Genomic DNA, 130,761 nt, shown 5'->3' on the forward strand with positions numbered 1-130,761 from the left:
ATGTATAGGCTAAATATACTAGAGGTCAATGAGCTTAGCTTAATTTTGCTAGCTTAGCTTAGGAACAGGGATGAGCTAACTGGCTCTGTCTCAAAATAACAAAGTAGTAGATAAAGCTAATTGATTACCAGATGATTAACATATTTAACCAAAAACCAGTTGTTTCACAGATTGTAATGAAGTCGGGGAAGTGCCGGGACAAAATGTTACGAACCAATGCCTGAAACTTGTCGTACTTTTATGAGATCTGAGCGGAGGAATAGTCCGATGGTTGCAATCTGCCGCCTCCCGCTAAACGCCACTTAATACTAGCCAGACCTTTGGGGGAATTGTCTGGCAACAAAAACAATCCTTAATTGTAAAACCACAACTGGGTTTTATTACGCTTGGCCAGAGCCAGGCTGTTTGTTCTGCTGGCGGCAGCTTCATATTCCAGGCAGATGTATATATTGAAAGATGCAAACATGCAGTTAAATTCAATACTCATGGCATCTCTATTGAGTATTGTGGTGATCCATCTCCATTTTAGTTTTTCTTTTAATGTTTCTTTTATTATCTTTTACTGTTTTTAAATGCCTTTGTCTGAATGTCTTTCATTTTTGTAAAGCACCTTGAATTGCCTGGTGCTGAAAGGTGAGTAGTAGTACAAATGCCATATCAATCTCATTAGTATGCAGAAAAAGTGACAGGTCGCCCCGCCCCCTTTTGACCGGAAGTCCCGCCGTATTTGACCGGAAGTCCCGCCTTTTTATTTTGAAAACCGGAAGTCCCGCCTCGTTCGACCGGATGTCCCGCCCCCGCTTCCGGCGGATGTCCCGCCCCCGCTTCCGGTTTACAAAATAAAATAAAAAATAAATTTAAATTTAAAAAATGAGAAAAATAAAATGCCGTTGTTTTCAATCAATTAATATGTCTAGGATATATATATCCCGCCTCTTAACCACTTCCTGTGTGGTTAATCCTGTATACAGTATCGAATGTAACTTACAAATACTTGCAAATAACATGAAATTAATCAAAAGTAAAGCATCTTAAAAAAAAACATATATTTAAACCTCTCTGTTTTTGCAAACAGGACATGACAGGACATGAGGGGAGAAAACATATGGTGAAGGAGGGGGAACACACACACACACACACACACTTTCCCCACCCCTCACCCCTCTCGCTTGAGGGCTGTCTAGATAAAAAGCCAGCGTCACTCATTTTTCAAGTCGAGAGAAAATGGCCAAGAGACGTTTTGATATGAATTTAATCAGCGAGACACCGGTGACAACTTACAGCCATCCGTTGGGTGCTCCAATCAAGAAACGAATGCAGTTTGTATGCCGGGTTCAGACGCCTACAGCCGAAGAACTTCACGAAGAATGGACTCTAAAAAATGGCGATGTTTGGGGTTATATATTCAACTATATGGCTAATGAACTACATTTCTACAATCTGAAGAATGGAGAAACGTATGGACCTCGTAGTGTTAAAGCGACACTGACCTCAACAGATTGGGCTGTGTTAACTCTGGTGTCTTCCCGAGATCTACACGCAACCATTGTATCGGAAGAAGTAGTGCATCAGGAAACCATCGTGGAACCAGAGGTGTACAAGATATTTGCAAAGAAAAGCAAAGAAACACAAACAGCATGCGAGATTAAAGAAGAGTTTGCATCGTTACCCCTCAATGTGAAGGAAGAAGAAGGAGATATTCCCACACAGCCAGAAGGGAGAAGAGTCCTGACAGGCACCGTCTGGGAAACTAAAAGCGGACCCTCTGGGCGTTGGTATTACCGCTCAAGCCGTTTGGTGACGTTGGGTAAGGACCCCTCTGATGATTTTGTTTTGGAGTATTTTAATTCTACCTGCGGGGTATTTCAAACATCCTTGAGGGTGCCTCTGACTGCATGGCTGGAAATGATTGAAGGAAAAGCTACAAAGCTTAAAGAACTTTTTAAACAGAGTCAGACATCGATGGACATTATACTGGTGAAAAAGACCCTCACGTTTGCAGAGGACTCCGCCCCCCAGTCAACATAACAAGTCCCACCCACCTCAGCAGATCATTTAAAAAGTAAGGACCTCGCAAGGACATTTTTAGAGAGCAGCAACCATGGATCTGAGAAAAACCAAGTCTCTCCCCACGATATGCAGCCTGGATCAAACGCCTACAGGACCGCCATCCTCACCAACATTTTGGACACCAGATCTGGACAGCGCTATGGCTGACATTGATATCACGGGGTTGCTGGATATGCCTCAACCTCCATGTGAATTACACACAAATCTGCAGAGTGTCACTAATATATGTATATATATATATATATATATATATTCTTTATTTAACAGGTAAAAAAAAACCTCATTGAGATTAAAATCTCTTTTCCAAGAGTGACCTGGCCAAGAAGGGCAGCATGTACAAAGTTACAACATATAAAACACAGACATGAAAGGCAGACAAATACAGCTGTAAAACACAAATAAAATGACACATTAGCCAGTCAATATAAAACCTTTATTTAACCAGATTGGTCCCATTGAGATCATAGATCTCTTTTTCAAGGGAGACCTGCAGAAATATGCAAAGTAAAACAAACTATTAAAATCATTCAAAAACTGGCAACATTTTTAAAACGATTTCAAGATATACGAGCACTCACATCGACCAAAACTAAAAAAGTGTTACACAGTGACTGACATTCTGTACGGGAGTTCACACCCCAGCTGCTGTAGGGAGTTGAAATATGTTATGGCTCTCGGGGGATGGTGGTTAAGAGACAGATTCTTAGTTTTTGGACTGCCTCAGGGGGTTAACGACATCTACTAAAAACAAAGTACTTCATTATCTACTTTTTTCAGCTTTTATACACAAAAGTGCAAGGAAGGTAGGCAGATTTAGAACACTATCTATGAGATAGTGTTAGTGTTCCCTGCCCTTATCCATTTATTTTTTCTTTATTCAGCAATCGGCAATTGTGTCACCTTGTTTTTCTTGTTAATTAGGAAAGTGCTTGCTTAAATGTATGTATTTTAAGTGCATATTATAGAACAGGTATAGGGCAATATCAAAATTAGCCCAAACTTTTTTTTATTCACAATGTTTACAGATAATCATCAAAATATATTTAGAACACTATCTGTGCGATAGTGTTAGTGTTCCCTGCCCTTATCCATTTATTTTTCTTTATTCAGCAATCGGCAATTGTGTCACCTTGTTTTTCTTGTTAATTAGGAAAGTGCTTGCTTAAATGTTTGTATTTTAAGTGCATATTATAGAACAGGTATAGGGCAATATCAAAATTAGCCCAAACTTTTTTATTCACAATGTTTACTGATAAACATCAAAATATGCAGGGGGTCCAATTCTTAACTTTTCCCTAAAACATTCTAGAATTTCTTTATCTAACACAAAAAAACATGAATTTTAAAAACATTTGACAACAATAGATACGTTGTTCCTGTTTTTATTACGATTATCAGATACAAAATGATAAGTATAAATAAATCTATGCTTTCAAATGCATTATTCAGAGATATTAGGCCTGTCAAATCAAAACTGGAGCATGTGAATAAGAGAGAGCAGAGTCCTAACCAGCTGATCCAAACCAAACTCTGAGCAGCCGGCGGCTGAGACGGAGCCAACCAGCATGCGGACCAAACTGCTGCTAAGAACTCATGTTTAAATGAAATAGCAAGCAATGAATTCAAAGTGTGTATTTACTACACTAAGAGGAAAAGGAGATTTATCTGAGTTCTGTTGTGAGAGATTCGTGAGTAGAGAAGCGGCATCAGGTTTACAATCCCTCCTGCTAGGACGAAAACACAACTGCAGGTAAATGTGATGATGATGTGTGACAGGTTGAATGCAGCACAATAATCATTTTATTTTCTGAAATCTTTGGTATCGTAATCGTTTAACCAACATTGTAGTTCAAAATAAAATTTGAATAATCACCCTGTGCTCCAACCAAACAAAAGAGAATACAAAATACATTCATGTAATAACAAAAAATAAGTTAATTTGTCATTTTAAAGCAAATAAGACAAACTCTACGAATACAGACTTTACATTTTCCAACATCGACATAATACAATTGAAATGTAACCATTTAACATATAAAATCGCTCATGTTTTCATCAAGGGTATCTATAGCATTACTATACTTTAGAGAAGATTGGTACAGTATATGATGATGTACATTATATATATATATAAAGCTTATGTGGGATACACAAATAAATATCACCCAATGGATGTTATCTACATCTCATCACATTTTAACTCCTCAGAGTGATTGTGTCTTGATATTTGTCTATATTGATGTTAAACATGGAGCTGCTGTGATGCAAGTCAAATTTGATCTGACCATTAAAGTATTATCGTAGTATCGTATCGTATTTCTGCAGGAGATCCACACATAGACAACTCAACATCACAAAGAGGTCAAAAACTTCACAACAGCCCTTTCAATTGGGACAAAATGTATCGACAGTCATTTAAAAATGACCCCTCTCACAACTAAGAAGAAGTTAAGAAAATGGACACTGCAAATATAGCTAGGTAAAATGCCAAGTGGGTACAGCTCATTACAAATGTTAATCTTGGGTTTGCTTTCACTCGATGAAGCTCAGTGCAAGTTCTTTCATGAAGTGCAGGGTCTTTCATGAAGACTTTCACCTTTCCTAGTCGGATTCTCGTCCCCCTAAATCTATCACAGCACGATGGAGTCTAATCGCCAAAGTTTAATATATATTGCCCTTTGTATACACAGCAATAAATATGTTTATCGCACTAAACAAACTTCAACTGTCAATCATTCCAAACACTCTTTAAACCGAGGAGGAGGGGCACACTTAAAATATTGTAACGCAATTTAATCACATTACAAAGTTTGACCCAAAGTTGCTCCCACGCGGATGTTCCCCATGAATAGAATGGTTTTGGAAGAGCAAAGGTGGCAGATAAATTCGCAAGAGCTACAAGTATTGCACATATAGTGTTCGCAATATGATAGCAGAAGAGATAATATGCATATTAGACTGACACAGTGAGTGAAAAGAGGAAGAAAAAGGTTTGATTAGCAGCATTATATTTGTTATTCAGACAACATTTTAGAGGGTTTAATTCTAAATTATGCAAGTTAACTGATGATGGCAGGAAATAGTTCAAATGAATTTTTTTTCCGCACGATTGTAAACGAAACATTTAAAGTGGTCCTGCAATCTTCATTTTCCGAAACATTCTGTAACATTATCTCAGAAATGAAACAAACATCAAAAGTGTATCATGTGCTCTCATTGTATGCTCTGTTTGTAGATGTAATGCATCTTTGCGTCGAAAACAGCATACACGTGAATATTTTGACTGAAGTGAAAAAACTCCATCAGGATATATCCAGTAATATGGGGAATTCTAAGCTGGAGACTGTCCTGGGGATGCTACAATCAGTATAACTATTGATTTTGTGTGTGAAAAAAATAAAAAAAGTGTTTTTTACATCTAAAAACTGTTGTCATCATTATAGCAAGGGGAGCGTGTCTGATACATGTGTATTACAGTCCTTCTTGTTGTGTTTTTCAGTGTTTTCTGTGTGTCTGTACACACAAAGCACACTTCATTATCTACTTTTCAGCTTTTTTAAAAAGAAAAGTGTATCTTTCGGTAACTTTCTCAGAGAATTTAAGCATAAATCTGTCAAATGTTCAAAACAGCCTTGTTTCACTGAAATACCCTCAAAATCACAAACTGCCGTTAAGAGTCAGATTCTTAACCAAATCTACTGAAACAGAGTACTTCATTATCTACTTTTTCAGCTTTTAAATACAAAAGTGTATCTTTCGGTAACCTTCTTGAGAGAATTAAGCATAAATCTGTCAAAGATTCTTAACGAAATCTACTGACACAAAGTACTTCATTATCTACTTTTCAGCTTTTATACACAAAGTGTATCTTTCAGTAACTTTACCAGAGAATTTAAGCATAAATCTGTCAAATGTTCAAAACAGCCTTGTTTCACTGAAATACCCTCAAAATGACAAACTGCCATTATTACGAAATCTCCTCAAACAGAGTACTTTCTACAGATGAAGCCTTCCCACTCAACGCAATATGTCCCACCCACTCAGCAAATCATATAAAACTAAGGACGACCGTTCAAAACTAGCCATGGATCTGAGAAAAACCAAGTCTGATGTAGCCTGCCCTTATTATCACCAGGATAATGGATATGGGCTTAATGACTGGATGTTACAAAGTAGGGGAGAGGATGTTCCCGAAGAAGAGCTCTCGTCTATATCATATCCATGTAAGGTCTTTAGGACAAAAGAGGACCATGATAACATGACATATGAAGAATATCTTTCTTTAAAAGATGGTATTATAGATAACCTTTATAGAAACAGTACATCTCATACCACTCGCCAAGATCGCAAACGACAATTAGCAGAAAAGAATAGAAAAAGTAAAGAAAAACGAAGAAAAAGAAAAAACAACATGAAAAGGAGAAGAAAAATTAAAAGCAAACGCAGAATGCGAATGAAAAGAAAAGGGACCATAGGATGGAAAACTAAAAAGACAAAAAGAAGGAAGGTGAAAAGAAAAAGAAACAAAGTGAAGAAATTTAAACTAGAGGATGGTGTTGAAGAGCCATTACCGGATCATAATAATCTTATAGATCATCTCCCGCTAACCGACTGCTGCGAATGTGTTGAACAAATACCAAAAGCAATGTCAAAAAACAGAGCATACAGTGAAAGCACATGATACACTATAAATGTTTCGTTTACAATACTATTACTATATATGAAAGCAAAAAAATAAAACACATTTTCATTGTGTAATGGTTGTTTAATTGAAAAAACACAACATTCGACACAATTCATAGAAAACATATTACATTTTACCAAGTTAATGTCGTAGTGCATACAAGGTAATAGACTTAACGATTTGCACTGCTGCTTCTCTCCGCGTTTCATTGACAGTGATCGGTTTGTCGTTCAATTCACACAGCCCAAGTAGATGTTTAGGGGTCTCTTGGAAGTATACGAAAGCATTTTTTATATCAGATAAATGCATTAACATCACATGTAAATTCTCTATCCTTTCACCCGCAACGATTATAATCTGCTTTGCTTCTTCTTCGGTTTCTCCATTATTAGCTCTGAATGTAATCCTTTCTGGGGCTTCTTGTGCTTCTTGTGGTCTGTTGAATACCTGGCGTAGGATTTGTTTAGCTGTAAGGACAGGTACCATATAATTGTCTTCAAAAGCTTTGTCTATGTCGTCACACGTTTTGGCATATCCTTCGCTGTAATGACAACCGACACTAGAATAGAGATCCTCCAACAGTCTTTTAATACATATTCTGGCACTGTCGCCAATTTGGGCAATTCCACAGTATCGCGCTTTTTCTCTCATTATACTGAAGCAAAGTTCTATTGTTGAACAAATACCAAAAGCAATGGCAGAACTTTGCTTCAGTATAATGAGAGAAAAAGCGCGATACTGTGGAATTGCCCAAATTGGCGACAGTGCCAGAATATGTATTAAAAGACTGTTGGAGGATCTCTATTCTAGTGTCGGTTGTCATTACAGCGAAGGATATGCCAAAACGTGTGACGACATAGACAAAGCTTTTGAAGACAATTATATGGTACCTGTCCTTACAGCTAAACAAATCCTACGCCAGGTATTCAACAGACCACAAGAAGCACAAGAAGCCCCAGAAAGGATTACATTCAGAGCTAATAATGGAGAAACCGAAGAAGAAGCAAAGCAGATTATAATCGTTGCGGGTGAAAGGATAGAGAATTTGCATGTGATGTTAATGCATTTATCTGATATAAAAAATGCTTTCGTATACTTCCAAGAGACCCCTAAACATCTACTTGGGCTGTGTGAATTGAACGACAAACCGATCACTGTCAATGAAACGCGGAGAGAAGCAGCAGTGCAAATCGTTAAGTCTATTACCTTGTATGCACTACGACATTAACTTGGTAAAATGTAATATGTTTTCTATGAATTGTGTTGAATGTTGTGTTTTTTCAATTAAACAACCATTACACAATGAAAATGTGTTTTATTTTTTTGCTTTCATATATAGTAATAGTATTGTAAACGAAACATTTATAGTGTATCATGTGCTTTCACTGTATGCTCTGTTTTTTGACATTGCTTTTGGTATTTGTTCAACACATTCGCAGCAGTCGGTTAGCGGGAGATGATCTATAAGATTATTATGATCCGGTAATGGCTCTTCAACACCATCCTCTAGTTTAAATTTCTTCACTTTGTTTCTTTTTCTTTTCACCTTCCTTCTTTTTGTCTTTTTAGTTTTCCGTCCTATGGTCCCTTTTCTTTTCATTCGCATTCTGCGTTTACTTTTAATTTTTCTTCTCCTTTTCATGTTGTTTTTTCTTTTTCTTCGTTTTTCTTTACTTTTTCTATTCTTTTCTGCTAATTGTCGTTTGCGATCTTGGCGAGTGGTATGAGATGTACTGTTTCTATAAAGGTTATCTATAATACCATCTTTTAAAGAAAGATATTCTTCATATGTCATGTTATCATGGTCCTCTTTTGTCCTAAAGACCTTACATGGATATGATATAGACGAGAGCTCTTCTTCGGGAACATCCTCTCCCCTACTTTGTAACATCCAGTCATTAAGCCCATATCCATTATCCTGGTGATAATAAGGGCAGGCTACATCAGACTTGGTTTTTCTCAGATCCATGGCTAGTTTTGAACGGTCGTCCTTAGTTTTATATGATTTGCTGAGTGGGTGGGACATATTGCGTTGAGTGGGAAGGCTTCATCTGTAGAAAGTACTCTGTTTGAGGAGATTTCGTAATAATGGCAGTTTGTCATTTTGAGGGTATTTCAGTGAAACAAGGCTGTTTTGAATATTTGACAGATTTATGCTTAAATTCTCTGGTAAAGTTACTGAAAGATACACTTTGTGTATAAAAGCTGAAAAGTAGATAATGAAGTACTTTGTGTCAGTAGATTTCGTTAAGAATCTTTGACAGATGTATGCTTAATTCTCTCAAGAAGGTTACCGAAAGATACACTTTTGTATTTAAAAGCTGAAAAAGTAGATAATGAAGTACTCTGTTTCAGTAGATTTGGTTAAGAATCTGACTCTTAACGGCAGTTTGTGATTTTGAGGGTATTTCAGTGAAACAAGGCTGTTTTGAACATTTGACAGATTTATGCTTAAATTCTCTGAGAAAGTTACCGAAAGATACACTTTTCTTTTTAAAAAAGCTGAAAAGTAGATAATGAAGTGTGCTTTGTGTGTACAGACACACAGAAAACACTGAAAAACACAACAAGAAGGACTGTAATACACATGTATCAGACACGCTCCCCTTGCTATAATGATGACAACAGTTTTTAGATGTAAAAAACACTTTTTTTATTTTTTTCACACACAAAATCAATAGTTATACTGATTGTAGCATCCCCAGGACAGTCTCCAGCTTAGAATTCCCCATATTACTGGATATATCCTGATGGAGTTTTTTCACTTCAGTCAAAATATTCACGTGTATGCTGTTTTCGACGCAAAGATGCATTACATCTACAAACAGAGCATACAATGAGAGCACATGATACACTTTTGATGTTTGTTTCATTTCTGAGATAATGTTACAGAATGTTTCGGAAAATGAAGATTGCAGGACCACTTTAAATGTTTCGTTTACAATTGTGCGGAAAAAAAATTCATTTGAACTATTTCCTGCCATCATCAGTTAACTTGCATAATTTAGAATTAAACCCTCTAAAATGTTGTCTGAATAACAAATATAATGCTGCTAATCAAACCTTTTTCTTCCTCTTTTCACTCACTGTGTCAGTCTAATATGCATATTATCTCTTCTGCTATCATATTGCGAACACTATATGTGCAATACTTGTAGCTCTTGCGAATTTATCTGCCACCTTTGCTCTTCCAAAACCATTCTATTCATGGGGAACATCCGCGTGGGAGCAACTTTGGGTCAAACTTTGTAATGTGATTAAATTGCGTTACAATATTTTAAGTGTGCCCCTCCTCCTCGGTTTAAAGAGTGTTTGGAATGATTGACAGTTGAAGGTTGTTTAGTGCGATAAACATATGTATTGCTGTGTATACAAAGGGCAATATATATTAAACTTTGGCGATTAGACTCCATCGTGCTGTGATAGATTTAGGGGGACGAGAATCCGACTAGGAAAGGTGAAAGTCTTCATGAAAGACCCTGCACTTCATGAAAGAACTTGCACTGAGCTTCATCGAGTGAAAGCAAACCCAAGATTAACATTTGTAATGAGCTGTACCCACTTGGCATTTTACCTAGCTATATATCTGCAGTGTCCATTTTCTTAACTTCTTCTTAGTTGTGAGAGGGGTCATTTTTAAATGACTGTCGATACATTTTGTCCCAATTGAAAGGGCTGTTGTGAAGTTTTTGACCTCTTTGTGATGTTGAGTTGTCTATGTGTGGATCTCCTGCAGAAATACGATACGATACTACGATAATACTTTAATGGTCAGATCAAATTTGACTTGCATCACAGCAGCTCCATGTTTAACATCAATATAGACAAATATCAAGACACAATCACTCTGAGGAGTTAAAATGTGATGAGATGTAGATAACATCCATTGGGTGATATTTATTTGTGTATCCCACATAAGCTTTATATATATATATAATGTACATCATCATATACTGTACCAATCTTCTCTAAAGTATAGTAATGCTATAGATACCCTTGATGAAAACATGAGCGATTTTATATGTTAAATGGTTACATTTCAATTGTATTATGTCGATGTTGGAAAATGTAAAGTCTGTATTCGTAGAGTTTGTCTTATTTGCTTTAAAATGACAAATTAACTTATTTTTTGTTATTACATGAATGTATTTTGTATTCTCTTTTGTTTGGTTGGAGCACAGGGTGATTATTCAAATTTTATTTTGAACTACAATGTTGGTTAAACGATTACGATACCAAAGATTTCAGAAAATAAAATGATTATTGTGCTGCATTCAACCTGTCACACATCATCATCACATTTACCTGCAGTTGTGTTTTCGTCCTAGCAGGAGGGATTGTAAACCTGATGCCGCTTCTCTACTCACGAATCTCTCACAACAGAACTCAGATAAATCTCCTTTTCCTCTTAGTGTAGTAAATACACACTTTGAATTCATTGCTTGCTATTTCATTTAAACATGAGTTCTTAGCAGCAGTTTGGTCCGCATGCTGGTTGGCTCCGTCTCAGCCGCCGGCTGCTCAGAGTTTGGTTTGGATCAGCTGGTTAGGACTCTGCTCTCTCTTATTCACATGCTCCAGTTTTGATTTGACAGGCCTAATATCTCTGAATAATGCATTTGAAAGCATAGATTTATTTATACTTATCATTTTGTATCTGATAATTGTAATAAAAACAGGAACAACGTATCTATTGTTGTCAAATGTTTTTAAAATTCATGTTTTTTTGTGTTAGATAAAGAAATTCTAGAATGTTTTAGGGAAAAGTTAAGAATTGGACCCCCTGCATATTTTGATGTTTATCAGTAAACATTGTGAATAAAAAAGTTTGGGCTAATTTTGATATTGCCCTATACCTGTTCTATAATATGCACTTAAAATACAAAAATGTAAGCAAGCACTTTCCTAATTAACAAGAAAAACAAGGTGACACAATTGCCGATTGCTGAATAAAGAAAAATAAATGGATAAGGGCAGGGAACACTAACACTATCGCACAGATAGTGTTCTAAATATATTTTGATGATTATCTGTAAACATTGTGAATAAAAAAAAGTTTGGGCTAATTTTGATATTGCCCTATACCTGTTCTATAATATGCACTTAAAATACATACATTTAAGCAAGCACTTTCCTAATTAACAAGAAAAACAAGGTGACACAATTGCCGATTGCTGAATAAAGAAAAAATAAATGGATAAGGGCAGGGAACACTAACACTATCTCATAGATAGTGTTCTAAATCTGCCTACCTTCCTTGCACTTTTGTGTATAAAAGCTGAAAAAAGTAGATAATGAGGTACTTTGTTTTTAGTAGATGTCGTTAACCCCCTGAGGCAGTCCAAAAACTAAGAATCTGTCTCTTAACCACCATCCCCCGAGAGCCATAACATATTTCAACTCCCTACAGCAGCTGGGGTGTGAACTCCCGTACAGAATGTCAGTCACTGTGTAACACTTTTTTAGTTTTGGTCGATGTGAGTGCTCGTATATCTTGAAATCGTTTTAAAAATGTTGCCAGTTTTTGAATGATTTTAATAGTTTGTTTTACTTTGCATATTTCTGCAGGTCTCCCTTGAAAAAGAGATCTATGATCTCAATGGGACCAATCTGGTTAAATAAAGGTTTTATATTGACTGGCTAATGTGCCATTTTATTTGTGTTTTACAGCTGTATTTGTCTGCCTTTCATGTCTGTGTTTTATATGTTGTAACTTTGTACATGCTGCCCTTCTTGGCCAGGTCACTCTTGGAAAAGAGATTTTAATCTCAATGAGGTTTTTTTTTACCTGTTAAATAAAGAATATATATATATATATATATATATATACATATATTAGTGACACTCTGCAGATTTGTGTGTAATTCACATGGAGGTTGAGGCATATCCAGCAACCCCGTGATATCAATGTCAGCCATAGCGCTGTCCAGATCTGGTGTCCAAAATGTTGGTGAGGATGGCGGTCCTGTAGGCGTTTGATCCAGGCTGCATATCGTGGGGAGAGACTTGGTTTTTCTCAGATCCATGGTTGCTGCTCTCTAAAAATGTCCTTGCGAGGTCCTTACTTTTTAAATGATCTGCTGAGGTGGGTGGGACTTGTTATGTTGACTGGGGGGCGGAGTCCTCTGCAAACGTGAGGGTCTTTTTCACCAGTATAATGTCCATCGATGTCTGACTCTGTTTAAAAAGTTCTTTAAGCTTTGTAGCTTTTCCTTCAATCATTTCCAGCCATGCAGTCAGAGGCACCCTCAAGGATGTTTGAAATACCCCGCAGGTAGAATTAAAATACTCCAAAACAAAATCATCAGAGGGGTCCTTACCCAACGTCACCAAACGGCTTGAGCGGTAATACCAACGCCCAGAGGGTCCGCTTTTAGTTTCCCAGACGGTGCCTGTCAGGACTCTTCTCCCTTCTGGCTGTGTGGGAATATCTCCTTCTTCTTCCTTCACATTGAGGGGCAACGATGCAAACTCTTCTTTAATCTCGCATGCTGTTTGTGTTTCTTTGCTTTTCTTTGCAAATATCTTGTACACCTCTGGTTCCACGATGGTTTCCTGATGCACTACTTCTTCCGATACAATGGTTGCGTGTAGATCTCGGGAAGACACCAGAGTTAACACAGCCCAATCTGTTGAGGTCAGTGTCGCTTTAACACTAAGAGGTCCATACGTTTCTCCATTCTTCAGATTGTAGAAATGTAGTTCATTAGCCATATAGTTGAATATATAACCCCAAACATCGCCATTTTTTAGAGTCCATTCTTCGTGAAGTTCTTCGGCTGTAGGCGTCTGAACCCGGCATACAAACTGCATTCGTTTCTTGATTGGAGCACCCAACGGATGGCTGTAAGTTGTCACCGGTGTCTCGCTGATTAAATTCATATCAAAACGTCTCTTGGCCATTTTCTCTCGACTTGAAAAATGAGTGACGCTGGCTTTTTATCTAGACAGCCCTCAAGCGAGAGGGGTGAGGGGCGGGGAAAGTGTGTGTGTGTGTGTGTGTGTGTGTGTGTGTGTGTGTGTGTTCCCCCTCCTTCACCATATGTTTTCTCCCCTCATGTCCTGTCATGTCCTGTTTGCAAAAACAGAGAGGTTTAAATATATGTTTTTTTTTAAGATGCTTTACTTTTGATTAATTTCATGTTATTTGCAAGTATTTGTAAGTTACATTCGATACTGTATACAGGATTAACCACACAGGAAGTGGTTAGGAGGCGGGATATATATATCCTAGACATATTAATTGATTGAAAACAACGGCATTTTATTTTTCTCATTTTTTAAATTTAAATTTATTTTTTATTTTATTTTGTAAACCGGAAGCGGGGGCGGGACATCCGCCGGAAGCGGGGGCGGGACATCCGGTCGAACGAGGCGGGACTTCCGGTCGAACGAGGCGGGACTTCCGGTTTTCAAAATAAAAATAAAAAGACGGGACTTCCGGTCAAATAAGGCGGGACTTCCGGTCAAAAAGGGGCGGGGCGACCTGTCACTTTTTCTGCATACTAATGAGATTGATATGGCATTTGTACTACTACTAAGGTGCTATATAAATAAACTTGCCTTGCCTTGCCTACATCTTATTGATTGTCTCAAGCACGTGCAAAGGACCATTTCCTTCACTTATCAAGCTGCCACATTTCTCACTTCGTCACATTGCAAGGTTTTGATGCTCTTACTGTAAAGAATCATCATTATTGGCATGTTTGCTGTTGCACACATGTGGCATCATGCTTTCTCCACATACGTGATGTGAAGTCATGAAGGCGTCTGCAGACTTTAACGCATTTGGCATTTATAAAGCTTCTCTAAAGTAATTTTGATGTATGGCATATTTTAAAATGTATGTTCTGTCATGCCTTGTCTTACTTAACGCATTCATACATTCCTTTTTATGTATCTCACATGTGTTAATTTAATTCTTCAGCAAAACATATGCGTCTTTGCTACTTCTTCCCTGCTTCTCTGACAGTTTTATTGATTGTCTGTTAGTGCTAATGTTTTTGCCACTGTGCTCATTCTCCCTTTCCACACACACTCGTACACACACTCACACAGACCTGACAGTGTGTGTGTGAGGCTGTGATGAAGTTCTTGCTGGTGGCAGCTTTGCTGGAGAGCCAGCGAGAGCAGCTGCCATCCATCTTATCCGACCCCATCCTTCACCTCTGAGCGGAGCTGCACCCTGAAGACATTATGCAGCTTCGCTCTGTTAATGAAAACGTTTCCACTTGTGACGGGACAGTTTGTATTGCTTCATGTGTGGGGGTATAGCAATGAGTTGCACAGGTGGGAAGTAGTGGAGTGCAAATACTTCATTACTGCACTTAAGTACATCTTTCTGGTATCAGTACTTTACTCCACTACTTATTTTTCTGACGACTTTTTACTTTGACTTCTTACATGTTGAACACAAATACCTGTACTTTCTACTTCTTACATTTTTAACACAAATACCTGAACTTTCTACTTCTTACATGTTGAACACAAATACCTGTACTTTCTACTTCTTACATGTTGAACTCAAATACCTGTACTTTCTACTTCTTACATGTTGAACTCAAATACCTGTACTTTATACTTCTTACATGTTGAACACAAATACCTGTACTTTCTACTTCTTACATGTTGAACTCAAATACCTGTACTTTCTACTTCTCACATGTTGAACTCAAATACCTGTACTTTCTACTTCTCACATGTTGTACTCAAATACCTGTACTTTCTACTTCTTACATGTTGAACTCAAATACATGTACTTTCTACTTCTTACATGTTGAACTCAAATACCTGTACTTTCTACTTCTCTCATTTCCCAAACAGCTCGTTCCTTTAGTCTGAATGTGTGTTTGGTGGCGTGATCATTATTCTTTAGAGTCATTGCGTGCCTATTGATTGGAACACGATCCGTGTATCCATCACTTCCTGGTCTTCTCTAAAGAAGAGGGACCAATGGAAACGTTGTCATGTTGCCGTTGTTCAGCATGGAAACATTCATTAGCTAACAATGACATTATTGTTCTATTAATATAAAGGGAGGTCAGGTACTCTTTAAAGGAATGGTATGCTCATGACACTCATTTTAAAAGAATTATCATCCGATAAAACAGACCAGTCTCTGCCAGTCTCTCTTTTTTTTTTTTTAATCCGATGACATTATCAGTGATTTTAAACTGATTATATACCGAAATAACATCAACACTGTGGGCGCCGCCATTTCCCGGACGTGACGTAATCCATGCGTTTGGTTTTCGAAGACACGTTGATCTCCATGTTATTTACTGTAGTTTCTCTCTTCAAATATGCTGCCTCACTGTATCGCGAAATATTGCCATAATTCGGATAGGAACAATCCACGGAATGCTCGGTTCCATCTGTTGCCAAAAGGTAAGCATAAGAAGTACATTCGGAGGCAGTGGCTAGCGAAATGTGGCCGGCCCGAACCGAGAGATTTACAGGCTCATGTATGCAGCGAACATTTCACATTTCCGGACGACTACTCTGAGAGTATGATCAAACATAACATGGGATTTAAAGAACAACCATTACTCAATGGAGATGCAGTACCATCGGTCTTTCTGGTGTCATCACCGACCAGGACACCAGTTCGGCCAGTAGAGAAATCGCCCTCTGCAAGTGTGAAGCGACGGAGGAGCAGAAGTAGTGCTCGGAGTAAGAATAAGGTATGTTATAGCGCATTTCCATTGCAGCGGCTAGCCCCGTTTTAACGTCCAGGCCAGGCCAGTTTTTGGTGGCCTTTCCATATAGCGTAGTACCGACTAGTGTGTATTTCCCCCCAGTTTTTCCGGCCCCATAAAATCGTGATTCTATGGCCAGGGACAACGAAGCTGAGTATGCTAAACTATAGAGAGGGAATCGCTAGCAAGGGTGGTACTACATGCATACATATAGTATCTTATATCATCTTCCCATTATACACACATGCATTTCCAAACATTTGGACTACCTATGTTGCAAATGTATTATCTTTTCAATTTATACACGGCATCTATTGCACGTCTGTCCGTCCTGGGAGAGGGATCCCTCCTCTGTTGCTCTCCCTGAGGTTTCTCCCATGTTCCCTTTAAACTGTGGGTTTTCTTCGGAAGTTTTTCCTTGTACGATGTGAGGGTCTTAGGACAGAGGGTGTCGTATTGTCATACTGATATGTATGGCTGAATTCCCCCATCCAATCTCTTCACATTGGTCAAAACTTGTTCCTCTGCTGACGAGTCCGAACTGAAATACTCCACCATGTTTCCGTGTGTTGACAAAGTGAACGCATGGATGACGTCACGACCATCACGTGACTACTGAAAATGGCAAACATGGCGGCGGCCAGACGGAATATACAGGTCTTGATAAAAAAGAGCTATAAAATCATTATTTACCGGGGAATATCGCTGATTTCTTCAGGGTATGGTTTAAACATAACGTTTCACTAAATACTGAAGTTTTGATTAATTATCTAATGAGTGGACCATTCCTTTAAAGCAGCTGCTAGTTATGGGTACTTTTTACTGAAGTACACTTCAAAGCCTCTTTACTTTGACTTGAGTAAAGAAGTTTAGTCAGTACTTCTACTTTTACCAGAGTATTTTTAAACACGAGTATCTGTACTTCTACTTGAGTAAAGGATGTGTGTACTTTTTGAGTTGACACCTCCTCCGATAACAATGCTGTCAGGGTGACTTGGAGAAAGCAAATAACTGATCCAGACCAAGAAGAAGTTAACACATCAGTAGGCCTTTTCCACAAAAGCCATTTTGACAGATAACAGTAGAAAAAGCACACGTGCAAATTATAAAAGTAGTACGGTTTCTTATGAGAAAGGCTAATATCTTCAAAGCAACGGTTAAATGCTACCAATAAAGACGTCTGTTGAGTTTTTGGGACAGCTGAAACTGCGGATATTTAGTTTTGGTTGAATATTCGATGGTCATTCACTCGGTCTTCTACTTTCAGCAATCAGACGATGGTTATCTCATATCCCTCTCTTAACATCAGGGTTTTACAAACGGACCAGATGACAACTTGAATGACAAAACAACAATGATATTTTCATTACCTCCATTCAAATGTACCCAATTTAATGTAAACTATGCTTTAACAATTATAATAAATGTGTCTTAGGGTTAGGGTAACTAACTACTATGTTGACTACTGCCTTTTTATTTATTTTATTATACTTATTTGCCTGTCCTTATTTGCCTACCCTCCCTCATACTGTAAAGCGTCTTTGAGTTGTGAAAAGCGCTATATAAATAAAATGCATTATTACTGTTGATTCATGAATTGATTTTACATTAATGGTTTAATAGAAAATAGTTTCAGTTTTTAAATGGCTTCCTTTTCATGTGAAAGGCTTATTGACTTTCAATCTGCAGATTTTATTTACACTGGAGAAATATGACAAAGCTGTTATTTGGGATTTTAGACCTTGTTCTTTAATAGAAAGCTCTTGGATATTTTAAATAGCTTCCGTATCATTTGAACTAATGACTCCAAACAATTCAAATTACATTTCTACACTGAAAAAGTAGGAGCTCACCTCTTTCTCTTACATCTTATTTCACCTATTCATATATTAATATTACTTTGCAACCATTAGCACAGTTTTAATGGAGATCTTCTCTTCAATAACTTCTGTGTCACCCTTTTATATGTCCACCTTAATTGTATTTTTATAAAAAATATATATATTCAGGGTAGATTGTACATACTGTACTTGTCTTATAAAATGCATTCAAACATTAAAAACTATGGAGGATTTATAATATTTAAAAAACATGTCTTGTGTATTTCTTATATACATTGCAGCACTTGAAGTACTCTTTACAAATCCTTCATATGATGAATAAAGACAGAGAGATGTGGTGAATATTTGGTTAATAAATGTCTTTATTTGGCTTTGAAAGGAATATCACTGCATGAGATAGCAGCATGTAAGTCACAGTTGTATAGCAGAGGTCTGGAGAGCCAGCACTCCTCAGCCTCCCCAGAAACAATTGAGATGAAGAAGGGGAAAACATGTTTTATTTTCACTTTCAGACATGGTTAAGGCAAGGTTTTTTTTAATTGAACACACAATAAGCAAAACATCTATCCCATCCAGCAGATATTCAAGCTCGAAGAGTCAGGCCATGCATTCATGCCCGTTGGTTGATTCATTTGTCAAAAAAGAAAGCAGAGGAAAAGGAGAAATTAAGTAGTTTACAGCAAAGTGATAAGGAAGGGGTTAAGGTGAAAATAGCCCTTAAATGCTACTCTTTACCCGGCGACATCTGCCACTTCACTGAGGGCTGTCAGTGTCACCTTCAGCTGTCCGACACCCGCAGCCTCACATCTACCTACGTTCATTTATCTAGCCAAATTAAACAAAAGCACTGTTCACGAGGAGAACGAAAAACGGACTTGGAGATAAATATGAATACTCTGACAGGGGGATAATTGACAAATGAATCAATCAAAGAATCAAAAATATATATATTTATATAGCGTCAATTTAAACTCTACATTCCCTGGTGGAGAAGCTGAAGGAAATACCCTCCAACCTCTTACAACACATTCGTATATATACAGTCTTTCTGAGCTCCGATGCGCCGTTATTGCCGTGCCGTGAATTAAATAAAAGGCTTGAATGGTAACTGGTACATTTCGGTTTTCCGTGGTGGGATGCAGAAGAGTGAAAACACGTATCTTGCGGTGTTTATGTGCAGAAGCGTTTTTCTTTTTTGCTTCCCAACATTCAAGAATGAGCTGGTTGAGCTGTGATACAATCTTTTACTTTCAGTACTGCCGAACTTTTCTATGTAAAAATTAAATAGCACCGTAAAAGTTGGACTGGCTGTGCGTTTGTCTCAAAGTCTGTGTGCTGACTCGAGAAGGTTTTTTGATTGCTCTTACTGTAAATAATCATCGTGGAGGAAAAACCATTGTAGCATCATGCTAGCTTAAACAATCATGATGACCCTCTTCTGCCATTTCAAATACTTGTTCTCAATCTAATAGCTTGTGTACTACTTATGTCTGAATTACAGAGCAAACAGAGACAGTTAAACTAGGAGGGCGTGATGCGTCTGGAGCGTGATGAAGAGTGTGATGTGTTTTTGGGAATGATGAAGATTTAGCAGTTTAGCTCTTGGTGGTCTTGTTGGTGGAGCCCTCTTCCTTTTTCTTCTCCTTTTCCTTCTGCTTGTCATCCTCATCATCTTCTTCCTCATCCTCTCCCTCAGCATCATCTCCCTCCTCTGCCTCCTCTTCGTTCTCGTCTCCCTCCTCTCCCTCTGCCTCTGCCTCCTCCTCTTCATCTTCAGCCTCCTCCTCTTCCTCCTCCTCGGGCTTGGCTTCAGACTTCCTGTAGGATCCGAGGTTGTAGCTTCGGGCCGACATGTAGGAGAAGCCGGGGTATCCGGACTGAACCATGGCGCCGCTCACAGTGCTGAGGCGGCACTCTTCTCCTTCCAGAAGCTTCCTGTACGGACAGAACAAAAAACAATTCATACTTTTAGTTTGAAAAACACAATAAGATATCAAAAATTGTCTTAATGTACATTATTTAATTTCAAATTATGTTCTTGTACATATCATATATTCTAATGACGTGTATATAGACTTCTTGCACTATATTTTATTTTGTATTTTATTATATATGTTGGACTGTTTCAGGTCAGAAGAATTTCCTTCCTTTTAATTGAACTATTCACATCTTAAACTGCACTGTAATTTTTATACATGTATTTTTTCTTTTAATGTTTATTTTATTAGCTTTTCTTTTTAATGACTGATTTTAAATGCCATTTTCTTAATGTCTTTCATTTTTTGTAAAGCACTTTGAATTGCCTTGTGTTGAAAGGTGCTATATAAATAAACTTGCCTTGCCTTGCAATTTCTACACTGTAGCTTTGTGCACAATAAAGCATAATCTCAACATGTTAGGTTTGCACAATAAAATATATGGAATGGAAAATATAAGTAAATACATTTGAAATAACCGTCATATCTTGATCCTCGCCCTCTGGTTAGATATTACACTTAATGTATGAATAATAAAATATAAATTAATTTTCAACATATTTTTCCTTCTGATTTGTAATTGTTATTTTTTGTATTGTACTTTAAACTGTTTTTGTTTGTTTTGCGTACGCCCTGTTACTGCATCATTTCTTAAAATACAAAAAACAGAGAGACAGGCGACAAGACGTGATGCTGACCTCTGGTGTCGTTGCTATAATTATCTCACTGTGTCGATCCTGAGGGATCAAATGTCACCGCAGTATCAGCGGCAACACCTCGGATGTCTGTTTTGGTTTATTTCCCCGAAACACAATCCCAGATATATTATTGTAAGGTTTCACTTCATCTATCCGATTACAGCATACATTTATTCTGTTGATAGTTTACTGGGAATTGTGGAAATGAGAGACATGCAGCAAGGATCCTTTCTGTAACAATCAGAGTCCCTATGTACGCTTTTAAAGGAGGCTTTGAATGTCTCCTCTGATTTTATGATGTCTTCAACCAGTGAATAATGAGATTAAATGCGTTAGTCTGTTTTAATGAAATCCCCTGTTGTGTGCAGCCACAGAGAGCAGCCGATCGTTGTATTGAAAATGTTTTTATTGAAAGCCGTAAAGCAGAATTTTATGTGAGATATTCTGCTTTTGTACGGTGTGATCACATCTTTGTTCAATACATTGTGACAATGGAGTTTACACAATATGGGGTTTTTGGAAATGGTTGAATCACACAAGTCTGTATCCTGCTACTAAGCCATCGCTGACATTTCATTCTATAATCGTAGAAAACTGTTGATGAAGCTTCGAAACACATCAGAGCTCCTCAGGCTAGTTTAAACACTGACCTGTAGGCAGCGATCTCGATGTCCAGGGCCATCTTCACGTTCAGCAGGTCCTGGTACTCACGCAGGTGACGGGACATCTCTCCCTTGGTGCTGCGCAGGGCGGACTCCAGCTGCTGGATGGTGTCCTACACACACACACACACACACACCCACACACACCGTCAGACACTCAGTCCACGTGTCCTTGAGACTTGATGCACATCAGTTTGTGATAAAAGACCACATGTGTTATCTGTCTCAACAGTGTATCCTACTTTGAGCCTTCTGATGCAGATAATGAAATATAAATTAGTAGAAAAACCAAATCCTTTTGATGCTGCAGCAGTTTTTATTGATGTGTATATGCCTGCTACAAATATGGTTTTAATATTTGTATTATTTAGTATTCATTTTCCGTCAGATTTCATGCATTATTTTTAAAAGAAAAGTGTGCAGAATTTCTAGTATGAAAGGTGATAAAGTGTATTTATGTTTATTTTATTATCTTTGCTTTTTAATGACTGTTTTTAAATGCCATTTTCTTCATAAGTGAACCTTTATGCCTCGTATTTTGCCATATCTCCCTCGCCAGGACAAATACAAACTATCCAAATGGGTAAAACACTTTTAAACGTACCTGCATATCTCCCATCTCGTTGTTGTGGCGGTCTTCCATCTCGGCGATCTGCCTCTCCAGGGCCTCGTTGTGGCCCCTGAGGGCCTCGATCTCCAGGGTGCGGGCCTGCACCTGCCTGCGGTACTCGCTCAGCTCCTCCTTGGAGTGCTTCACGGCCTCCTGGTTGCGAGCAGCCGCCTCCGTCACGCTGTTGAACTTGGAGCGGTACCAGTCCTCAGACTGGGCCGTGTTCCTGGCCGACAGAGTCTCGTACTGAGCCCGGATGTCCTTCAGCGCCGCCGTCAGGTCCGGCTGCTTCATGTCCATCTCCACCGACACCTGTGAAGGACAGAGGGGTTTATTTAAAGGTCCCCTATTACACTGTGTTTCATCAATATATTATCGATCTCATATATACGAACATGTCTCTGAAGTGTTTGGCTCCAAATACCAAACAGATCATGGCAGCATTACCCATAATCCCCTCTGTTTTATTCCTGTTTCCAAAGTGCTGATTCTCTGTCCGTTACTTTAGATGAAAATAAGGAGCCCCTCCCCACACCCCTCTGAGAGAGATTTGGTTACAAAGAACTCAATGGTGCTCTAGAGGAGATTCAGGTGATAAGGGGGGGGGGGTTACCTTGGTTGCTGATTGGCTAATGGTCACACGAGACAACAAATCGTTATGACATCATAAAGTGGCCAAAATCTGATCAGCTCATTTTCAGACAGGTGTCTATAGAAATGGATCAAAAAGAAAGGGAATCTTGTTTTTTTTTCATTAAAATGTCTGCAAGAGCCCAGCTATAAAACTGTCAACATAAATCGTATTTCAATTTATTTTTAGGAGTTGATCAAAGATAACTGATTGTGTTTAATATGATGATACATCTATCTCAGGCCCCTGAATTAAATCAAAACCATATATTAGCAGACTTGTGATATAAGTCAAATATCATTTGTTGTCCAAGAAATAGATACAGTATAAAACAGTGAGGACACTTGTGAAGCATACTTTTTGAAAGCTGCAATTAAACGCTTTATTGTGTGATGATTACTGATTGCCTATAGATTTGTTTCTTTATAAATTGGGAACTTGACTTTTTTGTAACTGTTATATGAAGAAACTGTAACACACTGGTTTGCTAGACTTTCCTCTAGGATGTCAAATAAAAGTAGCGTGATAACAACAGTGATGTTATTTGTTGTTGCTAAACAATCTGTTGTGATGTTGATGAACTTCTGTGCCAGAGGAAGAATGATCCATTCAGCATTTTGTATTACTTCCACTTTGGGATTGAAAGATACATTATGTTGTGTGTTTGTGTGAACAAATATGCAAATCTAATGAGCAATACAAGTAATCTGAATCTGTTATAATGTGCAATTTCAGAAATAATCAAGCATTTTATGTGTTAAAAGGATTTATGACCGTCTGCAGACAAATGCTCAGCGCACACTCCTCTCTGGTGACATGTACATAAATGTATAAGGTGTGTGTTGATGCTGCAGGACTGATGAATGGACTGCTGACTCGGGCTTCTCTGCGGGAGAAAACCGTGCCGTCAGTATCTTACATGGCAGTAAAATGCCCTGCAGGCAGGAAGAGAAACCCTGGAGAAATCTACCCAGCATATCTGCACCGCTCATGCAAGGAATCGATGAATGCTTAAAGTTGCAGTAAAAGCTGCTGCCCTCATTCACTTCAATGTCTTTACACCTGCACCATGATATATGACATAACAGCTCCTTTCCAAAAAGGATGTTATGGATGGTTTTGTAATTAGTACAACTTCAAGATCTAATCTAAATTGTTGTTTATCAAACAGTGACATTATTTTCACTGTGTTGCTGAAAATGTGTCACACAAACAACTGCTGGTGGGGGTCCTGCATGCTGGGCCCCCCTTGGGACGACCACACCCCTGGATAATGCGCTTTCCCCGCATTTTTATCCCTCCCTCCCTCCCTCCCCCTCCACCCCATTTTCCTCTCCTCCTCTAAAGCAAATCGCCATTATTACGCCCAAAATATTAGTTAGCAACTATCTTACCGAAGCTTACTCAAAGATTACAATGATCTTTCTTTACATTTGCAACATGCTACTTACATAATATCGCAACAAGGAGACGTTTTATAGTTCCTAGTTACAAACCGGCATTAAGACATCTTAAAGTTTGAACGGGGGTGTGACGGTGCGCGTGGGACGCTGCAGAGACGCTCGAGATCTCAGAGAGGGAGGGGGGGCTCGTGGTGTTAGAACGGAACTGCAGTGCCATCAATTACAGAGTGCGCAATATGGAGTAAGGCGTGAATACATATAAACAGACTTCTATTGGACTGGGTGGGCGTTTGCCAATCAGAAGGTCACCGGTTCGATCCCCAGCCCACCCACTCAATGTGTCAACATGTCCTTGGGAAATATACTTAACCTCTATATTGCTACGGAATAAGGTGTATGGGAGTCACTTTTGCATTTTAACAGCTTAAAGTAACACGTTTTGGTAGCAGGTTGTTGAATTTATGCGACACTTGCTCATATTTAAACAGTAAGAAGTTGCATTTTTGCACTGCGTAGGCTATTTGACTTACACTACAAGGTTATTTCTAACAGATCAATCTTTTTATGCAGTGACGTTTTGCAGCTTTATCAAAGGAATCGAATAAAACATTCAATAACATCTTAAAGTTGAACAGTTATATTAAAGAAATATGACGTTTATGTGATTTCTTATATATCATACAGTGTTATTATGGAACACTTCTAATTACCTCCCATGAAGTTTACAGTTTAAAAGTTGCCAGCAGCACTAGTGTAGCGAAGTCTGGATTTAGTCTTGGCCGTGTGACATTGAAAACGAATGAATCTGACCTAAAGCACCACATACCTGCACTTGAATGCAGTGTGTGTATGTGTGGGGGGTACCTGAGTGGCCTGCAGAGATGCCTGCAGCTCCAGCAGCTCCTCCTCGTGCACCCTCCTGAGGAACGAGATCTCATCCAGCAGTGACTCCACTCTTTTCTCCAGCTCCAGGCGCGAGATGGTGGCGTCGTCCACGTCCTTCCGGTATCCCTTCAGGGTGATCTCCGCCTCCTCGCGGAGCTTCGTCTCCTCATCCAGCTTCTCCCTCACCCGATCCAGATTGTCGTTCATCTGCTCGCACTCCACGTGCATCTGGCTCTTCTCGTGGGTCATCTCGTCCACGCGCGCCCTCAGCTCACGGATCTCCTGCTCGTAGAGCTCGTGCAGGCGGGACGGCTCGTTGTGGCGCTGCCGCAGCATGGTGACCTCCGCCTCGAGCACCTTGTTCTGCTGCTCCAGGCTGTGCACCTTCTCGATGAAGGACACGAAGCGGTCGTTGAGTCCCTGCAGTTGCTCCTTCTCGTTGGTGCGCACGATCTTCAGCTCGTTGGTGACCGCGGTGGACTGTGCCAGGTCCAAGGAAGAGTCCTGCATGGAGGAGAAGACGCGGCCGGGAGCAGCGCCTGTCCTGCGGTAGCTGGAGGAGGACACCATGTTGGGGGAACCGTAGGTGCGGGGCCCGCTGCTGCTGCGGTACCCTGCAGAGGAGGAGGAGTGCATGCGGGACGGGCTGCTGCTGCTGCCCAGGCCGACGCGTCCGGAGCGGGGTGCATCTCCGAAGATCTTCCGATAGGAGCTGCTGCTGTGGAAGTCGTTGGAGTAACTCATGTTGACTTGATGGTGTCCGGCTCAACTGCTGGTGAAAGAGAGAGAGAGTGGAGTTGAGGAGTGTGTGGGAGGAAAGTGAGATGCGAGTGAAGTCCGGCGGGGCAGGTGCTTTTATAGTGAAGGCGCCCGCGCATCATTTGACGCAGAGACACAGGAGATGAGGGGAAACCTGCCAGCTTTAGCAGAAAGCCTCCACCCTCTGGGGAGACACGAAGTCACTCATGCAGCTCCTCTTTTTTGCCATAGCTCATGCATCAACACAATCACTGAAGTTTTGAACATGACGGCTTGGACCTCAGAGCTTATACCACTTGTAATAAGTCATTAACACTATGCTACAATATGTCATTGGCACAGTATGATCCCACCGGACTGTCTCGTGTTACTTCAGACCATGCTGTCCACTGTCATTGCAGTTGTTTCTTTGCTGTCCCAGCAGAATGGCAAATGGGATCGATGCGTAAAGCTGTGCGCGTGTTGCTGCTGCAGTCTGCATCCTCCCAGACCTCCGCAATATCAGAATACGGGATGAGACTCCTGCTGCTTCTTCACTCCCTCATCCTCACAGCGTGGACACATCAGGGACGACTTGGTATAAAGGCAAGGGGTCTTAACTGTGACCTATAGTTTGTCATCGTCAGATCACACACACACATGTGTACAGATGAAAACAATAACGTAGGGTGTCTTTGTCCATGCATCAACACTGCAGTGCTCATTGTAAGTCTTTAAAACCACAAACAGCCTCCATTCACTTTCAATACTTGAACTATATTCTCTTACAATGTGTGACATCCTTCTCGCTGCATTGACATGATAACACCTATATTTTATTTTCATAATTAGAATCAGGTCTAATGCCAAGTTTGATGCCACATTAAGAGGAATTAAGTTACTATATAATATGTTTCAAATGTATATAATGTGCACAGAGTGAAACATCATCAGACGTTGGTAACAAAAAAGGAAAAAGCCCTGTGTGCTGTTTGAGTGCTGCAGAGCTGTCGCTGGCCTTGGTTCTGATGCAGGCCGGACCACACCCCACACACACACACACACACACACACACACACACACACACACACACACACACACACACACACACACACACACACACACACACACACACACACACACACACACACACACACACACACACACACACACACACACACACACACACACACACAGGACTGCAGCCTCCCACCTCTAAGCACCACACACAGCGCCTAGTGATGCTGTTCACACTGACAGTCTGCAAAACAATGAAAGTGTGCAGCACAGCCGGCTGCTGCCAAGTCATCCGAAATGTCCTCGGACCAGCTCCGACTATTCCTCTGCAGTCGGACTAAAGGGAAGAGAAAAATCACGAGCCATTTTAACTGTAGAAAACGCTTTTTTGGTGGAAATGTGTCTTTTCACAGCAAAGTCACCCTCTGTACTTGGACTTATTGGGAGAATCTAAAGGCAAGAACATCCCAAATATTCATTTAGGTCTTTATTTTACTAACGGTGTCTATTTGCAGATTTCTCTTAAAAGTACCAACATTAGATAATGGCTCATTTGTATATTAAACATAACAATACAGAAAAGATGTAATACCAAAAGTAAATTAACCCTAATGTTATATAATCAGTCTTGAATTCTTATCTTTCAACACTTCATTGAGTGTTGTCATGGTGGTCCAATCTGTAGATGATATCCTTATAAAAGATTGGGAAATGTACTATTTGAATAATGTCATTACATATCATACAATTATTTGTGTTGGTACTTTGTAAGCAATGTAAACCATGTCAATACAGCAGATGAGATTTGAAGGAGTTTTTTTTGATAGTTTTACTTCCACACATTAACCACTAGAGGAGGTTAACGCATCAGGAAACAACATCCACATCCTCACAGCTCCAGTTCTTGCATCTTTAAATCCAAGTCACTGCTTTCATTTGCATTTAGACTCATGAGCAAGTTTATTAGGAACACCCAGCCAACAAAAACCACGGTCGAACGCAACAGCCCTGCAGTACTATTCTGAATGACTGGATATAATGTGGACATGCAATCATGCAGTGAAGTAGAACTGTCTGACTGTTTGTCTGACTGCTTTGATTCTGCTTGTGTTTCTCTCTAAAGCGACCTTGGGTCTCATGAAAGGCGCTATAGAAATCTAAGCTATCATTATTATTATGATTAACTGGGATGTCTGGTCAGCGGAAAATTGGTAATTTGTTATCAAATATTTCAGACAATGCCGTTTTCAGCCTCTAAGATGTGAGCATTTTCAGATGTTCTCTGTTTTATTAAACATGAGCGTTAACAGAATTGGGGATTGACAAAACAACACGTCTTAAGACATATTTCCTTGGACTTTGAGAAACTGAGACATTTTTCACTATTATCTCACAGTTTTTAGATCACTTTTTAATTACACTGCACATGTAAAACCATATGACAACAATACAAAATGGTTGCAGCTTTAACATCTCTGTACATCATATTAATGTTGAGTGTGTGAACTATGTAAACTCATAGTCCCTATCGAATACAAAACAGGTTTTAATTCAATTTAAACTATTAAAGAGAGAAAATAATCAATGGAAAATCAGTCAGTTACAGTTTCAAGGATATTAGGCTGCAGGCATATGCGCGTGTGTGTGTGTGTGTGTGTGTGTGTGTGTGTGTGTGTGTGTGTGTGTGTGTGTGTGTGTGTGTGTGTGTGTGTGTGTGTGTGTGTGTGTGTGTGTGTGTGTGTGTGTGTGTGTGTGTGTGTGTGTGTGTGTGTGTGTGTGTGTGTGTGTGTGACTCAGCAAGGTAATGACAGATAGACAGAACTACCAGATTTCTGATTATTTAAAGCTTTTGTTAAATTGAGGATTTTGATTCGGTAAAGATAACACTTCAACGAGCCCTTGGGGGAATTCAAAAAGCTCAGTATTTATAGTAAAAATGAATAAAATAGCATTCAGTTTAATATACCGGTATATGTTTCTGCATCAACAGGATCATGATCATTGTGTAATGCTTGTAAACAAACAGGACCACCGGTGGCAGCTGTGAGCAGTCTCCACATTTCTTTTGCACACGGTGCCACTGGTTGGCTTATTCCGGAATTACTTTTTGGTTTCAACAAAAAAAAGCTAGAGGGCGCTGTTGTTCAAGCAGAGACAGAGAGAGAGCTTTGTGTCAATGCAAATAATGGGAGGAGGGAAAGACAAACCTCTACCAACATATTATACATCTTGTTTATTCTCATGAGAGAAAACCCACAAAGACCCTTCGAGAGATGCAAGGTAGTAACCCATTTTTAAAGCAGAGTTTCTGACATATTATTGTGGGGAAAACACAAGTTAACAACATGTGTGCCAATGCCTGCTTATTTTACCATTATATCGTTTTTCCTTTAGCTGACGCTTTTATCCAAAGTGACTCAGAAAAGGATGCCATAAACCATAAAGCATTTTAAAACTCTCGGGCCCCAATGATTTAAATAAGGGCTAAATTAATACATGTTCGACCTGGCAAGTAAAGAGGCCCTATTAAGGATGGGTTATCCCTTTCCTGTAGTGTGTTATATGTGTTTGTGCATGTAAATGGTCTGAAAGGCTAAAATCCTAAAGTCCCCCCCCCCTGCCTGAAACGTCTTTACTTCTGTAACACAATGACATCACTATGTAACACTTGTGCTTCTATTGGCTAGCGCTCCAACACATTGTACGTGATAGGCTAAAGGGGCGGGACATCTCTAAGCAGTTGACCAATCACAACAGAGCCGGCCTGATAACCAATCAGAGCAGACTGGGCTCTGGTTTCAGACAGAGGGTGGAAAGAGGTGCTGCAGCACAGGCAGTATGAGAGAAATAAAGAGCTTTTTGAACATTAAAGCGTGGAGACATGTCCCAGAAGAGACACTACAAACTATATGAACCTGAAAATGAGCAAAATAGGGCCACTTGCCTTACTGTTGCCTTATTTAATTGAGAAACGGTATTTTTGGGCCAAATGATGTCAAAGACTGACCCGGAAGTTGCAGTATCACCGTTTGGCCACTAGAAAATGTTGCTTCAATGCTCAGCTCACATCCTGGGAGCTTGGTCGCCTCAACAAGAGGGATTTAAACACGGAGACCCTAACCCTCCATCAGCCTGCTTCTCTCACCTTTCTGCTGCTGCACCAGAACAACCCGCACCCTGTGGCTTCTCCTTATAGAATACACTGTTTGTACACTTGAGCTGGCAGACAAAAAGCTATTGTGTATATACAGGTTTTGTAAATATTGGGAAATCTGCCGGTGTAGGCGATTTCATTTCATTTTCATTTAATCGTTTATTTGAATAGGGACAATGCACATTAATGAACACTTTAGACAAATAATGCTTCAAGCGGATTTTTGCTTTGAGCTAATTTCCATCCGTACAGCATATAAGAACAAGACATTTGTAGACATAGCACAAAATAAATACATGAAATGCAAAAGAGCAAGAGCAGCACCCACACGTATTTACCACATGGCAGTACACTATAGCAGCAACGACATTAAGTGCAAGAGATAGAGTCCTTCCAATTGCCAGTAGACGTGTTTGCTATTTTGGACCCATGTTTTCACTAGCCACATATCTTTCCTACACACTGAGATTGCATTTTCAGAAAGACAAATCAGGAGAAAATGAACTTAGTGGGAGATGTATCTGCATGATCTGCTCCAAAGTTTAACCATCTCACAGTCACGAGTTACCAACTAGATAAGAGAGAAAACGCCCATCGCTGCCACGTTCGTCCCAGGACTGAATTGGGATTTCAACATTGCCCACTTAAGACAAAGTCCAGATGTTACTGTTTTTTCTCCAGTGGGTAAGGGGCTTTAGATACCTTTCAGTCAGTGTGCTGTACCTCTCATCATGCAGTTATACCCATACAGCATTCAGTTACTGAAAGGAAACCATTGTTTTGTGTATCATAATGTCTAGTCCTTGAGAGTCCTTATTTCCGTTCTTTCAAATATAATGATACCTTTTAACTCAGAAATGTCCGGATCTCCCGACACAAACCCCCTCTCCTTTGAAACCTGCTTCCCTTTGTAGCTTTGATATGCCAGGTGTTCTGCTTGCTGTGAAGATCTTCACTCTGTGTCACGTATCGCGGCCGCTCAGCTGCCTCGCTTTGTTCTTTCTTGGTTGCAGTGATCTTGTGTGATGTGAACTCTTCACTCCCATCCCACGGGATCCCTCTTTGCAGCATGCCGACGATCTCCTCCATCTGTTTGCATTACACACACTCGCACACACACACACACACACACACACACACACACACACACACACACACACACACACACACACACACACACACACACACACACACACACACACACACACACACACACACACACACACACACACACACACACACACACACACACACACACACACACACACACACACACACACACACACACACACACACACACACACACACACACATTCAAATATCTCTTTATGCTGTCAGCTGATGGAGGAGGATCATGTTGTCATGCAGCATTGTTCTTATAGCTACTGCGGGATTTTTATTAAAGTAAGGCCGCAATTATAATATATTGTATTTTGAGAAGGAAACATTTCCCCCAGTATGCAGATATGCAACAATGTCCCCTGCCCCCCCAATATATTGACCAAAAATATTTTGAATAGGTAAATAAATCGTATGCTATGGAGAGAGACTTCCTCTGGAGGGAACACAGGGGTGTTAGCCTTTGCAGACCATTTACATGCACTCAAACCGAGAACACACTCCAGGGAAGGGAGAACACACACAAGCCGTATAGGGCCTCTTTAACAAACATATAAATGCTAAACATTGTGAAAGGTCAATTATTATTTATGTGGATTTATCATCTTTGTGATGTTTGTGTATTTGAAATTGTGCAAATAAACGCAAAATAAACTTAAACTATCTGTTCCCTTTTGTCATGAAGAAAGCATTTCTGATTCTGATTATAAGAGGTTACATCTCTCTGTACAAACTCAAGTGTTTTGTTAGTGTTCCCATGGCACACTGCATTCTGTGTGTGTGTGTGTGTGTGTGTGTGTGTGTGTGTGTGTGTGTGTGTGTGTGTGTGTGTGTGTGTGTGTGTGTGTGTGTGTGTGTGTGCGCGTGTGCGTGACATGTCAGGACAGTCAGTAGGCAATAGGCATAGGTCAGAGTAAAGTGTGTGCAGGTCTCAGATAAGCTGCAGGATTTGGCTAATCTGACAGGGGAGGCCCGTGACCCCGACACAAACAACGCACTTACTGACACAACTCTGTCAATAACATTTCTATACACACACCAACAGTCAACAGGCAGGCAGGCAGGCAGGCATGCAGGCAGGCAGACAGACAGGCAGACAGACACACAGACACACAGACACACACACACACACACACACACACACACACACACACACACACACACACACACACACACACAGCACACACACACACGCACGCACGCGCACACCCACACACACACACACACACACACACACACACACACACACACACACACACACACACACACACACACACACACACACACACGCACACACCACAGAAGGTAGGTTGTGTCAATAGCTGAACATGTTGTGCTTGGCTCGGGCTGAGCTGCAATGCGGTGTGTGTCTCGTGTTTCATGTGCCGGTTATACACAAGGTGTGTCTTTCAAGTGCTTCACAGTGGGATAGATAGATAGATAGATAGATAGATAGATAGATAGATAGATAGATAGATAGATAGATAGATAGATAGGTGGGAAGAGAGAGAGAGAGAGGTAGAGAGAGAGAGAGAGAACAAGAGAGATGGATAGATAGATAGATACGTTAAATACATAGATACATAAACATAGATCCATAAATACATAGATCCATAGATACATAGATACATAAACATAGATCCATAAATACATAGATCCATAGATACATAGATACATAAACATAGATCCATAAATATATAGATCCATAGATACATAGATCCATAGATACATAGATACACATAGATACACATAGATACATAGATACATACACAGATAGATAGAAAGATTGATAGATTGACTCCCCTTCTATTCAGATATATTGTGCTTATTGGATATACTTTAAAACATGTTTATATTGTACTTTCCCTCTATACAGCTGGAAGTTCACATTACAGTGGGATGCATCAATATAGGAAAATATGTTCTAACGGTTTATACATCTAAACCGTGCTAAATCACTGTGCCGCATCCATCTTTAACAGCACACACTTGGCTACCTATTTCTCAATACCTAAATGAGAGTAATGGACTCTCTGCTCCTCCCCTCTCAGACTGCGAATCATGGAAGAAGCTTTGTGTCGATGCAAATGGTGGAGAAGATGTGTTTCCCACCAAGATTTGATGTGCTCATTTCCACATTGCACATGTTAGAGCTTAGGCCTCAGGCAAAACCCACAGTATATTAAAAAGGTATTGGAGCACTCCCCACCACGTGAAAAATCGTTTTCCTGTGGCTCCCCTCCCCCTCAGAAAGCTCCAGAAGGGATGCTTTTGCGAGATGCTCAACCGCCTCTTCCTTCTCCTTCTATGGCTATGTGTGTGTGTGTGTGTGTGTGTGTGTGTGTGTGTGTGTGTGTGTGTGTGTGTGTTATTGAGCAGCAGTGAGTGGCTGTGATCAGACAAACATGGGATTACTGAGAAACACTGGAGGTCTGGCGGGTTTTGAGCCCCCATAGAGGCCTTGTTTAATCTGTGGTGAACGATATTCAGTGTGTGAGAATCTGGGGGGGGGGGGCTCCTCTGTTACAAACCTTCATTTGCTTTTAGAGAGCAATCACTGTACAGGCGTCTGTTTTAGGGGGATTATTGGAGAGAAAGGACGAGCTGAGGAGGAGGACACTCAGACTCCATGGATGTTTTCTGTCTATGTGTAGTCTTTTTGTCGTTATTTCACGTCATTTTAAAGTTGTGTTGTGTCTGTTTGTAGTTTGTGTTGAGTCTTCACTTTTTGTTATATTGCTCTTAACATCCCGATAGCAATGAATACATGAAATGCTTTGACAATAAATACTTAAAAAAATGTCATCAGTGGAAGCCGTGGCGCTGTAAAAAGCTCGACCAATCATCTGAGCCGGCCCGGCTAAAGTAACTGGATGGCCGACCTGCCTGTCAGCCTTCCATCTGGGCACAAACTTATCTCGTGCCCTCATTGGTCATGTGCGCGTTCGTGTGTGTTGGAGGAGGGGCTCTGTGAGGAAGTCTGAAGCACAGGCTCTGAAGGAAGGGGCAGATTTCTTTAGGTTGTGTATTTTCAAATTCTAGCGCATGCAAGCTGGTTTCTCCATTCTTACCTAGCTTTAATAGTCATCGTGTGTCTCTTTGAGAGGTCTTATTGTGTGTCTCTTTGAGAGGTCTTATTGTGTGCCTTTGTAATCATCTGTATCTCCCTGGTTATACTGTATTTTATGTCTTATGTTTTCCCTTCTGTTCATCTGTTGCAGTCACGTGTCCATTTGGAGTCTGTTGGTGAATTTGTCTTTGTGACACTTTGTAGGTGAAGGACAAATAAAGACAACAAGGTGTTAGGTAGGTAAACAAGGGTTTCCAATGTTTTATTCCTTTAATATCAATGGCAAATACAAATTGATGCTCCACAACTCACTTTAAAAGGTTATTTCCCCAACATTGTAAGTGTTTTCTTTAGAAGACAGCGTCCAAATGATCCAATTCTTAAAAAGTAGGTGCACAAAACGCCCTCCTTATTGTTCAACAAACAGACATTCGACCTTTGAGAAAGGCGGCAGGCGGCAACGATGTCCATGGAGCTATGACACGGTGTGTGTTGCATGAAAGCACCACGCCTGAGACAATGAAAGGAATGACCCTTGTGATACACGTCGATATAAATATATCATATACACTCATACATACTTCTGTTCGGTCGTGTTTTAAGGCATTCAGCCACTTTGTATGCAGGGACATTAAATGTGCAACAACAGACAATATCAAATATACACGAGTTTCTCCTGATGCTTAGTACACATCTTAAAGTGTTGTTCTTTAAAGACTCCACGCCTGCGTCCTGAGGCTGAGAGCACCGGGTCTTTCAGAGGGGGAGGAAGGGTGAGGGGGGGGGTTACATGTTCTTGTGTGGCATACCCTTTCAAATGTAAACAGTAGAGCTGGCTAGCAGTGATTTAGTTACTACTAGTTTGAATTGTAAATTAAAGAGTATCTTTGACACAGATGTCAAGTACATTTTCACACGTAGTAATTGATAAGATAGCTACAATTGAATTTCCCCATGTTGAAAAATAAATAGTTCATTTTCAGAAATATTCAACAGCATTTTGAATATTTATTTTGTATTTAATTAAATTCTGAATAGTAACAAATTAGTAGTTGTAGTTACATTTTGTATTTTAGGTGTGTAATCTTACAAATATATAATTACTTTACTAGTAAGACTTGTATTATATCTGAAATATATATTTCTAGATATCTAAGAACATTTGGACTAGTCAGAACATGAGATATTTATAAATTAAGATATCTACAACATCTCCACTTGTGAGAATTGGGTTGCAGATATCCTTATTAGAATGGCAACTAGCCAAAATAACATCATAGATATGTTGAATTATAGTCAAAGATGAATAATAGATAAATCTGTCATTGAGTTTGAAAATAAGTCAATGGTGAAAGCTAGAAAAACGAATTAAATAGCAATAAATGAAATGCAGTTATTTTTTACAGACAGAATTACATTTTGGATATGTTTGATTTTGGAAAAGGAATTGTTGATATCGCCAAACTGCAACTGGTTAAATGTTAAAAGGGTTTGTCATAAAATCAAGCATTTCACACACACACACACACACACACACACACACACACACACACACACACACACACACACACACACACACACACACACACACACACACACACACACACACACACACACACACACACACACACAGAGATGGATGGAAACAGGAGACTCCCTTCAACAGACATTAATGCTTTAGGTAAATACATGAAGTGGATTTGTTTTGCATTTGACTAGCAAACTGAGACGAAGCCTTACAATATAATTTTAAAACCACCCACCCTCTACCACCCCTAAAAACGTCTCTCTGAAGACAGCGACGACACACACACACTCACACATACTGTTTACACATACACACACTGACAGATGGCATTTCAGTGAACACAACTGCCCACTCACTCACACTTTATGCCCCGTTACGTCTCCGCTTTAGCTCTCCTCGTAACGCGGCTACATCGCTCCTCTCCGTTTGAAAAGGTTTCCAATTTGACAACAAAACGAATATTAAAATAAGCAGCATTCCACACTCAAAACACTAAACAATCCTAAACCTATTCATGCTTTCCATGAGACTTGTGAGCGGTGGGTGGATGTGGGATGGAGGTTCCTTTGGCGTCGGGCTGCTACACTGCAGGGTTAGAGGACATTTACATTCAGAAGACCCTCCCCTTTGCTGCCCGTGATGATTTTTGAACCGAACAAAAAAGGCGCTACATTCTCACGAGGCGGCCGTGTTCGTTTGTGGGTTCCTCGGCACGGAGATAGCGCAGCTCTTGCCAGAAGAATCATCTCCACGCTCACCCTGGCCACCAGCTCATCTCTCTTTTATACTTTTTTTTAAAAAGTCAATTTTTTAATAAATTATTCAAGTTTTTTTGTCATTTTATACCCCCCCCGTTTAAAAAGGGCGAGTTGGCTTTTTGAAAACAGCGAAAAAATTATGACCAATCACAAAGAAAAACATTTCATTTCCTATGAGCACCGTGCCGAATTGTGAACAAAAGCCTCGAGGCACAAGAGACGATTCTAAATACTCTAAGGATTGACTAGGCTGTGCAAACAACACTACACATCGGAAACTCTCACAAGTAGAATGACTAATTAAATATATTTCTATATATTCATCTATATATTTAGTATATCTAATAAATACATTTGTTGATAGACATAGAGATATTTCTGTAAACTATTTACATTAACATTTTTTTTTTGCAGAAACAATAAATAGCTATGAAGGCAAGGCGAAGGAGAGACAATCTGGGCTCCTTCATAAATAAATGGCAGGAACATCCACTCGTGAAAATAATCTCGCCTGCCTGTCTGTCCTCTCCACACATGGAATGTTCTCTCAGTAGATCTTCCTGTTAACGCCTGCTGAACGGGGCAGTGAAGAACAAGAGGAAGTCGTGTACTAAAATGCGCCAGCACCTGCCAACATGTAACCGGCATCGGGCCCCGGTGGCTGGCGTTTTAAAAAAGTTTCCAAACCGGCTAGTGACCCCCCTCAAAACGTGACAAACACACATTACGATAAAAGGATGCTGTGAAAACGCAACAGTCACCAGAGAGAGGGAGAACAACATTAAAAACCCATCCCATAAACCCTCACTTTCACAATCTCATGCCGCACAAAGTTTTTTTTTTTACGTTTTTGTACTCTCTAACCTGGCAGGTGTGGACAGAAAATCATAACGTTAGGAGCCTGCCGATGCCTGGGTGCGTGCTAAGCGACGTATTGCTGGCGGCCCCAAGTCACACCTCACACAGGCAGCTTTAGTGTAGGCCAGAAACAATAATAACGCTCAGCTCATCTTGTAACATTACTGTAGTGGTGGTGGTGGGGGGGGGGGGGGGGGGGGGGGCTCCTTCAAGTTTTTAAGAGACAGCATTTGCAAAAAAGATGAAACTGTTTTTGCTGTAAGTGCAAAAGTACCATGACGGGGCAGAAAAAAGCCCTGCATCATGTCAGTGTCACACCTTTGGAAGGACGGGACAACCAGGAGCGATGGAGGGGTGTGTGTGTGTGTGTGTGTGTGTGTGTGTGTGTGTGTGTGTGTGTGTGTGTGTGTGTGAAATCTCATAAGTGCTTCCCATGTCTCTTGAGGCATAGAAAAGAGGCAGTGGGGCATTGTGTAGTAACATTCTCTGGCTGAAAGTTGTGTTTCTGACGGATGGACGGAGTGACGGGGGGGTTGGAGTGTCTTTAAAATCCCACTCGTTTGATTGGTGCAGAGCGGGAGACACCTTAATGACTGACCGCTGACGATGGGTGGGTGTGTCTAAAAGGTGTTGGATGGAGGTCAAAGTAAGGGGGCTGGGGGGGTCTCAGATCGTATTTAGGGAGTGGTGAGGCATCCTGGGACGGGATTGGCTGAGGGGGGAGGAGGAGGCGGGGCTTGGCGCCTATAGGCTGCAGGCCAGCTGCGTGGCGATCTCCTGAGTGTCCTGCAGGCGCAGCAGGCAGGCACTGGAGTAGCCCTCGTCGCTGCAGCTGCTGCGCAGACTCCCCCGCTCGTCCCCCGAGTCGCTCACGCTGCTGGTGCTCCACTCCAGGTCCCCCAGCAGGTAGTCCGTCCCCTCCACGTCCACATCCAGGTCCTCTGCTCACAGGAGACACAACACGGTTAAAGGTGCCCTATTATACTGTTTCATCAATATATCACAGCTCTCAGATATACACAGAACATGTCTCTGAAGTGTTTGGCTCCAAACACCAAACAGATCATTGCAGCATTACCCATAATCCCCTCTGTTTCAGCCCTGTTTCAAAAGTGTTACTTTAGATGAAAATAAGGAGCACCTCCCCACGCCCCTCTGAGAGATATTTGGTTAAAAAGAACACAATGGTGCTGGTGGGGGTGGGGGGGGGAGTTACCTTGGTTGCTGATTGGCTAATGGCTACACAAGACCAAAAATCGTTATGACATCATAAAATGGCCAAAATCTGATCAGCTCATTTTCAGACAGGTTTTTATATCGGCAGGTCTCCCCTGTAAAAGAGATCGTTGATCTCAATGGGATTTTTACCTGGATAAATAAAAGGCTACATAGAAATGGATCAGGACAAAAAGTGAGAGCATTTTTTCTCCTGAAACTTTCAGAATGTCTTTCCACAGAGGGGACACATGCCGATGTAATGGTAAAGCTTTGGTATGACATTGGTATTATGTCAGTGTCACACCATGTCATTTGGATTATCTATGCTGTCATTCATGTCTTGTTGATCCGTACAGACTGTAAAGCCCCGAAAACAATATGTATGTTATGATATCAGTATCAAGTGAAATTAGATTATTTATACCAAAAAACAAACATGATAAATTATCTCTTTAGGTTTGAAAGTTGGTAAAAAGCTAATTCCTGTCTTTTTTCATCATTATATTGTTAATTTAATGCAGAGAGAGACAGCTGGGGGAAACAGTGTATCTGTTTAAAATGAGAGTTACTTCAACTCCAAACTAAAACTGTTAATTAATGGTTTGTTTCAACCAAATCCAGAGTTGGTGATTGTTAGAACTTTTTTAAAGACTAGTAAAGTTAGGGCGAGTTTTATTTTGTTTCCGTCAAGTTTGAATGAAGTGTTTTACGATGCACTGGTTGTTGGCTGATGGTGTCAGTTGGAAAGTTTTGACCCATCGCCTAACCTTAATTACTACTTGAATCTTTCCTGAATAAACAAGGCGTGGTGCTGCGTACAGTCAGGGCAGCTGATATTTGCATATCCTAAATATCTGTGAAAGCAACCCTGTCTTCATCTGGATTCCCCCTCTTTATCTCTTCTCTCAGGCAAAGTAGTGTGTGTGTTATGTGTGTGTGTGTGTGTGTGTGTGTGTGCGTGTGTGTGTGTGTGTGTGTGTGTGTACCTTGGTCAGAGTCGGACTTGTCGGACTGGGTGGAGCCGGTGCTGTCCATGCGGGTCCTTTCCACCCCCAGCTGTTCGAGGCGTCTCCTCAGGTGCCTCCTCTCCCTCTGCAGCTGATCCATCGTGTGCTGCGCTCTCCTGTCGCTCTCCTCCAACCTCTGCAGGGAGCAGAACAACACAGCGGTCAAAACCCAACCCCTAAAGTAACCCTCATCACATCCAAAACAATCCACCTTCCTTCCCGAAACAGCACTTCACAGATTGCCCTCTAGTCTTCAGTAGATGTCTTCTAGTTAGAGATGCACCGATCAACCTACCTGTGCTTTTTACCCTCTGCATTATTACACATCATGACACTTTTAAAGCCCCACACCTTGATATGTTCTCTGGCCTTCATCAGCAGGCTGAGGGTGGTGTGCCTGTTGGCATCCTTTCCTAAGGGAACGAGGGATTTCAAGCGCTCCAAACAGAGCCGTAGATTTGCCCGTCTGGAACAGGAGAGAAGAAACAAAGAGGGAAACATGATTATTGATTTATTTACCGTCAGATACACACAAGCAGCTGAAGCTGAGCAGGCAAGTTCATTCTTAGCCATGGAAAGAGTAGTTTGTCAATCAATGAAGAACATTCTTTGGAGCCTTAAACCACATCTCATGCTTTCATTGCTGGCGTTTTCTTAGTTGTATTGTATCGACAGAGAATCATCTGAATGTATTTAACTAGTCCCACTAAGCCAGTGGTTCTCAAATGGGGGTACGCAGACCCCTAGGGGTACGTTGGAGTACTGCAGGGGGTACGTGAGATTTATTTTATGTTAATGAAAAAAAAACGTAAGTAATGCATTTAAACAAACTACTAATAGTAGATTAAATACTTTATTCAAAAGTTTACAGAAACTCTGGATAATAAATGGAAAAATAAACGGGTTGATCTCTCCCTCTCCTGACAGCCCGCTGAACCTGTAAGAAGTGACCCGACAGTAAAGAATAAACATATTTATAACTAGTTTAGCTAGTTAAACTAGTAGATAAACTAGCTAAGTGTGTTAGGTCTAACTCTTAGTGTACTTTGCTCCGCTCAACGATCCGTCACAGCGGGGGAGCTGTGATCATGCAGAGCTGCGTGTTCTCCGTCAGCAGCAGCTGATCTGATCCCTCTCTCTCGTCCGGTTAGACTTCACTCCCGTTTATGTCCAAATCTATCAGATCTAGCTAGTTCTAGCTAATGATATGACTGTCTGCTTATCAAAGGACCTAAACAATAAGCGTTGCTTGGCAACGGCGTGTGGCCGCAAAGTATAGCAGCATTATGCATATGTTTATGAGGGGTCAAAATCCCATGCTCATAAAATGCTCATATTTGTTTCTCTTCATTCCCCACGCCCCAAAATAAATAAATAGATATACCAATTTTAGGAAAAGTAACGAAGTTTGAGCAGTGTGGGTTTTATATGAACAGAGTTTCACATATTTTAAAACACAAAGTGTAATAACTGCAGTTGCCTCGCTGTCAGAATGACAAAGGTCCTCAGTGAAGCTCAAGCCCATGTTTCTCTACATTGTACAACTTATTAAAAAGATCAGTTCAATGCAGCTAATGTCGTCTCAGTGTTATTGCTTGATGTTAAAATTGGTTTGCCATGAATTTAGTGATGAAATGTAGCATTTAAGTGTTTCTCAGTTAAAATGTTGTTGTTTTAATAAATCAGACACTGATGGTGCAGCGCTGTGCTGTGCCTCTTTATATAGGCATTTTGTCCCTAACAAATTGTGTTTGCGCTGATCAGGGGGTACTTGGCTGAATTTTTTTTCAAAGGGGGTACATTACTGAAAACCGTTTGAGAACCACTGAGCTAAGATATCAAATGAGTATCTTCTTTTTTCGAAAATGTGTTTTTTTATTATTATTATTATTTTAGGACCCTATCAAAGTAAATACAACCTAACATTTCTGGAGGAAGATAACACCCATTTGTGTGATAATGCTGTTTATTTTTATTTCCTGCTTTTCTACATTTTCTACCAGTTCAAAGTGGGGACAACACGATGGACTTTGAGGAACTTGGACATTTAACTATTTCCTCCAATGTTAGGCCAAAACTATGAATGAATCAAACTATAAAATCAACAGCTTAGTCAATAATGAAACTAATCGTTAGTTGCAGGCCTTCAATGAGGCATTTGTATTTAATCAGAGCCACTGTGCATGTGTTTCAGTCCCTCTGCTTTTTGATTCAAATGCTAGAGTTCCTTATTCATAAAGGAGGCAGTGAGTAAAACGTTTGCCCATGTGAGGTTTCCTGCACTGCTGACGCTCTCCTGAGTGTTTCTGAAGCTTCGTAACATAACCACATACTGTTGCTACGTAGGACATTTGAGTAACAGCGTGAAAGTGCTCTGTAAAATGTGCTGAAATCCAATTATCAGCAGTGACATATTCTCAGATCAGAGCTCATTATTAATGTCCGCCGTCCTCTAACACGGCTCACATTTACATTTCTTCCTGCAGCCTTTCTGAGCTGGCAGTTGCTTCGGTCTGGTGGGTGTTGGCGACCAGTTGACCCCGATGTTATACAACACACACCTCCAGCCTCAGCTGAGTGTGTGTGTGCCCGAGTGAGTGGGCGTGTTTGTACGTCAGACTCTTGAGAGTGCTAAAAATGTGTTGGCAACTAAGAGCCTGCAGGATGAGCTATTCATTTATAGTGTGCTGCAGGGCAATCCTGATTAGGAGTCTTTGCTTTGAATGCTCGTATACATATTTCTTTATAACTTCTCAGGTTTATAGGTAGGTAAAACACATGGTAAGAGGGAAGAGTGATTTGACTGTGCAGAGGAAACACACATACATACAATCCCAGCTCGGGCCTTTTCCCTTTTTAAAAACACACACGCACATACAAAGCAGTGTTCGGCTGGAAGCAACTCCTCAGCTGAGTCCAAAGGGCATGAACATTGCTGTTACATAACATGGAAATGCTATGTAACAAATACCCAGGGGTTAAATTGGGCTGGGGCTGTCCGGGGCTAAGCCCGGCACAGAGGACGATGCTCTGACGTCATCACCCTCGCACATTTGTCATATGTTTACAAAAAACGATATATATGTTAAGACTTTTCTCGTTCTTAATATAGACTATATTTAGGGTCGATATGTGTTGACCTTACTTTAAAATATCAGATCTCTGTGACCGGATATAGTTCTGCTTAGTGAACATGTGTCTCTTCCTAGGAGCAGCATCGCCCGGACTTCGCTGCTCCTCCGTGCAGAGAGTGTGCACTGCATCGGTGTGTGTCAGCGACGTGCAGTCAGGGGAGGCACGGATTGGCCATCGGGAGAGTCGGGACTTAAACGCCACGGCTTTCTGGCTAGCACTTAGCATGTGGGACCGGACAGCTTTGATCCCCATCGACAGACTCTTCCCCCCCACAGAGCGGAGCAAGGCAACGCAACTTAAAATAAGAAGCAGCATTTGACGACGTGCTATGCATGGGGCCGCCTTGAGGGGGTTTCCCCGACATGTCGTTTCAGTCAATTAAAGGGTGTTTCATGTTATCGTTGCTGTGGACCTTCTTAATACCTTGGAAAATGCCGTTTAATAGCCTTCATTTTCACTAAATTATCAACTTTTAATACTTTTTAAGACCCCACACACACACACACACACACACACACACACACACACACACACACACACACACACACACACACACACACACACACACACACACACACACACACACACACCACACACACACACACACACACACACACACACACACACACCACACACACACACACACACACACACACACACACACACACACACCCTCCCTCCTGTGCTGCATCTTACTTGATTGCACTGCACGCACGGTGTGAGGGGTCTTATTGCACTCCTCTGGTTTCGCTAGCCTCCGTGACTCATTCTCTATCCGCCCAACACGGCTCTCTATCATCAAGCGAGTGGTGGGAGAAAGTGGCTAAAGGCTATGAATGTTCTTAAGAGTGGTACGCCGGGCTGTGGTCGTTACCCTGACTGACTGCTGGGCCCGAGGTGTTCCACACATGCAGAGGGATAAACCCCAGACACAGGCCTCGGTGCGATACATTATTCAGGCCGCTGCTTTGGATCAGCTAGCACAGGCCGGATGGAAGCACTGAATCAACAATAAGGCCTGAGGAACAGCAGGCTTATTTTTTGGATTCATTTCAACCTCACAGCCTGTGGTATTATCTCAGCAAAAGAGTTTTATATTAAAAGTATTCATTTGGTGTTTTATAGCAGTAGTATACGGATAGCTTTGGACATGCAGTGCCTTTAGCTTAATGCTAACATCAGCATGCTTTGAGTAGGTATGCTGTTTACCAACTGATAGCATATTCATTTAAATCAGAAAGGAACAATTATATTAAATAATATTTCTATTTTAGTACTAATCAGGCTATTTTATTTAATATGGAAAAGCAATATATCTTAATCCCGAATAAGATGCCAAATTGAAAGGAGGAAATGTTCAAACATAAAATGAAAGAATGAAAAAAATGAAAAGATACAATAATATCTTTATAATTTATGTATTTAAAATCATATTTTATAATTAAATTTCCTTTTCAATAGAACATGTTAAGTCTTTCCTATTTTCCATTTCAGGCTTTTTTATTTTTGAATTGTCTTTCAACAATAACTTAGTAGCCTTTTCATGCATCTTTTTAATATGTAATCTGTTTTATTTGTTCTATGTCTTATATCAATGTTGCACTGTTGGAGGAGCCTGTGACCTAAGTTGTTCATTACCATATCAACACTGTAGCTAATGTGCACGTGACAATAAAGCCTTGAATTGAATAATACCCTGATTATCTAGAACATTTACATTCATCGTGTGTAAATCCTTCCTCCAGATTGAACAGAGATTCTTTAATCTGATTACATGGAAATCATTTCAATGTTCCAATGATTCAACAGACACTTTCCACAATTCACAAATATGCACACAGAGATGAGATCACTTCTACATACCTGTTCTTTTCCATTTCATTGTGCGTAGACCTGCGGAGATAAAACACACTTGATTAAAACACTGTTTAAACAGGTTTTCTCATTGTGAGCCACCAATGCAGACCAAGGTCTTTCTGCAGGAGAGTGGGAGACAGAGAAAAGGCTGTGTGGGAGTTTATGAGCAGTCAGAACTACCGACAAAATGAGATTCTAGAGAAAAAAATAAAAAAGCTGGATATTCGGATGCTCGAAGGCTTGTTCTATGAAGGTTTATTTAAGGACTCTGGTGGAGAGGCCCCCTGGTAAACATAGTAACAGTAACTAGAAACAGAAGCCAGGGACTGAGCCCTCTATATTGGCTGATTATCCACTGTGCATGTAGTACTGGGAGAGGTGGGGGTGGGGGAAGACACAGTGCTGAAGGTAAACTGAGATGGAGGTGTGCGAGTGGCCAGCATGACTCCTGCATTGCAGTGTTAAAGCGACACACTCACCGAGAGAGCGTGCAGAAATGGGGTTAGAAGTAGTTTTTGGAATGAAGTGTAAAAGGGTAGCGGGTTGCGGGGGTTGGTAGGGCTGTGCAATTAATCGTATTTTAATCGCAATTACGATTTTGGCCTGCCACAATTACGAAAACAACATAATCGAAAAAAACGATTATTTTGCTTTGCTAGGTTGTTTATTATTATATTTATATATGTTTAGTAGCTTGTGGAAGTGTTGATCTTGTTTATTGGTATTTATTATTTTGATATTATTTATTTAAATTTAAATATATCATTTATTTTTGTGTTGGTTTTTCAGTTGAATTATACGTTCAGGGTAATCAACAGTTAAAAATATACTGTTCAAATTATTATTTGCATTTGTTTTAAAGTTCAATAAATGGACATAATAATGGTATTTAATAATCGTGATATCAATTATTGACCAAAATAATCGAGCAGCCCTAGGAGTTGGGCATGAGGCCAAGATCAGCATGCCTGAACCCTCCTCTATCTCCGCCTGACCTCGTGATCCCCTCACCCTACAGCAGTGGTTCTCAAACTTTTTCTGTCATTCCCCACTTTGAACAGGGGGGCCTTTTCAAGCCCCACCTGTTCCTCATCGCTCCAATAAAATGGTAGGCCAAGCTTACAATTGTCAAATGTATCATTCTATAAAAGGGGTCTCCAACCTTTTTATTTAAAAAAATAAAACAAGTTGTGAGCTACTTTTACTCCTCTTTTTTTGCAGTGTATATATTTAGCACATTTTAACATTATCATATGCTTACCTTTAACCTTTGTGTGCTGTTTGGGTCTGTGGGACCCGTTTTCAATGTTTACTAAAATAAAATGTATGCAATTTAATTATTTTAACCTGCTTTATTTGGTGGTGGACGTCACATCCTCATCCTCTAGGCAGGGTCCGGGGCATGCACCCCCAGGAAGATTTTTTTTAAATGTTGAAGTTAAATGCATCAATCTGGTGCACTTTGAGCTAGGGCTGCTCAATTAATCGTATTTCAATTGCAATTACGATTTTGGCTTGCAACGATTATGAAAACAACATAATCGAAATAAAACGATTTTATTATTTTTTTAAATAGGTTTTTCAGTTGAATTATACTTAAAGTTCAGGGTAATCAACTGTTAAAAACATACTTTTCAAATATTATTTTCTTCAATAAATTGATGTTTTTCAAAGTAAATGGTTAATCGTTTTTAATAATCGTGATATCAATTTTTGACCCAAATAATCGAGATTATGATTTTTGCCTAATCGAGCAGCCCTACTTTGAGCCCAACATGAATTTATGGATACAGCTCTCAACACTCAGATGAAAAGGAGCTGTATACTTTTCATTAATCCAAACATCTTTAGAATATGATCACAACAAATCATTTAAACTCGTTTATTCTTATCTTATGTTACCTAGTTAGCATTCTTTATTTTTTATTTATGCATATTTGACTAATCCCTCCCCTTTTAAACTTTTTACTGTCCTATAGTACACATTGGAATGATTTCTTACTTTATTTTTTACAACTTTATTAAATAGATAAAGGTGTGCTCTCTCTCTTGCTCTCTTGCTCTCTCGCTCCACATTGCTTTTCTTCCCGACTGCAACGCTGTTGTGTGTGTCTGTGAGAGCCTTTCACATGTGTGTATGAGAGATTTTTACCAGTGGCGAGCCTGTCTCTGAGGGCCTAAGATATTCTACAAAATAATATTTAAAAACATTAAAAAAAATTATATTTTTCTTTATATATTTTTTTTAAATATGTTTTTAGTAATATTTGTCAATAGTTTTACCAAAATAACTTGATTAAATTGTATTTAAAATAACATTTCCAAAGAAATAATCCTTTGACTCTGCCTATTCAGTTTCTGTTTGAATGTGAAGGGTTAAATGAAAGAAGCTCCTCTCTGCGAGTCTGTGAAGACAGGAGCTGATTGGACGTCCAGCTATGAATTCACAGAGGGCCAGCTATAGTAACTGAACGAGAGAGTAATGTCAAATGACCAATCATATCTTCCCTCTAAATGGGTGGGCTTTATTATCGCGGACTTACAAGTTCCGCCCGCTGTGAAACGTTTCTTGTTTCCATAGCAACAACAACTGTCAACAGCGTAAACTCGCCTTCAAAATAAAAGCATGCCAAATTACACTTAAGACATACAACTGCAACGAAATTAACAAACACAATGCAATATCCTTTTCAATTTCAAAGAACACAAATTGGGTTATCTACAGGTGTTGCTTTGTGTGGTAGAGGGTCGCTTTCATTGATGCGTTTTGCACCCCGGGCGGCCCGTTGTTTTGATATTCCACCAGTGTGGAAAAAACAAAAAAAAATATTTTTCTTTTTCTTTTTCGTGACCCACCAATCACATCTCTGTGTCCCACCAGTGGGGCGCGCCCCACACTTTGAGAAACGCTGCCCTACAGTAAGTCCAAAAATAGCCTCTGCACCTTCAGCTCAGCTGGGCTACACACGGTCACCGCCCTGATCCTCACAGCGCTCTCACTCACAGGGCTCTCACTCACAGGACTCTCACTCACTCATACCACTTTCAACCAAAATAGAATGTATAGGAAGGTTTGCTTTTCTCCCTGGTGTTTCTCATTAACACATGCACCAAAAGCAGGGTTAGTAATCTTTTTTATATTGGTTACTTATTCAATCTATATACTGTACACTCTCAAACCAGAGTTGTTGATTGTTGGAACAGTGGAAAGATTTACACAGACTTTGCAATCACAGCTCTTTGGTAAGGTTAGGTGTTGATTACTTAGATGTAGTTTATGTTGTGTTGTGTTATGATCTGGGAAGTAAAACGACTATCCCTGCCATTGGAGTCTGGTGGCTTTAAAGAGAGAAAATGTTTAGTTTGTCTTCCATGTTATTCAATTGTAATAATGGACCACATTCCTGTTGATTTAATCTGCTATATATTCACTTCAACACGTCACAGAGCTTTGCACTGGTAAAAGAAAAAAAGTGTTGGACCTGGAGTCAATAAAAGACAGATAACGGCAGGGTCATTTTTCCAAAAGACTAAATTGTACCACTAAAAACAGATTAAAGTGTTTTTCTATGTCTAGACTAAGCTTGCAAATACTGTAGTCCCCTATCCTCTGATCAGCAATGATCATGTGTGTGTGTGTGTGTGTGTGTGTGTGTGTGCGGGTATTATCTTGTTTCAGCTTTGGCTGCTCTCTGTCAGTCGCCCCCTCCGGCCAGAGAGCATTCCTGCGCCGGGCAGACAGCCGCTGGTGACATAACATTGCTGCAGAGAAATGATCCCAGTTATTCAGGCTAGATTCAGACTCAGGGACAACTCCCACCGCCTGCCCTAACCGGCTACACCTCCAACGTTCGCATCCATGACATGACAGCAGCTGATATTGAGTAATACTGAGTAATTATGAGTTGTCTAATGTGGATTTATTTATAGATTGCTCTAATTACATATCACTCTAGTCTAGCTAGTAGCTTAGCCTAGCTAGTAATACCTCATTGCACAAGAAACTGAATCTACACAAATAAACTAAAAGTACGGTAAGTCAAACTTGAATCAGGAAGTGGGTTTGTAAACTGTGAAAATGCACGAACATTTTGGATAATACATTTGCAGTTGGCCTTACTTTAAATAAGAGGAAATTATTTGACTGTCATTATTTGCTTACTTCCTCTTCTTAGTAATGCAACCACATTCCACTATGGAGCAATGCACTTGTACAAAGTGATGGACAAGACTACGAAACTGGGTACCCTGGTTCCTGAGACCTTATACGTCAACTAAGAGAAGTAACACCTCTCAAAGCATTGTGAAACGGCTCCTGGATCCTAATGTCACAGCATTTGCATAATTGGAAGATTATTTATGTTAAAACTCACACATTTTAATTATATTAAGGCTGGAAGTCTCGCATTATAAAAAGGGCTTGGCTCCAACAACAATGGCCATTTATAGATCAGTAAAGGGTAAGGCGGTTTCTGCCAAGATGCTAACACCCAGAGCCGCCCATCTTGAGCTTCACAACGGCACTTCAGAAACCAATGGGTGACGTTATGGGAGAATCCATTTGTAATACTGAATTGGTCAAAAGTAAAAACCTCAACTGAGATGCAGAATTTCAAATACGCTGTATACATGTCCAAAGAAGGATCCTGAACTAAGAATAAAACATATCTCACATGTAAATAGTAAATAGGCTGCATTCATACAATGCTTTTCTGGTCATTGTGAGCACTTGGAGAGCTTTTGCAGCTGTACAACTACCAACTGCTTAATACCCTGAAGGCAGATGATGCCATACATTACATTACATGTCACTTGTTGCTTTTATTCAAAGCGACTTATATACTCAATACTGTGGGCAATCCCCACAGGAGCAATTTGGGATGAAGTGTCTCAGGGACACAACGACATGCTGACTGCAGTGGGGTTTGAACCTGTGCTCCCCTGATCCGAACACCAACTCGGAATACCACTGCGCCACACGCCTCCCTAATATACAAGATGCCACCTGCTCTTCAGGAGACCGACATCCACATGCGTTTAGACACCGTTGGCCGAGCCATTGGGAGCCATTTGGGATTCAGTATCTTGCACTTCAACATGTTGACCCAAGGGCCTGAATATCAAATTGCCAACCTTTAGAATAGATTGGTGGAAATCCGCTCAACTGTCCCCCTGAACCATGGCCGCCCATGTTTAAACTACAAAACTCTACATCGATTAGGGCCTAAATTGGAATATCCGATTTAAACCGTATCGATTTCTGAATAATACTGTAATAATAATGTCTGAATATAGTCTAAACCTTTAACCCATCTTTTAATACAATTCCCTGGACAAAGACTAACACATAGGCTGTAATCTCTTAGGGCGTCCTTCATGGAGAGTTTAAGATTATACTGGATGGAAAACTGAATTGCATCTAGATGATTCACTCGTGCTCGGTCTACGACATGAATCCACCTTTAACCTGTATTTTCATTTCTGAAGCCTCGCCCAAGTAAACCACAATCATCCTGAACAACAACACCGGGTGGAGAGCATGGAAAGATTTGATTTGCCAGGTCACAAGGAGGGAAAGATCACAGTATGATTTCCATAGTGCACTGTAGTTACCAGTGTGTTTGTGTAGGGTGGGGGAGGACTCTCCATCCATTTAATGGAGGAGCTGGTGGTTTCCACTGCCTGCCAAGAGTGAGAATAGAGCAGAAACTAAAGAAACAAGAGGGGTGGAGGAGGTGAGGAGAGAGAGAAAAAAACACAAGTGGGAGAGAGAGATGAGGGGAAGGGGGAGTCGGTACTACTGACACACATACAGACCAGAATCACAGCGACTTCCCTCCCCACCACTCATGAATCCACGCCATGGTTAAACAACAGAAACTGGAGGAGCTTCAATGTACTGTGTTGAGTGGCTTCACATATATAAGTGCCTGCCCTACATTTCAAGTCTTAAAAGCAACAAAATAACTTATCACGCCTGCTCAATTAATAGTCTTGTCTGGCAGAAATCCCCCCTCCCCCTGGAGAGCAAAATGCGTTCAGTCATAGTGCAGGTCTGCTTATTAATGATCAGGCTCCAACATCACACCATATCGAATCATCAAGGCTGAGCAAAGACTCTTATTGATGACTTCTGAAGCCCTTTTATAGTAATATAGTAGTGCTCACAGATGAGCAGCTGGTTGCTTAACATAACCTTGTAGTTAATAAATAAAATGGTCAAAGTGCTGGTAGGCCTAAAAAGGTTTTATGGCAGGAGGACAGACCTTCAGCAGCTCGTAGTCTACTTTACATGTTGTTCTCTAGGCGTTGTCTACAAATGTTTTGCCTGCTAAGCATGTTTAAGACATGTCCTGAGCTGGAGGCAGGTGTGTTCCTGCTGTACTTCACACCCTGCATCTTTTAGTGGTGGATACGAAAGAACAATAGAGGTGTATCACCGCCAAGCCAAGCCCAACCGACTAACCCCTGTCAACAGGCTAAACCAAATATTCAGTGACACCTAGTTCCTTGCAAAGAGCGGTCCTTCCCATTAGATCTGTAAATGTGCTTATTAAGGAATCCTACTTCCAGTATTGCTCATTGAAGAAACATTCAAGAGGTTTTCAGAAGGCATTGCCAGGAATTGCGTCACAAAATGGTTTATGGAAATGTATCGCTGCAGCCCACTCAAAAAGATCAGACTGTTTCGTTAATATTGCAGATTTCTTAAGATTCGGCAACCCTATCAGACTCTTTACCACGCCTATATCAGATTCTATATTAAAATAAAATGACTATTAGTAATCTGATGAGCAAGGATTGTTAACATTGCTTGTCGTTATCGTATGTTGCTGTTGGTTTATGTAGTCTTAGATTTTACTTTTTTAAAACCTCATCCTTTTGAGTAAGGTCTTCTTTTTGTTTATATTGGGTAGGAAGGGGGCCGGTACTCGTTAGGGCTGCTCGATTATGGCAACAATTATAATCTCCATTATTTGGGTCAATAATTGATATCACGATTATTAAAAACGATTATCCTATTTATTTGAAAACATCAATTTATTGAAAACATTTGAACAGTATGTTTTTAACAGTTGATTACCTTGAACTTTAAGTATAATTCGTTTTATTTCGATTACGTTGTGTTTCGTAATCGTTGCAAGTCAACATCGTAATTGCGATTAAAATACAATTAATTGAGCAGCCCTACTCGTAGCCATGTTTGTGTTGGTTTCTGTATTTTTTGAACATCTTGTTAAATCTAAAATGTTTGATATAAATATATATTTACGTACATTAAGAGAACAGAGCAATATTTTACATGTAAATGTGTACAGTCAATGAATGACAATGACTTCCTGCTAATCTAGTAAACTAATTCGATAAATGCAGGAAATTAATTGATTAATAGATTTCTTTAACCAGAGTTTGGCAGTTGACTAGAGCGTAATGCATTCCATCTGCAACTATTTTGATAATCCCATCCATCCATCCATCTTCTCCCGCTTATCCGTGGTCGGGTCGCGGGGGTAGCAGTTCCAGCAGAGAGCCCCAAACTATCCTTTCCCTGGCCACATCAACCAGCTCTGACTGGGGGATCCCAAGGCGCTCCCAGGCCAGCGAAGAGATATAATCCCTCCACCTGGTCCTTGGTCTCTTCCCAGCTGGACGTGCCTGGAACACCTCCCTAGGGAGGCGCCCAGGTGGCATCCTTACTAGGTGCCCGAACCACCTCAACTGGCTCCTTTCGACGCGACGCGTCGATAATCTAATCATTCATTTAAAATAAATCAATTTTTCTAATGTGAGATTCTCTGTTTTTATTATATTGTTGTTGTTTTTTTTACCGTTATAAAAAATAAAAAGAATTAAAGGTGTCACGTTGGAATCTGGGAAATGATGGAAGCTATTTCCCTTAAAACTTGTACAGACTGAAGAAATATTAATTGATAATTCACCAATGAAGTATTGAACACTCAAATGTCTGCAGCGGTGTAACTTTAGATCAGTGGGTTTTATAGCTGGATATTCTGTGCATTGGGTTATGAGGGGTAACAGACCTATAAACATAGTTCACATCATGTGCTCTGTACATTAGACACACGGAACAAACATGTCATCCAACACCTCTGAATGTCAGCCACCGCCGATAGGGACAGGACGGTTCAAACGAGGACATCGCTGTATGCACGTCGGTCCTTGAAGACATTCACGGTGTTTCCATTATTTGAACAAACTTAAATGGATGAAAGCAGTTTTGTCTAGGCCTGTGGCGATAGCTAATTCTGTAGGAAAATGTATTGTCGGAAAATGAACAGTTATAATCAATATTATTGTCATTTTAAGTCTAAACACTAGTATAAATATTATAAAATAGCATAGACAGGGTATATGCAGGAATCCTGAAGTCAAATGTAATACCCTTTAAGAGCTTTTTTTAAGACCCTTTCCATACATTTTTAACTTGGAGTTTATAACCGGTTACCTTGGCGACACACTTTACCTCACATTGACTATATACAGTATTGATTGTCCTTCCTCCTTATCTTCCAACCATTTGGACGCAAACTTGCATTTCCCCATAACGATGTTGTTTAACAACCAAATGTCAGCATCAAAACAGGAAGTGGGCCTTTCGTTCTGTTGCAGAAGTTAAAACAAAATGTGGACGTACTGAACGTTAGGGTTAGATAGGTAAGAGTTCTGTATATAAACATATTAATATGCTTCAGGTCATGTGTTCCGCATTCATTTCCAGGACTGGCCTGGATGATGGAGGGTGTGCCTTCATACCAACATACCTGCTGTGGGTTCAAAACCCGAGACTGACAATCAACCTTAATGGGCTAACCTGCATTAAGTGAGCTAGCTGCCACTTTGCTCTTCTGTAACTCGAGTACATCATTGCATTTATTGTACATGCATCAATCAAATGCCTCTCGACACACTGGAAGGTGTTTAAAAAAAAGAAGTAAGGCATGCTATAGTATAGTATTTGCAGGTCTCCCTTGAAAAAGAGATCATTGATCTCAATGGGATTTTACCTGGATAAATAAAGGTTTTGAATTTGAATTTCAATAGTGGGTGGTCATGTATGCCTGCTGTTGGAGCAAGTCCCCTAATGTCACTGTTCAGACTTTAGAAATATTATTTATATCTAAAATAAAAAAGGACAACTTTTCCAACATAAATCAAGCATAAATCTTTCTGTTGTGGCATCATTAGTTGTTTCCTTCTGGTGTTTTCATTTAGGGAGTCTCAAGTGCAAAAACACGTGTGGATAAAAACTAGGGTTGCAATTGAGGATTATTAATGACACATTTGACCATCATTTTTCATAATAATCATGGTTTTGTCTACAAAATGTCAGAAAATAGTGGAAAATTTTCATCCCACTTTCTCAAAGTCCAAAGGGATATGATCAAATGTCTTGTTCTGTAAGCAGAAGTAGCAGGACATTTCTATATTTGAACTGCTGAGATCAACATGTTCCACCATTTTAGGAAAATGTATATTTTTTTGAGGCAGCTTTAATAACACACTTTAAGGTTGTTTAGAATATGGTTCCACCAGTGCTGCACTTTCATAATTGCAATCTACTCCCGGGAGCACATTGATCTTTGGGGTGTGGCGAAACATAAATCTGCCCGATCTGATTGATTGATGGAATTCTGTTTTTGTGCAGAACGTGTCCATTGACTGGACGTGTTCCTTCACTGACATGTCCTTCTGCAGTCACCTTGACTGACCCAGTTTGCCTTTACAGTGGTGGCCCTTTGCTTTAAGCCAGACTGATGTTTGCTGCGGTCAGTCAAATGCTTGAAGAGGACAAGGGGGGCCTTAACCTAAAAGACTTGCGTGGCTTACATGAAGTCATGTCTTGTTTACCAGAGGACCTTTTTCTGTTATGTCAAGCACAATTTGTAGCGATTAGAATTTCATATGACTATGGGTTGACACATTTCTAATAGCAGAAACCAAAAAAATTATTTAAATTGGCACACACAGCAAATCAGGAAACATCAATCTTGCTGCACTCAGTGGGGACACACTTGCAGAGGGGCTAGTATAAGCGCCTTAATGCAGAGGTGAATAATGATATAACATGTTTTCTGGCAATGAGGAGCTGATATGCCTTTACCTGCTACTTGTGTTTTCTTGCTTTTGCTTTTCCTTTTCAAGCTTTCCGTCTCTCCGCTGCTGATGAAGGGTGGCATGGAGGCATAGCCGTGTTCAGCTTCTGCAAGCAAATAAACAACATAGTTGTCACGTGTCCATATATATGGCAATGCAAAATATAGCCACAGTGAAAATATGCCAAACCGACAACAGTAGTACTGCAAAATGTGCCACATTTAATCTTAAACCTAATGAGAATTCAGTAGCAATGTCTTGGGATTAAATGCAGCATGCAATGGATGGATTTCATGCAGTATCTTTAGACAGTATTTTCTCTCCTCAGCCTGGACAATGATGTCATCTTGAACTGGAATAAACCCCACAACCAAACCACAACAGAGGGAAAGGAGGGGCCTCCATGAAAACAATGTCTCCCTGCACATCTATCTACACCTGCACAATATGCTTCTCATTCATCAAAAAAAGGCAAATGCACGTGTTTTTTGTGCTTGCAATATTTCCCAAAAATGTCAGAATATTGATAATTGATTGATGTGCAAAATTCATTGCATTATGAATGCATGGCTCCGATTACTTGGATGTAAAAAGAAATAAAGGGCTGCCTGCAACAGGATTTAAAATAGCTTGCATACATTAGCATGATTGAGGGGGAGGGGTGTGATTGTAATTGATCTGGTACACAACATAGATTGTAGAAAACAATACACGTTACCTCGTTCCCTGCGCTCAAGATACTCGGCTGCTTCGATCAACATCTGCACCATTCCGATCGCCGCCATTTTCCAATAACACTGATATTAATGTAACAATCCGATGAGGGATTCCTTGGATGTACACAACTTGCCTCAGGTTCTACCAATGCTCGCCTTTTTACACCCTGGTGGCTGTTCTAGTTATTTCTTTTTAAAAAAAAAAGGCAGTTACTCCTAGAGCCAAACGCTGTTATGTTCAAGTTAAATGTACTAAAATCAGCACCATTCAGTTAAAAGACAGGCTCTTTTTAATGACTGTTTAAACGGTTCAAGGGTTTAGTGTTAGGTGCCTGTCAACGCTAACACTTTTAGCCCTTTTTTCAAGCAAAGTGATTAATATCGTTGATTTTGTAGTTCTTCGATGAAAAAAATAGCTTGTTGACAAAACGGATAGCTTGACTTATACAAATAAAACCGAGTATTGTTCCTTTTTGTCGAAACAAAAATGAGCTAACGTTAACACGATAAAAAAACTGCTAGCTCGGTTGATGTAAAAGATTAATCAAAAAAAAACGACCGTTGGCCGTCAGTTGGTGTAAAAATTGATAAAAAAACACGAGCTAGTTGTCTTGAAAAGTTCAACCAACGAAGTCTTCTACCTTATCGGTTCAGGGCTATGTGGCTGGTTAGTTCTGTGCTGGTTTATCGCTGATAAGTCTCTCTGGAATCGCAGATAGCTGACTGACATCAACTGAGGAACAGTGAGTGTTTATCAAAACTGCCTTCCAAAATAGTGGCTTGTTGATCTGGACGTCAGTTAACTACTGTAGCCGACTTCACCACAAAGCTCCCGTGTACTGCGATACGATTGGCTACTGGACATAACCAGTCAAGCTCCTACTGGATATGTATGCCGTCAATCACCAACGCCTCGTCACCAACTGCCACTGGGGCTCTTGTTCCGCCATTTTGGTTCGAATTCACATTAGCAAAAGCACACGGCGTTGAGCCAAGATGGTGACAGTTTCTGCATTCAACAGTCGGATCCTGTGATTGGTTGTTTGCTGGTAAACTTGTATGCTATTGGTTGCAATGCCCACGAGCTGAAGTGACAACAGCCGCTCAATGACAGGCGACACGCCTCTCTGCCATGCTGGTTCGCGGTGTACGGCGAGGATTGGTTGCCATGATGTTGTTTGTCTAATTTCGTACTCAGTGGTTGGCCGGAATCACATGTTCTTTTATTATTGGACTCTCAATGTCCTATCACATATTCGCGCAGGCGCAACGCCTAGTGAAAAGTGATATCAGCCAAAAGTCTGCTTTAAAATCAGACGGATGTCCTTATTTAAAGCAGGAACAATATAAATACTGGACCTACTACACTAACGACGACTTGGGATAGGATATTCTGCTGCATACTGCGTTCTCCAGGACTAAATGTAATACATGGATTGCACACCACTCCATAGCGTAGGCTTGTAGAAAAACATAAAAATTAGGTTAAATGTGGTGACAACTTGACAAACACACAAGCAAGCAACACACGCATACCCAAGTCTTTAAGTGTAGAATTAGCTGCATTTAGATATTCATTCACACTACACCATGTTATAATCAAAATGTACAATAGCTAAATGTTGTTGTTAGAAAATTAAACGTTACCACACATCATGGCAAATGCAACAGGAACATTTGGCTTTATTTATTCTTATAAGAACTGCAAACACACATATTTAAACTGCTTTTATTTCAAATAAAACCGCCCAGGAAACTCAACAACACAAAGCTCCACATATTGTGTCCGCTATCAATAATCGGCCACAGCAGAGTGTTGATAGGAGATTTAAAAAGTATATACATAAATGTTGCATGACACAAAACAAGAAATAGCTCAATATCATCCACAACTATAAAGAAGGAGTACGAAGGTGAGTTTCACGAGTTGTCGATACTTTCAGGCGATGAAGTCCAGTGGTCTGTTGAATCCACCTTTTCTGTTCATGTATTGCCTAAAAAATATATATATAAGAAAACATTACATCACTGTTACCCTCGCAACACTTGCAGATTACATCATCGAGCACCAATAGGGGAGCCGGGATCTCTGCATAGAGACACCTGCAAAAGGTGATTGGCTAAAGTAACAGTGGATGATGCTGAGAGCGCTCTGAAAAGTTGACACTCGTACTCGGACACCTTATCGACAACACGGGCTCAAAGAAAATCCTAAAAATCATCACTATATATTAGAACAGGAGCCTGTGCAACTATTCTCAAAAACGGTCTGTTGCTAACAAAAAACAGCTCAATACAAACCGGATTATTTATTTTGTTGTTGACGACATACCTGTATTTTCTCTTCATGGAAGTATTGACAGCGAATGCATTGACTGATCCGTCAGTTTTCTTCCCCTGTTTGAAAGGAATCACATGAGACAGTGCAAGGTGTATTTTTTGACATATTAACAATATTAGGGGTTTCTTCAGTTTAAGGAGATTAAATACTTTTTTAAATGCCAATCTTTTTTCTCGAATAGCTAAACTTTCTGATTTTAAAATGCTTTGAGAAAACTGCAAGTCATAAAACCCTACATCCTTTACCAAAGCAATTTATAACACTTTGATTTAAGACATTTTAGTAATAATTCTGCCTTATTTTTAAATGAATGTTATGACTTAAGACCCTGAGAATATGCAGGAACTCTGTAAATGTAGTTTAATCTGCTTGACTCCTATTGCTCGTTTTCTACACTGAACTTATTTGTGAGGATCATTTTTTGGAGATAAAAATCTTTAAAACAAATCTGTATTCCTATGAAACTTATAATACAAATGTACAGTGGTTGGAAATGCCAAGTTAAGAAAATAATGTACACTGTGTTATTCGTCAGTAAACAATACCATTACACATAAAACAGTAGCAAGTGTAACATGACACTGATTATCCAGAGTTTTAAATAGGAAGGTTTTAGAGACAGTCATATGTGTGAAGTAGTAAGCATACGACTAGATTAATGAGACTTGGATTACACTGCATTGGTCGTGAAAGAGTTTGCAAACAGATGTTTTCATATCGTTTTTGTATTGTTATATTTTACCCCAAGTTAGCAATTGAAGGTTGATTGTTGTCCAGAAAAAGAGTCATTATAAATATCAATTAGAACATACTTCAGCACTTCATTGTCAAAGGAGGATAAATGTTGCAATAGAAGCAAGACCACCGTCACATTATCAATAAAGCACAGTAGATGATATGTGAATATTGACCACTAAATAATCAGGATCTACTTCTAATGATACTGTGGGCAGTCACCATGTGTTTGGGCAAATTCAGAGCATAACTATGACAAATTGGCAAGTAAAAAGGGCAAGGACAAAACAAACAGTATGTCTATCTTCAGTGGAATGTGGAATAAAAAACGGTATTTGGAATAAAGTGCGCCTCCTTGTGGCTGCACACCACAGGACACCCTGTGCTCTCACCTTGGTGGAGTTAAAGGAACCAAATCCCATCAGCTTCATCATCTCAATCTCCTCTTCGGTTTTGCCCTCCATGTCTTCCTCTGTGAAAACGAAAGGATGCTTTTGAAGTTTTGCCGAAAACCTAAATGTTTGTCAAAGCTGAAAGTCTTTTTAAATGCATGTCAATATAGCATTTAGGGGTACATTAGCATTTGAATACCTGAGATCAGAATTGGCTTTGCAGCCTTTTCCTTCGGCTCTTTGCTGTCCTCATCACGCCGTTCGGAGGATGTGGAGCGATGGCGTCTGGGGGGAGACCTGCAGGGGACACGAGGAAATGTGAAATAACTGCAGGATGCTTCTGCAACTTAAAGGGAATATAATGGTCATCATTTGTGTAAGTCTAATACCTGGACCTAATGTTCCCCTGTTTTTGTGTCATAAGCCGCGTTCACACTGCGGTACTTTTCCCACAAAGGTTCATGCGAACTTAGTTCATGCGAACTTAGTTCATGCGAACTCTTTAGATCGCGTTCACACCAGAACAAATCCCTGGGGGTGGATTAGGCAAATGAAGCCGCTGATGTCACTTCTTCTTCTTCTGCTTTGGGTTTACTGGCAGGCTGCAAACCACTTCACGGCGTATACTGCCGCCCAAAGTCCCCGGAGTTGGGGACTGGCTTCAGTAGAAGCTGCTGGGACTCCCAGCAGCTTCTACTGAAGCCTTCCGAGTAAATCGCCAGAACGCCAACACCTCCTCATCTCCACCGCTCCCATGTTTTATTTTGTGTTGCCATAAGTTAGTCTCTCTGCGTTTCTGCGCTGGGCTAATGCTAATGCTAATAATGCTAATGCGAGGATAATAAAATGGCGGCTTCACAAAACTTTTTGGGAGTTTTACGGGGCGTGGTTTGCAATCCGCCCAGCCAATCAGAAATATAGCTCTTTTCTCAAAAAAGAGCCGCTCGAAAGTCCCTGCTCTCTAGCAGGGACTTTCGAGGGGATTAAAAGGTTCGCATGAACTACTTTTAGTACCGGCTCTTTTTGGTGTGAACACGATCATGAACTAAGTTCGCATGAACCTTTGTGGGAAAAGTACCGCAGTGTGAACGCGGCTTAAGTGTCTAACGGAGGCAACAATACAGGTTTCAATGCCATCGTTCAGCAAAGGACAGCCACTTAAAGAGCCTGTGACACGGTTTTCCCCCATCATCCAAACCCATCAATTTGAGTACATATTGTCCCCTTGAAAACCGTTACTGAACTGATTTTGGATATTTGTACTTTGATAACCATTAATCTGCCTTCAATGTTGACAATTTTCTGGATCTTCTCGCGGATTCTTCAAGTCCCGCCAAATGATGGGTGACGTCATTGCGGGCACAGCGCTCCAGCTGCACCGTCCAGGATCCCAGCTTCTGCATGTAAACCTTTATATATATATACACAGTCAGATGTAAACGCACGACGGCGCACACAGCAGCAAGCTCAGACAGCGATGACAGGTTAATGTTGAACGTGTCTGAGAGCTCACATGAGGCTGAAGGATCGGTTTATGTTGTATCTGTTAGAAGTTTAGGAATGAGGTGCGTCAATATGGGCGATCATATGGTCATGTAGCCAGTGGTGGACTGGGACTAACAATCATCCCGGGACTCTCGACCGGCCCACTTCGGTACCGCTAGTAAATTGTCAACGGGGGGAGTGGGGATGTCAGGGGCGGCAGGTGCTGTATATAGTAAATGTAAATATGTAAATATTTGTGTCACTGCATCCTGGTAAAATACAAATATAATGTATAATGTCTGTGTCTTTGACATTAGCGCTGCTCGCCACCTGTGCCCTGTACTACGAAGCCAGTTCAACAGACCCTGGATATGTTTGAGTAACAAACAAACTAACAACAACAAACTAACACACGAGATCTCGCTAAGCGGTCCTACGACGCTGGTTATCAACTCGGTAAATCAAGCCAGGGTTTCTCTCTCCAGCTGAGAGCGCGTTCACGTCTAAGACACGAGTGGATCTGACTTTAATTACATTTGTCTCGAGTGTTTCGTCAACATAATGTGTTAAATAATACTTCTGCATACAGTCTGTGACACTGTGAGTGTTGCACGGCCAGATGAGGCTGGAGAAGCTGACTCAGATAAGGAAATATATGATATATTATATGATCGACTGATTGATGATGTAATATGAATGATAAGTGCGACACGTCGGCGTCTTCTCTGCATACGGCAGTTTAAACTGTATTTCCTGTATCCTGTAATATGACTTGAGAGATTTAAACTCCGCACACTGAGTTGATCTCTTTTCTATAGACGCCGGAGGCGGGCAGCGTCAGGTAAAAGAAGTTATTTAGCCTTCTCAAACCTGAGCCTCACGCGCCGCCTATGGGGGATGTGCTGGTGACTTATCCGACCGGCCCACTTCGGTACCGGCCCATCGGGATTCGTCCCGATGGCCAGTCCGCCACTGCACCCAGCCCACGTAAACTGTCAACGGGGGGAGCCTCGCTGCGGGGAAACGGTGGACCTAGTGTCCCGATCGGAGTGGGAATAATAATAATAATCCGTGCATTTTATCCATTAATTTCCCCAACATTGTGGTAAAAAACCACACGTTTAATCCATGTTGTTGGTGTACTACAACTACAAAAAGCATCGGTTTGTTTTCTCATCAGGAAATGCAGACCGGCTCAAACAAACGATCATTTCATGTATCATATGTTCGCCGAATTGACATGAAAGCACTAATAAATGTAGTTTCATCCACTTGAGTTTACAACCACAAAAATAATCAATTTGTTTTTATATCACATCCATCGGGAGGAAATTCAGCAGCTCTCACTCCCGATTTGTAATCCTAATGTAATCATCATCTTCACCACGATCATTTATGTTTATGTCGCCGAATTGACATGAAAGCACTGACAAATATGAATATACTATAGTCAACTTCATTAAAACGTTATTAACGTGCCTAATCTCAGTAATTCACCATTTCTACGGATGACACAACACACTTTGTCCGTGTTTGGCTCTCGAAGCGTTCCCGCATTGACGTCACTTCCGGCTTCCCCCAAAACTTCAAAATGAGTCAAGGAATTTCCCCGCGATGTTCGAAATTATTGATATTTAACGGAACGGTGTCGCTTTTTCTTTTTTAAACTGACGGTTCGAGATTACTAGTAGCCCAATATTTCATTGCACAACAGTTGTTGGGATGGTGTCACAGGCTCTTTAAAGGGTTTGCTTTTACCCCAGGCATACGTTTTATAACTGTCAAATCTAATTAGGGAAAAGGAGCCTACAGAGAAATATATCGCGGTGCAAAATAGCCCACATTGTGACACACGTTAAGTGGCCTCCTGTTGCAGTGTTACCACAGCAGTAATACTGCACTTATTTCATAAATTGGCATTCACATTATTCAGTAACACACAAAAACATGGGAGGATAGGATCTTGGATGCCAAACACAAAGTCTCATTTGCAGATACATGTGCTTGTTCTCAAAAGGCAAATAGTACCATACATGAACTGCAATCATTCAAAACAAAGCTAGTCTTTGACAATTACCTAGACTCATATTTGTTGACAATATAAAACACATTAAGTCTCAAATGTAATATTTATCCTACTTTTGTGTTAAAAATCTAAATAGCACACTGCAATCATAAAAGGAATCAAGACATAAATATAATTAAAAAAGAAACATGGCTACGAGAAGTCCCATCCAGTCTTTCCTCACCTGGATCGTCTCCTGTGAGGAGATCTGGAGCGACTTCTCCTGCGCTCGCGATCTCGAGAACGGGATCGCTCCTTCTCCCTTCGCCTTCGCTCACGATCCCGAGAAGTGGAGCGGGAGCGCCTTCTCTCTGCAGGGGAACGAGATCATATTAGCCGGGAACTGAGAAATGTAACAGGCCTTATGGGCATCCACACAATAACAGTGTTCCACACACCATTAAGAGGTGTGATTTAAAAAGGGCTTAACCTCATCCATCTGTTGGCTCCATGCGCGTCTAATTAAAGTGTATTTGTAGTTTTCTTTTGCAAAGACAGAGTGCAATGTATGCCACACGTAGGACTGACAATTATAATTATTTCTATTATTAGCTTGATCAATCTATTGGGTCTCTAACATGCCTGAAAGTAGTGAGAAATATCCAGTTAGTTAGTCCAAGCTCAAGTCTTTAAATGTATTTTATTTTCAGTTACTAAAATAAAAGAGAAAAAAGCACTTTCATATGATATTTAACAGAGAAAAGCAAGACATCTGAATTTTTCGGCCCATTTCGCATGAACATTTAAGTTAATAATATTTCTGTTTAATTGGTGGATAAGAGTGCCCATTCATTCTTCATGCAAATGTATATTGTTGTTGATATAATACAGATATTACATTGTTTTCAGGACACGTTACCTTTACTCTTTAACTTTTCGACCTCAGGTAGAACTTGGCCGCCTGAATATGCAAGAAGACATTAAAATACTGTACAGATCTACATATAAGGTAAGGCTGACCTTAACCAACGTGCCTTTAAAGTTTATAGTTTGAAACCCTGCCCCGCAATGAAAGGTCAAATGTGTAGAAATTCAGTCACATATTTTAAAAGGATGTAATCTAAATTGACAATAACAACCACAAACCAACTCAAATGTTTCCTAAAATGTGATGTTTTTACGGAGCATTGTGTAAAGATCAAAGTTCTTCCATCACCCTTTAAATCAGTCGATGTGATTAAAAAACTGGACTCAGGTTGCATCTATCGTGATATAGCTTCTATAATTCTGCACTTTCTAGAATTTACTGTGAGCCTTCACATACTCAGACTACTTCAAAACCCATATACATTAAAATTCAATATATGTATTACTCAGTTTTAACTGACTATAAGTTAACATGAACCCGTTGTTATGGTTACATTAAGAAACATCGGATTATTAGTGTAGTAGTGTGTTGTTGTAAACATGCGACGTTAATAATGTTTTGCTTTCTAGTGTGTTAATGTAATTGTCACATTGTGGTAATGTCTGCTTTCTTATACTGTGAAATAAGATAACGTGTTATGTTTGGAGCTCGGTAGCATCATCATTAGCATCATGCGTTGTGTTTACGTTAGCTTAGGTAGCTAACGATAACTTCTAAGTATTCTTACCTCGTCTTGGAGGAGTCCGACTCCTGCTCCTGCCCATGTTCTTATGAAACAACAGTGACCCAAGTAGTTAAAGGTATTACTGAATATAATACAATTAAAGGGGAGAATCTTTACCAAACTGTGGGTTGTTTTGTATGGCTACCACTTCAATGCAGGATGGTCTGTTGTCCGTTGCTATGCTAACTTCCGGTTAGCTTCCTGCATTAGAGCGCCCTCTACCGACGTGGAGGAAAGTCGCCGCCTGTTTTAGAGCTATATCAATGGTTCTCAATTTAAACGAAAGGAATAACTAATTTTATATATAAATGCTATATAAATAATGATGTAGTTTAAATGCTCAACTGTTACCATGAATACAACAAATATTAATACCATGACACATGATTTGTCTATTTTTCATATTAGTATTTTTAAATGTACATTCATTTAGTAATTTACTTATTCATGTAATCACAGATATAGTTATTTTCATTGTCTTCTCTTTAAAAAACATGTATTTCGTTGTTAACCCATAAGAACCCGGACCCATTTCTACTTTTGAGGAAATTAAGGGGAACATAATTTAGACTAAATAGACGACCAACACATTTCTGAAAATAATCCCCCCTAGTGTCAAATATCTGAAATGTGACATATATGTCACATTGGACTTTAAAGGTAAAATAACTCTTATATATAACTTCATTAATGAGGATGATTTTTTGGTTTGAACATTCTTTGAATTGAAGAAATTGAAGAAACATATCAACTCAATATAATCGAATCAGCTAAATTAACTGAGCAGGCTAAAGCTGTATAAGGAACTTTCCAGAACATTTAAAGTGCATGTGACACCCTTGTCACGGTGGGTCCTTATTTAGTACGAATAATAGTACTTTAATAAGGACTTCAAATGGTCAAATAAGCAGAGAAAGAAACGTAAACCTGATGTCCAGTTGATTTTAAATCAAACTTGATCTTTAATGACTGATACATGGTCACCTTGCAACACTCACTTATACATTCTAATATAAAATAAATTAAAACCATAAGCAAACATCACACATCAGCATATCTGATAACAGCTACTGGTTACAACTGAAAATAAATACAACTCTCAAGAGGTATTTTGCACACATACACTTAAAAGAACATGAGAAAAGTGGAATGTTTAGTACCTTCAGTATCTTCTATTACTGGGTTTCAAACTGCATCGGCAAGCAACAAATTATTTATGCTTCATCCTTTTTCGGGTTAATAGAGGCATTTAAAGCGACTTGTGTTTTGTTGCGAGTCAGTTTTTCTTTATTCTTCCCTGCTGCAATAACGTCAATAGGCTGATATTTGCACACATAACCAGCATTCAGGGGAGCACAATCAGAAGCTATCAGTGTATTTCTACATGTACTGCACCTGTGCTCACAGAGTATACCTGCAACATCTATCTGATAATTAAAACCAAATAATGACTAGAAGATGCCTATGACGATGAACAAATACAACGTACTAAAATGTCAATATACATTATGTCAAGTGCCTCTTATATGGATAATTGGTGCATAATTCAAGGGGTGTTAAATGTCTGCCGTGTCTTGCAAAGTTGTGGATTACAAATCAATGGTATGAAACAAATTCTGAGTGCACAAGTAACTAAGTTTAAGAAAGAGTGTTTGAATGCCTATACAGTGAAGTTAAGTAATGGTTTGATAGCACAGCAGGTGAAAATAAGACGTGAGTAATACAGGGACTGAGTGTGTGTGACAAGAAGCATCAGGTTGTACCGGACCTGGGTCAAACACTGCGTGAAAACATGATCAGTGTCCTTTAACCTAAGGCGAGACACTACAGGCAAATATATCTTTCATATTATTTTCATATGGGGTGGAGGCGTGTGGCGCAGTGGGTTGTGCGGTGGTGTTCGGATCAGGGGGTCACAGGTTCAAACCCCACTGCAGTCAGCATGTCGTTGTGTCCCTGGGCGAGACACTTCACCCCAAATTGCTCCTGTGGGGATTACCCACAGTATTGAGTATGTTAGTCGCTTTAATAATAATAATAATAATTTAAATTTATATAGCGCCTTTCACGAAACCCAAGGACGCTTTACAGTGAGAAGTAAAGTAAGTGGATAAAAGCGACTAACAAGTAACATGTAATATGTAATGGAAGGGAAATATAAGAAACACATTTGTGCCTTTGTAGATTTTTACGTAATTCACCAAAAGTTAGCATTAGATGATGGTTCTTTTGCATATTTAAACCAACATTTCTTAATGTAAGTAACCGGAGGGAGTTTCATGTTGATGTCTTAACAGGTTATTTTTTACCCTATTCTCCTGTAGTGTGTAAAATGAATTTTACAGTGTATATCTTTGAAGGCAGTTTTCTTAAAATAAGTCAGAAAATTCCACTTCAGTAGCAATTACTGAACATTAACCAAAAAAGTATGCCTATGTTTATTCTGAGGGTTATTAAAGAGGGGTTTGTTCACACACTCTTCGGTTTATAGAATGTTTTATCTAAAAAATGATGGTAGAAACTGATTTATGGTTTGGTACAAAATATAATTGTCTTATGTAAGTAATCAACTGAGGAAGTATAATTGCGTTATCTATTAGTTAATAAACTAAGCCTGTTCACCTGCAGTGTCTCCCTTAAGATGAATCACCACTTGGATCGAGCATCAGTGTTACAGTAAAGTATTTGTAAGTGAAGTTAGTACACCGTGTCTGTGAAGGACATCTGAACTGACACTAGATCTGCTGCTGCGGTTAACTCTGTCACAGTGTCACACACTAAGGAGATGTTTCACTGTGGTATTTCACCGAGGTCAGGTGTCCCTGAACGCCTCAGGTCTCGGCCTTCTCCTTCTGCTTCTTGCTCTTCTTCAGGAACGACGGCGGCTTGAACTTCTTCTTCTTCTTGGACGGGGACTTGGAGGGCGAGCACTCGGGGGTGTCGCCTTGTGGTTTGGGCGGCGGAGCGGTGGGCGTGGAGGTGGTGTCGTTGGTGTCGTTGGTGTCGTTGGTGGAAAGAGCCCTCATCCCTTTCTCAAGCTCCTCCGTCGTCTGCTTCTCCTCCTCGCCTCCGTTCTGTATGGCTGGAGACTCGGGCTTTGCCTCTTCTGCTCCAATAAAAAAAAAACATAAAGTAATGAGCAACATTCACAGAGAGCCAGAAGTGGGAAGTAGTGGAGTACAAATACTTCGTTACTGCACTTAAGTACATTTTTCTGGTATCAGTACTTTACTCCACTACTTATTTTTCTGACCACTTTTTACTTTCTACTTTCTACTTCTTACATGTTGAACCCAAATACCTGTACTTTCTACTTCTTACATGTTGAACTCAAATACCTGTACTTTCTACTTCTTACATGTTGAACTCAAATACCTGTACTTTCTACTTCTTACATGTTGAACTCAAATACCTGTACTTTCTACTTCTTACATGTTGAACTCAAATACCTGTACTTTCTACTTCTCTCATTTCCCAAGCAGCTGGTTCCTTTAGTCTGAATGTGTGTGGGTGCGTGATCATTATTCTTTAGAGTCACTGCGTGCCTATTGATTTGAACACGATCCGTGTATCCATCACTTCCTGGTCTTCTCTAAAGAAGAGGGACCAATGGAAACGTTGTCATGTTGCCGTTGGTCACCATGGAAACATTCATTAGCTAACAATGACATTATTGTTCTATTAATATAAAGGGAGGTCAGGTACTCTTTAAAGCAGCTGCTAGTTATGGGTACTTTTTCCTGAAGTACACTTCAAAGCCTCTTTACTTTGACTTGAGTAAAGAAGTTTAGTCAGTACTTCTACTTTTACCAGAGTATTTTTAAACACGCGTATCTGTACTTCTACTCGAGTAAAGGACGTGTGTACTTTTGCCAACTCTGAAGAGAGCTGAGAGGAGTGCAGCTGCAAAGCTACATGCTGGACATGTCACTGCAGATGAACATGCTTGCTTAAAAGGAATATTTCATCCACAAAATGATCTATTGAATTGCAATTATTCACCCTGGGTTACGTTGAATTTGGGAAGAAAACTTTGGTTTTTGTCAGCCGGATTTAACAAAAATTCATCTAGAATATTCTCATTTTTCTGATCCTCGTTTCCCGTGGAACACGTGAGAAAAATAAAATGTTCTTCACAAATTCAAGGCAACAAAGGTTACTGATGTACAAATGATTATTTTGGTAGTGAAGTATTAGTTCAATGGGTTGTCATTCTCTGTACTTACTAGTGAGAGAAGACCAAAGCACCAGAAGTGTGCCCTACGAGTCAGTCACACAGAAAAGGACAGACAGAGGACAACACAGTCGGTACAGATGAAATATGTAATGTAAATAAAGCCAACATAACAGACATTTTGACTCATAACAGAAATATTCTCCATTCACTTTGAGTCATGTTCAGGGCAATGCCTGCTCACTGGAAGATATACAAGTAAAGAAAGCTTTATTAATACTTTTCACCTCCTCCTGTATCTTTCGGTTAGTTCGAGTCAAAATGTCTTTCATGAGAAACATCAATAACACATGGTAACAAAGACAGCCCATGTTACGCCTTCAAATATAACATGCAAACCTTTTCCAGCACTTACATGTTGTTTTTATTTGTGCTGTGCTGAGGTTGTGTGTTTATTTAGAATTTTAAATTGTAGTCTGCGTTAAATAAATAATTAATTTATAGATTTTTTAAATTGTTATTTGTTTTAAAACATTGTCTTTCTTACATTGTTTTCCCTCTTATATAGGCCTTTACAGAACAAGCTCAAATCATTGTATTACTGTATGTTGAAAGTGCTGGCTGTTTTCACAGCGCTTAAACAACCTGGAATAAGATGCAGAACAGCCTAATGTTTATCTAATTTCTATTGATAGGGCACTTTAAATAAATAAGGAGGTTTAATACAGTTGTTTCTGAATGTGTGTGTGAGCTGGGTTTAAAGAGGTGTAACACAGTTTTCAGAAGCGTATGGAGCATGAGGGCAGATGTCAGACTTGGAGCAGCTGCTGGTCGGCGAGCAGAGCGTGAACGGCCTCACCTGAGAGAGGAGGGGGACTCTCTGTGGGGGAGGCAGCGGGGGGAGAGTCCTTGTCATTTGCCACCTCCTCCCCTACTCACACAAACACACACACACACACACAGTCACACACAGGGAGGGACAGTGAGGCTGTGCAGGAAGTCAGGAGTCGTGAACATAGTGTACACCACAGACACAAGTTTGTTCAGGGAGCTGTGTGTAACCTCTAAAAATAAAACTTAGATAAGTGAACAATTGGTTTTTGAATATTTTAAAACATGTTGCACCAGAAAACATGAAATCAGAAGGGGTATACATCAACAACACATTTGGTACAACTATAATAGAATATATAGTGTTGTTGGCAGTCATTTTGTTACACACAGCACCTTTAAGAAGGTTAGAGGGAAATGTGCAATTTATCATAAGCTACCTTTACTTTACATACATTACGTTTATATAGCCAGAAGTACATGAAAGGTAAAATCAATAAGATGATTCGATATTAACGATAAGTCAGTTGCTTAAGACATTTTTGAAAATAATAAATGAAAAATGAAAAGCTTCACCCACAGAGGAAGAATTCAAGGTAACACTGTGTGAGTAACTGATATAAAAAGTGTTCCTTCAAACTATCACCTATGGGTAAAACTCAAACATACTTTGATCCATATAAAGCACAGGGAATTAACTTTTAATAGCTATATTGTGTTTCATTTATCCCCTAAAATATTCATATAAAACACAAGAAATTAAAAAAATATATAGCAAAAAACTAAATAAATACAAATATATATATATAGAAGTCAAATAAAAAAATAAAAAAATATATTTAAATAAACGGAAGAAATGTGACTGTGTCCATTTTACAATATGTCACGGCAACAGAAATGTGTATATTACAAATCGAGTTCAAAGTGTAAACAGGCCGTATGCAGTTACTGTTAGGATTTTTTTTAACTGCAAGGTAAACATCTAAATAGAGTTTATAAAGTGGGCTGAGTCGTGTGAAATGAATCCTACCGTTGGTTCCTCCATCCTGTTTCTTCTGCACCTCCTTGCGGTACTCGTCCAGCTCCTGGTCCGTCAGCTGGTTGAAGGGGTTGGGAGGTTCTGGTTCTGGTGGGACTTTAGGAGTGTCCACAGGAGACTAAAAGACAAGCAGAGACAGACAATGAAAGCTTTTAATACGACAGCCGAGGGAGGAGGACTCGGAGAGGAGATGGTCTGCAGTTTACCGGAGGACCGTCGACCGTTATAACGCTGGCGAGGACTTGAGACTGCGGTCCAGCCGTCTTCATGTCCTGGCGATTCTGCTGTCGGATCTGAGGAGAGGAACAAAAAGTCTCGTTTGTTTCACATCGATAGCATGCAAAGATAGACCAGAAGACAACTTTGCAACTATATTACATGAGACAGAAGCATAGACAAGTTTGAGAGGATCTAAAGTTGCAAATAAACTCAAACTGCACAACTTGCAAAAAATGGAATATTTGTTTACAACATTTCAGTTTGAGAGCTTAATCAGGCAATGGGTAGTTACAACTGTAGTAGAATAAAATAAGTATCAGTGTTTTAGTAGCCAAGGTTACATACACTGCCCGACAACACAACTGTTGAATTAAAACAAACTGTAAGAGGATAGTAGGAACATGTCACTGTGACACTGATAGCAATAGATATGAGGCAATAAAAGAAGACCAGGACCAGGGGCGGACTGGCCATTGGGACGTTCGGGACGAATCCCGATGGGCCGGTACTGAAGTGGGCCGGCGGTACTGAAGTGGGCCGGCGGTACTGAAGTGGGCCGTACGAGAGTCCCGGGCTGGTTTGTAGTCCCAGTCCGCCCCTGACCAGTACTGAGTATAAGCAGTCACTAAACCCCGCTGGCTGCACCTGAATCCACCCGTCTGGTTTATTCTTGATCTGAGAGTCGTGTCCTTCTCTACCAGCCATCTTTAATATTGTGTGACTTTTTTAGATTATCAACCTGATACAACTAGCCTTCATGTCCTATTATATTTGTACTTATTTACTTACTTTATCTCTTCTGGAGGCTTACATTGCACACGATGCCATGCCTATCACCCACAACATTTCCAATTTGCAATAAAATGCATGATCATCATATAATTATAATTTTAACGTCCCAAAGGTTAAACTTCATAGTGCAACATTGTTTTTTTGTATGTGCAATTTAAACTCTGGGGCTTTAAACAGTAATGTTCTAGGAATCTTCTTTCTTAATCGAAGCAATTTGAGTGTTTTATGTTTGTTTTAAAAAGCAAATCTCCCATGTCATGGCCATTTCCACTGATCATAATTCCATCGTTGAGGTCGACTAGAATAGATTTACATTGTGCAATTTTCCAAACTCACATTGGTGTCACATACAGCATCTCTGTATAGTATGTGTATTCACTCGCTCCTGCCCCCCCCCCTCCCTCCCTGTGAGCCCAGTGTGCTCTGATTGGTCAGTTCTGATGAGTCCACCACCGTTACAGCGGAACATCAGTGATTATGTTACAATGGTGTTAGCAACCGGAAAAGGACACCAGTGACGACAAACAGATGAGAATGCTGCGTGGGGTCTGGGTGCCGTGTTGGCGGGACGTTGCGGGGCTCGCTGCTGTGAGGAGCGGACGGTGTGAGCTGGGTTCATTTCCTGCTTGCTGCGTGGGGTCTGCGAGACAGCGAGACATCGCGAATGGACGTGTAAGCGCGCCACAGTTTCGCCGACAGTTTCGCCGACAGCGTCGAAAACTCCAATCTGCCCATTCACTTTGAATGGGGTGACGTCACGTTGCCTCGCTTTTTCGCCGAACTGAATTGTGGGTAGCAGAGCAGTCCGTCTCCGCCGTCTCCGGCGTCAGAAGTTGAACAATGTTCAACTTCTGACGCCGGAGTAGCCAGCGCCAGCCAATCAAATCCCGTTTCTGAAAATCTGACAGCTGAAGCCGTAGCCAATCAAACCGCGTCTAAGCTGGGAGAGATATCCCTCCGTTCATTTCTATATTTCAAAAAAAGTCGGAGGAGAAACTAACTATCGCCGTAGCGAATCACCCGGTTTTGTATGACCAGACCCTCTTCACCTACCGGGATACAAACCGGAGGAACCAGGCATGGAGGGAGGTGGCAGAGACAGTGGGGGAAACTGGTAGGTTTTCGCCTGTTTGGGGAGTTTATATATATATTGCTCCCAAAAAAATCCCCGGGGTTTTTTGCTTTGTATGTCGGGGGCGGGACATTCATGTGATTGGTTGTTGGTCGTGTTGCTTGAATAAAATCCCCAAGCTCCAGACACGCCCAGCTCCAAGCTATTTTTGAAGCTGTAGTGTGGACGCTCAACACCCCCCCCCCCCTGCGCATCACAGTTTTGCAGCATAGACAGGTATTTTCTGTGTTGAGTTTTACTCGCTACAGGGTGTACTTTGAGGGTTTTTGACTGCAGACCGTTTACATGCAGAACAACCTTCATAACACAAGGGGACGGGTAATAACCAGAAAAGCATGACATGGGACCTTTAAAGATCCATGTCATCACGGACATAAATGTGTAATCAGACGTGCAAGTCAAGATTCTTGCAGTTTGCAGGGTTACATTCGCCAAGTCTGAAAAGATAGGAACTATTGAAAACGTCACCTTGTTTCGTGTGGCGATCACCTCCTGAGGGTTGGTGAAAAGAGGCACAAACTGGTTGGTCTCCATCTTGATGGCCGTGCTTCCAGATTGTGTTATCTCTTCGGACTTCAACCACTAAAGAAAGACATACAAAATAATATATCATAATCCACTTAACATAACAAATGGGCAAAGGTTTAGGACTCAACATGTCCAAAGTGTAAAGGATCCAGTCTGTGTGCTTTAGTGTAAAGTCAATGTCTGCCAGTAATAGAAAAAATAAGAACCAAATACCCTGTTAGTCACACGAGACGCACTTTCTTGAAATAAAGAGACGAATTACTCAGTAATTAAAATTATTTCCATTAATAAGTGTCTACAAAAAATGACTTAGCATTTTCATAAATAAAGTAGTAAATCTTTATAATAAGAAACGTTCTTTTAATTTTGCAATTTTAAGTAATTACTTTGAGATATCAAGTCATGATATCATCCCGTTGGCGTACATCATTTAGTAATTTGCTTGCTTAAAAAACTATTTTAACCCCTTAGAAAGTATGTTTTTTAAGCTTTGAAAATGTGGATGTTTTTCCAGCAGAGGGCAGACTCTGATCCTCACAGAGCAGCGGCTCTCCTCTGCAATGCAGAGAGAGGAGAGAGGAGAGAGGGAGGAAGCAGAGAGGGGGAGACAAGCTCCTCCCACTGATGTAAGAGAACCAGCCTCATGTTTTCTCCAAGGCACATGCAGTGCAAATCAACACCCATCAGAGTCAGAGAGAACAGTGCTGGTCTTGGTTACAGAAACTCGTCGAATGGACATTTTATGTAACCAATTTATTTTCAAATCATCAGAAAGATGTTAACTGCTCTGTTTCTCCTCCTTGCATCAGCCATGGTCGCCAAGCGTTTCCCCTTCAGTCACTTTCATCCCCCTCTGATCCCTCAGCTCTATCTCCTTCACTTCTTAAACCTTCATGTCATTAGACAGTCTTCCTCTCCAACTTTGAAAGGAAACATCAATCAATCAATCAATCAATCAATCAATCAATCAATCAATAAGCCAGGTGTCAGAAAATATCTCTACAACTATTTTGATAACAGGTCAACTACAGAGTTATTTTTAAAGCAAAGATTGTAGAAAACGCTGCGTTCAGCTTCTGGAATACAGATATTTTAGTATATTATTTTGAAATGAAGATCTTTTGGTTTCCGACAGACAAAACAAGACCTCGCCTTGGACTTTTAAAAACTGGGAAGAATAAAAGTCACTATTTTCTGACAATTAGGTCGATAATCTATTCAGTTAGAAAATAATCTGCCAATTAACCAATCAGGGGATTAATGGTTAGTTTGAGCACTACTTGCAGCATTCATTAGAACTTTGTCTTGTGTTCAAAAAATATATAAATTCGCAAAAATTGAGCTCAGATGTTGCCAATGACATTTTTATACCAACTGATCAACCCATTAATTTAAAAATTCAATCAGTAGATGCCTGGATGATTATTACAACGGCAACATGACAACGTTTCCATTGGTCCCTCTTCTTTAGAGAAGACCAGGAAGTGATGGATACACGGATCGTGTTCAAATCAATAGGCACGCAATGACTCTAAAGAATAATGACCACGCACCAACACACATTCAGACTAAAGGAACCAGCTGTTTGGAAAATGAGAGAAGTAGAAAGTACAGGTATTTGAGTTCAACATGTAAGAAGTAGAAAGTACAGGTATTTGAGTTCAACATGTAAGAAGTAGAAAGTACAGGTATTTGTGTTCAACATGTAAGAAGTAGAAAGTACAGGTATTTGAGTTCAACATGTAAGAAGTAGAAAGTACAGGTATTTGAGTTCAACATGTAAGAAGTAGAAAGTACAGGTATTTGTGTTCAACATGTTAGAAGTAGAAAGTACAGGTATTTGGGTTCAACATGTGAGAAGTAGAAAGTACAGGTATTTGTGTTCAACATGTTAGAAGTAGAAAGTACAGGTATTTGAGTTCAACATGTAAGAAGTAGAAAGTACAGGTATTTGAGTTCAACATGTAAGAAGTAGAAAGTACAGGTATTTGTGTTCAACATGTTAGAAGTAGAAAGTACAGGTATTTGGGTTCAACATGTGAGAAGTAGAAAGTACAGGTATTTGTGTTCAACATGTGAGAAGTAGAAAGTACAGGTATTTGTGTTCAACATGTAAGAAGTAGAAAGTACAGGTATTTGGGTTCAACATGTAAGAAGTAGAAAGTACAGGTATTTGAGTTCAACATGTTAGAAGTCAAAGTAAAAAGTCATCAGAAAAATAAGTAGTGGAGTAAAGTACCGATACCAGAAAGATGTACTTAAGTACAGTAACAAAGTATTTGTACTCCACTACTTCCCACCTCTGGTCAAAAGTAATGATTCTCTGAGCCTCACAGTGGTGCGCTGCCCCGGGCTGGTTAGCTCCTGGTTGACCTTCTGGTAGCTGTTGGGGGTGTTGAGCCAGCGGGTCCTCTCCTGCTGCTGCCTCTGGGCGAACGGGTGCTGCCTCAGAGCCGGGTGCACCCCGTCGTCATCGAACTGGTGGTGAGCGGTCGCTGTGGCCGGCACCTCCACATCCCTCCTTGTCCGCGAGCGCTCCAGCAGCACCGGGAAGCGGTAAGCGTATCCCGTACGGTAGCCCTGAAGGACAAGAGGAGACGCAAGATGCAGACTAACTGACTCGGATGCACCATTTGGATAAATTGACTACTTGTGATTATTTCAAAGTGAAAGTCAACTTTATGGTCAATCTTTCAGTTTGTGTGTGCAGACAGAGAGATTGACTGATATTGCAAATGTGCATCTAATTCCTAATATTGGTGGGATTGATTGTTTTTAAATTATCATTCTGATTATCATTGAAACATATATTAAAAGGATCATGGTGTGATTATTTAAGAGGATCTGCTCATCAATGCTTCGTCATTAGTATTGGTACCTTAAGACACATTTATAATATCAGCCACTTTTCTAATGCATACAAAATACACTGTTACTGTACCAGATAATGTCAAGCTGTCATCAATCAGGGGACAACAATTATACTGAGACTTTGACTTAATGAAAAGTAGTTTTATAATCCAACACACTATTTGTCAAAAGCTACTTATGTTTCCTTACAGTCGGATCGCTGTCCATTATGTGTGGTCTGATGAATTCACAACATTTTGAATTTTGGATTGAGGTCGAAGACTACAGAAACGAGGGTATGCACGGTGTGTGTGTGTGTGTGTGTGTGTGTGTGTGTGTGTGTGTGTGTGTGTGTGTTCTTAAATAATGTAGGACAAGGTTAAATTATGCAGTTATAAGGGCATGTGAGGAAAGATGAACGGAGACCTTGTGTTACATTGTCATGCCAACACACATAAAACATCTTGCCCCTCATGGTTTTAAATCCGTCTAAATGTTGGACAGATTGTTCAGAAAATGTTCGGTTAATGTGATCTTTGCATGGCGCGTTTTAGGAATATATAACGTTTTAGGAATTAGGCACATTGGCTTTCTAGAAGGGAACAACATCTGCTTACCAGCCCCTCTTACACTGAACTTAATTACACACTTTATCTCGTTTGTTTCAACCCGACAAAAACTCAAATGCAAAATACGTTTATTTTAAGACACCCTGTTTTCTGATTTTAAATTATTTTCATTTAATTTCAAACCTTTATTTATCCAGGTGTATCCCATTGAGATCATTGATCTCTTTTTCAAGGGAGACCTGCTCAAGTAGGTTCCACATGAAACATAAACTGCTTTAGCAGAGCGGAAGCCTTTGTTACTTTCAGACAGAGCCAGGCGAGATGTTTCCCCGTGTGTCCAGTCTTTAGTCCCTTTAATTCGTTTCAGTACTTTGGTAGCCTTTGTGTAGTAAAGTGTAAGCAATCATATCTGCTGATGTGAACCGGACATTAAATGCTTCCGCTTCACATTAAAAGCTTTCCAAACCGCAGGAAAGCTTTTAGGCTGTTATTGTGGAGCAGCTTCAGGAAATGGAGCAGAATTTGTCTCTGCACTTATTCCGAGTTCACATGATTGTGTTAAATAAACCATATGGCCATATAGCAACGTATTGATCACATTTAGGTTGAATTACCTTAAGGGACTTTAGTTGATGTGAGGGTATAATATTTCTTTGTCTATTCAGGCATTTTCATATTGTCTAGTCATTACATTTCTGCACGTCATAGTTAGGGTGGCCACCTCATTATTGCTCTGTAGCCGGACAGCTGGCTTCAGTTCGCGGGACACTGCGAGAGGAGTTACTAAGATAAGGATTTATAAATGTTTATTTTGATATCAGATCAGCATTTTGATCCGCTTTAAAACGCAGTGGGCTTTGTGAAACGTTCAAGGTAACAGCACTGGACCTATTCCATTTTATAAATATAATGAATTGATAATAAAAGAGTAATATTTTTGATTGATGTCGTAATAGAAGAATATTACCTGAGAGAATCAGACCAATGTTCGCAAGGCAGAAAGATGCAATGCTCATTTACAGTAAGCACAGGAAACCCTATGAAAAGACCTGGGGATATTTAGCTGCTAATGTGAAATGAAACTTGGTCTACGCAGAAGGATACTTCGTCAGTGAAACTCTTTATGCTGCAGGAGAGGAGTGCGGAGAGAAAGAGCTGCAGGGTGAATCAGCAAACCTCCCACACAGCAGAGAGGTAACTTTCTTTTACCTTATTTTATTGTAGAAAGGTTGTTATTGTCTTTTATAAATATTTCATCAATCACTTATTAACGTTTATAGTTTTCACCACATTAATGGTATTACAGCCTTTAAATCAATGTTATGACACGTAATCATTGTTTTTCCCTTGCTCATGTTAAAGCTTGAATTGTCTTTTATTATTTTACAGTCCTATATTTTTTATAATTTTACACCATTAAAATATTTATTTGTATTTAACTGAACTACATGTGTAAAGAAAGTCACTTTTTTTAATGTATAATACATGTATTAATCACTTTACACAGTATGTTTATTTGAGTTCAGCCTACCAGGTTATCCATGGTTCTCATGAGGGCCTCGAACTCGTGTTCCCCGATGCGGGTCTTGGTCAGCGGTCCGAAGGTGGACCCGGCCCAGCCCACGGTCCCGGCCACGCTGGGTTTATGGACGCTCCGATCCAGCATGATCAGGTTCTGTTCTCCACCAGCACAGCACAGAGCTGACACCTACGATACAATAATAAAACACATTAGAGGTCCCCTATGATACTCTTTTTCATCAATACATCACAGGTCTCAGATATACACAGAACATGTCTCTGATTGGAGAAGAGGGGACGCATGTTGATGTAGAAGAGACATGAAGAAGAGGGGACACATGTTGATGTAGAAGAGACATGAAGAAGAGGGGACATATGTTGATGTAGAAGAGACATGAAGAAGAGGGGACACATGTTGATGGAGAAGAGACATGGAGAAGAGGGGACACATGTTCATGTAGAAGAGACATGGAGAAGAGGGGACACATGTTGATGTAGAAGAGACATGAAGAAGAGGGGACACATGTTGATGTAGAAGAGACATGAAGAAGAGGGGACACATGTTGATGTAGAAGAGACATGAAGAAGAGGGGACACATGTTGATGTAGAAGAGACATGAAGAAGAGGGGACACATGTTGATGTAGAAGAGACATGGAGAAGAGGGGACGCATGTTGATGTAGAAGAGACATGGAGAAGAGGAGACACATGTTGATGTAGAAGAGACATGAAGAAGAGGGGACACATGTTGATGTAGAAGAGACATGAAGAAGAGGGGACACATGTTGATGTAGAAGAGACATGAAGAAGAGAGGACACATGTTGATGTAGAAGAGACATGAAGAAGAGGGGACACATGTTGATGTAGAAGAGACATGAAGAAGAGGGGACGCATTTTGATGTAGAAGAGACATGGAGAAGAGGGGACGCATGTTGATGTAGAAGAGACATGGAGAAGAGGAGACACATGTTGATGTAGAAGAGACATGAACAAGAGGGGACACATGTTGATGTAGAAGAGACATGGAGAAGAGGGGACACATGTTGATGTAGAAGAGACATGAAGAAGAGGGGACACATGTTGATGTAGAAGAGACATGAAGAAGAGGGGACACATGTTGATGTAGAAGAGACATGAAGAAGAGGGGACACATGTTGATGTAGAAGAGACATGAAGAAGAGGGGACACATGTTGATGTAGAAGAGACATGAAGAAGAGGGGACACATGTTGATGGAGAAGAGACATGAAGAAGAGGGGACACATGTTGATGGAGAAGAGACATGAAGAAGAGGGGACACATGTTGATGTAGAAGAGACATGAAGAAGAGGGGACACATGTTGATGTAGAGACATGGAGAAGAGGGGACGCATGTTGATGTAGAAGAGACATGAAGAAGAGGGGACACATGTTGATGGAGAAGAGACATGAAGAAGAGGGGACACATGTTGATGTAGAAGAGACATGAAGAAGAGGGGACACATGTTGATGTAGAGACATGGAGAAGAGGGGACGCATGTTGATGTAGAAGAGACATGAAGAAGAGGGGACACATGTTGATGTGGAAGAGACATGGAGAAGAGGGGACACATGTTGATGTAGAAGAGACATGGAGAAGAGGGGACACATGTTGATGTAGAAGAGACATGGAGAAGAGGGGACGCATGTTGATGTAGAAGAGACATGGAGAAGAGGGGACGCATGTTGATGTAGAAGAGACATGGAGAAGAGGAGACACATGTTGATGTAGAAGAGACATGAACAAGAGGGGACACATGTTGATATAGAAGAGACATGGAGAAGAGGGGACACATGTTGATGTAGAAGAGACATGAAGAAGAGGGGACACATGTTGATGTAGAAGAGACATGAAGAAGAGGGGACGCATGTTGATGTAGAAGAGACATGGAGAAGAGGGGACGCATGTTGATGTAGAAGAGACATGGAGAAGAGGAGACACATGTTGATGTAGAAGAGACATGAACAAGAGGGGACACATGTTGATGTAGAAGAGACATGGAGAAGAGGGGACACATGTTGATGTAGAAGAGACATGAAGAAGAGGGGACACATGCTGATGTAGAAGAGACATGGAGAAGAGGGGACACATGTTGATGGAGAAGAGACATGAAGAAGAGGGGACACATGTTGATGGAGAAGAGACACGAAGAAGAGGGGACACATGTTGATGTAGAAGAGACACGGAGAAGAGGGGACACATGTTGATGTAGAAGAGACAAGGAGAAGAGGGGACACGTGTTGATGTAGAAGAGACATGGAGAAGAGGGGACACGTGTTGATGTAGAAGAGACATGAAGAAGAGGTGACGCGTGTTGATGTAGAAGAGACATGGAGAAGAGGGGACACATGTTGATGTAGAAGAGACATGAAGAAGAGGGGACACATGTTGATGTAGAAGAGACATGGAGAAGAGGAGACACGTGTTGATGTAGAAGAGACATGAAGAAGAGGGGACACGTGTTGATGTAGAAGAGACATGAAGAAGAGGTGACGCATGTTGATGTAGAAGAGACATGGAGAAGAGGGGACGCATGTTGATGTAGAAGAGACATGGAGAAGAGGGGACGCATGTTGATGTAGAAGAGACATGGAGAAGAGGGGACACATGCTGATGTAGAAGAGACATGAAGAAGAGGGGACACATGTTGATGTAGAAGAGACATGAAGAATAGGGGACGCATGTTGATGTAGAAGAGACATGAAGAAGAGGGGACACATGTTGATGTAGAAGAGACATGGAGAAGAGGGGACACATGTTGATGTAGAAGAGACATGGAGAAGAGGGGACACATGTTGATGTAGAAGAGACATGGAGAAGAGGGGACACATGTTGATGTAGAAGAGACATGGAGAAGAGGGGACACATGTTGATGTAGAAGAGGCATGGAGAAGAGGGGACACATGTTGATGTAGAAGAGACATGGAGAAGAGGGGACACATGTTGATGTAGAAGAGACATGGAGAAGAGGGGACACATGTTGATGTAGAAGGGACATGAAGAAGAGGGGACACATGTTGATGTAGAAGAGACATGAAGAAGAGGGGACACATGTTGATGTAGAAGAGACATGAGGAAGAGGGGACACATGCTGATGTAGAAGAGACATGGAGAAGAGGGGATACATGCTGATGTAGAAGAGACATGAAGAAGAGGGGACACCTGTTGATGTAGAAGAGACATGAAGAAGAGGGGACACGTGTTGATGTAGAAGAGACATGAAGAAGAGGGGACACGTGTTGATGTAGAAGAGACATGGAGAAGAGGGGACACCTGTTGATGTAGAAGAGACATGAAGAAGAGGGGACACGTGTTGATGTAGAAGAGACATGAAGAAGAGGGGACACGTGTTGATGTAGAAGAGACATGAAGAAGAGGGGACACGTGTTGATGTAGAAGAGACATGGAGAAGAGGGGACACGTGTTGATGTAGAAGAGACATGGAGAAGAGGGGACACGTGTTGATGTAGAAGAGACATGGAGAAGAGGGGACACGTGTTGATGTAGAAGAGACATGGAGAAGAGGGGACACGTGTTGATGTAGAAGAGACATGGAGAAGAGGGGACACGTGTTGATGTAGAAGAGACATGAAGAAGAGGGGACACGTGTTGATGTAGAAGAGACATGAAGAAGAGGGGACACATGTTGATGTAGAAGAGACATGAAGAAGAGGGGACACATGTTGATGTTGAAGAGACATGAAGAAGAGGGGACACATGTTGATGTAGAAGAGACATGAAGAAGAGGGGACACATGTTGATGTAGAAGAGACATGAAGAAGAGGGGACACGTGTTGATGTAGAAGAGACATGAAGAAGAGGGGACACGTGTTGATGTAGAAGAGACATGGAGAAGAGGGGACACGTGTTGATGTAGAAGAGACATGGAGAAGAGGGGACACGTGTTGATGTAGAAGAGACATGGAGAAGAGGGGACACGTGTTGATGTAGAAGAGACATGAAGAAGAGGGGACACATGTTGATGTAGAAGAGACATGAAGAAGAGGGGACACATGTTGATGTAGAAGAGACATGAAGAAGAGGGGACACATGTTGATGTAGAAGAGACATGAAGAAGAGGGGACACATGTTGATGTAGAAGAGACATGAAGAAGAGGGGACACATGTTGATGGAGAAGAGACATGAAGAAGAGGGGACACATGTTGATGTAGAAGAGACATGAAGAAGAGGGGACACATGTTGATGTAGAAGAGACATGAAGAAGAGGGGACACATGTTGATGTAGAAGAGACATGAAGAAGAAGGGACACGTGTTGATGTAGAAGAGACATGAAGAAGAGGGAACACGTGTTGATGTAGAAGAGACATGAAGAAGAGGGGACACATGTTGATGTAGAAGAGACATGAAGAAGAGGGGACACATGTTGATGTAGAAGAGACATGAAGAAGAGGGGACACGTGTTGATGTAGAAGAGACATGGAGAAGAGGGGACACGTGTTGATGTAGAAGAGACATGGAGAAGAGGGGAGACATATTGATGTAGAAGAGACAGGAAGAAGAGGGGACACATGTTGATGTAGAAGAGACATGGAGAAGAGGGGACACGTGTTGATGTAGAAGAGACATGAAGAAGAGGGGACACGTGTTGATGTAGAAGAGACATGAAGAAGAGGGGACACATGTTGATGTAGAAGAGACATGGAGAAGAGGGGAGACATGTTGATGTAGAAGAGACAGGAAGAAGAGGGGACACATGTTGATGTAGAAGAGACATGAAGAAGAGGGGACACATGTTGACGTAGAAGAGACATGAAGAAGAGGGGACACATGTTGACGTAGAAGAGACATGAAGAAGAGGGGACACATGTTGATGTTGAAGAGACATGAAGAAGAGGGGACACATGTTGATGTAGAAGAGACATGAAGAAGAGGGGACAAATGTTGATGTAGAAGAGACATGAAGAAGAGGGGACACGTGTTGATGTAGAAGAGACATGAAGAAGAGGGGACACATGTTGATGTAGAAGAGACATGGAGAAGAGGGGACACATGTTGATGTAGACGAGACATGAAGAAGAGGGGACACATGTTGATGTAGAAGAGACATGAAGAAGAGGGGACACATGTTGATGGAGAAGAGACATGAAGAAGAGGGGACACATGTTGATGTAGAAGGGACATGAAGAAGAGGGGACACATGTTGATGTAGAAGGGACATGAAGAAGAGGGGACACATGTTGATGTAGAAGAGACATGAAGAAGAGGGGACACGTGTTGATGTAGAAGAGACATGAAGAAGAGGGGACACATGTTGATGTAGAAGAGACATGAAGAAGAGGGGACACGTGTTGATGTAGAAGAGACATGAAGAAGAGGGGACACGTGTTGATGTAGAAGAGACATGAAGAAGAGGGGACACATGTTGATGTAGAAGAGACATGAAGAAGAGGGGACACATGTTGATGTAGAAGAGACATGAAGAAGAGGGGACACGTGTTGATGTAGAAGAGACATGAAGAAGAGGGGACACATGTTGATGTAGAAGAGACATGAAGAAGAGGGGACACGTGTTGATGTAGAAGAGACATGAAGAAGAGGGGAGACATGTTGATGTAGAAGAGACATGGAGAAGAGGGGACACATGTTGATGTAGAAGAAACATGAAGAAGAGAGGACACATGTTGATGTAGAAGAGACATGGAGAAGAGGGGACGCATGTTGATGTAGAAGAGACATGAAGAAGAGGGGAGACATGTTGATGTAGAAGAGACATGAAGAAGAGGGGACACGTGTTGATGTAGAAGAGACATGAAGAAGAGGGGAGACATGTTGATGTAGAAGAAACATCATTAATTTATTAAACGTACTTTTTTTATAAGCAAATAATGCAGTAGATTAGAATGTAATTTAACTGAATAACAATAAAAAGAAAATGTAACTGAGATAAGTGCATTCAATAATACTGAATACAAAGTACACACACACACATATACAGTAAATATAACATTATATATGAATAAATAATATAAATACATTGTAAAAACGAAATAAATAAAATCACTTTGTCATAATCTTCAACAACCTACTGAAATCTACTAAACATAATTTTTAATACATAAAATAAATATATAATAACAACTAAATAAATAAGATAACATGTATTCAACATTTTCTAATCAACACTATATTCCAGACAGCAAACCAGCTTGAATGAGGGAATAGGCACTTTCATTTGGGACTTAATCTGCAGTCCTTTTTATGCCAATCGGCACTTTGTTTACCTGCAATTATGATTATCTGCCACACTGTGTTAATGTACAAGGATGTCCTCTTCCAACATGAGAGTTCCCATGGTAACAAAGGTATCCCAACTGTTTTTTCTCAACACTTAGACTTTTTTTTTACCAAATACAAAATAAAATATCTTCCCTTTCTCATTTATTTCAACTTATACCCGACCCCAAAACTCGAATATGGAAAATATCTCTAGTTCTTAGACGGGTATTCAACTTGATTTTAAAACCTAAATGATGAATGTAAAACATAATTGGAAAATAAAATTATAAAGCAAGAAGTATTTTAGTTAAATATTCTTTTTGGTATATGTAAAGACATATATATCATATATAAAACTGTTGCGAAAATACTGAATGTCCTCTTCCAAAATGAGAGCAACATGATAACAAAGGTATCCCAACTGTAGCTGTGAACATGACAGGATGTCTGATGACCTAGAAGAGCATCAGGACTGTTTGAGGCAGATGATAGCTATGTGATGAACATGATGATTCAGCCTCTATGGAGACAGACATCAAGCATGCTCATTTCTGACGTGGAGCTAATCTGAAGTAAACATTGAGTACTGCTTTCTATTCCTCCATCTTGTGACTGTGTGACTCCCTCTCTTGGATATCAGCATGTGAAGGACACTGCTCAGGAACTAGTTCATGCTCTGTATGTGAGGACTACTTCCTTTCTGGAGAGGATCAGATACATGGATCCTGAGGTTGAAGCTCGAGCCGGAGACGAGTGATATTTCCCTAACATGAATACATTACATGTCATTTGTTCGACGCTTTTATCCAAAGCGACTTACATACATTCAGCACTGTGGACAATCCCCACAGGAGCCATTTGGGGTGAAGTGTCCCAGGGACACAACGACATGCTGACTGCAGCGGGACTCGAACTTGCTATCCCCTGATTCGAAGTCCAGCACACTATCCACTGAGCCACAGCCTCCCAGAATACAGTTTGGAACAATTCTGCGCTTTTAGAACACGTCATAAATCTGCCGTAGACTTCTTAGGACCTTTCCCAAGATTTAATTTAAGTGCAATATTGGTGAATGAGGCCCAACGACCTTACAGCCACACTGCTGCTCCTGCAGGATTACTGCAGTGTGTGTCTGGCACGAGACTCGGCTCTCTGTACGGGACTGCAGAGCTGCTGGCTGCGTTACAGGGAACGAGAACCGAGAGAAGGGCAAATTCTGAGGTGCAGAAATGATGCATCTACAATATTAGGGTTAGGCATGTGTTGGTTATGGTTAAGGTTAGGATAAGTCTCGAGGAAATGCATGTAAGTCAATGTAATGTCCCCTGAAGTGATGTATACATGGTATGTGTGTGTGTGTGTGTGTGTGTGTGTGTGTGTGTGTGTGTGTGTGTGTGTGTGTGTGTGTGTGTGTGTGTGTGTGTGTGTGTGTGTACCTGGATCTGGCAGGCAGCCTGAATGTGAAAGATGGTGTAGAAGGCCTCCTCCACAGACTCCCCCAGAGCCACGATGCCGTGATTCCTCAGCACCAGAACCTACACATAACAGAAATGTAGTATTATGTCATGTTTGAAGATCAAATAAAGGTTTGTTAAATTGAGCTGAATGTCTGTCGTGAAGTCATAACACAAAAAGGAAAAATATTCAATTTAGTTTTGACTTCCCAAGACTACAGATGGACATTAGCTTAAATCTGACATGCTAATAACATGTTTTTTTAACTGAACATGGTGGTTTTTAAATAAAATAATGAAATAAATAATACAATGTTTATTATGTGTCGGTCATAAAATGGGGAAAAAAATGGCGCTCAAGTATTTCCCAAAGCAAAAATGGCACCTTCTATTTGTGTCATTTAGGGGAAAACGGAAGAATTTAAACTAAAAATATGTAATGAGAGAATTTTGTTTTCTCAAAAATGTCTTGAAATACATTAACATATAGTTGGTGAATAACTGATAGTTCTATGCAGGTCTCGAACAAAAATAGCTGCCCAACATTACAATTTTAACTTTGAATGAGAACTTTACTAATGGAGCTTCTGGTACATCCCTTCATTTATTCGATTATACAACAGCTGTATGTAATGGAGAAATGCGACCGTAGTATTATAAAACACACTAAGACCGACTCCTAATTTAGTCTCCAAGCAGCAGCAGCTTCAATAATTAATCCAGTGAGGAGATCACATCACCTTGAGTCTGAGCTTCATGAAGATGAACAACCCACGTGGGAACCTGCGGCAACGATCCACGTGCTTCAGATTAAATGTCTTTGCTCTTGAGTTGCGCTCACCTTACAGGTCGGACCGAGGCTCTTCTGCAGCTCCACCCTGTCCTCCTCCTCCTCCATCGCCCCGTTGTAGTCGTAATACGCCACATCGCCGACCAGCAGAGCCTCGTGGGACAGTGGCAGCAGGCCGGACTTCATCGAGGAAACCTGGTTAGAAAAGGTCATGAAAACAAGCTCATGTTCACAAAGTGCTTTACAAGCAAATCCCTGCCGGACAATGATATCATGTTATCAGACCGAACAGAACAAGGAGACGCTGCAAATGTTACAATGCTAATATGAAATAACATCCAACTTTATAATAAGATAAGATACACACATCGGTAGCTGCTTGCAAGAGTCTGCCACCTAGCCGACGCCATCGTAATATGTAGTTTAGATGGTAGGCTTATTCTACTGTAATGATCAACTCAGTAAAGTCACTATCAAAGCACCCAAGGAAGAACCCTACAGTATACTCCCTTATAGTCATACATTATCAACACAGCTAATGCATTCAAGCTTTATTCAGTTACCATGATGTGTTGAAATGTAATCTTGTAACATTTAGTTTTATGGCAGTTAAGCTAATTGAAGCGAATTGAATCTGGACGTGAGCATCAGAAGTATAATGGCGTCTCCTACAGGTAAAACAGAGCTAACTCTGTGTAGTGACTCACAGCGGCGGTGGCCGGCGTGTGGAGGTGGAGCAGGCAGCGAACGTCAGGCCGGGCGGAGTAGATGGCCGAGTGAAGGCTGAACTCCTCCGTGTCCACGCCCAGGTTGGTGCTCCCCTTCTCCACCACCTCACCCACGATATTCACCTTCACCTGGAAGCAAGCCGTTTGAAATGCATGTGAAAAAAAAAGCCAACCAAACCACCAAAAGATTCACTTAAATACTATTACATAGATTCAGTCCAATCTAATTCCATGCTGAAATAAACATAAGGAGGAGTAACGAGGCGTTAACCATGACTGCAGTGAAAAACATACCATTTATTTTACACATTTCCTTTACTTTTAAAGTGTGTGTGTGACTCACCAGATTGGATCCGGTCACCTCGCTGTAGGCCAGGCCGTGTGGCAGCACCAGGAAGTGTTCCTGTTCTTTACTAACACGCAGCTGTCAGGAGGAAGAGAGCATCAGTACAGACAGTACAGAGGAAGAGAAGAGATCAAAACCTAAGAAAAAGGTCAAAAGATTTCTCTCTAATTTGACCTAAATTGCACTTGAAATACAAAAAGCACATAAACAGATAAACCAACTCTTTTGCAAGAAACCATGTTTGCAGAAAATATATTAAAGTTATATTAAAAATAAGCAAAACAGGAGTTAACATTTGTGACTCCCCACTGCTGGACACCGCGCTCACCGAATAAGGAACATTTTGTATGCTGTTCTCGCAACATTTCTTTTTGGCTATTCAGCTAAATGTATTTTCAGTTCACAATAACGATGTTAAGATAAAATATGGTTTTGATGTGGATGTTTATTGCTGATATAGCCTCTTTAAAACTGAGCTAAGTGAGGTGTAATGTAAATGTGTATGCCCGCGCCGCCTATGAAGATCACAAGACACTATTATAAGATTATGAGGAATGCGGCCCCCGATCTGAAGCAGTTGGATCGTCATCCCTCCTTTAAGACGGCTGCCAACTATATCAACAAAGTCCATTATATCTCTTTCAGCATCTACTGCACCACGATCAACTCAGTTCGTCCCAGCTATGAGAGACGATGAGACTTCGGACCAAAGCGGATTTCATGTTTAGCTCCGACCACAAACAGCCAGAAAAAATATGTATTCTGAACCCGTGACTAAAAAGCCGCACAATTAATGAAATGAAAATGAGAAAAAGATCAGGAATGAAACGTGAGAAGGAAGTGGCACTGACAGTGAGACACGTGCGGCTGATCTGGGCCCAGCCGTACAGATCGAACAGGCGATGGACGCTCGCCAGCTTGCAGCGCATCAAGCGCTCGCCCTTCACCAGACTGCCGGGTTCCCAGATCTGAAGGTCGTTGATGGGGGTCACCATCATCATGTCTGAGGGAGAGAAGGAGAGAGTGAGGGAGAGAAGGAGAGAGGGGTGACGGTGGTCTGCAGTGGGGCTAAAATCACATCTTTTTAATCACAGTTGAAATGATCTGTGTCGACTATAGCCATTCTTAAAATGGCTTTTCTGATCAAAAATATTTTTATTGCGTTTCAAAAGTAAGTAATGTTTGCCATTTAGACGTGGATAGCAACACATATGCATACAAATGAGACAATGGTCTGTACTGGTTTGTATGTACAAAGAGAAAAAAGAATGACCAGGAACATTGTTAAATGAATATATATGCATGTAATACATTTACATATACATACATGCAGAAAATACCTATAATCATACACATCTACTGTATACATACACACATGCTGCAGATAAGCTATATGAAAGCAGATCGTTTTACAGAGTGTGGAATGCATTGAATGGCTTTTCATCATATATATATTAACATCAACATATCAGTATTTCATTTTCTAACTATCATGCTTACAGTCAGTGTTTTAAAGCTGTATTAAATATTCTTTAAAGTGCACGTACTGGAAGGGGAGACGGGTAACGCGGCCGGAGAGCCGTGAGACGACATGAAGTCAGCGAGCTGCCTGAGAGCCCAGAGGTTCGAGGAGCTGCCCCCCTTCTTCATCTGCTCCTGGATCAGCACGTCCAGCTCCTCCCTGAACGACTACACACACACACACACACACACACACACACACACACACACACACACACACACACACACACACACACACACACACACACACACACACACACACACACACACACACACACACACACACACACACACACACACACACACACACACACACACACACACACACACACACACACACACACACACACACACACACACACACACACACACACACACACACACACACACACACACACACACACACACACACACACACACACACACAATTATAGTATCACCTATGTAGGGTATGCAAAGTTAACACTAATCATTTAAGTTTCATAATTATACTCAATTAAAATCAAACGAATGTCCTCCTATTTTGTTTGTGTCTACAATTTCTGCAATTCACCAATGTTTCTTATTTTTGTTTTTCTCCTAGTTAATAGAACATTAAACAAGTGGTCAAGAGGGAAGTCCACAATTATACGTTATTATTTAAGTAAGATACAAAAAAGATGCATGAATATCATATGTTTATAGTTGTATAATTCTAGAAAATCTACCGGTCCAATGATCCCAATTGGAGGAAGATGTTGATACCACTTACTAAATACTGCTCTTTGATGCCTTTTAATATTCCTTTAACACCAGTACTGAACTCTGGAAAAACACATGTTAACTTTAGTAAAGGTTATCCAGCAGCACTTCCTTTCATCGCTTCTGAAGGCCTTGTTCTTAAGGACTTCTTTGCTGGCATCTCTGCAATTTTACAACATGAGCAAGAGTATTTCTACACAGCACAACAACTAAACGTATACAGGGAAGGGGTTACTAATACTAATCAAATAAACAATCGGCCTCCATGTATGTATTATTTAGTTCACCTTGGTCAGATGACTATTGCTGCATCTGGAGTTGATTTATCGTATTCTCTCCTTAATCCGTTTTTGTTTAAACTTTTAATAAAAAATAGACGTATGAGAGCGAAAGAAAAAATAAAATGGTCTTTTGAACCCTGGATTTTGAACACAGTCCCTTCACTACAGCAGCAAGGGGCAGAGATGGCACAAGTACAGACATCCTTTACTCAAGTAGAAGTACAGATACTCGTGTTTAAAAATACTCTGGTGAAAGTAGAAGTACTGACTAAACTTCTTTACTCAAGTCAAAGTAAAGAGGCTTTGAAGTGTACTTCAGTAAAAAGTACCCTTAACTAGCAGCTGCTTTAAAGAGTACCTGACCTCCCTTTATATCAATAGAACAATAATGTCATTGTTAGCTAATGAATGTTTCCATGGTGACCAACGGCAACATGACAACGTTTCCATTGGTCCCTCTTCTTTAGAGAAGACCAGGAAGTGATGGATACACGGATCGTGTTCCAACCAATAGGCACGCAGTGACTCTAAAGAATAATGACCACGCACCAAACACACATTCAGACTAAAGGAACCAGCTGTTTGGAAAATGAGAGAAGTAGAAAGTACAGGTATTTGTGTTCAACATGTAAGAAGTAGAAAGTACAGGTATTTGAGTTCAACATGTAAGAAGTAGAAAGTACAGGTATTTGAGTTCAACATGAGAGAAGTAGAAAGTACAGGTATTTAAGTTCAACATGTAAGAAGTAGAAAGTACAGGTATTTGTGTTCAACATGTAAGAAGTAGAAAGTACAGGTATTTGTGTTCAACATGAGAGAAGTAGAAAGTACAGGTATTTGTGTTCAACATGTAAGAAGTAGAAAGTACAGGTATTTAAGTTCAACATGTAAGAAGTAGAAAGTTCAGGTATTTGTGTTCAACATGTAAGAAGTAGAAAGTACAGGTATTTGTGTTCAACATGAGAGAAGTAGAAAGTACAGGTATTTGAGTTCAACATGTAAGAAGTAGAAAGTACAGGTATTTGTGTTCAACATGTAAGAAGTAGAAAGTACAGGTATTTGGTTTCAACATGTAAGAAGTAGAAAGTACAGGTATTTGAGTTTAATATGTAAGAAGTAGAAAGTACAGGTATTTGTGTTCAACATGTAAGAAGTAGAAAGTACAGGTATTTGTGTTCAACATCTAAGAAGTAGAAAGTACAGGTATTTGAGTTCAACATGTAAGAAGTAGAAAGTACAGGTATTTGAGTTCAACATGTAAGAAGTAGAAAGTACAGGTATTTGTGTTCAACATGTAAGAAGTAGAAAGTACAGGTATTTGGGTTCAACATGTAAGAAGTAGAAAGTTCAGGTATTTGGGTTCAACATGTAAGAAGTAGAAAGTTCAGGTATTTGAGTTCAACATGTAAGAAGTAGAAAGTACAGGTATTTGGGTTCAACATGTAAGAAGTAGAAAGTTCAGGTATTTGTGTTCAACATCTAAGAAGTAGAAAGTACAGGTATTTGGGTTCAACATGTAAGAAGTAGAAAGTTCAGGTATTTGAGTTCAACATGTAAGAAGTAGAAAGTACAGGTATTTGTGTTCAACATGTAAGAAGTAGAAAGTACAGGTATTTGAGTTCAACATGTAAGAAGTAGAAAGTACAGGTATTTGGTTTCAACATGTAAGAAGTAGAAAGTACAGGTATTTGTGTTCAACATGTAAGAAGTAGAAAGTACAGATATTTGAGTTCAACATGTAAGAAGTAGAAAGTACAGGTATTTGAGTTCAACATGTAAGAAGTAGAAAGTACAGGTATTTGAGTTCAACATGTAAGAAGTAGAAAGTACAGGTATTTGAGTTCAACATGTAAGAAGTAGAAAGTACAGGTATTTGTGTTCAACATCTAAGAAGTAGAAAGTACAGGTATTTGTGTTCAACATGTAATAAGTAGAAAGTACAGGTATTTGTGTTCAACATCTAAGAAGTAGAAAGTACAGGTATTTGAGTTCAACATGTAAGAAGTAGAAAGTACAGGTATTTGTGTTCAACATGTAAGAAGTAGAAAGTACAGGTATTTGAGTTCAACATGTAAGAAGTAGAAAGTACAGGTATTAGTGTTCAACATGTAAGAAGTAGAAAGTACAGGTATTTGTGTTCAACATGTAAGAAGTAGAAAGTACAGGTATTTGTGTTCAACATGTAAGAAGTAGAAAGTACAGGTATTTGGGTTCAAAATGTTAAAGACTTGTCAGAAAAATAAGTAGTGGAGTACTGATATCAGAAATATGTACTTAAGTACAGTAACAAAGTATTTGTACTCCATTACGTCCCACCTCTGGTAAGGGGTAAGTAAACATCTTAAATGAATGCTCTCACTTAATGGGCAGCCTCTCCACCTCGCTTCATTAGCAGCAGAAACACAGAGTCATGCACTCAGAGAGGATCCAGCCCTGACTGCGTCTCAGAGCAGATTTATTGTGATGTGAGGACATTAGAGAAGGGGAAAGACTGAGGCAATAAATCACAGCCTTCTCACCGGACTCTGGAGGAGGCTGGAGATGCGTTTCTTCTGCGGGGGTCCGGAGCCCGGGGTGGAGTGCTGTGGAGACGGGAGGCTCTCCGGGACCCCATCGCTGGGGCTGAGCTGCACCGGGGTACCACTGGGGGTCGGGGACTTACTCATCTTCTACTGTTCTGCAGTGGATGTCTTACAACCAGAGGTCAGAGGGGATACCTGCAAATAAAGGGTGTCACTGTTATACAAATGCTGCTTGAAGCTGGACTGTGGGAATTTGATATTTAAAGGTCCCCTATTATACAGTTTTTCATCAATACATTACAGTTCTCAGATATACACAGAACATGTCTCTGATTGGCTGAAACACCAAACAGATCATTGCAGCATCCCATAATCCCCTCTGTTTCAGCCCTGTTTCCAAAGTGCTGATTCTCTGTGTGGGGGGGGGGGGGGGGGGGTTACCTTGATTGCTGATTGGCTAATGGTTACACAAGCCAACAAATCGTTATGACATCATAAAGTGGCCAAAATCTGATCAGCTCATTTTCAGACAGGTTTTTATAGAAATGGATCAAAAAGAGAGAGAATCTTTGTTCCTGAAACTTTCAGAGTCTCTTTACACAGAGGGGACACATGTTGATGTAGAAGAGACATGAAGAAGAGGGGACACATGTTGATGTAGAAGAGACATGAAGAAGAGGGAACACGTGTTGATGTAGAAGAGACATGGAGAAGAGGGGACACATGTTGATGTAGAAGAGACATGAAGAAGAGGGGACACATGTTGATGTAGAAGAGACGTGAAGAAGAGGGAACACGTGTTGATGTAGAAGAGACATGGAGAAGAGGGGACACATGTTGATGTAGAAGAGACATGAAGAAGAGGGGACACATGTTGATGTAGAAGAGACATGAAGAAGAGGGGACACATGTTGATGTAGAAGAGACATGAAGAAGAGGACACACATGTTGATGTAGAAGAGACATGAAGAAGAGGACACACATGTTGATGTAGAAGAGACATGAGAAAGTGGATTTTGCATAATAGGTGACCTTTAAATGAATGTCCATCACAATGGAGCACTTAAGAAACAAGTGCACATAATGCTGACCAAGCCTCTCGCTTCCAGCTCTCTGTATTCTGCAGAGAGCTCATGTCTGACTTCTAGAGGGAGGTGTGTGAGTCCAAAATGTTTCAGCTGCAACTTAGACATGGCAGAAAAAAAGGAAACGTTTCTGTTCTCAATCATTTTTTGTCTACATTGTTTGTGTAATCACTCATTTCCATTCGGGGAAATCAAAAGTGTGCCTGCAGGTAGAAATAGATCTTTTTAAAACCTGACAGATTATTCCAGGTTTTTTGCCATGGACAAATGCTGAAAGCTGTTTGCTCGAAAATACACTTCTTTGAGCAACAATTAGGGCAGCACAATATATACAAATCCAAAATAATGATGTTGAAATCCCAATAATGATTTTGCTTGCAATGAATATAACAGATATTAAAGTGTACTCTTTCTACTGCCTTGAGCAAACAACAAATTGTTCATTAAAGTTGAGGAAAGTAAATTACTTATAGCATTATTTTTGGAAGGATGGTAACATTGAACTGAAGAACAAAGGCACCAAAAAGGAATGATAGTTACAGTAGGGTTTTTACTGACACTCTTTCACCGTTAAAGGACAACCTCAGTGCAATATCACTGTCTTTCAAGTTATTCTTAGTTGACTTTAAAAATATATATAGCATTTATATAACAGCTAGTTGCCAGAGTTGGTGTTACAGGTGACATGCAGTCCTTTACGAATCCACTTCATTCAGCTGGAGAACAGTCTGAAGATCGGCATGAAGGCACCGTATGACCAATTATAACCGAGCAAAACATAAAAGATTGCGCTCGGCCACAATTATTGGCAGTAGCTCCCGACAGGAAGAGGTCACACACCTCGTGATGAAACTACAGAAACAACTACAGGCTGCAAGTGTTGAGCTCTCATTCGCTCCATCATGGACAGTTTGTACTTTGAATATAAAAAAAAAAAGAATCTGAAATGTTATGATATGACAATATGGACTAGTCTGAGGAGACGCAATATGTAATATGTATTAAAGACAAATATTTGACTCAATTATATTTAGAATGTGGTGTGGCGAAAAAGTCCCAGCCTGAAATGTGTATTTTACAGACAAAAGGAAAATTAATTAATTTCCAATATCGCAAGATAAACTAAATTAGATTTTTTTTACAACGCCCTATTCGTACCTAATTTGAAATTAACCAAGCAAACAGATTAGATTAAATAGAAGTATAGACATTATTATTAATACAAAATAATAGGTTAATGACATTACAAAGTCTTATTTTGCTAGCCATTAGCTCCTAAAGCAGCGGCAATGATTCAGATCAATTCAAAAAGTAATTGCTATCAAAGTTAATACTAATACATGTAAATGGGAGAAGTGCAGTATGCAGAATATTGTTTAATAATAAGACGATGATTCAAAGAGTCCACTAAAGCCCAGCACATCAAATATTAAATCACAATTATCCGTTCAATCAATACTCTCACAATATGTACAATTTAAAGTAAGATAAGTTTGTCTATCTTGCATTAGCGCGAAAACAGAGTGGATAAACAAAGCGCACATTAAGCCGGCTTCTTCTGTAATCACAAAAGGCAGCATTGATATAAAACCTACCCTCACATGAAGGATGCTTTATTCCTCAGGGCACAGATTAGTGGAAGTGCAGAGCTTTTTACAAAATGCAGCAGCGCCAGAACCAATAACAGGAAGTGAGATGCAGCTCGGTAATCGGAGGAAGAGTTACTGTAAGGACCTTTGGAGAGAAGCTGGCCACTCCCAGATCACACACACACACACACACACACACACACACACACACACACACACACACACACACACACACACACACACACACACACACACACACACACACACACACACACACACACACACACACACACACACACACACACACACACACACACACACACCACACACACACACACACACACACACACACACACACACACACACACACACACACACACACACACACACACACACACACACACACACACACACACACACACACACACACACACACACAGCAGAGCAGATTAGGTCCACACACACCACACCCTCCTGTGCTGCATCTTACTTGATAAGATGCATTTCTGTAACTATTTGTATCGTCGAATCCCTTCGTGTCTTTCACACCCAGGGCTCGCTTTGAAGAGGCTCGCTGTAATAGCACAAGAGACCCATCAGATCTATGTGTATCACTTATTGCAAACCACACAAGAAACTCGGAGAGCTGAATCAACCTTTACAGGAGATTCTGGATAAATTGTATGCACTTAAACTCAACAACATCAGGCTCACCGAAACGTTCAGCTATCCAACGTCTGCAATTTGCTAAAGCACTTACTCCCCAATCAAACATTGACATACTGTAACTGTGCAGTTATGTGTTGCAATAACTATTACTTTTATTATAGATTCATCTGCAGACTATTGAGCTAATCAATCGATTAACGTAGGGGTCTAAAACATGTCCATCTCATTCTTGTTTTGTAAATCCAAAACATATTGACTTTAACAAGATAAAAGAAAAGCAGGAAATGTCCATGTTTGAGACGCTGAACAGAAAATGTTCTGACATGTGTGCACGCAAAATTACTTAAACAATTAATCAATTATTAAAATACCTATTTTCTGTTGATAGACAAATCATGTCAGCCCTAGTCACTATTGATTCTTCAGTGATTACTTTCAGATAGATGCTACTTTCCTTTTTCTCTGATGTATTTTAGCTTTTAAGGAATCACAAACTCTGATATTTATGTCCATTGAAATGTATCGCCATGAGACGGTAGCAGACGGTCTATAAAGTGATATAGATATATAGTCTTTTGCTCTCTCACAGTGGAGGCTGGTCCTCGGTGTGTTTGACTCTCGGGCCCAGCTGCTGACAGGCAGCAGACAGACAGCCTCTCTCTCCAGGGAGGGTCCTAATGGCTGAGGGGAGACCTCAGCCTCACTTCCTGCTGCACTGTGATCATGCTGCATCGTCAGCTCCTTTCTGTTTCATAACATCTCAGGGAGTAGTGGAGCTGATTTCCTGCCACTCTCTTCTATGGCTGCATTTTAAAGCTCCCATGTCAGGGCCATTTCTACTGATCATCATTCCATTGTTGAGGTAGAATAGATTTATACTGTGCAATTTTCCAAACTCACATTGGTTTCTCACAGCATCTCTGTACAGCATGTGTATTCACTCTGTCCTAAACGGCTTGTTGTAGCTCCTGCCCCCCCCCCCTCCCTGTGAGCCCAGTGTGCTCTGATTGGATGGGACGTTGTGAGGCTCGTTGCTGACAGGTGAGGAGCGGACGGGTTTCCGGGTCGGCGATACAGCGAGAACAAGCTAAACTCATCCTGAGCACACACAAACACTCACAGCCGAAGCAAAAACAATAAGTGTGGCTTGATATTGAGAAAGAAAAAGGTTTATAACGCTGTGAGAACGGGTCTACGGAGAGCATTTCTACGCGATCCCAACTCGTCTATTACCAGCGTTCAGGGAGCTGCTCTATGCAAGTCAATAGCCGCGTTCACACCAAGTACTTTGCCGTACTTAGTGCCGACACTTAGTGCCCCGACACTTAGTGCCCCGACACTTATGGGCGATGCTAATGCTAATGCTAATAATGCTAATGCGAGGATAATAAAATGGCGGCTCTACAAAACATTTCAGAGTTTTACGGGGAGTGGTTTGCAATTCGCCCAGCCAATCAGAACTGGGGCACTTTTTTCCCCCAGGAAAGTACCATCTCTCAGCAGGCACTAAAAATGGGGGTAAAAGTTCCCGGCACTAAGTACTCTACCCCGCGACATAAGGGGTAGTAACGGAACTAAAAGCTAAAAGTACGGGGAAAAGTACTCCGGTGTGAACGCGGCTATTGGGACTCCCTGTTAGTTAGCCAAGGGATCCTGGCAGTGGCTGCTGGCCCATAAGGGCGCTAGGGGCGCCGCCCCCCCTCTTCCCACATTAAAAAAAAAATATATATATTTAAAAAATATATTTTTTATTTTTATTTTTAATAAACAAGGTAAATATCATACAATTGGTATCAGTAAAATGTATAATCTACAATAAAATCTCGTTTAAAATGGTGTTACGATGTCTAAAGTTACTGATAAGTCACATGTTTCCTGCCTGGCCTTGCATCATTACCCTCTCTCGTCTGGGCGCTATGCACAAAAATGGAATTATGGATTATCAATACTTTTTTCAAAGTGACAGACACATTGGATTAACCTATGGATTAACCTTCAGCCGCGTTCTCGTTTTTGATCAGAATAACAGCAAAAGGTGAGCTTATCTCCATGTTTTGCTACCTACAGTAAGTTGTGTGTTCTGATCGCTCAGTGATGACACTTATATTTCTAGAATCTGTGGAATCTCAGTTTGTTAGCTAAGCTTGTTTGTGCATATCCGATAAGCATATCGATTGATTTATACCTAGAGTGCGTTAGCATTTTTTCGCTCAGGGGTCATTTAGACGCTTCTTGTGAGACTTGTGTTTTATTTCGGTAAACATGTTTCATATCATCATGAGTTTCTTCCTGTTAAATGAGTAGGACACATTTTAAGAAGCCCTGAGACACAGTTTCGTGAGAAAAAAACAGGGGAAAAAAGCCCCCCTGCTCCAAATATCTGGAACAAACTCCCAGAAACCTGCGGGTCCTCTGCAACTCTTACTACTTTTAAATCCAGGCTGAAGACTTTTCTTTTTGTTGCTGCTTTTAATTGAACTATTCATATCTTAGACTGCACTGTAAATTGTATCCATGTATTTTTCTTTTAATGTTTATTCTATAACACATAGGTGTGAGCAAGCTCTCTGATTGGTCAATAAAATAAAATTTGATTCCACGATCAAACAACGGTCAAATAGAACGTGCCTTTTCACAACAAGTCAGTATCCCTCCGCGTCTGAGAAAAACGGTATACCGTTGGGCCGAAAAGCAAACTGCAAATGCCCGAATCAGCAAAGGCTTTCTACCACCATCCAAGGAAGTCGGTGAAGCCTGGGGATGCGGTGTGGTATAGCATGGAGCCCTTGGGGGTGAACAGCCTGGGGTCCATGATGACCCGCATTAGTGAAGAGGCTGGCACTGCTACGCGTTACACAAACCATTGCGTCAGAAGCACCTGCATACAGCGGCTGGCGGAGGCAGGGTTGGAGGCCAGAGAAATCATGTCCGTTAGCGGGCATAAAAATGAGTCATCGCTTCGCAGCTACTGGGCTCCATCTCTGGACAACAGAAAGATGTGGAGCAACGCGCTTTTTGCCGGTCAGGCGTACGGACCTCGGCGCAAGCGCCTCGGTCCTGCCGCAGTACTGTCGTACCAATAATGACGTTCAAGAACGGCCTCTCGTGTATGATTGCTTAATTTTATTAGCTTTTCTTTTTAATGACTGGCATTTTCTTAATGTCTTTCATTTTTTGTAAAGCACTTTGAATTGCCTTGTGTTGGAAAGTGCTATATAAATAAACGTTATAATCTCTATCACTTTGCCTTGCCTTAACAGGTTAAATAGGAATTAAATCATTTTAAGTAATTTTGAGTGTTCCCAAAGCCCCGGTGTTCTGCAGTTTGTGTGGGCCTACTGTACTGTTGCACAGTTTATACTGTAGAAACTATGTCCAGGACAAGGTGTTTGGAAGTTTGGGAAAATTCATAGCTAACCACACTGAAGATTATGGAGCTATTGATCAGTCTTCTCTTTTTTTTAAGCCTCAATTTGTCCTCCCCCCCCCCCCCCCCCCTCTAACATCACCAGCAGTCATAATTTAAGGGGTCTTTTCTCATTCTTTTTTTACTGGGGGAGCATCCCCCCAGACCCCCCTACTATTGTTTGGTCACCATTTCCACAGCCCCACCTAAAATATTTTCCACCAGCCACCACTGGATCCTGGTGTGTGAGGTGCTCCGCGGATTGGTCCATTTTGTCATTTGTTGTTGATCTGGGTGTTCACACGTCAGAGAACCCAGGAAGCAAACAATGGAAAATTAGAAATCTCCAACGAGGCGTTCTGGGGCAGCATAGACAAGACTTTTCTGTGTTAGAGTTTTACTCGCTACAGGGTGTACCTTGAGGGTTTGGGACTCTGCAGACCGTTCACATGCAGAAAAACCTTCATAACACACAAGGGGACGGGTGATAACCGGAAAAAGCATGACATGGGACCTTTAAAGTCTGAACAGTTTATTGTAACGACTCGCATTGTGTGCATGTGGTCGCATCACAGCACGTGCAATGCCATAAATCAGGAGAAAGGAAACACTTGCAAGGTTCTTATTTTCCAGGATTAATCTTCATTAACCTGTTCAGCCCCAAGCCTGTTTTTCAGAGTTTATCAAAAATTCAAAGCAGGTTGCCACAAGCTGAAGCTGAGTGAGGACCAAGAGAACAACTAGAAAAAAAAGGAGGGTTTGGTTGTGAAAGAAACACAATGGCACTTGTATAAACAATTCGGCAACACAATGATGTTGACCTCGTAAGGATTCCTGTAATTTGTTCAGATTTGAATATATGCTTATCTGCAAGATTGGCAAAACCAAATATTTGATATGTTCAGGTAATCATGCAACACAATGCATTTCTGTTAGAAACCCATCTCGACACATTTGGATAAAGATATGAAGATCTGATTTGTGATTACTCAAAAAATACATTAAAAACTGATCAAATAAAACAATCCTCTTGAAAAGTAAACACTTTATATTAAACAGTGAGCAGCGCTGCAACCATTAGTCGAATCATTGATAATCAACAGGGAGGGATTACAACTATTTTGACAATCAATAAATCCTTAAACGTGGCCACTAGAGAGTGGTTTTAGGACCTCTGTGCCCTTGACTTCCAGCTGCAGAGAGGCGGCTGGATAATCACTAAGAAGCTTTGATTGATTTTTCTTTGGGTTTGCTTTCAGGTTTATTTTATAATGTCTGCTAAGTGGTTCCTAACCTGTAAACTATAGTGTTATAATAAAGCAGTATCTCTGACTGAGTAAGATAAAGATTAATAAATGTTGTTGCTTTCTAAACTAAAATCATGTTTACCTCTTTATTTGTACACGTTATAATCCAATGAAAAATATGTTTAGACACAACATGTTTTGGTCTATGAAATGTCGCAAACTAGTGAAACATGTCAATATTAGTTTCAAAGTCCAAAGTGAAGTTTTTAAATGTCTTGTTTTGTCAGTCAAAAACCAAAGTATATTTACCTTAATAAGATATACAATTTAAAAAAGCAGCAGTGTTCAAATGAGGCTGAAAACAACATTTTCTGACATTACTGCACGAGAAACTACTTCAATAATCGATCAATTATCCAAATAGTTGCCGATTAGTTTTTCTAATTCGACTTATCGTTGCTGGTCCATTTTCAACAAAAAAAAATAAAACATTATTTATTTGGAAAAGCACTGTATTATCACAGTATCTTCATTTTGGTAGAGCTTTCATTAATAAGTCAACTTATCTATTAATCGATCAACCCAAAAATAATTGGAAAATATTTTGCTAATTGGAAATTCAGTTTTGAAGCCTCAAATAGACATTTTGCTCAAATAATATATTTGAGTTTCCGAATGACTAAAAACCAGACATTTAAAGATTTGGAGAAACTGATGAACCTTTTTTTGTTTGTTTACTATCCTCTGAAATGTTACAAACTAAATGATCAACCTAGAAATTAATCAGCAGATTGATCGATTCGTTACAAATACTCATTAGTTGCAGCCCTAGTCAATTTAAAGACTCGATATATGAGAGTCACTATTCAAAAAATTAATCACCTGAAATTAGATATGATACAGTTTAATAATATACATTTAAACCCACTAATGACTATGGACTTCTGTACAGCTGTAGCTCAAATAAACCCATCATCATTGTGCTGAGGGAGATTAATATCTGTATAGGGAGGGGGGGGGGGGGGGTAGGTTTATATCGATCATAGAGTCACGTTAGTGCAAGCAGGGCTCCATATTGTGCTTTTACAGCTTCATATTTCACCGTGCATGCAGATATCGTGTACATAGCTGCATGTTTGTTAGCATCCTCCACACCAGCTAGCTGCCCATCATGCATGGCTGCTTAGCAACATCCGCACGCGCTGCAGCATCAGCATCCGCTTAATGGCCACCAGCTAAAAAAATAAATGCAGCAGCGACGACTCAAACCATTCTCTCTAAATAACCGAGCAAATATAGATCTTACAAAATATATAATTCCAATAGAAGCAAGAGAAATGCACTTAATCATGGCCTGCATATCCACCCAGAACTATTGTACAAAAAACGACATCGCTGGCACGGTAATAAGCAAGAGTAGAGGCTGCATGGATGGCTCCATCACACAATACATGACACTAACGGCACAGATGAGACCTTGCGTTAGTCACGGGCCTTCGTGTGCAGAGTGCAATGAAGAGAAGAAAGCAACAACAATGCGGAGAGCTGCATCATACGCGATCTTAGTCACTAGCACATTATAAGGAATAAAAGACAGCGTATGTCTGACAACAGCACCGGGCAGTATGGTGTCTGATGATCGGCGTACACACGGCTCATGCACGCTGCAGGGAGAACCTACGCCCAGCCATTTAACCATGCTGTTACACTAACACTGATGTTAGCAGGTTTACTCACCTCAGTGCATCCTCGAGAGCGCGTGTTCTCTTAGCGCGCGGCTCACCCACGGCCCCGAAGCCGTATACCTCAGGAAGAAAAGAGATGTGTGGTTAATTACAATTATAACGCCCAAAGCTTAGTTCCTTTGTGGGGTTATTTCAGGACCTCAGCTGGTACCAAGTCGGAAGATGTTTTTCATTGCTCGGTGCGCCTGGACCAACCCACTGCCACGCCTGTCCACAGTCACACACACGCGCGCACGCACGCGCACACGCACACACACACACAGGGCTCCCACTCTTGTATGCACCCACAGTGAGATTCAAGCTTTGCAATGCACTTGGAGTTATTGTGTTGGGAAAAAACCACGCAAAGCCCAAGTGGATGTCTAATGCTTTCTCTTAAAACGTTTAGTTGGCGAGGCCCAGTGCAACCAGGATCAATATGAGCTACATACAGGCGCCCCCTGCTGTTCTGATGGAGAACAGCATGGACACCGTTAGAACATACATTAGGTTTTTGCTGTATGTATTTAAGTAGGCCTTCTTAGCAGACAGAAACTTAGTACATTACATTTAAAGATACTTCTTAAACGTATTAGTGCACTACTAAGTACATTGTGCTTTTAACTTCTCTTACTTGCATGTATTTAGTAATCACTTGGGATTATAATGATACACAACACATCATAGACTAGTAGATGTTAAATATAATTATTTGCTCCCTCAGTGAAATGTTAACCTACCCTGGAGTATTTACTGTACACAAAGCTCCAGCTGTTAAGTTATGAACATTTCAATAAATATAAACAGTAATATCAAAGTGTATAGAATAACTCTTAAATTGTTACGCCAATAATTTTGTTCTTTTACAGAATTTTGAAATCATGACATTCACTTGCAGAGTATTTCTACACTGTACAAGTACTAGGTATGAGTACTCTTTCGACAACAAGTAAAAGGTTTAAGTAAGTGTACTTTAATTGAGTATTTCTATTTTCTGACACTTTTTACTATTTTACTTCCTAGAATATACAGACTTTACACGACAAACACTGGAATAGACTTCAATAAATGATTGATCACCCTTTAACAGATTGGCCATTAATCACCGTTTAAAAGAGGATCGATCAGTAAAAATAACCCCATTAGTTAAATATGATTCAACATTGATTACTTGTTATTTTGATGTGACCTTTTTTTACCTGTGCAGACATCTGAACGCAGGGTTTTCAGCAGTTATGCTTTACTTCTTTACATTATTCTTCCACCACTGCACATTTAAAAAAGGATACTAACCTGGAGATGTGTGCCAAATAAAAACACGTTACAATGAGTCGTTAATTACATCATTTATCAAGCATTTTGAAATTCAAGTTGTCTTTTTTAAGTAAGAGTAGTACATGTAGTTTTGCAAGGAAAACTCAAAAGAAAACCTCTGAAATGAGAAACATTAGCAACCATTCAGTTATATGGACAAAAAAAAAATATAAATACAGAAATGTAACAAAACGTCCGTCTTCTTGGTACAAATGTCTCCCTTTAAAGGACTTGATGACATCTCATTTAATTTAATATGTATGACAGTAGTCCTTGTAACCATTAATTGTGGCTTTTCATTAGACGGAATATAATAACTGAACAAAAAACCACCAACCCTTTTAGACAGTAATTTTAAAAACAGAAGCCGTCTTTACATTTTATTTTAGGGCTGCCAAGGATACAGTTTGTGAAATAAAAACACATTCATATTTAATCAAACAAAATATATAAATTAAATACGACAAATAAAATCGTATTTTCTCCGTGAATAATCCTTTCTTCGTAAGCCCCCTAAAAAGTAAAACGAGAATTATTGAAAAATGTAACAGTTAACACAATTATCAAATTCAGATACCTGTTGATTGAAAGGTACATCTCTAATGGCTGTCCCCCGCCCCCCCCCTCCCTCCACTACAATGCATTGAAATAGATGTTTTTAACACACCCTGACCCTCCTTTAAGAAAGATTTTTTATTTATCCTTTATTTATCCAGGAATGTCCCATTGAGATACAAGATCTCTTCTTCCAGGGAGTCCTGACGGGTGATGGGTGCTATCTGAAACATTTAACCAGAAGAGGGCGCTGTAACACGTCAAATCTTTGGGTTAATGCATTTTCCATTGTGCCCACGTGTTATTAAGGGTAACCCTGTTTACAAGAGTGTTCCCTCATTAAATGACCAGTCATACACTTGAGCAGAGGTCTAATGAGCCAGAATAACTGAACACATCTGTGTGTGTGGGAAGATACCGGGGTTTAACATAGGTGTGTTAAGGCAATACTTCACCTACAATATAATCATTTGAACATTACGTATCCTGTGTTAACTTCAATGTGTTTTTATTTTGTGTTTGTATACAGTTGTAACCATGGTAACCATAGGATAACAACATGGAGAAAATTGGATTCAAGGTGAGCTGTTGATATACAAATGATCCTTTAAGTAACCCACTGCTTCTTTTTTTTCCACTGCAGAAATGTTGACTACTTTTTGCAGAAAAGGCGCATAACTACTCTTTTCAATTGTGACAGGGAGCCTGCATGCGCAATACCCTAAAACTGAGCAGCTAAATGCAATCATCATTCTTTTCCTTCTGTGACATGTGCAAATATCTTCTGTGTCAATGAATGTTTTTTAAAGGTTTTATTCATGCTGAATGATTTGTTTTCTAAGATTTGGATGAGCACATACAAGATGTAAATTGCTACTCATTTATGTTAATTATATAAACAAATTGACCCAATTGTCCTCGTCTTCCTTTGTTGGAGAACACCCCTTATTTGTACCGTCAATTGGAAATTAAATAGAAATACTGTTTGTGTCCACATGGGGGCAACATTTGTATTATATTACACCAACGATCATGTTTTTCTATTACCATCCCAATTAATGTTTTTATCATAACGCCTGATACAACTGACGTTTGCATGCATTTCAAAATAATCCTTTAACCCTGGAGTGTTAAGACTTCTGCTTTCCAACATCTGGCAGCAATCTGCATTTTAAGTGAAGACATTCTTATATACAGATGTTTCATCAATGTATTAAACATATCCAACCTGGCAGGTTTCCAATATGTGTCCAAGCCATCTGCTCTAGGGTTGAGACCCCTGCTGTAAAAGAAGAAGGGGATAACATGTTTACAACAAAAAAAAGACCCCACACCCACACACACACACACACACACACACACACACACACACACACACACACACACACACACACACACACACACACACACACACACACACACACACACACACACACACACACACACACACACACACACACACACACACACACACACACACACACACACACAACACACACACACACACACACACACACACACACACACACACACACACACAACACACACACACACACACACACACACACACACACACACACACACACACACACACACACACACACACACACACCCCACACACACACACACACACACACACACACACACACACACACACACACACACACACACACACACACACACACACACACACACACACACACACACACACACACACACACACTTGATTTAACCAATCAGATGAGGAGGTACTTGTGAGGACTGTCTGAATGCCTCGTTCTGACGGCTACACTGCAGACAATCAAATGCCTCATGTTGATTGCCAGCGGTAATTGAAGTATGTTCCAGTCAGATCATTTAAGGGAATGATAAATGTGTCAGATTGATTATTGTTGAAGGATTCTGTATGTATTCCTACACAGGATGAATGTTGGCCGTCTTGTGTTTTTAAAAAAGTTACACGATTTGTCTACAGCCGATGGTGATTTCTGCATTCACTATTTAATTAAGTGAGTGACCCGGGTTTGAATCCGGCCTGAGACCATGTGCCGCCTGCCATCCCCTGGTTCACACTTTCATAGCGGTCTCTTGATTAAATGCACTGGTGGCCCATCAAAAATCTTTAAAAAAGAAAACATACATTATTGTTTATACACCAGTTTGCGACCTTGATGTGGCCGTCGTTTAGCCTTATGCTTAGTGTCATTACTCTACTCAGGAATGCATATTTTCATAATTTATGAATGGGTGTAGGTAGGCCCCTGTCCTGCTCAAAATGAACAAATCTTAATAAAATATATGCGCATGGTTCTATTTCCAGCGATCAGCACCTCATCACAACCCTGGGTGTGCATTACAACTGAAGTATTTTATATATTTCCTATGTACATTTTTTAACAAGCAATTTTTCGTTCACTTGCGCAGTGTGTAAGAGTAGTGTGGTTCTGAAGGGCTTCATCTCCACTTACAGATATTTGTTTTGCTATTTAAAAATAGCGCAGTATAAGTCAACCTGGAGCACACTAAGAAGGGCTTTGCTTGTTATTCTATGTAATAATGTCCACCTCCAGGCACTCTCATCATAGGTTGCATTAAACAGAAGCAACCCACAGATTTATATTGCAATTCAAATCTTTTTTTTATTAAGATGGAAGCAGAGTAATATTCCATGATTTTCTAAATGAATAAATAGATCCCTGATGCCAGGTTCTCGTTAACACTTCACATCAGACCCACTCATGATAGAGACCTGTGTGACGAATAAGACGACAACCTAATTACGTGTTCAACCCTAGAGGGGAGAAACGTGTAACGTGACACAGTATTAAAACATGACGCATGTTAAAGGAATGGTATGCTCATGACACTCATTTTTTTAAAATTATCATCCGATAAAACAGACCAGTCTCTGCCAGTCTCTCTCTCTTTTTTTTTTTAATCCGATGACATTATCAGTGATTTTAAACTGATTATATACCGAAATAACATCAACACTGTGGGCGCCGCCATTTCCCGGACGTGACGTAATCCATGCGTTTGGTTTTCGAAGACACATTGATCTCCATGTTATTTACTGTAGTTTCTCTCTTCAAATATGCCTCACTGTATCGCGAAATATTGCCATAATTCGGATAGGAACAATCCACGGAATGCTCGGTTCCATCTGTTGCCAAAAGGTAAGCGTAAGAAGTACATTCAGAGGCAGTGGCTAGCGAAATGTGGCCGGCCCGAACCGAGAGATTCACAGGCTCATGTATGCAGCGAACATTTCACATTTCCGGACGACTACTCTGAGAGTATGATCAAACATAACATGGGATTTAAAGAACAACCATTACCTAATGGAGATGCACCGTACCATCAGTCTTTCTGGTGTACCAGGACACCAGTTCGGCCAGTTAGAGAAATCGCCCTCTGCAAGTGTGAAGCGACGGAGGAGCAGAAGTAGTGCTCGCAGTAAGAATAAGGTATGTTATAGCGCATTTCCATTGCAGCGGCTAGCCCCGTTTTAACGTCCAGGCCAGGACAGCTTTTGGTGGCCTTTCCATATAGCGTAGTACCGACTAGTGTGTATTTCCCCCCAGTTTTCCCAGCACCATAAAATCGTGATTCTATGGCCAGGGACAACGAAGCTGAGTATGCTAAACTATAGAGAGGGAATCGCTAGCAAGGGTGGTACTACATGCATACATATAGTATCTTATATCATCTTCCCATTGTACACACATGCATTTCCAAACATTTGGACTACCTATGTTGCAAATGTATTATCTTTTCAATTTACACACGGCATCTATTGCACGTCTGTCCGTCCTGGGAGAGGGATCCCTCCTCTGTTGCTCTCCCTGAGGTTTCTCCCATGTTCCCTTTAAACTGTGGGTTTTCTTCGGAAGTTTTTCCTTGTACGATGTGAGGGTACTAGGACAGAGGGTGTCGTATTGTCATACTGATATGTATGGCTGAATTCCCCCATCCAATCTCTTCACATTGGTCAAAACTTGTTCCTCTGCTGACGAGTCCGAACTGAAATACTCCACCATGTTTCCGTGTGTTGACAAAGTGAACGCATGGATGACGTCACGACCATCACGTGACTACTGAAAATGGCAAACATGGCAGCGGCCAGACGGAATATACAGGTCTTGATAAAAAAGAGCTATAAAATCATTATTTACCGGGGAATATCGCTGATTTCTTCAGGGTATGGTTTAAACATAACGTATAACTAAATACTGAAGTTTTGATTAATTATCTAATGAGTGGACCATTCCTGTAAGTCCCTCTTGTAAATGGCTCGTAGTAAGTCTCACATTTCTGATTTGTTGGATGTCTGTGCGCATACAACCCACATTCAAAATAATAAAACCGAAACAAGCGTGTTGTTATATACATATGCTGTCCCATATTTATTCTGGGTAAGGAAAACATGTTAATTAGGAAACAGTTCATTTTCAGTTGGAATGCATTTTTCGAGATAACACGTATTTAGAAATCGGTCTGAGAAGGTCCGAAAAGTATCCTTTAGTTTTGACGGAAATGTAAGTTATGTAATGATGTTTTACTACGAGTACATTTAATAAAAGTTTCAAAAATGTTTGTAGTTACCGTCAACTATAGTTTTTAGCAAAGCAAATCTAATTCTGCATTTCAGACCCTTTTGAAAATCAGAAGAAATTTTTTTTTGCGATTGGAGCATTGCTACTAATCAACAACAACAGTTTATAATTAGGAAAGAAAAACGAGTTACCAGAGTCTGATCGGGTGCCACTTGTATGAGGAACTGGTATCCAGGCACCACACAGTGCTGCAGCATCAGTCTGGTCATATCTCCGTCCTCTGTCAATGCTTCTGGGGGCATGCTGAACCCATCCTCCATTTGCTCCTGTCAGGAAAGAAAAGAACATATATTTAAATGACCTTAAACTATAAAATATCTTCTTTTAAAAAGGGAATCATAACAATTACAATTAATTGAACTGTACGTCAAAACATTTGTTCATAAGTAAAACAATAAAAGCATGACAAATCTCCATATCAAAACACCTAAATATACCTAAAACAGTTTTTTATTTCACTGGAACAGCAGAAGTTTTGTTGTTTTTACTTTTATTAAAAGGTAGGGTAGGTAAGAATCATGGGTAAGAATGGAGAAACCAGCTCGAGTGCGCTAGAATTTGAAAATACACAACTGGAAAAAATCTGCCACTTCCTCACAGAGCCCCTCCTCCAACACACACGAACGCGCACATGACCAATGAGGGCACGAGATAAGTGTGTGCACAGACGGAAGGCTGACAGGCAGGTAGGCCATCCAGTTACTTCAGCCGGGCCGGCTCAGATGACTGGTCGTGCTTTTTACAGCGCCACGGCTTCCACAGATGAAATGTTTTAATGTATTTATTGTCAAAGCATTTAATATATTCATTGCCATCAGGGTGTTAAGAGCATTCCATGGAATATAACAAGTGTTTCTGAAGTGAATTACCTACCCCACCTTTAAATGAGACATTAACAATTATTCTCAATCATGATTTTTGTCTCCCAAATTTAAATGAAAACGATCGACTGCAATATTGTAGCTTTCAGCATTTAAGGGAGGTGTTTTGGATACAGTATTTTTTTTTATATTTTATAGGAGAAAACCATATTGTAAGTATCATTTAGATTTACATTATCAAGAACACGTGAAAGGAAAGTACAAGCAGTGCTCCGTTAAGACAACATTGAAAGTGCAAAAATAATACTTTTCCTTCTGAAATCAAGAAATTAATAAACAGGATTATTTTTGGCTTGACTCTTGCAGCCCTACTGGCCCATAGTTTGTGACTTTAGGATTCACTGAAGTCGTACAATAACACAAACAAAATAACTGCTCAAGGCAAAGGTAGGCCAGCAACTCATGTTCTGCTCAGGTACAATTACTTCTATTTTCCAGTAGAGTCTGGCGGCGATAACATAGAGAGGCGAAGTCCCTCCCTTTCCGGGGGACCTCCATTATTTCGGAAAAAGTATGTATTGAAGTCAATGGAGAGAGAAAGATTATCTTTCGATCCCGTTTGAATTGTGCCACGAATTACACATATGATGTTTGTCAATTTAAAAGATAATTTTGCAAGTCATTTTTTTTTTTTTAAATGTGTCGTAAAACTGTGAATTAACACTTTTTTTGTGTGAACCGCTCAATGAACTACATCTCCCGTCTCGCACCACACACCCAGACGGCCGTCACGTTGAAACATTTCACTTCTTTCTTTCAGAATGAGGCGAAAAGTATTAAAAGAGGTGAAAATCACTAAGTCTGGGCGTGTTGAGAGCTGTACATACACACAAGGGGAGTGAGTCGGTTCCGTAAGAGCCAGCATACGGGACCGGGGATTCTGGGATTTGTAGTCTTTCTAGTTGCGTATTTTTCATAGTCTTATAATTCAACAGTTTTACGACAAACTGTGACTTTTTTGACGTGGAAATTATTATTTAAGATTGACAAACATCATATGTGTAATTTGTGGCACAATTCAAACTTCAATACATACTTTTTCCGAAATAAGGTCCCATGCTCCCTATCTCTGTTTCTTATAGAACTGCTCGGGTCTTGATAGATTGAGTGGGGAAGTTCATGAGATCTTTCTAGAGGGTTATCAAGAATAACTCTTATCCAATGACCTTTCCCCTCTCTGTCTGTGTCTGTGTATTCTCTTGTTCCGATTAACCCAGCCAAATCTTTTTTCTTGTTTTGTATCTATATCTTCGCCGGGATCCGGAGTCCAGGCTGATCCTCTTGCTGTAGTCCTGGATCCTCTATCCTGAGTTCTGGATTAAGTCGTGGACTTTGGGTCATGGCTGAACCTGTCTCTGCGGTCCTGCCTTGGGTCTCGCCATGCTGCTTCCCTGATGGCTTCCACAGGATTGCTGACATCCTAGTGGATTCATCTTCTTATTACAGACACATGCATTTCCTAACATTCGGTTTATATGCTGTAAAATGTATTATCTCTTCGATTTACACACGGCATCTATTGCACGTCTGTCCGTCCTGGGAGAGGGATCCCTCCTCTGTTGCTCTCCCTGAGGTTTCTCCCATGTTCCCTTTAAACTGTGGGTTTTCTCTGGAAGTTTTTCCTTGTACGATGTGAGGGTCTAAGGACAGAGGGTCTAAGGACAGAGGGTGTCGTTTTTCTCATACTGATATTCTAACAATCTGTGCTGTTGTATTTGCTGTAAAGTGTCTCTACTGTAGGCTATTTTTATTATATGTACAGCACTTTGGCTCGACCAAAATTCGTTTATAAATGTGCTATATAAATAAAACTTGATTTGATGGGTCGGAAGTAGATGGGCAGGACTTCGCCTCTATAGGCGGGTGGCGCAGTGGTCTGTGCATCTGATCATTAGATCAAGGGGGGTGCTGGGGAACTCCAGTTCGAAACCCGCTCCTGCCGCCACTGCGTCAGGCCGTTGTGTCCTTGGGCAAGACACTTCACCCGGATTTGCTCCTGTGGGTATTGTCCACAGTCCATGACCATTGCATGTATGATATGTGTAATGTGTATTTGTAAAGCGCTTTGAGCATCTGGAAAAGCGCTATAATAAATGTAAGGAATTATTATTATTATTATTATTATTATTATAGATAACAGCGTCAGTTCTCCATCAAAAAATGGCTGTCTGACAGCATGGTAAGGCGATGAAAATACTGTTAATGTAACGTACACCGAAACTAATATTTATTTATTTATTTTGGTAGGCCTTTCCTTTAGAATACACTGATTATGGATAACAACCTTTGTTTAAAACAATCTGAATTATTACTTTAAAGCTCAAAGTCAGCTGTGCAGGACATAACATAAAAAAGCCAATTAGAAGGTGTTTCACAGATACAAGAAGACATTTTGTCAAAAATCAAACTGTCATAACAGCAAGGTGGGAAAAAAAACACTCACATCATCCACTTGCCATAGATCACTTCCCAAGACATCAGTCTGGCCATAAGTGATTGCATTCTTGAGGAAATCAGTCCCACTGACAGTATTCTGAGAAATAGAAAATAACACTAATCAACAATACAAAATAAGTGGCAATGTTGCCCTTTGAAAATAACAGAGGACACTTGTCATTTGATAGAGTCCTGATGAACAAAGCACTTACACTGTCGGCGTCCTGCAAAACTGCAAGAAGCAATCTTATGTATTCTGTCGCAGCTTTGAGCGTGTCCACTTTACTGGGCTTTCTGTCTGGTCGCATCAGTGGCACCATGCGCTTCAGGCGGGAAAACATGGTGTTCAAGTTCCTTATCTGCACATAAGAGAGGCTGAAGTTTCACATTAATGATACTTGAATAAAGCAAAAACAATGGTGAATAAGAACATGCATGGACAATTTATGAGCAAACCGGCCACTAGGCACAGACATGTAAAGAACAAGAGTCTTTTAGCTAATTTTGCATCTTTGTGTTGGTTATGTATGTACATTTGATCGACATTGACCAACTACAACACATAAAACATAATATAATAACCATAATAGTATAATACTGTAAACAAATAATCCATACCGAGTAGGCTACTTTTACTGTTGATACTTAGCCAATTATACTTCTGTAGTTTATATTATTCTGAAATGGACCTTTACTTTTGGTATTTTATATATAGCCTAATTACTATAGTATATTTTGATGCTAATACTTACAAGTACAAATACTATGGTCTTAAAATACTCCATTACAAGTCAAAGTCCTTATTCCAAAATGTTACTTAAGTAAAAGTGCAAAAGTATTAGCATTAAAACGTCCTTAAAGTACAAAAAGTAAAAGATATCATTCTGCACAATGGCCCATTTCAGAGCCTAACGCCACAGTACTTATTAAACGTGAATTACCATTACAGGTAACGTTGGTTGTGACGTCGACAGCTAAGTAGCTACATATCTAAGCTAGCGGTACATGTTAGCAACTGCTCAATTGACGTTAGCCTGCTGTCAAACACATTAGTAAACATTTTCCTGCGTTTCACACTCTTCCACTCACTCTCAGTCGTTCCTTGGCGTTGACCTGCTCTCGTTTCTTCACAGATTCAACGAATTCCTCGGCCACGAAGTATACTCCTTGCCTTCCTCTCTTATACTTCACTATGTTGCTGTAGCAAGGGAGGGCTGACTCGCCCGTTAAACGCTTCAAAATATCGCTCATTAATTCACCCTCTGGCACCTTCATTTTAAACCAACATATGAGTGGCTTTTGATAATCTTCTGTTACTTTAATCACGTTATGTTTTAATGTAAACGTAAAACGGCAGGAGAAGGGAGAGGTGCGGACACAACACACCTGTGCTTCATTATTAATTAGGGGAGGCTGTCATTAGCAGCATGGTCTGTCACTATGAGAGATGAAGGAAGTACTCTGATCTTGCACCTAAGTGAACGAAGGAGTACCACAATGTTACTTAGTTACAAGTAAAAGTCCTGCGTTGCAAATGTTATTCAAGTAAAAATACTAAAGTAATGGCATCAAAATATACTTACAAAAAGTAAAAGTACTTATTATTGGCCTATTTCAGAAAAGTATACATTATATGTTTTGATTATAATTATTGATGCATTAAAGTGTCATCAAAGCTGGTAAATGTGCAGCTAGTTTTAATAACGTTGTTTGCTGCAGGGTAGCATGTGGATTTACTCCAAGTGTAATGTTATTTAAGTGTTTATCATATTGCATATTATATCACTTTTCCAAATCTGCAAAGTAATTAACAATATTAAATAAATGTAGTGGAGTAAAAGTAAATGTTTCACCGCTAAATCGACTGGGATAAAATTGAAAGTGAAGTACAAGTATCTCAAAATTGTACTTCAGTGTACCTAGTTACTTTACACCACTAATCACTATATGTAAGCGCTTTGAGCATCAGGAAAAGTGATATATAAATGTAATGTATTATTTAATGTATTATATGAAAGAGGCTAAGGCAGAGATGGAAGAATCACTCAGATTATATACTTAAGTAAAAGCACTGGTGGAAATTTAATTTGGAGGGTTTTGAGCGCTGAAATATAATACATAATCAAATTCTTGCAAAAATACATACAAATACATTCAGTGTACTGTATATACATGCATTTTTATATTCACATGAAATCATCCCGTCTGTTCCCCTTCTCTGTTGCTCTCTCTGAGTTGTATTCCATTTTCCCCAGAGTATTTCCCAAATGTCTTTTAGGGACTTTTATTTCTTTGCTGCAAAGATCTTAGGACAGAAGATGTTGAACAGAGTTAAAAGGCCCCTTGAGTAAATGTGTTAAATTGAGCTATACAATTTAGATTTGATTGATGGATTGAATGATGGATTTATTGACATCCCACAGAGTCTAGAGTAAATAGGCTGCTGTAATCAGGCGGAAATGGCCGTTTATCAAAGGTCACAGAAAGCAATCAACAAAATAGAATCATAACACAGTCAGAGGTAAATCAGCCAAGCCTGGAAATAGAGAGAAAAACGACTCTGATGTGACGAATCAGCAATATATACATATATATATGTACAGACCCATTTCCAACCTTCCTTTTCTATCAAAGGTTCTGGAAAAACTAGTTGCTGCTCAGCTCCAGGACCACCTAAACTCCAACAACCTATTTGAGAAGTTCCAGTCTGGTTTCCGCTCAGGCCACAGCACAGAAACTGCCCTGGTCAGGGTCACCAACGACCTGCTGATGACGGCTGACGCTGGCTCTCCCTCTCTCCTCATGCTCCTCGATCTCACTGCAGCTTTCGACACCGTCGATCACGGCATCCTCCTCCATCGTCTGCACTCCACCATCGGACTCTCTGACTCTCCCCTTGACTGGTTCAGATCATACCTCACGGGAGAACAGAGTACGTCTCCTTGGGCGAGGCAGAGTCGGGTACCCACAACGTCACCTGTGGTGTCCCTCAAGGATCAGTTCTCGGCCCCACCCTCTTCACACTCGACATGCTCCCCCTTGGCTCTATCATCAGCCGACATGGAGTATCATTCCATTGCTATGCTGATGACACCCAACTGTACCTCAGGATCAACCCTACCTCCTCTGCAGCCCTGCCTACACCCACACTCACTGCCTGCCTGGAGGAGATACAGGCGTGGATGAAGCAAAACTTCCTGAAACTCAACAGCTCCAAGACCGAAGCCATTATAGTCACCATCACCACCATCACCTTCTCCGGCCAGGACATTACCCTCTCCTCAATAGTCACCAACTTGGGTGTTAAAATGGACGCCCATCTGACCTTTGAGGCCCACATTAAACAGCTGTGCAACAACTCCTTTTATCACCTCAGGAACATCGCAAAACTCCGCCCCACACTCACTCTGTCTGATGCCGAATAGCTGGTCCATGCCTTTGTCTCCTCCAGGCTGGACTACTGCAATGCATCCTCATCGGGATCCCTAACAAAAGCATCCAGAAGCTCCAATACATTCAGAACAGCGCTGCTAGGATCCTGATGAGGGTGCGCAAATATGAACACATCACCCCCATCCTTAAAGCACTACACTGGCTACCTGTGGAACTGAGGATCGAATTCAAGGTCTCCGTCCTCACCCACCAGTGTGTCCATGGAACTGCCCCTCCCTACCTCAAGGAACTCCTCACCCCCCATACCTCCTTGCGGAACACCCGCTCCAGCAACTCCAACTTCCTCAAACCCCCCAGGACTAAGCTCCGTACTATGGGAGACCGGGCCTTCTGCTCGGCTGCTCCCAGCCTGTGGAATGCTCTCCCCGACCAAATGAGAGCACCACAGACCGTGGAGGCTTTTAAAAAAAGGCCTCAAAACCCATCTCTTCAAAAGAGCCTTTGCCTAGACCTTTTTATTTATTTATTTTTTTTTTTTATTGCTTTTTATTAATTCTACCGTGTTGTGTAATGTTTATTTATATTGTTTATGCTCACTTGTAGCACTTCGGGATTTGAAATCAAATATTAAGTGCTTTATAATGGAACCCATTATTATTATTATTATTATTATATATACAACCAGATATATTCATAAAAGATAATAAATTATAATTGTAAAAAAAAAAAATGGAAAAAAGTAATGTAAAGTGTTTTTCATGATAAAAAAAAATACTTGCTCATCTTACTGTAGATGCTGAATTGGCCTAACAGGAAACCACTGGCCTAACAGCAAATGTCTATATCCTGTGTTGGCCTAACTTGCTCATCTGTGTGCAACTTTGGGCTGAATGCCATGCATGAAAGGTGCTATATAAATTATTATCACTCTTTCACTCTGAGACTCCTAAGGCAGTACCAGATTTAGTAATATTACCATGAATCTAGCCATTTATTTACCATATTCTATTGGAAAACATCTCTGAAACTCTCATATTGCTAGTTTACCATAAAAGGCCAATTCGACCGATTGGTTGAGCATATTGTCACAAAAATAATTACACCCTTGTAAATACTTTTTTTGTGCATCAAGTTATCTAATTATGTTCAGTCAGTGCCCTGCCACTAAAATATGTCAAAAAGGATATGGTTCCCTTACAAAAGTTGACCAAAATGAGTGATTTCTTCAGCAGTGATTTTTAGCATTTCTCAGAAGAAGCTAGCGGAAGGGCTTTCTGTTCGAACCACAGTGACATCTAGAGGTTGTTTTGTGCATAACATGTCAACCAAAGGGTAGAGCTGGCTGAATCAGATGGAGTTACACTTTTTTTTAAACAAGATATCAAGACACAACATGTGCTCTACCAAATGGTGGTGCTGGCAGTTAAAGGGTTAATCCTTAATGCTTTGTGTTTGTGTTGCAGAGGATCTCATGGAGTGACGTGCCGTGTGTGAATTTACTTTTCAAACATTTCTTGATAAAATGCAGAAAGCCAGAATGAATGTGTAGATTTGGTTGGCACAGAAGCCATAGAAGTGCAAATAGAAGCGCATCAAAATCCACACAACAGCACGGCCACTTCCTTGTTTTCTTAACAAAATACCTTTACTTCATGTCATGAAGTTACTGATGACAGAATTAGTGATATGTCTGTGTACCTGTAGTGTGTTAAACACATTTTAAAACCATGATAATAAACAGGCATGTTTTTGTTGAGGGGTACATATATATATACACACATATAAATAAATGCTATATTTATTATTATATCAAAAAATACAAGAAAGAATATATAAATACAGAAATTTAGTGAATGAGTCAAATATAAATAAACAATGTACATACGTAATATCCCATTTTAGTTGATATATCTCTGAACAATTATTTAACATTATTTATCCTAATTTATTTTGTTATTCTTTTGATTTTATTTATTCAAGCATTAAACAGACATTAGTCATGTGGTTATATATTAACATTTGCATATTAAAAGCCTCCATTCTGCCCTGTCTCATGTCATGGATTATATTTCATAATGTCTCCCTCCCACTGTACTTATTGTGACACATGTGTTCTACATCCTTCACAGTTAAAGAGCTGACACAGATGAACCTTTCACAATTGCTGTAAGTAAAGTGTTGATTGAATACCTGCATCCCTGAACCTTAACTGGGTTATAATTGTCTTTTATTTGCTGTTACAAAATCATTCTTTGAACCTTTAAACCTGAACTGATTTATCTATGTTAATATAATTTGTTCCATTACTTTTCTGTATCTTTTTTCCTCTAATTATATATTTTCAATTAGTTTGCGTCTCGACTATCATAAGCTACTTATATCACTGATGTTAAATTACTTAAGAGCCTTATTTGCAAATGGAACAGCTTGTCACAGTTTTTCTCGATTGCTAACGGTTTTAAACCTGCTGCTAGCACGTGACTTTATGTCAGATTCCTGTGTCTTCAGTGGAGAAACGTGTGCAGTGGTTTGCAAAAAGTGCCAAGCAGGTTTTTTCATATTCTATTTAGATCTTCATCTTACCCCTACACATATATGATTTCTCAATGCAGTCTAATTACATTTCTCACCCTCTTTGCACTTACACATATTTTCACTGAGGAATAAGTGTCTCCTGATTGAAATTACTATACTGTACCTTGCCATAAGAGGTTGCCCTTGTCCAGGGTCAATTACAGTTTTTCTCAATTGCTAACACACTAAAATTATACATAAAGCACAATTATTTTAACTGACACTCAAAGAGCAAAACATCGGCTCAAATCTCCAAAAACGTTTTCAGCTTTTCACACAATTTGCAAATCAACATGGCACTTTCTGCAAACCACTGCACACGTAAAACACAGGAATCTGACATAAAGTCACGTGTTAGCAGGTTTAAAACACTGATATTCAAAATGCCTCACACATGGACCAATGATCAAGAAACACGTTCCACCTGACCAAACACCTGGTAGCATCATTGTTGGCTCATCAATCAGGATTACCACAGTCAATTGTGCAGGATTTGTGTACAGTTATAGTATGCAACATGCCAACAAGTCAATTAGAGTAATGAAGTAAATACGTTTCACGTAACAGATATAAGCACTGATATATCATGAATTATGCAGAGCTAAACATTTGGTAACTAACCTGTTTTCAAGTCTAAGTGTCCGGATTACAGAGGCGACAGTAAATCAGCTTAGATTAGGCTGAACCCTCTGTCCAGCCTCTCTCATCGTCAAACCATGGTTGATAACATTTCATTTCATTAGAGAGTATTCTTCTTTGTCCACGTCCTCTCCCTCCAGCTCTACCTCTACCTCTCATTCTTCCTCCTCTCACTCTCACCCACCTCTTCCTCCTCCTCTCACTCTCACCCACCTCTTCCTCCTGCTCTCACTCTCAGCCCAGCTCTTCCTCTTCCTCTTGCTTCCATGTTGGCTTCCATTGTTGCTGTAAGAAAGTACTCACCTGTGGTCTTTTTATAGTGCTAACATCCTGATTGATGAGCCAACAATTATGCTATCAGCTGTTTGGTCAGGTGGAACGTGTTTCTTGATCATTGGTCCATGTGTGAGGCATTTTGAATATCAGTGTTTTAAACCTGCTAACACGTGACTTTGTGTCAGATTCCTGTGTCTTACGTGGAGAAACGTGTGCAGTGGTTTTCAAAAAGTGCCATGTTGATTTGCAAATTGTGTGAAAAGCTGAAAACGTGTTTAGAGTTTTGGAGAATTGAGCCGATGTTTTGCTCTTTGAGTGTCAGTTAAAATAATTGTGCTTTATGTATAATTTTAGTGTGTTCTATAATGTAAAGTGTCGTCGCTTTGCTTCATTGTTCAGCCGGAGCAAATCTGATGAAAACCTAGAAATGATCCCTTGCTGTTAAGCTCCTCGTAAAGAGACACACAACTTGAACCCGCTATGCAAGAACACTGGGACGGAGACTGAGGTGAAGTGTCAAAAAGACTGGATTTAATAAGTCCACAAAAAACCCAGGCAGGGGACAAAGCAAACTCTGAACAGAGTGGGGAGAACGTGGAGCAGGGCTGAGACGGAGGTTGGGCTGGACGTGGCAGGCAGGACGGAATGGAATGTGGAGTTTCTGGAACAGGCAAAAAACAGAACAGGATTAGTATATGAAAAAATCCAACAGGAAGAGTAAACAAAAGCACTAGAAAATCTAGTCAGCCGGAACTGGAGTTTACCACTGTGAGTATACGAAGAACTGGCGAAGTCTGATGATGGAACCGGAGTTTTAAGCAGCAGCAGGTGAGTGGTGGTAATCAGTGATGATGAGAAACAGGAGCGGAGGTGAGTTGGCGGAAAATGGAAAGTAGCAACCACGCCCAGCCAGGAAGACAGACAAACGGATAGACAAACAAACAGAAAAAAGGAGAAGGAGATACCGCAATTCCTCACACCTGCATTCTGCCCTTCTAATCAGCAACATATTGTGGCACAGTTGTGATTTGAACTGTAATCCTCCATGGGACCTTTTTTCGAATCTGAACCCAGAAATCTCAGTACCACAATTATTACGTTTTTGTTGTTTTCCAATGTTTTCATTGATAATCAAAATATAATAATAAATAATAATAATAATTCAAAAATAATAAAAAAACGTTCCCTCAAAAACACATTTTCCTTTATATGCCTTAGGGGAAATTAAAATCTATCAGACCATGGTGATGTATACTTCTTCCTTACACACACTGGATTCTGCATATCATGCTGATTTATGTTATGTAAGAAATGCACGTTTATGCATACACCAATGTATATAATTTTTTTGATTTATTTACAGTTTTTCTCGATTGCTAACACACACACATTATACATAAAGCACAATTATTTTAACTGACACTCAAAGAGCAAAACATCGGCTCAAATCTCCAAAACTCTAAACACGTTTTCAGCTTTTCACACAATTTGCAAATTAACATGGCACTTTCTGCAAACCACTGCACACGTTTCTCCACGTAAGACATCTGACATAAAGTCACGTGTTAGCAGGTTTAAAACAGTGATATTCAAAATGCCTCACACATGGACCAATGATCAAGAAACACGTTCCACCTGAGCAAACAGCTGATAGCATAATTGTTGGCCCCTCAATCAGGATGTTAGCACTATAAAAAGACCACAGGTGAGTACTTTCTTACAGCAACAATGGAAGCCAACATGGAAGCAAGAGGAAGAGGAAGAGGTGGGGTGAGAGTGAGAGCAGGAGGAAGAGTACTCTCTAATGAGATGAAATGTTATCAACCATGGTGTGACGATGAGAGAGGCTGGACAGAGGGTTCAGCCTAATCTAAGCCGATGTACTGTCGCCTCTGTAATCCGGACACGTGTTTACTTCATTACTGTAATTGAATTGTTGGCATGTTGCATACTAAAACTGTACAAACATCCTGCACAATGTTCTGTGGTAAACTTACTTGTCTTTGTTGTTTATCTGAAGGACTGAGAAACAAAGAGGTGCAGGTGGAAGGCTAATGGTGTTCAATGAGGCAGGAAGCAGCAGTTACAAACTGGGGTTTGGCAAACAATGCCATCATACTTAGAGAGATCCGAAGTATAGCTATGTGCTGAGATGCATGTTGCACAATGTTATCTTTGAGTAAAATGTGATTTTTCTCAATTACTGTATTTCTGTATCCTCAAGCAATCTTTCTCTGCAGAAGCCTCTCTGTACAGAGCACAGCCCAGAACAGATGGAAGTGCTTTAGAGTATGCTCAGCAGTGTGTAGCTGGGTGGTCAAACCATCTAGTATTATGAATGAAGTGTGTTATATTTGGTGCAAAAGTTTGCATTTGGAAAGTGTTTATTTTAAGTGCAGTTCTTAATTTAGCAGGAGAAATTAGGTGTTTTGCACTTTGGGTGTGAGGTGTTGTGAATTGTGTTTAGTGTTCTGAGAAACTGAAAGAAATGTGTGTTAGCAATCGAAAACAACTGTAAATGTACTGTTCTGGAAAATACTGAATGTACTCTTTCAAGGATAGAGGAGAACATGATAACAAAGGCCCAAGTGTAGAACAGTGCAGGATGTATGATTAGCGGTTAACATGATGATTCAGCCTTGATAGGGAGTTATTCCTGGTTGTACCGTATGCCAGTATGTGATGACTACTTCCATGCTTGAAAGGATAATAATGTATCCTGTTTTGAAACTCAAGCCGGTCACGATTGAGATTTTTCTATCATGTACCCAGAGTGAAAATGTCATTATCTCTCCTTTGAATACCTTTTAAATGTCTCTTACAAAGTGCCCTAAATGCAACATGTTTTACAAACTATCTTACATAATCCTTGACTCAGGTGCAATGTGCTGGGAAAATCTCCAATATGGCCTGCATTTATGCCTTCTTTTATTATTTCCCATTATCTGGGCGAGCTCATTCCTTGTAATCAGTGCAGGCTTGCTTTCAAAAGGAAAACGAATAAGCTGATTGTGGTTTATAATATTAGCTTGATATTAATAGCAAATCAGTTTTCATTTCTGATTTCTCCGGGAAAATAAGACAACTTGCCCACATCTAGTTTATACCTGTCAGAAACTCAGAAGACAAACGTAAACAAATCAGCCAGCAGAAAAACAATTCAACGATTTATTAAAGGGGACCTATCATGCAAAATGCACTTTTTGAGTCCCTGGTGTGTCAGGGAGCTCACAAAGTGTCAGAAAACAAAACCCTCTCTCTTTTCCTCCGTACCACAATCTCTAAAAACGGAGGTACAACGGAGCTGATCCAGATTTGCGTCCGATATGACGTAATACCGGAGATGTGGGTTTTTGTTTTTAAATAACATTAGTGGTAAACACAAGCTTACGATATTTTCATGTCTTGTTCTGTGACATGAATGTTTCAATAAATACCGCACTGGTGAATGTCTGAACATCTCTTAAGAACATTTATCAAATGACTAAATGAAACTACTAGCCACCTTTAGCTTAGCGCTGTAATTTATTAGCTCTTTACTTCTGTCAATGACATTTAGGCTTTCGAAAATGCTGTAGACATGTGCATTATTGCGCTGAACAAAACATGTAAGTATCATCAATGTTTGTTTGCCAAACACGCTCCATTTCTGCTATAATACTAAAAAACACCAGTGTTAAAATACCAATGGCGTTTTATCAGCCCTTGTGATGCTTACTTCTAGGTTGGAAGCCAAAAATACGTCATCCCTGCAACACTCTATAGACAGAAGTTAGAGACTGGTGACTTGTCGGAAGAAAGTTAGCAGACAGGAAATGCTGAGGGCTGTGAGGCTGGACATTTGGAGAGTTTATAGGTGCTCAGAAAAAGCGATCATCAGTCATGATTTTTCACTCCCTTTCCGTTGTTCCATCATCAGAGCAGCCTCTTGGACCTGCCTACAAGAGGCTATTTTCCAATCCACATAATGAGGAAATATCATATAATTCTTCCCAAAGTGAGTCAGCTGATTCCATATTGGTTACTTTGTACTGTTAGAAAAGAACAGGGTTTGACCCGAAGCAGAGGAGCTAATGAAGAGGCAGCAGGACACACTTAAAACTGCTAACCCCATGTGGTATTACAGCAGAACACAGGTTCCGTACAAACTGTTGTGGCAATCCATCAACATAGCTGTTGAGATGTTTCAATTCAAAGGGATCGACCGACCGACAGCCCTTGCAAGACATAACAGATATTGATCAGAAATGTTGGCTGTGGTTGCTGTACGATATTCAGTTCAATAATGCTAAAAACTACCACTAATTCCTGAAGGTGAGTCCTCCTCTCTCCGAACAAGAGAGGCTGTTTGGTAGAACTTTACTGTGTCACAGCTTCCTACGTTTTTTTCCCATCAAATATTAGTCAAATTGTGATAAATGCATATTTTTCTAAACCTGTATTTTAACCAACGAGAGACTGTTAATTATGACATTATGAAAAGGAAATATCTTTGCAGAATGTCTCTTGCCCTGTGGCACTCGCAGATAGAAGTTGTCCATTTGGAGGATGGTGTGTATCGGCTTGTTTTGATAGATTGAACTACCGTTGTCGAGGGACATGGTTTGTTAGTCGATCTGGGAAAGCCCTCATGAAGCCCTCTATAATGCTAGTCTTATCAATATAGGCTCTGAGAGGGCATTAAAGGCCTCTATCATCATCTCATACCTTTATCAAGTGTCTTTTGCCATTTGTTCATTAAGTAATGAAAAGATACAAATCTAAAAAAGATGGTTTGCTGGTTTATGAAAGATAATCATAACGAAGTGACACGGACTTAGTTCCTACAAATGAAATGATTATTATTTATGTGATTTGGGGCGGTGGTGGCGAAGTCGATAGGGACTTGGCTTGGCAACTGGAAGGTCACCAGTTCATGTGCTACCGAGGTGTCCCTGAGCAAGGCACCGTTCCCCACACTGCTCCCCGGGCGCCGTTCAAAATGGCAGCACACTGCTCCTAACACTAGGATGGGTCAAATGCAGAGAAAGCATTTCCCCACGGGGATTGATAAAGTATATCAAAATCAAAAAAAAAATTGTATTTACTGTTTTTTAGTTCGATGACTGTTTGGTGTGGTTCCTCTGGTTTTAGTTTATTCTCAATCACATGTTTAATGCATCACTTAGGCATGCTTCTTTATTGTATTTATACTTTATGAATACACATGAGTGCATGGATGGACACGTCTTTAAGTTTAGTTAAAGCATTTTATTGTCATTATACAAAAAGTGCAATGAGATTCAGAGTGCAACTCTGTCCCAGTGTGCAAAAACTAGACCTATATAACATTAAAAACACGGCAGTAGGACAGACAACATAAGCAATCATACAGGGGGAATACATAGTTAAAAATATTGATATAAAAATAGTTTATAATTTTTAAAGTGCATTCAAAGTTTGTGTATGTGTGGAGATGGTTACGGTTATTGCATTAAGTGTGGTGGTTAAGCAGCCTGACGGCCCAGGGCTAGAAACTGCTTTTGAGTCTGTTTGTCCGTGACTTGAAGCTCCTGTCTCTCCTCCCAGAAGGCAGGAGAGAGAACAGTCTGTGACCCGGGTGAGAGCTGTCCTTTATTATTTATTTGCTCTGCTGAGGCAGCGGGAGGTGGAGATGTGTTCCAGAGAGGGCAGGGGGCAGCCGACGGTTTTCTCTGCCATCCTGATCACTCTGCAGGGCTTTCTTGTCCGCAGCTGAACAGCCAGCATACCACACAGACGTGGAGTATGACAGCACGCTCTCGATGGTCGCCCGCTATAGGACACCAGCAGCTTCTTGTTCAGTCTGTTTCTCCGAAGCACCCTCAGGAAGTGTAGTCGCTGCTGGGCCTTCTTAACTGCTGCTGCGGTTAAGTTTAAAGACTGCAATTATCCATCGTGTTTTTTTGAGCTTATTATCTCTAACTGTCTATGCCATGAAAACAGTTTACACGTGTTGGATTTTATATAGCAATCACATAAGAGACATTGTGTTTTATTATCTTCTCATGCTACCTTGGTGATACATCAAACACTGCATCATGACACTCAGCAGGGCTGTGTGATTAGATGCATTGTCCCATTTAAATGCTTCTCTAAAGAAAGCTTCTCAAAGAAAGCTTTGAAAAGTATATGGGGTGAGGGGCAAAATTAATTAATTAATTAATTAATGTGAAGAAAGACAACTACAGGAGCACGTTATTATTTGCATTTCTGTCTTAGACTCTATCTCTATCTATGCAGGATGCTTCAAATCAACCTTTGTTGTCTTCAGATGATTTACTTTTAACACCTAAAAAAGATATTCTCTGTATGCGGCTGTTTACAACATAATAGTACATTTCCTCTCTGTGGGACACATAAAGTATTCTGATCAATTGAATTCAAATGTACATTTTATGGACTTGATCTCAATGGATTCCTTTTTTATCTCAGTCATCAATTAGGAAATAATATTATATTCAAATTACAACAAATTACAACATTATGCATTCAATTCATTTTAAACGTTTTAAACCAACACAGCAAATGCGTCAGTGAGTCATCCATTTTCAAACACGTATAGATTATCTATGTAGCTTACAGTTATCACAGATTCAAATATTTGTTATACACATTCACATGATTTATTATGTTTAAGACCATATGTTTGTTTAATGTGAGTTTGTGGACTTTGGTATTGCGAAGATGTACTTTTGAAAGTGTTCTTCATCAGAAAAGGTACATGTGAAGAACCCAAAGGATATAAAACCCCGTATGATCCTTTCACTGAAGAGCTGCTTCTTCATGCAGACTCTTTTTGTTTTCGTTATGTGTGCAACTCGATTTTGACAGGAAAGCAACTGGAGACTTCTAGAATTGTGTGAGTAACATTCTGTCTTTAGACTTCTCTGTTTTAGTGTGTGTACTCTGTATCAATGCTCTGGAGTTGATCTGACTGAAATTGTGATTTTAAATCTCAACCGCTACAGGCAGAAACTTGGGACAAGTAATTTGACTGAAAACCTTAAAACTGAACTAACTGACTGCTAGGGTTAACTTTGATTTAAACATTTGTATAATACTAAGAGCTTTATTGAGTAGGTGTAACTGTATTAAGGGTTACACTCAAAACTTTATAACTTAGGGTTTCATGTAATTGACTTAAACGACAATAACAAGTCAGGAGGAAGCCAGTCTCGATTTCCTTTTGAGGGCCACCAGCTGCAGAGGGTTAACTAATTAAAGGGACGTGGCCCCACAGCTGTGAGAACTCAGCAATCAGGTGTCCATTTTAGGTAGCACTTTCCTGGAGCGTCAGCCAGGCAAAGACCTTAGAGTCCTGCGGGAGTCACGAGGGTGGCAAAGAGGAGGCCAATCCTACTTTGATTGAGCTAAGTGTCGCTGGTGTTTTATTTTATTTGGTTGTTTAGCCCCTCAGGCTATAATCATGTGTATTTTCTCCACTCCTGTTTATGTGTCTTCTCGCAATTATCACTGGCCCAGTGTATCTCGTAATCGATATAACCGGCCTGCTCTCGTCTATCCCACATGCTCCACTGAGATCCAACATCTAGTTTCAGGCGGCCTGTGGAACTGCCAGTCAGCTGTTCCTAAGGCTGACTTCATCTCTGGCTCCGCTTCCCTGCAGGCTCTGGATTTCCTTGCTCTCACTGAGACGTGGATTACTCCATCCAACACATCCACCCCAGCAGCTCTCTCCACAGCATACTCCTTCTCCCATACACCCAGACCCACTGGCAGAGGAGGTGGCACTGGTCTCCTGCTCTCTCCCAAATTTTCCCTCTTCAAGCTACTAAACTTCACTCCTTCCACCTTTGAATTCCATGCCGTCACAGTGACCCATCCTATACAATTAACCATTGTTGTTCTCTACCGTCCACCAGGCGCCTTGGGGGACTTCTTGGAGGAGTTAGATCCTCTCCTCTCACACATCCCTGAAACTGGCCCTCCTGCTGTACTTCTCGGAGACTTCAACCTCCAGACAGGGAAGATAGACGAACTAACATCTTTGTTAACCGCCTTTGCTTTCTCACTGTCTCCGTCCCCACCAACTCATAAAGCTGGCAATGTCCTTGATCTCATATTCTCAAGGAACTGCTCTACTTCTAACCTCTCTGTAAACCCGCTCCACACCTCCGATCACTTCTTCATTTCATTCTCTCTACCCCTTTCCAAACATAACAAACTAATCTCTTCTCATCCTGCACCTGTCCGCCGTAACCTTCGTTCCCTCTCCCCCTCTACCTTTGCCTCATCGGTGCTCTCAGCCCTCCCTTCCTCTGACTCGTTCCAACACCTGCCTCCAAACTCTGCTTCAGAAACTCTCCTCTCTACTCTCTCATCCTCTCTGGACTCTCTCTGTCCTCTCACATCTCGGCAGGCTCGTCAGTCCCCTCCTGCTCCCTGGCTAAATGATGCACTGCGTGCTAATAGAACCGTCCTTCGGGCAGCAGAGCGGAAACGGTGGAAATCCAAACACCGTGACGACCTCCTAACCTATCAGGCTCTCCTCTCCTCTTTCTCTGCTTCGATCTCTCAGGCAAAAAGCACTTTCTTTCAAGATAAGATCCAATCTTCCTATTCCAATCCCAAAAAACTATTTTCCATCTTCTCCTCCCTCCTGGACCCCCCCCCAAAGCCCCTCCCCCCTCCTCCCTTCTGTCAAGCGACTTTGTTAACCACTTTGAAAAAAAGGTTGATATTCGCTCTTCTTTTTCTGACTCACCTTTACTCACCGCTGGGTCACCAGACCCTCCTTTCACCCACACACTGACCTCCTTTTCCCCTCTCTCTCCAAGTGAGGTTCTTACCCTCATTACCTCTGCCCGCCCTACCACCTGTCCTCTGGACCCTATCCCTTCAAACCTCCTTCAGACTATCGCTCCTGATATTCTACCGTTTCTCACCCATTTCATCAACACTTCTCTAACTTCTGGTCACTTTCCAAACAGTCTCAAGGAGGCAAGAGTAAACCCTCTCCTGAAGAAACCCACTCTCAACCCGTCTGATGTTATAAACTACAGGCCTGTCTCTCTCCTCCCGTTCCTGTCTAAAACACTTGAACGCGCTGTCTTTAAACAACTCTCCTGTTATCTCCATCAGAACAACCTTCTGGATCCGCACCAGTCTGGTTTCAAGGCAGGTCACTCCATAGAAACTGCCCTCATTGCTGTCACTGAGGAACTGCACACTGCCAAAGCAGCCTCCCTCTCCTCTGTCATCATCCTGTTGGACCTGTCTGCTGCATTCGACACGGTGAACCATTAGATCCTCCTTCGCACTCTCCAAGAACTTGGAGTTTCAGGCTCTGCACTTTCCCTCCTCACCTCATACCTCAAAGACCGTACCTACAACAACAAACTTGGAGAGGGTCCGAGTCCGACCCTTGTCAATTAACTACAGGGGTCCCTCAGGGCTCTGTTCTTGGTCCCCTCCTCTTCTCCTTGTACACAAACTCGCTCGGATCTGTCATTAGCCCGCATGGTTTTTCATACCACTGCTACGCTGACGACACCCAATTAATTCCGCTCAGAGACCCAGGTCGTCGCACGCATCTCTGCTTGTCTAGCTGACATCTCTCAGTGGATGTCTGATCATCACCTCAAGCTCAACCTTGACAAGACTGAACTGCTTTTCCTTCCGGGAAAAGATTGTCCCACTCTTGACCTAACAATCAACATCGGCACCTCTGTTGTTTCCCCGACTCAGACTGCAAGGAATCTGGGTGTGACCCTAGATAACAACCTGTCCTTCACTGCAAACATCGCTGCTACAACCCGCTGCTGCAGATACACGCTTTACAACATCAGGAGGATGCGTCCCCAGCTGACCCAGAAAGCCACGCAGGTTCTGGTCCAGGCTCTCGTCATCTCACGCCTAGACTACTGCAACTCCCTCCTGGCTGGTCTACCTGCATGTGCCATCCGACCTCTGCAGCTCATCCAGAATGCAGCGGCTCGTCTGGTCTTCAACCTTCCTAAATTCTCCCACACCACGCCGCTCCTCCGCTCCCTCCACTGGCTTCCGGTAACTGCTAGAATCCACTTCAAGACACTGGTACTTGCGTACCATGCTGCGAATGGATCTGGCCCTTCCTACATCCAGGACATGGTTAAACCGTACACCCCAGCACGTGCACTCCGCTCTGCATCAACCAAACGGCTCGCTGCACCATCGCTGCGAGGGGGACCCAAGTTCCCATCAGCAGAAACACGTGGGTTTGCTATCCTGGCTCCAAGATGGTGGAATGAGCTCCCCATTGACATCAGGACAGCAGATAGCTTACACACCTTTCGGCGCAGACTGAAAACTCAAATCTTTCGACTCCACTTCGAGCGATAGAACTATTAACAAAGCACTTATATACTAATAAAGGGCTGTCTTATCTAAAGCCAGTTGAGTAGCACTTGACATGTTTTTGCTCTATGAAACCTGATGTACTTTATGATTCTGTTTTCTTCAAGTTTTTATTTTGTTGGTCGAACGCACTTATTGTAAGTCGCTTTGGATAAAAGCGTCAGCTAAATGCAATGTAATGTTATGTATCAGAATGGGACTCTAATTGCATTTTGTTGCTTAACCTTTCTTATAAAACAACCAATTATCCTGCTATCCTTGTCATATTAAAAAAAACCGAATTATGTATTATCTTTGTGCTAAGTTTCTAAAGATAAAAATAAACTCGTACAAGTGGAAATCTTGATAGGTTTAACAAGCGTCAGTGAGGATGGTCCTCTGTCCTATTCATTCTGCACATATACCGAAGAGTCCTTATTACTGTCTTATCAATATTCAAGATTACATTAAATTGCCTGGCACACCTAATTACAGTGATTTTGTTTTTAAATGTGTATTGTTTTTATAAATATGTAGCAGAGATAGAAGAAGCACTCAGACCTTTTACTAAAGTAATGCTATTAGAGTGGAGAATAAAGATGTATTTTGTATTCTACATCTAACCCTTTGATCCATTTAAATCAGATGCCAGCCCATCTCTCACTAGACATAACTTTAAAGATCATGGCTATACATAATGTTTCATCTGATACCTGGGCAAGTGCAAATGAAAGTGCACTGACAGACAAGTTTAACACGTTTTTGCTGACCTGTTCCTTAAGTAAAGACAATTGAACCAGCAGCAGTGTGTTTAGGCATTCAATCCTAACATCTTTAAAGGTGGAAACAAGTATAAAGATAGTAAATGGAATAAAATAAAAACAATAAACAGCAGAAAGTCTAACTACAGTAGAAAGGACATGAAGAATAATCAATATGAAATGTTCTAGATCAGTGGTTCTCAACTGGTCCGGCCTCGGGACCCACTTTTTCGTTTGTAAATAGATTGCGACCCGAAATTTTGAACCACTCAAATCTATTCAACACAACATCGTACTGTAATATATACACTTTTCAGCATACATTATTAATTAAAGTGAAGTTCAGTGCATATATCCCTTATATCCCTTCACAGAACTAAAGAATGCTTTTAAAAAAAGTTTAATGAGATGATGGAATTTTTTTCCTTCACTCACACATCTGCGACCCACTCGAGACGAGCCCGCGAACCCACTTTTGGGTCGCGACCCACCAGTTGAGAACCACTGTTCTAGATCATTTTTAGAGTGTTCAACAATAGTTTACAGCAGAAAACACACACACATATATATATGACAGTATATAAATTACAGTTATGTGAAGTAGCAGCTGTTCCAACAAGTCAATGTCATGTCAACATGTCAATGTCAATATCAAAGGGAACGTGAGGCATACATATAATTGAACAAGCAATGAAAATACAACATCTAACAAACATCTTCATTCTACTCACTCTCTGACATCAGGTGGACCCAAGATAACAACACGGATTAAAAACTGTAATAAAAACAAATGTTTTTTTTGCAAAACAGTACTATTTAAGGAATAGCACCTAAACAATATTAAAAGAATAGAAGTTGTGAATTAAAAAAGCAAGTACAAATGTA

General features: G+C 40.3%; 5 protein-coding genes across 7 annotated transcripts; all 5 read right to left on the reverse strand.

Annotated features, from left to right (window-relative positions):
• Nucleotides 1-18,637: 18,637 nt before the first annotated feature.
• neff1 (neuronal intermediate filament family member 1) lies at nt 18,638-26,659 on the reverse strand. Its single transcript, XM_034090572.2, has 4 exons — nt 25,138-26,659; nt 22,234-22,551; nt 21,618-21,742; nt 18,638-20,228 (listed from the first exon to the last, which is right to left on the reverse strand). The coding sequence occupies exons 1-4, from the start codon at nt 25,900-25,902 to the stop codon at nt 19,889-19,891; spliced, it is 1,548 nt and encodes a 515-aa protein (XP_033946463.1). The 5' UTR covers nt 25,903-26,659; the 3' UTR covers nt 18,638-19,888.
• Nucleotides 26,660-34,488: 7,829 nt separating this feature from the next.
• Nucleotides 34,489-56,349, reverse strand: mxd1 (MAX dimerization protein 1). Its single transcript, XM_034090597.2, has 7 exons — nt 55,452-56,349; nt 54,748-54,839; nt 54,445-54,452; nt 44,624-44,653; nt 39,977-40,091; nt 39,605-39,761; nt 34,489-38,341 (listed from the first exon to the last, which is right to left on the reverse strand). Exons 1-7 carry the CDS (start codon nt 55,516-55,518, stop codon nt 38,145-38,147), a joined length of 666 nt encoding a protein of 221 aa, XP_033946488.1. The 5' UTR covers nt 55,519-56,349; the 3' UTR covers nt 34,489-38,144.
• Nucleotides 56,350-57,162: 813 nt separating this feature from the next.
• On the reverse strand, nt 57,163-64,262 carry snrnp27 (small nuclear ribonucleoprotein 27 (U4/U6.U5)). Of its 2 annotated transcripts, XM_034090592.2 has the most exons (7): nt 64,063-64,262; nt 63,327-63,368; nt 62,652-62,778; nt 59,117-59,214; nt 58,918-58,997; nt 57,782-57,846; nt 57,163-57,443 (listed from the first exon to the last, which is right to left on the reverse strand). In XM_034090592.2, exons 1-7 carry the CDS (start codon nt 64,097-64,099, stop codon nt 57,389-57,391), a joined length of 504 nt encoding a protein of 167 aa, XP_033946483.1. In that variant the 5' UTR covers nt 64,100-64,262; the 3' UTR covers nt 57,163-57,388. The 2 variants fall into 2 exon arrangements, with proteins under 2 accessions (XP_033946483.1, XP_033946484.1); XM_034090593.2 differs by lacking the exon at nt 63,327-63,368.
• A 735-nt stretch (nt 64,263-64,997) lies between these two features.
• Nucleotides 64,998-102,335, reverse strand: add2 (adducin 2 (beta)). Of its 2 annotated transcripts, XM_034090570.2 has the most exons (16): nt 102,089-102,335; nt 92,353-92,550; nt 88,838-88,979; nt 88,142-88,293; nt 87,288-87,368; nt 86,924-87,073; nt 86,268-86,411; nt 85,409-85,507; nt 77,725-77,901; nt 75,109-75,354; nt 72,715-72,828; nt 70,310-70,396; nt 70,095-70,221; nt 69,093-69,164; nt 68,286-68,319; nt 67,079-67,165 (listed from the first exon to the last, which is right to left on the reverse strand). In XM_034090570.2, coding segments are annotated over exons 2-16 (1,773 nt in total). In that variant the 5' UTR covers nt 92,500-92,550; nt 102,089-102,335; the 3' UTR covers nt 67,079-67,164. The 2 variants fall into 2 exon arrangements, with proteins under 2 accessions (XP_033946460.1, XP_033946461.1); XM_034090569.2 differs by lacking the exon at nt 68,286-68,319 and having other exon boundaries at nt 64,998-67,165.
• A 1,073-nt stretch (nt 102,336-103,408) lies between these two features.
• Nucleotides 103,409-113,274, reverse strand: figla (folliculogenesis specific bHLH transcription factor). The gene is made up of 6 exons (XM_034090591.2): nt 112,967-113,274; nt 112,090-112,236; nt 111,885-111,974; nt 108,692-108,826; nt 105,173-105,226; nt 103,409-103,902 (listed from the first exon to the last, which is right to left on the reverse strand). The coding sequence occupies exons 1-5, from the start codon at nt 113,150-113,152 to the stop codon at nt 105,209-105,211; spliced, it is 576 nt and encodes a 191-aa protein (XP_033946482.1). The 5' UTR covers nt 113,153-113,274; the 3' UTR covers nt 103,409-103,902; nt 105,173-105,208.
• Nucleotides 113,275-130,761: the final 17,487 nt, after the last annotated feature.

The sequence above is a fragment of the Pseudochaenichthys georgianus genome, chromosome 9 (genome assembly GCF_902827115.2).
Source record: "Pseudochaenichthys georgianus chromosome 9, fPseGeo1.2, whole genome shotgun sequence".
Taxonomy (NCBI): Eukaryota; Metazoa; Chordata; class Actinopteri; order Perciformes; family Channichthyidae; genus Pseudochaenichthys; species Pseudochaenichthys georgianus.

Excerpts from the sequence above, each read along its gene's own strand:
- snrnp27 (XM_034090592.2), bottom strand. The coding sequence starts at position 64,099 with ATGGGCAGGAGCAGGAGTCGGACTCCTCCAAGACGAG. Across the intron at positions 59,215-62,651 it reads CCTCACAGGAGACGATCCAG|GTCTCCCCCCAGACGCCATC; the intron begins GTGAGGAAAGAC and ends TGTCCCCTGCAG. Across the intron at positions 57,847-58,917 it reads GTTCCTTTAACTCCACCAAG|GGGAAGAAAACTGACGGATC; the intron begins GTGAGAGCACAG and ends CCTTTCAAACAG.
- mxd1 (XM_034090597.2), bottom strand. The coding sequence starts at position 55,518 with ATGGCGGCGATCGGAATGGTGCAGATGTTGATCGAAGCAGCCGAGTAT. Across the intron at positions 39,762-39,976 it reads AGGCCAGAGAACATATCAAG|AGGTTGGAGGAGAGCGACAG; the intron begins GTGTGGGGCTTT and ends TGCTCCCTGCAG. Across the intron at positions 38,342-39,604 it reads CAAGTCCGACTCTGACCAAG|AGGACCTGGATGTGGACGTG; the intron begins GTACACACACAC and ends TCCTGTGAGCAG.
- figla (XM_034090591.2), bottom strand. The coding sequence starts at position 113,152 with ATGAAGGTGCCAGAGGGTGAATTAATGAGCGATATTTTGAAGCGTTTA. Across the intron at positions 112,237-112,966 it reads ACGCCAAGGAACGACTGAGA|ATAAGGAACTTGAACACCAT; the intron begins GTGAGTGGAAGA and ends TCTTATGTGCAG. Across the intron at positions 111,975-112,089 it reads TTTTGCAGGACGCCGACAGT|AATACTGTCAGTGGGACTGA; the intron begins GTAAGTGCTTTG and ends TCTATTTCTCAG.
- neff1 (XM_034090572.2), bottom strand. The coding sequence starts at position 25,902 with ATGAGTTACTCCAACGACTTCCACAGCAGCAGCTCCTATCGGAAGATC. Across the intron at positions 22,552-25,137 it reads CATCTCTGCAGGCCACTCAG|GTGTCGGTGGAGATGGACAT; the intron begins GTACCCCCCACA and ends TGTCCTTCACAG. Across the intron at positions 21,743-22,233 it reads ACGAGATGGGAGATATGCAG|GACACCATCCAGCAGCTGGA; the intron begins GTACGTTTAAAA and ends GTGTGTGTGTAG.
- add2 (XM_034090569.2), bottom strand. The coding sequence starts at position 92,499 with ATGAGTAAGTCCCCGACCCCCAGTGGTACCCCGGTGCAGCTCAGCCCC. Across the intron at positions 77,902-85,408 it reads AGGCTGCCTGCCAGATCCAG|GTGTCAGCTCTGTGCTGTGC; the intron begins GTACACACACAC and ends ATTGTATCGTAG. Across the intron at positions 72,829-75,108 it reads GCCCGGGGCAGCGCACCACT|TGGTTGAAGTCCGAAGAGAT; the intron begins GTGAGGCTCAGA and ends GTCTTTCTTTAG.